We start from the raw sequence: 138,762 nt of genomic DNA, 5'->3' as shown, positions 1-138,762 counted from the left end.
ACTTCATTTTATCAAAATCCGTCAAGTTATAAGGAAAATATAGGCAAAATGTTACCTGAATTGGGACATTTTCTCCGTGTGTACCGTATCCAAAAGTCACGTCTGTTGGCCTGAAATATTGCGGAATTTATACATTTGTCAAAGTACTTTTATTCAAGCTGAGAAAGTAACGTCATAAAACGCGAGGAAACTTTATGTAAGAGAAAACTGACGAATGGCTTGCTATGAATTGTGATAGTTATTGTGATAGTTGTTATAAATTGACACATATTTGCAAGACGTTTCAACACTTTATATAAGCGCCGTAAAGGTTAAAACAAAGATAGATCAAATAATATTAATGGTAGAAGTACTTAGGAACATACTGTACTTTTAGATCAGATTTTGTGGTAGATTATTATTGTAAACTTGTTCTTCCTCCAAGTCACAGGTCATCATGCACTAAGAAAGTTTCGTTGTGTTGTAGCCACAATACGAATTGAGATGGCGAGGTATAAGAACCTGAATGTGAAAAAGTGTGAGTCTCCGTTTCGTACAAACTTAAAAATTCTTCTAAGCTAAGTTATGAGCGTTGTCGACGATACGGTATTTTGCATCATCCACTCGGGTTAATATTTAGCCATAAAGCTGATAGGGAGTGTAATGTGGAATTTACTTAAGTAGACGTGCACTACCTGGTACTTTAAGGATTGAATTTCATGCCAAACACCTGTTCCCACATTTCAGCTATAAACTTAAGGTAGACAACTCGAAGATGCACGCAGGAAAAGGTACATGGGTAATCTTTATATAACAGAAATATGATAGGGCTTAGGGCAGACCTCTTAGGCACACCGTATTTTTAAGGCATTTTTGATGGATGTGAAATCCCGTCTACTAGAACTGATTAACTTTTGGGTCTGCCTATAAGAAATATAGGGTCGAGGACAAATTTTGTTCTGAGAATCCGTATTCTTGAAGTTAGCCAAGTGGTTGACCTTATCGAAGGATTTGATAAAAACCCAGGAGAATTGGATTTGCCTGTATACCCAATGAAAGACGTTGGAAATGAGAATTACTCATTTGATTAGATTTGAGTAAACAGATCCGTTTTTACATAATCTATGTTACTGATCTTACAAGAGAATAATATCGTTTGAGAAAATTGCGGGTCGGCTATATTCCATTATGGCATTTAGAAGTTTACATAGGACCCATGTCAGGGTATCAGCCTGTAGGCACAGTAAAATGAGTCACTATCATATTTTAAAAAGAAGACATAGTTTTGCTTTCGTTAAAACACATGGAAACTGATCAGTATTAAAAGATTTTGAGTGATTTAAAATTCATAAATCTCATGTCCAAATTACTTACTTTATGAGGGTTCGATGTTTTCAGCGCCTGTTGTTAAATGATATATAGCAACAAACCGTACCACGTACAACAAAGTACTTAAATAATGTCCATTGACAAACTAGGACGTTAATGAAATCAAACGGTTTTATATAAAAATATGTCAGGTGAGAACCATTTTCATTGTAATGGTTAATGCGTTTTGACAAAATAAAGTGTTGCAATTTAAAGGGACGCTCGCTACAGTTTCGTAATTTTTTCTCAATAATAGATTTTGATGAAATGTTTTGTATTAAAGGATCATGTTATGATGTATTGAAAAATGAAATAAAAATACTAGGTCACCAGCTTTGTTTCAATTTAATTTGCCCTAGTATGGTGCTATTTTCAACATTTTTCAAAATTTCTGTAATCCTAAAATATATTTCAGTAAAGTACAATAATCAGCATAAATTTGATTAAGCATTTTTATAACGGAAAACAATATATCTATTTGAAACATGCTCAGAGAAATCAAAAGAACATGATTTTGTAACGAAAGGTATACTTGCTCAGCAGACCCAAGGGCTATTTTTGCATATTTTTGTCAATTTTAAGTTGGTACTTCTGCTATTTTATCGAGTTTCACATAATAGAATTTAATCAAACTTTGCACATACCTTTGGTTATGTCTACCTTATCTAAAACAAAAAGAAAATTGATAGGTCACCATATTAGATTTTGCTTAAATCAAATTACAACGAGTACGGGATTAGAAACAGCTGTGACACAATGCAGAGTTTGAGCGCTGGTATAAACAAGTAGGCTTCTGTTCCTTTTAAAGTTATATCAGAGACATAGATAACAATTGTTATCTGGTTATATGATAGGTTTTGCTATAGATGAAAAACAGTTTCCCTGTTGCAGGTCACTGTAACCTATTAGGGGTCATAGTCCCAGTGACCATGAGCTAATGACTTCAAAATCCATAAGTCATCATCAGGTTATGATCAACTTCCGCCAATCCGAGGACTGTGAGCCCAAGCATTTCCTAGTTACTGAATTTCATTAAAAAGGTTCAAAATCTACAACTGCATAATTGTACACTGAACCTGGCCCTGGTGAAAGCTGGCAAATTAGCATCTTACAATTTTTGCGGGAACCTCACCTGCCAGGCTTGTTTGTCAACGGGCCCAAGAGAATAGCTTCCGAGAAGCTTTAGAAAAGCTTAGAAGAAAATCCCAATCAAACGGACGTCTGCCGGAAGTGAAAAATATATCATCTTTTTTTTTTTAATGATTTTTTTCAGATATTTTTATTGTTAATGTGCTATTTGAAATTCTAAAAATTTTATTTGTTCTAGTTTATTACTCATTTTGTCGAATTGTCGCCTTGTTTTGATCACGTGATTAACATCTTTGACTATCAGAAGCTCGGAAGAACTCTTCTTATTCCGGCAGATCTTCCAAACGGGCAAACAAACCCACCAGTTAAACTATAAATTCATTTAATTGAACGAAATATATTTTAACGTGATTCCTTTCATATCCATATCCTTGAATACTGCGAAACAAAGAATAGTAACAATATATCTATATATACATTTTGTTAATAACTGAACCGTTTCCAACATTGTAAGAATAGTATTACACTATATTTCTTTATTTTAAACGAACAATTATTTCGTCTTAGAGGAATTCAAAACTTACTTGTGCGCAAGCGCATTGGGCCATTTTAGACTGGCTTACCGTAATTTGCGCTAGAAAGTGAAATCTAACGCCGTAGAATTAGTAGATTAGTCTAAATTCTCCTTGTTTGAAAGCCAACACTATGGAGAGGTCTTGAAGTTTATGTCCTAATAGTCTTTCTGTAGGGACGGAGTTGCCTGTTTTTCCAAGTTTTCAAGGATAAAAATTTTTGCTCATTATCTTGCCATAAAAAAAAAACACCCCCTTTTTTCACAAAAACCTTCCAATAAAAAAGGGCTTTTCCCACATAGTGCCTTTTCATATCATACATACCTTTTCGAAAACCTTATAATTGCAAAAAAAGTCAGGGACCCAAAAACTCACAGATCACAAAAAAAATTTTAGAATTACTGATTAAACCTTAGATTTACAATCTTTAAAAAACCTAATATTATTTTTTAGGACCCTTTTAAATTGTGAAAAAAAATTTTTGGGAAGCACAAAAAACAAATAAAAAGGGTCAAACATTTCTTTTGTGATCAAAATTTTTAACGCAATCAAATAAAACATTTTTTGCAGAAAACCTGAAATTAAATTGAAGATCAATGATTTATTTTTGAAATTACTGAGAAATTAAAAAAGCCCAAAAATAAAAAATTAATTCTAAATCTTGGAAATTTCAATACCAAAATTTCTGTAAATTTTTCCGCTTGAATTGCAAAACCACATAAAAAGGGGAGCGCCGTTTTGGGAAAGGGATTGCTAAAAAACGTGAACTTTTAATGTTTTGATCACTTCATCCCTACACCATATTTCCAAAGGGAAGGCAGGGGCGGGGTTACGGACCGAACCTACCTCCGTTTCTAGGATTACGGAAGTTCCGTATTTCTAACAACCCTAGGGGAAGGCGGGTTTACGGAAGTTTTAAAGGCAATCAAATAAAAATTGGACCGCATAAATGTTTTGAACTTACTTTATTTCACTTAAACATTTAAAATAGGGGGACTTTTTATGCCTGTCGATTATTTCGTGTTATCGACCCCCAAATTTGGGTTAGAAAAGAAGAAAGGGAAAAGAAAAAAAAATAGAAAAACAATTAAAAATAAAAAAATAAAAGAAAAATCAACTAGAAATAATAAGAACTCTAAACAGCAAACAAAAAAAAAATTACAACTTTTAAAAACAAAAAAAAAAAAAAAAAAAACACATTTTTTTTTTTTATAAAATTGAAAACAAAAGAAATAAGCCATGAACGGCGTTTTCTCGTGAGTCCCGGATATATTTGGGACAATTAGCAAACTTTGAAACCTGACATCTCTATCATGTCCTAACATATATATTGTTTCCCTTTAAAAACTTCCGTAATCCTAGCCTATTCTCATAGGGTTTTTCTGAATAGGGAATTTCCCAATCCTAAATCGGAGCTGGGATAGGGTACCTAACCCTAGCCCTGCCTCAAAGGAAAGGTCCGTCAACCTCAAAAGCCAATCCAGTACAGCTTTTGACTCAAAGAAATGTTAAATTTTGGGTATTGCTTCCACACTACTGTTTCACAAGAGCAACCTTCAATAGAACGTTAATGCCTCTGTAAACATAATAAACGAAAAAGTAAATTTACAAAGTGACAAAAATTTTAGGGAAGGGCATTTCCCAAAAATTCTTCCTGAAATACGCTGGGTTTTAATTTAACGGTATTCATCCATGACAAAAAATGTTTTTTTACACGACGACGTTCCACCTCTTGGGTTAAAACAGCCCAGATACAACACGGATTTCAACTTAATTTTTTAACATGCCCCCCCTTTTTTTGGGGCACCTCCTCACCGCAGAGCGCGCGCGCGCCGACTATATCGTACCATGCTGCACTGAATTCACTCCTAAAAAAAAAGGTAAACATTTTTTTAGTAACGGGAAAAAATCCTTTTCTTAAAGGGGTTTTTTGGGGACTTTTCCCCTTTTTATATAGGGGGTTGAATTCAGTGCATGACTATGGAAGGAATCTCCCCCAGACTGCTGCTGCAAAAGACATTGCATGTTTTTACTTACATACTTCTGCAACTTGAACGCTTTTTTTTTTCTTACATTTGCCTTACAAGAAATTCATTTTTAATGCTCTTAATCTAAAAAACACCTTCATGAATATCGGTTTTCTTGCATGAAATTGACACATTTGGGGGGAACACTACCCAAATGGACGAACACAAATCAACAGGGGGTTTTTTATTTTTTTTTACCGATTTTAAAAGTTAGAAAAAACTACAGCTCTATTTCGCTCTTTTTATAGCGCATCTTGCCTTTTTAATACCATTCCAGCGTTTATTTTTTGTTTACGTTCTCTTCTAGTTTCTGATTCCCTTTCGGGGTTTTGACCAAACCGAGATAAATTTCTGAAAAACCAAGGGTACGATACACATTACTCTTTACACAAAAAAAATCTATGAATTGTATTTTTTCGAACTTTTTTTAAATTTTAACTGTTAATCTTTACATAGTAACTATCACATGTTGGTTAAGATTTTCGCGAATTCTTGCAAAAAAGGACAAACTTTTAAATGGTACCGACATTTCTATGATACGAAACACTACTACTGTGGAGTCTATACGAACACGGAAAGTGTCCCCCGACGGCAATTTTTAACTTAAAATTCGTGTCATAATTTTTTACAACATTTAAACTGTTTTTTATTTTTTTAAGATCGTTGGGAAACCTGCAATCATTATTTATTTTTAAAGAGGCACACGCCGATTTTTCATGTTTCAAATTAATAAAATGTTTTTTTTATTTCAAAGGGGCGCTTTTTCAAATCTTTATACTTTTTTTTACAACATCCAAAACCCCTAAGAAACACCGGTTAAATTTGGGAAAAAAGAAGTGGATAAACAAATTAAATTTAAGACTTTCCATTCCCCAATCCTCAAAAATCACCACGAAAAACAAACAAAAAGGCTGCAAAACCCACAAAATCCCCTCTGTCAACCATTCCACAAAATTAAAAAAAAAGTGAATTTGGGCACCTTTCGTTTTCCAAAAACATTTACAATAATTTCCTGATAAAGGTCTTTAATCACTTTTTGGACATTAAGGGAAAAAATGAACCAGAGGGGAATATAACACTTTTTAAAAAAACCCGAATTACTGTGTGAAAAATTTAAAAATCACTGTTCATACGCAAGCAGAGAGAACTTCTGTAAAAAAAAAATGACTGTTTTCATCAAGGAAAGCAGTTCAGAAAGGGGCTCTTGTATAAGGGGATAATGGGGGAACAGGACGAATGAAAAAAAATGCAGTAAAAAGATGGGGAAGAACGAGAATGCTTTTAACGAAAAAGAAATAGTTCATATCATACCGAAAATAAAGGGAAAATTATAAAAACAATTTTCAGTAAAGAAAAATTATTTGAGATTAATGTGAAAGAGTTGATAAAAAACTACACAAATAAACAAATTAATACGGAATGAAATAGAACTATTGAAAAAAGAACCAGATTTAATGTAAAGGTAGGAAATTTTGATATATTCAGTAAACTTTTAAAACAGGTGATTAAAAACATGGGGAAATTTTTTGCAAAAGGACATTTTTGATATAAATTGACAAATAAAAGGGGAAAAGAAAAACTCAAAGACTTAAAAAAGAAAATTTTAAAAATTTTAATTTATTGTTGGGAAACTGCGTATGGTTCTGTAAAAGATAATAAAAAAGCTTTGATAGATTTTTTGTCAATTTAAAAAAAATTTACTTTGGGTAAGCTGTACCACAATTTTGATTTAATTTTATCATATTTCACATGACTTTTTTTTGCTTGCGCAAATTTTTGTATTGCTTTTGTATTTAAAATTTTTTTGTAATTTTTTTTAACTTTGTATGGATGTCAAAATGAATACCTCTTTTCGGAGAATAAATTAAAAATAACCGAAAAGTTATTCAAGTTTCTAATCACAGGAAATTAAAAAATAGAAGGGTTTATGTTTTACCCCACAAAAAACCACCTCTTTTTGTAAAAACAAGGGAGGAAACTTGGTTTTCTTCAAAGCCCCTTTCCGCCCTAATATTGGAATACTGTTTTAATGGACAAAATTTGCCCCCAAAAACAACCCCAGTTTTAAAATTTTTATATTTTTTATTAATTTTTATCTTTTGCCTAAAAATAAAAAACTTATTTAACTAACTCCGTTTAAAAACCTTTACTCACACATAAATAAACTTAGCAAAATTTCAATATTATATATAGGGAAACAAAAAGAAACAGAAAAAATTCCCCAAAAGGTGATACCGTCCCCATAAAAAAAGCCACTATAAACTAGTAACACAAAATCCTTAAAATCTCAAAGAGTTTTTTAAAAAAATTACAAATATACAAAACGATTTTTCGCCCAAAAAATCACACGCCAGGGGGCTGAAAAACATACCCCCCCCTTGGCCAACCCCCATGTAGCTACCCCAATACTTTTTTGACATCCCCAACTAAAAAAAATGACATTACTGTATAAAAACCAAACCTTTGCAAACATTTGGGGGGGTGAACTTTTTAAAAAGTGATCCGATGAAAGACTATTTATTTTTTATGATTTTTTTGTCTCGGGGTTACCTAAAGTTAAAATTCTGTCAGGGGTACAGATAAGTTGGCCTGGCCAAAGGGGGAAGGTTTCCAGACCCCATATACAAATGTTTCTCTAAAATATTTTTTTATCCGCTCATAAAACAATAAACCCTTTTTCCAAAAATTCTCCACCAATATCCAAACATCTTATTTTTTTTTGAGTATCTCATTTTGTTGTTTATACACCCCAAACCCAAAAAACAAAACCTCCATCCACAAAAAAATGCATCTGTTCACTGGGGTTTTTTTATCTTTACCTTTTAGAAATTTTATCATTCTTCACAAATCCCTCTTCCTCTTTTAATACCGAGAAAACTTCTGACAATAAATTTTCATTAAATTTCTTCATCATCCCCCTTTAAGGGGGTACTTTTTCTGTATTATGCAGCTCTTTTACACTTCAAACCATGTTCAAGAAGTACTCTACATTTTCTTTACAAAACACTGTTTCCCTAAGGGCCAAAAAAAATCTTAAGATTTTAAACGAGGTTATTGATTTTTTTTTTTTTTTGAAGCGACAGGGACCTAAATGCCCTTTTTCTTCATTTGCTAATAAGGTAGAGGATTTGATGACGAAAACATCCCTTTTTGTTTTTTTTTTCCGCTGGTGATTTTCCCGGGGCCCTTTCGCAATTGAAAATTTTCTTTGATATTGATATTTTTTTTTGTTTTTTTATCCACTTTTTTTCCCAAATGTCAAATCCGTTTTTTCTTATTTTGCCATTTCTGTAAAAAAATATACAAATTACAAAAATAAAAAAACTGCGCTTCTTGAAATAAATTAAAATTTTATGTAAATTTGAAACTGAAAGCTTAGCGTCTGACCCTTAAAAATAAATAAAGATGCATTTTTTCGAACGCTTAAAAAAAAGAAAACCACTTGAAATAGTACAAAGATTAATTGTGACGCAAATTTAAACTATCGCCATTGGGGACCATCACGTGTTCTATCCGACTGCCAACAATTTACGTGTTTCGATCATAGCACGTGGCGTACCATTTTAATAGTTTGTCTATTTTTTTCAAAAAATTTACGAAAAAACATAAAAAAACACTGTGCAGGTTTCGTAAGATAAAAATTAACATTACAAAATTAAACAATACGAAAAACTCAAATTTCATAATTTTGTTGCAAAAAGTAATTACGTGATCTCCATTTTGTCTTTACAAAATTTTTCATCGGTTGTCAAAACCTCGAAGGGAACTAAAACTAAAGGGAAAAGTAACAACACAACATTCTGGGAAAGCTTAAAATGCGCATAACTGCGCTATAATAAATAAAAAAATCGTAATTTTTTTCTTACCCTTTTAAAAACGGTAAAAATAAAATCCGCCATTTGTTTTCCCTGTTCCGTACCTTTTTTTTCACGGATTCCCCACACTGGCAAGGGTTCAACCTTTTTTTTTGCTTATTGCAATATTAAAATGTATACTCATGCTATTACTAACTGTATTCTGTGTTTTCTTACGCGTATTTGACGTTGTTGCTACTGAATGTAACGAGCTATTAACAACGTTGTGACTTGTGAATATTCCGAAATTTTCATAACTTGATTGTTACCGCTTTTTGGATTTAATATTAGTGATGTTTGCAACCACTTGGTTCTTGTTTATATTACAGTTTCCCGGCAAAAATAATATACTTAAACACATGGCTTTAATAAATATTTAAACTTGCAGTATAACAAAAATTTAAGCACGGTAGTGCATTACAACATTACAGGGAACCAACAAAAAGCAAAAATTTTAGCGCAAATTAGTATACACGGGAGACCACTTTCGACAGCAAATTCACGTGTTCGGTAGTTTCCATGGGTTAAACGGTGAGAGAGTCTAAACTTACCCGTGTATACTTGTGTTTTTTTCGCTGGAAATTACATCCCTGGACAGCTGGAAATTATGAGTACTTTTTTACTAAAACCACACTGGCCATAGCTTTATCAGATCAAGTGGTTCCAACGTTGTTTGAGCGGTGAATTTTACGCCGATCAGATGGAGAAATATGGCCGATACTACAAATTTCCGGAATTGTAAGTATGAGTTAAAGGAATTTCTACCCGTTAGATAACGAATCAAATGAAAACGATGGGTGCACCTGGAGCGCAAATGTGTCAATATTTTAGCACATGTGTCTATTTAGCTGAGTATTGTGCCGTTTATTTAAACACTTCTGTACAGTCCGGCGGGGGAAGGAGATTTTTGACAGTTTTTGACAATATCGCCTCAAATTTAGTGTTTTTCGGGAGCAAGTAACTGTTAAAACACTTTTTATGTAAAGGGCTACCTCTTAAAACAAAGCGTGTGTAGTTTCATAGAATTATTCAGGGTTGTTTCTGAACAATCCACCGAAAACCTAATACAACGCCGTTTCGAGCGGGTCGCTATGCAACGCAATCAAGTGGATACCGTTCTGTGTCTTACTTGCGAAGTCTTATCCGTCTTAAAAACAGTCATTATTTTCAAAGCCTAACAATGAATAAATTAATTTGGAGAGTTTTATATCATCATAATGATCCCGCCATTTCTAATATATTGTACTTTTACATTTTTATGCTCACTTAACATTTCACATATTTTTGCGGACATTGTCAAAAAACATCAACACATTTATAAACATAAAGCAAGGATGAACATCGAACAATATCATTAAGTAAATAATAGTATTAGTTCGTTAAAACAAGAACCAGTTCACAGATATTTTTCTCCTCCACGAATGGCACTGAACAGCATACCGAAATCGGGTTGACTCTTTAAATCTGTATAGTTACAGTTGGTCACTTTTAATCCCTTAAAACAATACATTGTGATTTCATTACTGATTTGTTGTGCATTTAAGCTGTTCATACAAAATAAATAAAGTTTGGTCCATGATAAAAGTATTGACCAGTTGTTTGTATATATTTTCATTCATATTCCTGGTGAAACGTTCATTTATTTTCAGAGAGATAAATCACAGAGACCGTTAAAATTGGCCAGGGAAAAGGCAAGGTTTTATTTGTCCTCCATAAAACAGAAACGATGTAATAAAACTATATGGCCGCCGTTTAAAAATGAAAATACAAATGAAATACAGACACCAATGAAAAAAAAAGTTTTGTTGGAGGCAGTTAAATAGTACAACTGTAACACGTATCTCTTAGTATTGCTAGTCCGTTTATTTTCTTTCATTGGTGTCTGTATTTCATTTGTACATTTATACATTGATACCACGCCCATTAAAATCCGTTCACTTTAGCTGTGTCTATCCCTCGCTAACATTGCCTACTCGTGTATACTAATACAAAAATGGTTGGAAGACGGTCAGCGTACGCCGTTGAAATACGGTCCTATATTAAGAATCGTTGTACTCTTGGCATAGGATGTAAAGACATTTTTGATGATATATGTTCTGTTTATGGGCATAATGAAATATCTTTTTCGACAGTTATCCGTTGGTTTAAGAAATTCAAATGTAGGTTAGTTTCAACAGAAGATGAACCACATGGCCGTCAGCCGTAAACAGCAACGTTTGCCAAGATGGTTGCTAGAGTGAAAGAAATAATTGCTACTGATGCAAGATACTCCGCTAGGCAAATAGCTAGTATGATTGGCATCTCATAAGAGCAGCTCGTACAAATCTGAAACGTAATTTGAAAATGAGGAAGATTCCCCATCTGTTGACAGATGAGCAGAAAAAGGCACGCGTGCAATGCGCAAACTTGTTGCTTAAATAGTTTCCAAATTACAATGCACGATCTTTCGCAAATGTCGTCACTGGTGACGAGACATGAGTTCACTTTTTCGAGCCCAAACGAAAGATTCAGAACAAAAAATATGGGCAACAAAGTCTTGCAAAAGACCATGCATTGCAAAGCGGACCATGAGTGTCAAAAATGTAATGGATGCCATATTCTTCACAACTCTTGGTCCTGCCATTCAGGTTGCTGTTCCTAAAGGCAAATCCGTAAATTCGAAGTTTAACAAGACTAAAGTTTTTCGAAAACTGAAGAAATATTTCAAAACTCGAAGACCCGCAACTGGTTTGGCCAATGTCAGATTGCTACATGAAAATGCGTCATCGCACAAGGCGTCTATTGTACAAGACTTTCTGAAGCAGGAAAAGGTTGTTGTGCTCCCTTCATCACCCTCCTTATCCGCCTGACCTTGCCCCGTGTGTTTTTTTTCTTGTTCCTAAGGCTCAAGAATACCTTTCTGGTCGAAACTTAGTGCAGCGCAAACACCTCGGTTCTGCAATATTCCAGTGTCTTCATAGTATACCTAGAAAATACTACGAGAAAGGCTTCAAGGATTGGATTAGAAGACTGAAATTTTGCAAATCTGTTGGAGGTGAATACTTCGCGGGGACCAAATAAAATTTTCATTGAAATCTATCAAGGATACATTTTTATGTGCTCAGATGCATTCATATTTGAACAATCCTCATAAAGAGTCAACCCGCTTTTGGCATGCTGTTCAGTATACCGTTCGTGGAGGAGATAAATGTCCTTGAACTGGTTCTTGTTTTTAATTTCACACCTTGCATTTATGTTTTTTTTGTGTTGATGTTTTTGACAATGTCCGCAAAAATATGTTAAATGTTAAGCGAGCATAAAAATGTATTATATATATTTAGTACAAGATATTAGAAATGGCGGGATCATTATAATGATATAAAATTCACTAAATTTATTCATTGTTAGGCTTTAATGACTGTTTTTCAGACGGATAAGACTTCGCAAGTAAGACACAGAACGGTATCCACTTGATTGCGTTGCATAGCGACCCAGTCGAAACGGCGTTGTATTAGGTTTTCGGCCAATTGTTCAGAAACAACCCTGAAAAATTCTATGAAAATACACACGCTTTGTTTTAAGAGGTAGCCCTTTATATAAAAAGTGTTTTAACAGTTAATTGCTCCCGATAAACACTATATTTGAGGCGATATTGTCAAAACCTGTCAAAAATCTCCTCCCCCCGCCGGACTGTACAGAAGTGTTTAAATAAACGGCACAAATCTCAGCTAAATAGACACATGTGCTAAAATATAGACACATTTGCGCTCCAGGTGCACCCATCGGTTTCATTTGATTCGTTATTTAACGGGTAGAAATTCCTTTAAATCATACTTACAATTCCGGAAATTTGTAGTATCGGCCATATTTCTCCATCTGATCGGCGTAAAATTCACCGCTCAAACAACGTTGGAACCACTTGATCTGATAAAGCTATGGCCAGTGTGAAAACACCGTTCATGGTTTACTGATTTTACGGAAACTGCCAGAAATTCTGGTTCCCAGCTTTCTACGAATTTCATATTACAAATGTTAAAGTCACATTTGATTAACTTCATGCTGCTTAGTGCTTACTTAGCACTGTTTTCGCCTTGCATAAATTTCAATCATTGCAATACTAAGAATCCATGAATTTAAAGTAGGGACCTACATACAAAAGGTCTACAGCAGGGACCTATATATCGAAAACAAAAAACAACGGGCAACAACTAAATGTTAACATGCATGTGTTAGTTTTATATAATGGAGGAACGATTTAATCAATTTCAGAAAGTAAAACGTACAAAACACTTAGAACTTGTTCACATAAACATTTTAATATGCCACACAATGGATGCATTTGCCATTTACACGCAAGAATATGCGTTTACATACATGCAGTGACGAAAGATGCATGGTATGTGCAAGGTAACACAAAGACGCATGGATGTTGCATTTAGTTTAAAACGAATAACACAAGGCAACATGCATTTGTCATCTAGCAGCATGCATGTTCTGGCGGAAATTCCCTAAAATGCAGTTGCAATGTTGCAGAACGCATATGTAAGTAAATAACATAGCAATGTCATTTAGCAACATGTATGTCCTGGCGGAGATTCCCTTCCATACATGACATGGTACGATATATGTCAGCGCGCGCGCGCTCTGCGGTGCAGGAGCGTAGTCCAAAAAATCGGGTGCCTATGCTTTTTAATAAAGCATGAATAATATAAATATAAAAATTAATAAATGAAATAATAAACTTAATAATAAAATTAATAAAGCTGACAAACGCCGCCAGACGTTTCCCCCATTAAAAATAATTCTAACACGACCAGCAAATAACCTATATACACATAGAAGAAAATCAATCAACGGTTACTTTGCGATAACCCATGCGCGTGCAAAGTAGTGACGTCATCCTCTTTGTATAGAATGATCCAGGTGCGTAGAAGTGTAGTTCATGTCGTAAAAAGTAGTTACCATTTTTTCTAACGTATGTCGTGTTAGAATCGAAATAACAAGTTTCCAAGTGTGATTTATTGTAGAATAACCCGAGTGTTTCGTTCTTATGCGAAACAATATATCACGAAGGCGTAGGCCTTCGTGATATATTCTTACGCATAAGAACTCAAAACACGACCCGGTTATTCTACGATAAACCACGCTTGGGAACTTATTATACACGGCCCGGTTATTCTACGATAAACCGCGCTTGGGAACTTATTTCTTAAATAACTGTTACAAAGTTGTACTTCAGGGTACTGTTAACTCAAATACTCAACCTCAAACTCAAATACTCAACCTCAAGAGAATAGACTAGGAGGTCTACCTCTGATCCCACAGACCAATGAGATTCAGCTAACCAGCAAGAAACGTCCAGTGAAAACTCTCAGATAAGTCGATGTGACAATTATGATGAAGATTTGTATGGCTGGTAAAATAAAGCAAATACAATTCTGTTACATTATGAAAATTTTAGTACAATTTAGAAATAAGACTGAAAAAAAAAAATGAATTTTCTATACCTAATATCTGAAACCATCGTTTAATCTAAAATATTTATCTTATTACTGCATGTTTGTTTACAGGAATTGTTTGTAAAAGCAGATCAACTTTTCAAACGATGAAAGTTGTCTCCCTGGCAAGAAATGCTTGCGATGATAATCTTTCACCTGAACCGGTACGACTATAACCAAAAGTCCAAGGTAAAATACAAAAGTCAGAAGAAAAAAGAAAGTCTTGACTCCAGCTAACGTACCGGTGAAAAAACACCTAGAATTACGTGAAGTTTTCAGAAGCCATACAAATGCTTAACGTAAGGTAGAGATTCCAAAACAAACCTAAAGCAATGCCATACGTTCACAGTATATTAAACTGAGTGTACAGTCCGATAGTGAAAGCAGTGACACAAACATTGCCGACTTGTAAGAATCAGTCATATACTTTGAGGAAGACTTTAGTGACGGCAGTTTTATTGCACAGTATTTGAATTTTAAAGACATACAGGAAGGAAATTTCTCTTAGGCCATAACAAATAAATAACTTGATTGCCATTACCATCATGCCGCCCGACCCTTTTAATTTTTCTAAAAAAAAGTATTTTTTTCTAAAATATATTATTTGTGTATTGCAATATTTTTTTTTTATTTTACGACATAATTTTTTTTTCCAATTTTAGCTCGTCTTTTTTGTGTGTTTCCATACAGGAAACCAATTATCAGAAAAAAAAAAAAATAAACTCCCCTATTTTGAGAAAAATTTGGATGATAATCTAGCAGTTAATTTGTAATGACCTTACTTTATTTTTCCTGCCAAAAATTACGTTGAATTAACAGATGTTTTAATCAAGTTGTCACAGTCAGTATCTGCAAGAGGTACGACACGTACGTCAATGTAATATAAATAAATACAGAGTTAAACCAATTCTTCTAAAGGTGTGTTATGCTTGAACATGCACTTTGCTTTTTAGACTATGTTACTCAAACACTTTAAGTTTAGCTTTTAAACAAGCATGATGTTTAGGATTATTGACTGTGCGGATAAACAAGTCTGCAACTATACTGCCCATATTTCTTACTTTCCAACGTAATTACGAGGCAGCTGATACACAAATTTTGCGTACCATAAACAAATCGATCTTCTGTAACTCGCTTTTATCTGAACGTTTAGAAATAGTTAATGCATTAATCAGTATTGCATCTGTTATATTTATCTATTTCAAAATGAGTATCTTTTCAGTTTAAGTACTGTTCAGTCCTCAGGGTAGTACATAGCAAAAGTGAATATATAACTGTAGCGGTGTTTTGCGCGGAAAAATTTATCTAAAAAGTATCTTTTCGTTCTACTCTGTACCACAAATCATCCCGAATTCAAAATCCCTCTTGATTTTACTAATGTCATTTGAAACAAAAACAACAAAATGTATGCATATTTTCGTCAGGTTTTACAGTTTTGTGTCTGAAATACTGTTTAATTTAACATTTGTCAACGTTATTTTTTTCAAGCTGAGAAATTGACGTCATAAAACGACAGGAAACTTTATGTAAGAGAAAACTGACGAAAGGCCTACATGAATTGAGAAGGTTATTATAAACTGACACATGATTGACTGACGCTTCAACAGGTTACTTTATCTGAACGTCCTAAAGGGTGAAAACAAAGACAGATCAAATAGTATTTATGGTAGAGGTCATAATAAGTTAGGAACATACCATACTTTTAGACCTGATTTTGTGGTAGAACATTATTGTAAACTTGTCACAGGTCATCACTAAGTAAGTTTCGTTTCGTACAAACGCATATTTCTGGGCAAGCTGATGGACTGTAACGATTCCCGATTGAGGCATTGCCTTATTTCATATTAATTTCTCCCCGACAAAGTGCAATAAGAAGAAATCTGATGTGATATTCAAAAGACTTACAGCATTTGCTGAATGTATAATGAAAGAATATAATTATTTCTTGAAAATAACTTGCACACCGCATTTTTACATATAATAAAGAATTATTTATTCATAATCTAAGGCATACTCTATATTGCAACTTGAAAAGAATCCAAGGAACTTATAGTTTATATAATGCCTCGCTGTACGGTCGCTATAACTGCATGAAACGTATGTGATTCTGTGGATAACGAATGGGGTGTCATGTTATCTCCAGTAAAGGACAAATTTAGGTGCTTGTCAACACCGAATGTAACATAGAAATATAGGAAAACAAGGTAGATACAGAACAATCAAAGAGTTAATATTTGCCGTAATAAAAGAACTGAACGTATTCAATCAATCTGTAGGTACAATACTAAAGCAATTGTGCATAAAGTAGTATAAAATGTAATATATTCTCGTCAATAATAAAAACAATTCCGCACCCTCTTCATCTAAATCTACATGTAAGCGAAAATGACGGTGTTTTACTAATGCACAGTAGGCGTAATAATATATCACTCTTGGGTCCCGTGAACAATAAGATATGTTGATCTTACATTTTCTTGGGCTTTCCTCCAGCAAAATGTACACCCTCCACCTTCTTTCGAACCATGTTTTGATAAAAAAAAATGCGTTGCTTGTCCGTTAAATTTCGTAAATTTGTAACGACCATTCACCGTGTATCATGGACCCAAAAAGTTTACAGTATTACAAAAAATATGATATTACTGGTATAAAGCCGTAGGGCTTAATATCATTGCAAACATAATAGTGATTTTGTTAGGATTCTGTAAGGTTGTGAATGAAATGATTGGATAAACAATTATATATAAGGTGCAAACATTTTTCTTTGTGATGTGAAAACATTAGCAGGCAGATCAATAAAACTGTAAAATATCAATTGCAGCGGAAACCTGAAATGATCAATGATCATTTTTGAAATTACTGATGATAATTAACAAAGACACAAATAATGAGTTCATCATTTTGCATGGCTGCATTTTATGCTTGAGAAGGATGTTCTTATAGATATCATTCATATTGTTCATAAGATAATAAACTCGTTAATGTAATTTGATAAAGATGGAAACATTTTGTCATTTTTAGTTTATTGTATATATTCTACAAATAATACTTACAAAATCTGAAAATGTCAATGCAATCGAAAGTAATCGAAAATGTAAGCGATGATTACACCAAGTTTTAGGTCTGTAATCGGCTGTAAATTACGATTACAAACAATCAAAAATGGCTTTGATTACCGATTTCTGTCGATTACTTGGCAAAATGTATTTGATTACAATTGATTACGATTACTGATTACGATTACACCATCCCTGGCTGAAAGACATATTTCAAATGAAATTATTCTAGATAATTATTCTGAACACGTCGTTATACAAGCAATTAAACCAAGGAATATTCATATATATATATATATATATATATATATATATATATATATATATATATATATATATATATATATATATATATATATATATATATATGTGTGTGATAAAAAGATTATCTACAGTGTTTCAAATCAATTTAGTTAACAGCAATATATATATATATAGAGAGAGAGAGAGAGAGATCTGTGCAAAATTTATGATCATATTCATAAATTACCTTCTAAAGAATCTGTAAGAATAGGTATCGGAATAAAATTTGTACAAAGAGCACTTTCTGTTTGTTATATATAAACCAATTTAAGTTTTCTCGTAAAGAAGTGGTAACATTATTGTGCATACAGTGTGAAGTTTCCTTCGTCGACTGTTTCTCTCACATGATTCCTTTAACCATAAATTCAGTAGTAGGTCGCTAGTCAATATACGGATATTTGGATTAACCGGCGGGATCTGCGATATCAGTGTTTCATGTGCTGAAGTAGAAGATAAATATCGCAAATGATTTCTATGTCTGGGATATTTATGAATGTCTAGAACTTAACTTTTGTTGCTGTTAACTAAATTGATTTGAAACACTGTAGATGATCTTTTTATCACATATTCTATCTTCTGTTATTGTCATATGAACCTGCAAGGTAGACACCTTTAATGTAACATTCATGTTCTTAACTGTTTTGTTATGATTTGCAAATGTTCTGTTAATTTTCTGTGTTCTGAATTCAACATGTAACTTACACGCTGAGTAATGTCTCCATTGCAGGTTGAATATTAAATTATTTTCCTTAATATGTTACTTTAAAATACAGATTTCAAGCATTCTCTATGCCATAACTTTCTTGAAGTATAAAGACGGCGATATAATGTTTTACATATCATTGCCGTATGGGCAAGATGATAGTTAAAGTTCTATGATTGCACGTTTTATTCTGGCCAGTTGACAGTTGTAGACTAAATCATAGGCTATAACCTTACAGACCATCCATTACATATTCTTAGTTTTATTTTACCTCATTTTTATGCCAGTGCAAAACTCATTTGTATCGAAAATGTTGTCTTTATACCTGTTTACTTAATTTTAGAAAACTACTGTCAACGTGGTAACAGTAAATACCGGGAATTTCTCTCATTGATTTTCATCAATGCTGAGCGGCTGTAGCAATGTACCTGTCTTTAATAGACTCGAAATAGTTGATTGCTTCATGAAGACTTGTCTGCATAAAAATAATTACATTTTTTTTTCAGTGTAATAAACACTTGTGTAATATGTTAGATATTTGAAACACTTATATCAGCTTCGGAAGGCTCCGTCTGACAGCATCTCCTCAAGCCGACAAAATGTACTGTCATACTCAAACCAATGTTTAAAATTTTATAGTATTTCATTTAGTGAAAACACACGATGTATCATATTGTTATAACTTCACTGTTTTCACTGAATTTGAAGCATATGAATACCAACAACGACTATCAAAATTAACAAATGTCAATAATAACTACGTGTTCTTAGAAAAGATTATGTTTTCATAACTTTGCACGTGGCCTTGTGCGGGTAAATTCAAGTGTAAGTAAGAAATCAATAATATATAAAAAGCATTGTGTTAAGTTTAAAAGTGTTTATTCCTGAGAGACTATAATATATACAGTTACAACAGATTAATGAATATGAAACAGAGAAAAGATAAGACTGTAGGACAAATCTAGTTAAACTCTTCTTCTTAAAGTTTCTTTGGTTCATTATGTAAGAGGAAACTAACTTGGAAGAATTTTCACTAGCGACTAAAACGTTACAATTATCTAAATCATCCTGCAAACGCTCGGACATCACGGGTTACAGAACATTTTAAGTCAAATACTTCTCGAGATACATGCGAATAATATCCCTATCACGTTTCATGACCCTAGGCCAAATACTTTTTGAGATATGTACGATATAATTATTATGCCATTTTATGCATATTTTTAATGAAGTCAAGGGCCATAATTCTGGTCTGGCAGAGTGATATCTCTAACAAAACCTCAGGTGCACAACTTCGCATGCTGAATAATATTTCTGTAATGTTTCATAATACTGAGTCAAATACTTTTTGAGATACATGCCTTTTTGAGATACATGCAACACAGATTCTGACAGACGGATAGACTGACGGACGGACGGACAAGGGAAATTCTATGTGCCCCTCCAAAAAAATTGGGAGTGGGTGGGGGGGGGGGGGGGGGGGCACAAAAAGTCCATTTTCATTTATTCAAAAAGAAGATCGCCTTTGCACTACGTTTTAGAATTACATATCCGTTTTAAAGTTGCAAAAGCTCTTCTCCTGAATCTCGTATTCATTCCAAGGTAAAAGTATGGATTGATGACCAAATTTACACAATACAGAAGTCTTAACAGCAACAACGCGACTGTTGCGGTTTCTGTGTAGGAGCTCCCCATACTTGTCCAAATTGCAGACGCAATGGACGGCACTGCGGTACACATCACGTATAGCAGCTACTGCCATTGTGTTTGTGGTAGTTATCATCCGTAGGTCCTGTGCACTTTCACTACTGCTTCCAACAGCTGTCGATGTTTTTATGTTTGTTAACTCAATCGGAGTGATGCGTCTCATTCGGCGGAGTCGGCGATATACCAGTGCATATGCAGTGGATACAATAATCGCCACCGTCAAAATTATAGAACTGCCGACGATAAATCCAACGCTAGCGGTTACACTAACCTTTGTCTGAAACAAACACGCGTTTCTTGTATTTAATCCACTTATAAAATAGTGATGAATGGTTAGCACAGTGGCCAGAACTATAACAGTAATACTCGCATACTTAGCTGTTTTTGGTGTAAAACAGTTTGAGTGAGGTAGACAAACTTTGAAATATCTGCCTATCCCTATCAGGCAAAACAACAATGCCGAAGATAAAAACGTTTGGAAATGAATGAAAGCGTGTAGTTTGCATCCAACAGATGTTGCGACGTGTTTCCATAATGATGTGACGCCAAGAAAATAGACTGGAAGGTTGACTACCAGACGTAATAAATCGCACGCAGCAAGAACCATCACGAACCAGTCTGTTGAAGATTTCACCTTAACTTTAGTCTGGACAATTACAACAAGTGCGTTGCCAGGCAACCCGACAAAGAAGACACAGCAAACATATGCCGCGCAAAGGTTTTGACACCAAGTCGGAATTACTAAATCTAGCGATGCATCCTGGGGGTCTTCAATAACACTGTCATTATCCATTTTTGATTGATCTATTCTATGTGCAACTGAGTCAGAAGAACTACCATAGGCAATTATTTGAAATACAATTGTAATTCTTCTTTATATAATAATGCATCAATATTCAACCACAGAATTTCTAAAGTGTACACTTTCCTACTATAGTATTATCCAGACATGGCCTGTCTTCAAAATCCACATGGATGTTCTCGAGTTTCGTTGTCATTTAACAAATATCTCCAGTATTCCATAATTTTGTAATTATGCAAATAACTACCTGAAAACATCTTGTTATGTGAATATTGCGTTTGAGTCCACAACAGATATTTTAACAGGAAATATCGGATAATCATGCTGAACGACAGTAGTATCTTAACGCGTTCTGACGAAAGAAATTAAATTGCTTTAAAATCAGGGGACGATCAAAATTATTCTTGTTCTCAAAATTAAATGCAATAAATTGTTACAAATGGCACTTACTATTCCTGTTTCTTAGATGAAGCTTTTAAATGTGTTTTCCATCAATTCTGATGATCCGTCAAAAAAAAAAAAAAAAAGAGTTTCAAATGGTTGATGCACTTTAGCATATATATTCGTTTTAAAATGTTCTACTAGATGACTTAAAATCTCACCTGGTTGATAATATGGAACTATACTACATTTTATAGCCATGCAAACAAAGCATCTGTGCAAAATCAGCTGGCCAGTTAAATTACCTTTTATGGCAGTGTCCCTGACAAACTTATTTAGAAAAGCTATTTATTATTACTTGATTCTGGAGAAATTTGCACTGAATATAATTAAAATACCAGTCTATACAACTAGGTCTCAACCCTTTCCCTAACTTTTGGTTGCATTTCTTTCGAACATACATGTTATATACCTGTTTTCCCGACTTAACATTTTCTAAGTCATTGACATAACGCAATTACATAAAATTCAATTAGGCATTATTTTCCGATTAACAAGAGACCGGTTCATCGGCTCAGTTATGTTTAACCATGATGATGATTACACTCATAAAAGTGGCGAACATATCACGTAGATTAAGGAATTAATTATAATTTATACATGATAATGTCGAACAAGAGATTATTTAGACAACGTACATATTTTTACCTGCTTTGTCAGTTGGAAATTTCGGCGCCTACATTTTAGAACATGCTCATAAAACATTATCTTTGATAAACACTTACAGAATCCGCCTAATGTTTTATAAAGAAAAACACAATAAATGTATATGAATGAATTATGTGTACATTTGTAGGTAAACTGTGGCGTGATTAAGCGTAAATGAGTGCAAGTGCCTGGGTCAGTACTCCGGTGGATTTAGTGCAGTATTTTGGAGTACTTTTGTTCTGTATGATGATCAGTTTTGTCCGTGCGTTTCTAGATTTTGCATTTTGGTCAAGTAGTACCTTACACGCAAAAATAAGGAGAGAAAGATGTGTTGTTCTTTGTCCATGATCGCGACTGCTAAATTGCTACTGACCAATACATGTGTTCTCTACGGCCTGAGCAATAGTGTCAGGTGCGTTTTATATATTAACTCGAAATTTCGAGCTACTAACTCGAAATTTCGGGATACTGACTCGAAATTTCGAGATACTATATCGAAATTTCGACTTAGTTACTCGAAATTTCGAACTATTTAATTACACGAAATTTCGACTTCGTATCTTGCCCTTTTTTTCGCAAAATTTGAAAGTCTGTCCGTCTGTCAAAGGCCAAAAATGTAATGGACGACTTTTGACTCTTCGCAGTGGAATCATCCATCTACACATCCATATATTGTACCCAACATGTAGCGACTTGAACGTATACTACCATACATCAATGTAAGAGTTTCAAGAGTTTATTTTTATAAACATCCAGAAGGTCATAAGACCCATGAGGCAAAATTTACATGATAATATGGCGTACAATTGCACATGAACTGTTCAATATAGTTACAAAGTAGTAATAATATTTCCAAATTACGAAATAGCAATGGCTAATGAAGACAATAGCAGAAAGTTATATCAAAGCTAGCACTGTCATTAATAAAAATCAGCTCAACAGAAAACGTATAGTTTCCCTTAGACCGTATTATAAATTGCACTTGTCATCACTAATAAAATCATACGTTTACATATATATCCCGTGCATAGTTATTCTTGCATTTTTATATAATATGACCATACTAAATATCACAAATCAATAGCGAATCAAGTGATACAATTATTATACAAAGGGAGGGAATGAGCAGACCGAGACTTGAATACTGTTCCCTTGTACAACATAATATTCACTTTCATTGCCGGTATGATACACTTACATGGATATATTATAGCATTTTTATACATCTATCTAATTACACAACCGATTTAATTTTGAAATGGTTTTATACAATAACAAAGAGACTTTAGCATATTAGAGCATTATAAATGTCATTTCCATTAATAAATAGCGATCAAATTGTGCATCCACTGTTGTCTTCCTTGGATAGCTCAAGGTTGACCAATGGACATCATAATGTTTTTGCGCATTTGCTAGTTTAATATACATTGTACTAAGATATTGATAAGAATAATGTGTCGGTGTCCACTTTAATGTCTATCTTGTCCGAAAAAACGTTGACAAAGTTGACAAGTGGATCGCAATCACATGGTTGTTGTATAGAAACTTCCCCTACGCATATACGGAAACATGCATGGGACATTAATACTTAAAACTAAGTTACAAATAGATCAGCATGTAATCGAGCTTTAATATCATGTACTATATTGCTGCATAGTTTGATGTATGACATATATAATTTTATGATATTGCATAACTTGTTATAACGTAATGTACTGGAATAAATAAGGTAATAATGGTAATTTCCATTTACATACAATAAAATCGGTACGCACCAAATCAAAATGTGTAATAGAAATGTACTAGTATACGGTGTACTGATAATTTAAAGCTCTGTCAAGATATTTGGAATGCACACATCATTCAACTAGCCTTATAAGTCTATATATCAGTGATATATGTCAACATTTTTTTTTATTATTGTCTGACATTGTATGTTGCATTGGATCTGATTTTAAATGCCTTTTCTATGTAACATGCTAGACGCTTAACCGTTCTTGCATTTTCTGAATTTATCAGTTCTATGAACTTGTACATATTGGGAGATCTCCAGTAATAAGGTGGTATTAATTGTCTCCTTAAATAATTGTATAATCTACATTGTATTACAAAATGATATTCATCCTCTAAAGCATTACACTCTGAACATTTACGATCATTAACAGGTATACTTGGCTGATTCCATCTGCCAGTTTCAATAGATGATCTATGTGATGACATACGTAAGCGTGACATACTAACACAAAATTTCTTAATGACAACTGAACATAAGTATGGTTGAAATTGAAAATTAGCAATATGTCTATAGAAGAGTGCTCTAGACGACTCATTCAATCTACCTTGCCAATTTTGGACGAATTGGTCTTTAATTCTTTGTTTAACATTACATAGAAATATATCAACATTTCCCACCGTTTGGAACAACCATGCATCAATGAAACCAAGCTCACATAGTAGATCTTTTACAAGTAAACACCAGTTTTTTTCTATTTGGATTTTGCAATGCATTATTATATAACATGTTATAAACTTTTCTGATAAATTTGTGATCAGATGTATGTAATATCTTGATCCAGAATTTAATTATATTAAAATATCTTAAGTTTTGTAGAGGCATTCTGCCTAATTCTCCATAAACAAAATCATTTTGAGCAGTTTTCTTAAAACCTAACAATCGTTTGCAGAATTGTAAGTGTACTCTCTCTAACGTTTTTCCATGATGAAAACCCCATACTTCCGAACAATAACTAAGAATAGGCAACACAAGCTTATCGAATAATTCTAACTTATGTTTAATAGATATGTTGGTGAATTTATATAAATATTTGTTCATTTCAAAGGTAGCTTTTAAAGCCTGACCAGCTAGAGTATTTTGTGCGTCTGTAAAACAACCAGCTGTTGTAAAAACAACACCAAGATATACGAATCGGTCAACAATATCTATGTTATGTTCACCATAGTGAAAACTAATATCTGTAGGTAGGCGACCACCTTTTCTGAATATAGGTATCTTTGTTTTGGGTGCATTCACTAACAATTTCCATTTGTTACAATAATCATATATCATGTTAAGACTGTTTTGAAGCTCATTTCTACTATTAGCAAAAATTACAATATCGTCTGCATATAAAATCAAGAACATTTTAAAAGTGTCAACATGTATGATCTACCCCATAGCCTCTAGAGCTACTCCATATTTCAAACTGTATCCAGGATATATACCTTCATTTACATGTATAGTATGTTCAGGTGGTAAGGGCTCGAACTAGGTCGAAAACCTTCCAGATATGGTCAAAATAGTGAAATATTCTAAGTTTGAAAACTTCCCGGTCATCTTCTATGACCTCTCGTCAAATTCTAGATCTATCAAGGTACCCAATCTTGGTCAGACTCATTACTACACGTTCATGTAGGGTATGTCTATATTTCCTTGCCATATGGGCTCAAACTAGGTCGAAAACCTTCCAGACTTAAACATGGTTTAAATAGTGATATTTTTATGAGCAAACGCTGCCCGGTCATCTTTATCATATTGTAGTTAGTAACTCGAAATTTCGAGATACGTAACTCGCAATTTCGACTTTGTAACTCAAACTTTCGACTAAGTAACTGGAAATTTCGAGATATTTAACTCGAAATTTCGAGATATTAACTTGGAATTTCGAGATACGTAACTCGAAATTTCGAGTTAATAAATAACATACACCTGGCACTAATGCTCTTCCGTAGTTCTCCCTCTGGCATCCTTGGAAAGAATATAATGGCTATAGTTGAAAAACTGTGTTTGTTTAAAATTATACATGTTTATACAAGAAAATGTAGACTTGTATCAGTCGTTAGAGCACTTTGAAATAAATATCTGTGCCATATAATCTTCTTTAATAGCACTTTCTGAAAAAATTACAATATCTCTTATCTCTGACTCTAACGCGTTGAGTTGAGCCCAGAGAGAAAATGCTTTCCTGAGAAAATGTCAGTGTCATTATGAAGAAACAAATAAACATTTTTGCAGATTACTTGATCTCAACAGACTTTGTAAGTCTAAAGAAAATGATATAAGAGATATTTAAACAAACATATCAAGTTTCAACAACATAACTCTTTGAAACAATACTAGTTAAGCTCCATTTCCATAAAAAATCAAAACAGTTTTAGTATAGGCATATAGCGTATTGCATGAATGTTGAGTCAACTGTTTGCTCTTAGTCTACCAAGGTTGTAATAGACGTCCTTCACCATCATAAGGTCAATTAATACTGGCCACCATTTGTTATTTCATATAATATGAGCCGTGCCATGAGAAAACCAACATAGTGGGTTTGCGACCAGCATGGATCCAGACCAGCCTGCGCATCCGCGCAGTCTGGTCAGGATCCATGCTGTTCGCTAACAGGTTCTCTAATAGCAATAGGCTTTGAAAGCGAACAGCATGGATCCTGACCAGACTGCGCGGATGCGCAGGCTGGTCTGGATCCATGCTGGTCGCAAACACACTATGTTGATTTTCTCATGGCACGGCTCATATACCCAATATTATGACCACTGTCGAGCATACATTCTCTAATGTAATTTGAACAATTTTATTTTTATTGTTTATATCGTTGACTAAATTCTAAAGACTAAGTTGTGCTATCTGCATGAAGAAATATTTTGCCGTGATCATATACGGCGTTTACCTTATTAAAACTAAAGTATGTTAATTTGTCGCTTGAATAGATCTATCCCAGAAGGTTATTTGAGCTCGTTCTTTTATCAGGTTTTATCAGCAATCCTGTATTACAATATAATCCTCTAATTTTGTAAAATAATATATAGCTGTGGTCAATGAAATAGCAGCAAATAGCATTTAATGCGGTACATCGCATTATTTAATACACACAAAAAAAGGATCAGATAGTGATAATTAAGAGAGCAGATGGTGAATGTCCATTCCTAATGCCACAGTAAAGCCACAATAAAACCTAAAGTAAATAAATCAGCTTTTTTTGTTGATTTAAAGGATGGCCTACAAATTTTAATTAATACTGTCGTTGACCGTATCGTATATTGGCAAACTTACGTATCTTCCATTCCATCTTAAGAGTAATTTAAGAGAGAATATAAATACGTTCTTCAAAACATTTTTTGCTTTTACAAGACATGGGGAAGTTTTGCTGTCCGAGTTTATCTAGACTTTCAATGACCTTTAAAATAAAGCCACAATATCCATATTGTACATTTTAACAAGATACCAGTTGTCCTAGTTACGTTTTTCTCTCTTTTTGTTGTAAAATTTATTCAAAATTACTAAATAAACGTTTTACTAATAGACACTGGACAATTGTTCTTTTATAGCGTTATTTTTGCAATATCATTCAAATAATAAAATAAACATTTTTCAAAAATTGCTGGAAACAATGTTAAATCAAGTTATGGGTATTTTCTGCACTCGGACATTATTACAATTGCATCAAGACAGATATGTGTAACAGTTCTTTGAAAAGGTTGAGGTTTAAAGGCGTTACCCAACCCGGAAGTGCGGTCCCTTTTTGCAGTCCTTTTCCGAAACTTAATGCATAAATCACTTGATTAGGAAACATGTCTGAGAATCATTGACTTTAACAGGGCTATTATAATAGCAGCTCGACCTAGGATGCTGTATTCGGCCCGAGTGAATTTTGCCAGATCGGATCAGATGAGGCGCGCAAGCGCCGAGTGTGATCCGACCTTGCAATATCCACGAGCGCCGAATGCAAAATCCAAGATCCAGCTACTGTTGCAATGACCCTTTTATTATATATCCCCATCTTTTTGTTTGTTGTTAGAGCTGAGTGAAGTTTTTATGTGAGCTATTTATAGAACTGAGTCAGGTCATGCATGTTAAATGAAAGTAGTAGTCCGGTAACATACAATACAAAAGGTACAATACGGATTTTCTTTCTGCCTGTCCATATTTACTTGTAAAATATAATTTTGACAGAATTTATATAGGTAAATAATATATGTTTTTCATGTTTCGTGCAAACAAATCTTTCGTTTTAGGATTTGAACGGGTCAATTTATGATACTTCAAGATGAAATTTGGCTTTTAGGTGAATTGCAATATGTAACTTAACTTTTGATTTTGTGAATAAATATAAACAATTATCCTATATGAGAAACACTAGAGTTCTCATATGCTTTAAAGAAAAACCTCACCTGCAGTTAGAAACGAAGTCAGAAGAGGAGAAATGTTTTTAGTAGGACAAAACGTTGAATTACATGTCTGAAATTTATCTGGGGCTTTGTGTATTTTGGGGATCGAGTAAAGAGAAGGGAGCTTTAAATGATACTAGTTTAAAATTGACACATTATTCTAAATGACCTTTCACAATATTCGTCCAGTCGTTTGGTGGGACCTTTAGAATTAGAAATTTTCAGTTCAATTTGTAATATATTTGTGTAGTAAATGCGTCACATTATGATAATGTTGTTTGATGTTTTATCTTCAGCCGCTAAAACAAAGTTTGCATGGAGCTAGATATACCTTTCTTTAATCATCGAAGTGAGAACTCGGGTTTAGGAAGATCAAAAACTGTCAAAATACTTTATTTAAAGACAAATAGTTTAAGTTAAATAATATTTTTTACCAAGTGTACACACGTGTACAATTACAGCAGGGGTAGGGGTTGGGTGGGTTTTTGGGTGGGGGTCCGTGGTTGAGTGGTTAAGGTCGCTGACTTCAGATCATTTGCCCTGTTATGGTTTCGAGACTCACTAAAGGTGTAGAATTCTTTTATGCGAAGAAGCCATCCAGCTGGCTTACGGAAGGTCGGTTGTTCTACCCAGTGCCACACCGTGCCTGCAATAATACACGCAGGGGAACATTAGGTCTTCCTCCGCCATCAAAAGTCGCCATATGAGCTATAATTGTGTCGTTGTGACTTTTAAGCTAGCAAACAAACTAAATTTCTTCTCAATAGGGATGAGAATGTAAGTTAGTAATTTAAGACTAATATAATTCTACCACTAAAATATGTCTCTATTACATGTCAGGTAAAACTATCTGTCATAAACCTGAAATTTAATATTTTCACAAATGTCAAAGGTGTTCATTCATTGAAAATGAAACACTTAGATTATCTCTGTTTGAGATAGAAACAAACACTGATTGTGTAGTGTAAAAAATTCCAAACGAAGATACAACGGTAACGTAACAACTGGGAGCCCTCCACGAAAAATTTTATAACCACCAGTGGTCACATTGGAAATTGATTTTTATGATGATTTTTACAGTGAAGCATTCTCTTCGGTATGTATGTTCCATCTTTTGCAAGCATGAAAGTCATATCAACAGAAACAGGTTGAGAGTAATATTGCGGTTACAGCATTGAAAGTAACATCTTGCGATGTTATTTTGTCCACAATTAGAAAAGCGATCTTAATCACTATCATCATCCTTTTAATACTGGTAGTTCACAGCAAACTAGGCTCGTTGAAGACAATATGTTTATTGCTTTATCATGCAATGTGTTAGAATCTTCTCTGACAAAACATTTTGTTAATACGTATGCCTTCATAACGTTGTCTGGTTTTATTTTTATTATCGTTCCTTCTCCTGAAGGAACACTTAGAATTGGTAAGTCACACTTGACTGAGCAAGTGACCTCTAAAACTGTTGCCATTATAAGCTGCCCAATCAAACTCCGTGACCTTAGAAATAATCTCTAACGTTAAAATTATTCTTTCCTTATTGAGGCGACTCTCTGGCTAAACGCGCTCCGCGGATAACATGATTGTAGGACATTTGCCCCCCAGGACATTTGCCCCCCAATGAAAAAATGTACTACCGGACATTTGCCCCCCAGTTGAAATGGCAGATAGGACATTTGCCCCCCACTTCTTATTTTTAGAATGGACATTTGCCCCCCAATATTTTTGTCCAATATGCCAGTAGATATACTGTGTTATATGTTGTTTTATTATTATTTGTTATTTTTCAACTTTGAAGAATGTAAGGTTCCCGAAGAGCGAAAAGCAGAAGACTGTCGCAAAAAGTTACTTGATTTTTTTGCAACAGACCTTGGAATACAAGAAGCCCAAACGTCAATCAAAATCGATCGTGCTCATCGTGTAGGCAGTTACGCCATTGGAAAGATTCGTCCAATTGTAGCAAAGTTCAATTCGTCTGTGGACAAATATGATATCAAACAAAAGATAAACGAAAAACGCGGGACAATACACATAAAAGCCGGAGACCAGTATCCAAAAGTCATCCAGGAACGCAGAAGAGCCCTGATACCAGAACTTATCAAGGCCAAAGAAGCAAATAAACATGCTGTGTTAAGCTATGATAAATTGTTCATAGACGGCAAGCGCTTTATCCCTGATGCAAGTTCTCAATAGGATGTTATTGAGAAGCAGTTTAAATTTCTGCTATGGAACATACAAGGGTTGAGCAATAAACTAGATGACAGCGATTTTTTACATATTATTAATAAGTACGATGTCATATTAATCACAGAAGCATGGAACTCTAAACTTAAAAATATACACATTGAATGATATTGCTCATTTTCTTGTCCAAGACCTAAAACTAACCGAAAGGCTAAGCGATTCAGTGGTGGTGTTATAATATACTATAAAAAGGAATATCTCAATAAAATAGAGCTAGTTAATTTAAATCCAAATGGCATCGTATGGTTTAAATTATTGAAAGAATATTTCGGCACATCAAAAGATTTATATTTTTGTACTTGTTATATTCCACCAGAAGACTCTTCTGTATATAAGAACACATCTTCTTCGTTATATGAATATGACTTTTTTGAACAATTGAACAGTGATATCATAAAATATAGCTATTATGGTGATATATACTTGACAGGTGACATGAATTCAAGGACAGGCGAACGATCGGATTATATCGAAAATATTAATCTCGACCGTTATGTTGATCTACCCATTGATGATGAATACATTGTTGATCTCCCACCACGTGTATCAAATGATAAAATTGTAAATTCTTATGGAAATAGACTATTGACACTTTGCAAAGAAAATAATATGATTATTGCAAATGGCCGTCTAGAAAACGGTAAATACACCTGTCACAATGTTATTAGAAACAGACATGCTGCTAGCGTAGTGGATTATCTGATCACAAATTACTGTAATTTCCCGTGCATTTCGCACATGGAAGTACTTGATCTAACGGATTTTTCAGATCACTTCCCTATTGAATTTTCTTTAAATTGTGAAAGCATGATATTTTACGAAACAGATATACTGACATATGACAAGATCATATGGGATTGTATTAACCAGGATTACCTTGACAATATTCTATATGAAAATAGACACGTTTTTGACCGTCTATCTCATGAATTGGAAAACAATACTATTGATATAGATACGTATGTAAATTCTTTTTCAAAGACTATATATGATATCTCCTTTAAAGTAAATGGCAAATCTATAAAACGAGGCCCTAGAAGACCCAGAATAAAAAAGTCTCTTTGGTTTGATGATCAATGCAAAAGTGCCAAATCAGCATTTTATAAAGATAAGCGAATCTTCCATTCTTACCCTACGGATGAAAATAGAGCAAAATTTTTAACCAGTAGAAGTATTTATGCTTCTGTTAAGAGAAGAGCGAGACGTAAATTCAGTTTCAAAGAAAAGTCAAAGTTAACTTCTTTGAGTAAGATGAACCCTAAAAAATTCTGGAAATATATAAATAAGTTCAAGAATAATGGACACTTTGGAACGCCCAATGTAAGTTTGCATGATTTCGCTGAGCATTTTCAAAAGATTTCAAATTCTTCCGAACGTGAGTTCACTATTGATGATGACACCTTGCGCCATGAACAAATAGTTATTGATGAGTTAGACTGCCCGTTTACGGTTGAAGAAATCTCCAAAACAATATGTTCCCTTAAAAGAAACAAGAGTAGTGATTTTTGTAACAATGTGGCTGATTTTTTCATAGACACAAATCAGTTTATCTCACCATATCTTGTTAATGTTTTTAATAAAATATTTGATACAGGCATTTATCTCGAATCTTGGTGTAAAGGAGTAATTGTTCCAATACATAAGAAGGGGAATTTTGAAAATCCTACCAATTATCGTGGAATAACACTTGTAAATGTAATGGGTAAAATTTTTTCACTTGTCCTTAGAAATAGACTGAATAAGTGGTGTGAATCAGAACATATTTTTAATGATTCACAGTTTGGTTTTAGGGACAATCATAGTACAGCAGATTGCATATTTTTGCTACATTCTGTTATCCAAAAAGTACTTAAAAATAAGTCCAAACTATATTGTGCCTTTATTGATTACGAGAAAGCCTTCGACACTGTTAAACGTGAAGCGCTGTGGTCAAAATTATTAAAAATAGGCATCAGTTGTAAAATGATTAATATGCTTAAGTCTATTTATGCAAATGTAAAATCTTGTGTTAAGTTATCTACAGATATGAATATGTCAGACTTTTTTGACGTCACACTCGGTTTAAAACAAGGGGAGCCACTCTCCCCTTTGCTCTTTATTCTATTTGTGAATGACATTAATGAAAGTATTGACTTTAACCATCTATGTGAGTCGGATGTAGATCAGCTTTCTATGTATTTGTTGCTGTTTGCTGATGACATAGTATTGTTTACGACTAGTCCAGAAAGCTTACAAGCACAACTTGATAACATATATATGTACTCGATAAAATGGGGCCTAAAGGTAAATGTTAAAAAGACTAAAATTTGTATTTTTGAGAAAAGGAAACATACTCATGATTTTGAATGGTACATAAATGGAGAAAAACTAGATATTGTAGACCAATTTTGCTATTTAGGTGTGAATTTCACTTATACAGGTAATATGAAAAATGCCGTAAGAACATTATCTGACCAAGCACTGAAAGCTTATAATTGTTTAATTTCAATATTTAGTCGGGTAAGCTTAGATGTACGGACAAAACTCTCATTGTTTGATAAAATGGTGGTCCCAATTTTATTATATAGTGCTGATGTTTGGGGTATATATGATTCTAAAGAAATAGACAAACTTCACATCAAATTTTGCAAATATATACTAGGTGTTCGTCAGCAGACGCCGAATGTGGCCGTGTTTGGCGAATTAGGCAGATACCCTTTGTCTGTAATTTGCAAGGAAAGAGCCTTGAAACATTGGCTTAAGGTGATGAAATGTAATGACTCGCCCATGCATACATGCTTTATCGAACAATGTAATAGTAATGATAACAATTGCTGGGCAATGAGAGTAAAACAACTGTTAGAGAGACTTTGATTAAGTTACATATGGACTGATTTTAACGTAGATGTTAACTATTTTCCTGTCATTAAGCAACGCTTGAGGGATCAATATATCCAAAACTGGCATGCTACTATCCAGACCATGCCTAAGCTAGAATATTTTAGAAAATTTAAATCGAACTTTTGTTATGAAAATTATCTGGATATAGTAACTAATAATGCATTAAGAAAACAATTAACATGTTTTAGACTGAGCTCACATGATTTAGAAATAGAATTTGGTAGATTTTCTGGAACTATAAGAGAGGCACGTATTTGTAAAGTTTGTTCATGTAATATGATTGAATCCGAATATCATTTTCTTTTGTGCTGTCCATTATACTTGTCAGAAAGACATAAATATTTAAGAAATACTACATGGCCGAATATTCATATGTTTATTTCTTTTATGTCATCCAGAAATAAGAAAACCATATTAAATGTAGCGAAATATATAAACGAAGCTTTCAAGCTGCGAAAGGAAACCCTTGCCGGGTTAACTGCTTCTTAGTTAAGAAAGTATCTTTTTTAAACGAAGTTGATCAAGTTGCTATCTACTAGTTTGTATCTGTTGCAATTGCTTGTATTTTGTCATGTCTTTGCCATATTTGTACTGTTTATGTTAATGGCCAAAGGCAAATAACTTGCCGATTTGCTTAATAAAAACTGAAAACTGAATTATCAAAATTACTCTAAAAGGCAATTTTCAGTCAAAAAAACTATTTTATTGATAAAAATTTGATGAATATGTTAATTACATTGAGGTGTTAAGGTAAATAAAAGCCTATTATTGAGTTATAAAAGTGCTCATAACAATGTTATAATTTTTTAATTTGTGCAATGTTTTTAACACTCAAACTTGTTAATTTGGCAATTATCTACTAGAAAGATGTAAGAAACAAACACATTGTTATCTACAATATGATAATTATCTTCCACTAAGTTCCTAAAAAATCACTAGGGGACAAAAATATTGGGGGGCAAATGTCCGTTTCAGAAATAAGCACTGGGGGGCAAATGTCCTATCTACCATTTCAACTGGGGGGCAAATGTCCAGCAGTCCACTTTTTTATTGGGGGGCAAATGTCCTGGGGGCAAATGTCCGGATCCCGGATAACATATTACTAAACCCGAGGATGGAAAAGTGGCGTTAACAAGTCTAACAAGCCTCTCATCTTAATATCTTTTCTATAATTGGAACTCTTCCACCTAATAAATCCGTACTTCAATGTAAATTTTCAGGATCGAATCTGTGTTTTTTTCCCGTAACTTTATTGTAACTAGATTTTAATGACAATGAATGTGACCTACTGACCTACTTTCCTAATATTTTAGCATCAGTTTGACATTGAATGATCTATACAGCATATGTTTTGAGAATGCATTCACTTGCATTATTTATGGGACAAGAGGGCCATGATGGCCCGATATCGCTCACCTGAGTTTAATTGCTTGCTTGAACAAATTTCTTTGCTAAAGCTTCAAAAAGAAAAAAAACTAGGTGAGAAGGTCATGGTAAAGATACTTCAAGATAAGTACTGAAATCTGTTAAAAAATTATACAAATCTCTTTGCTGTAGCTTCAAAAACAAGAAAGTAGGTCAGAAGGTCAGGGCTAAGAACATTAAAGGTGAGTATTGAAATCTTTATCGAAAGTTACTGACGTGGTCCAAATTTCTATGATGTTATGATCGGTGTGCAAAACTGTACATGTCATCCAAATTTCAAGGCTGTATCTTAAAAAAACAAGAAAGTAGGTCAGTAGGTCAAGGTCACAGTCAAATAACCTCTAGTTACTTGGGGTCATCAGTAGGGGTGCGTATCGGTCAAAATGATCGATACGATATTTGTATCGATACAAAATGATTGATATCCGATATATCATATGATATTTTCAAACAGAATAATAACAGAGTACAAGACCATTATAGTAATGCAATATGAACTTTATTACTCACTTCTAAGGTCGGTCTATTCTGAGTCAAAATCACAGGACTTGGATACATTTTTCTTTAGGAAACAGAGGCAAGCATATTAGAATTGTTGTTTTACCTTTTTTTAATTAACTATTTTGAAGAAATAACTAACAGCTTATTCAATATTTCAGAATGGTATTTTTCAAAATGACATGAGCTTCTCAATTGAAATGATAACAAAAGGTGTAATAGTCTTTTTGTTATGATCAAATAGCCAGCAATTAGCTGTCACCTCTGTCAATTTCGTTGTTCACAGTTTGATCTCGGTTAAAAAGAATACTCAATCTTTAATAAGTATAATAAATTTTGTGATTTATTAATATTTCTTTAATCAAAATACGTTCAAATTTGTATGAAATTAATTTTGTTTGAAAGAAAATTAAACCATTCGATCTTTTACGGAACGTAACGGCAATCTTATATTTTAGCGGTGACAGTTAGCGCGGAGAGTAGTTTCCCTTTACCAAAATGGCGACCATCGGTAACAAACTTGTTTCGAAGTTGGAAAATCATCTATACCTGTGTATAATCTGCGCGCCCACGATTCGGGGTGGTCCCGGGGGTCAAAAAACTGCGCATTATACATAGGTATCTGCGGTAATGAGGCCATTTACCATGTAGTTAGCTTTTGATCGATATTTTGATCGATACAGGAACGTTCGATCCGATGTATCGATCGAACCCTGAATACCGGTATTCGATACATATCGAGAACCGGTACGCACCCCTAGTCATCAGGTAATTATAATTAACCAATCTAGGAAATATGATCAGATAATTTTTGAAGTTTTTTTTCCTATATAACTCATATACAAGTGACCCCCGGGGCGAGGCCTCTTTTCAACCCAGGGGCATGATTTGAAAAATCTTGTTAGGGAACCACTAGGCAATGCTACATACCAAATATTAAAGGCTTAAGCCTTGAACTTTCAGAAAAGAAGATTTTTAAAATTTTTTCCTATATAAGTCTATGTAAAACTTGGGGCCCCTGGGGCAGGGCCTCTTTTCACCCCAGGGGCATAATTTGAACAATTATGGTAGAGGACCATTAGGCAATGTAACATACCAAATATCAAAAGCATAGGCCTTGCAGTTTCAGGCAAGAAGATTTTTTATGTTTTTTCCTATATAACTCTATGTAAAACTTGGGGCACCCGGGGCGAGGCCTCTTTTCACCCCAGGGACATAATTTGAACAAACTAAGTAGAGGACCACAAGGCAATGCTACATACCAAATATCAAAGGCCTAGGTCTTGTGTTTTAAGACAAGAATATTTTGGGACCCCCGGTTTGGGGCCTCTTTTCACCCCAGGGTTTTAATTTGAACAATTTTGGTAGAGGACCATAAGGCAATGCTTCATACCAAATATCAAAGGCCTAGGTCTTGTGGTTTCAGGCAAGAAGATTTTTAAAGTTTCTTTTCTATATGTCTATATAAAATTGGGACCCCCGGGGCGGGGCCTCTTTTCACCCCAGGGTAACAATTTGAACAATCTTGGTAGAGAACCACCAGGCAATGCTACATACCAAATATCAAAGGTTTAAGACAAGAAGATTTTTAAAGATTTTTCCTATACAAGTCTATGTAAAATTTGAGATCCCCGGGACGGGGCCATATTTGACCCTATGGGGATAATTTGAACAATCTTGGTAGAGGACCACTAGATGATGTTACATACCAAATATCAAAGCCCTAGGCCCAGTGGTTTTAGACAAGAAGATTTTCAAAGTTTTTCCCTATATAATCTATGTAAACCATGTGACACCCCCCCCCCCCCCCCCGCAGGGCTGGGCCATATTTGACCCTAGGGGGATAATTTTAACAAACTTGGTAAAGGACTATTAGGTGATGCCACATACCAAATATCAAAGCCCTAGCTAATGTGGTTTTGGACAAAAAGATTTTCAAAGTTTTTCCTTTCGGTTGCCATGGCAACCAGAGTTCTGCATGGAATTCATTTCTTTGACTAATTTTCAATGAGGATCATGCGATGCAAGGAACATTCCTGTTAAGTTTCATCAAAATTGGACTGGTGGTTTAGGCTGGGAGGTGTTGACGGACGACGGACGACGTACAGTCACTGACCACAAAAGCTCACCCTTGAGCACTTCGTGCTCAGGTGAGCTAATAAACTTGGAGCATATTTGTCTTAAAAATTACAATGTCCATTGAACTTAGAGACGGCATTTTGGTATAATAGCTAACTACAAAGAAAAGAAAACAGGAAAAAATTGTTAATTTTATTACAGTATGGACTCTTACTTATTTCGCAGAAAAAACTCATAATCTGCCTTATACAAGAAAAAACTAGAAAACGAAATAGTATCGATAAGTGACAAATTAACCCAGCACTAAGCCAGATGGTCTAGTTTTGAAACATGGTTTGTACATGTCAAGTACAGGAAATATCTCATTTTAAAGCAGCAGAACTCTTTTCAGTCTTACGGAAAAACAGATTTTTTTCACAACTAAATACATGTGGAAACGAGTATATCATACCAAAAATCTTACTCATTTACTTCATTTTAATATCTCTTTTCCCTATAACACTCGTTATTCCTCATATGAAAACGGCGTGCATTTGCTAAAATAACAGTCTTTCGTTGTATATATGATACTTATGCATTAATTTGTGTGTAAAATGTCATGTTTAAAGTTGTAACACCATGTATAAAATTGAATGAAGAAAAAAAAAACGAAAAGATAATGAAACACAGACATTCTACTGAAAGATAAATCTTCCACTTGAAAAGCAAAAACAATGTAACTTTCTGGTTTTGTTAACTGAGTTGTTATTTTTCCAGAATGCAATTGCTCAACAGGACAATATAATAGTAACCATGGGCTATCAAAGTTTTCAGTTTGAAAGTTATATAATCTTTATAAATTTATATAAACTGTTACACAGAAATTTCTTTTAAACTTGGTAAAAGTAGAAAGTCTAATCTATAAAAAGGAACGCACTAAGCATAGAAACAAGTTAAACAGTTCAAAATGAGGTTATTTTGCGTGTTAATGATAAATTTCGTATACAAAAGAAAAAAAATAACACAAAGTATTCAATAAACGAAATATACAATAAAATTCTTCAAATCATATAAAAATGAAAACATGGCAAAAGGTCATCACCGTCATGACTGACGTCGGTAACACTACACATAATTTACGCCAAACCTGCTAAAACAGAAAACATCTTTTAGCTGTTGATTAAATGCTGCCACCTATATTGTATTTTAATGCACCTCATATCTAATTAACTACGACGCCATTGGAATAGCTGTTTCGTAAAGTTGAAAAGTTTAAATGTACTGTACAATCAACTTGAAAATATAAAATGTTCAGATTGAAGACAAATTTCAGCCAGTGTTAAGATTGTAGAATAACTTTAACTTTAATCCATTTATGAAAGTGAATTTTGGATAATTGTTTGTAAAATTCTTTGGCCCACAATGGAAAAAAAATGCTCGTAATTGCATTCTCACCATGCATCTCCATCTAACGGAAGCCAAGTGAAACGAAGAAACAAATATCTGAAAAGAACAACTTATAACTATATTTTTTTCAAATCTGCACAGGGCCTTTTATACATAAGAAATGAAGAATTATAGCTTTATAGTTATCATGTGGATATAAAACCAACTAAAGTGCTCAAAACATTTTAAATAGCCCATAATATTCGCAATTTATTCCTTATATTAGTAGTTTTGTTTTCTATTTAAACTAATCTAATTTGGCATATTTCAAAGTAACGGATCTCTGAAACGTTAAAGATAATGGCCCCTTGAATATCAAACGTGCTAATATCACATTTCAACGCGCATTTTCCACGACCAGCTTCCACTAAACCGTACGACGTGTGTAAACATTCTTAACCGATCGTATGTTATGACATCTGGAAAGCTCTGTCTTTATAAATCACAGCAATTAGTACGCATCAGACATAAACAGTATAGAGTTTCTCCATGAAATGCATTTGACAGATTTATTGAACAAATGTTTAATATCGTGTTACATCTTTTATTATCTTTCATGGTATACGCTTTGAAATCAACTTGATTGTAAAAGAAGATTATGAAGTAGGAATGGCCTGTCAAAATGTAGTAATAGTTAATAGCAGTACTGAACCTAGTTACAGCTTTAGAATGTTAAAATCTTTCACAAATTGTTTGCTGTTTGAACAGCGAGATCAAGTTCTTTTATGATATGAGCCGCGCCATGAGAAAACCAACATAGTGGGTTTGCGACCAGCATGGATCCAGACCAGCCTGCGCATCCGCGCAGTCTGGTCAGGATCCATGCTCTTCGCTAGCGGTTTCTCTAATTGCAATAGACTATGAAAGCGAACAGCATGGATCCTGACCAGACTGCGCGGATGCGCAGGCTGGTCTGGATCCATGCTGGTCGCAAACCCATTATGTTGGTTTTCCCATGGCGGTCATATGATTTATGAAAGTGAATTTTGGATAATTGTTTGTAAAATTCTTTGGCCCACAATGGAAAAAAAATGCTCGTAATTGCATTCTCACCATGCATCTCCATCTAACGGAAGCCAAGTGAAACGAAGAAACAAATATCTGAAAAGAACAACTTATAACTATATTTTTTTCAAATCTGCACAGGGCCTTTTATACATAAGAAATGAAGAATTATAGCTATATAGTTACCATGTGGATATAAAACCAACTAAAGTGCTCAAAACATTTTAAATAGCCCATAATATTCGCAATTTATTCCTTATATTAGTAGTTTTGTTTTCTATTTAAACTAATCTAATTTGGCATATTTCAAAGTAACGGATCTCTGAAACGTTAAAGATAATGGCCCCTTGAATATCAAACGTGCTAATATCACATTTCAACGCGCATTTTCCACGACCAGCTTCCACTAAACCGTACGACGTGTGTAAACATTCTTAACCGATGATATGTTATGACATCTGGAAAGCTCTGTCTTTATAAATCACAGCAATTAGTACGCATCAGACATAAACAGTATAGAGTTTCTCCATGAAATGCATTTGACAGATTTATTGAACAAATGTGTTTGATATCGTGTTACATCTTTTATTATCTTTCATGGTATACGCTTTGAAATCAACTTGATTGTAAAAGAAGATTATGAAGTAGGAATGGCCTGTCAAAATGTAGTAATAGTTAATAGCAGTACTGAACCTAGTTACAGCTTTAGAATGTTAAAATCTTTCACAAATTGTTTGCTGTTTGAACAGCGAGATCAAGTTCTTTTATGATATGAGCCGCGCCATGAGAAAACCAACATAGTGGGTTTGCGACCAGCATGGATCCAGACCAGCCTGCGCATCCGCGCAGTCTGGTCAGGATCCATGCTCTTCGCTAGCGGTTTCTCTAATTGCAATAGACTATGAAAGCGAACAGCATGGATCCTGACCAGACTGCGCGGATGCGCAGGCTGGTCTGGATCCATGCTGGTCGCAAACCCATTATGTTGGTTTTCCCATGGCGCGGCTCATATTTCGAAATTGGAACAAAATGTACTGCAACGCCAGTATCAGTCTGTCTAACAAATATGGTATTTATAAACGTCATATTCGAGTAAGTTAAAAAAAATAATTAAAAAGGAATTCCAATTGTAAATTGCTTGTCCTACCATCAGAAGTGAATTCAATTTAATCGATTTAAGTTACTTCCTTTCTACAATTTGGCCGATAGCCTAGGAACTTGCTTTTTTTTTTTACTTAGAACAAGTACTTTCTTCTATAATTTTAAAACTTAGTACGAAGATAAATTGAAAGCAAACCGTGAAAGCAACTGCCCTGAGGAACAAAAAGAAATACACCAAGCATTATTGTTACAATACTTTGAAACAGGTGGTAAAACGTTGTTCTGTTTAATTGACAAAACTATCATTTACATAGACATTAAATTACCCTCATAGAATTTCATGTACCATATATCAAACTGACAATTTCAAATGCTTCTGTAAAAAGTCTTTCCTTGGTTATAAAAGTAAAGTTTCCGGTTTGATTACCGTTTACATTCAAGTCTAAATTGCCAGAATTATGATCAAAAGTAAATACAATTCATGCATGTCTTTAGAAGTTTCCTGTGTAACAGTCTTAAAAACAAAAATACAACTGTAGAGGTTTGAGTCTGCTTGACCCCTCTGCTTGTCCAAATTGCAGACATTATAGACGGCACTAATGTACATATTACGTACAGAATGCTGGCAACAGCCATTGTGTTTGTTGTAGTAATCTTCCGTGAGTCTCTGGAAATAATTCCTGCATTTGTGTTGTTTCCATCATTTATATCCTGAGATTGTATTTTCGCGATTGCGTCATTATGTTCATCCTTACATCTACTGGTATTGTTGATAGACATACTCGTCAAACACGTGTCCGTGTAATTTTCTTGTTCTTCTTTCGTAAAAGAGACGATGGGAGAGGCGGAATATGGCATGTGTTGTTGTTCGTCCTTACTTTCTATTGTAGTGCCTAAAGATGACCCGCCTGTAGTTTTTAATTCAAGTGCATGTATTTCGTTGCCGTTTTCCTGTGACGTCGTACACAAAAACGTCGCCTGCGTTTTTCCATGTCTTTCTTCCCTTCGAGTTAAACCCTTACTTCCCGAGTGTACCTTTCCTGTGTTAGAAACTGTAGACTTTGGTAGGTTTGAAAGGAGTACTGATGGAACAGTTTTTCTCAGGCGTCGCATGCGTCTGTACACTAAAGCGTATGAAACAAGTACTAAAACCGTAACGGTGACGATGATGATGCAACCGATTACTTGTTCTATTCCAGACATAGCAGATTTATACCTTTGAAAAAACGCATTTTCCATTGATGTCCAAGCCACTTACGAAAAAATGGTGAAATGTCAATACAGTCGATATAACGACGATCAAAATGCTTGCACGTTTTGCTCGTGATGGTGTAAAGTAGACATAATGCGGTCGACATATTTTGGTGTATCTATCAACTCCTATTAAGGCAAAGAAAAATGCAGAAGCAACGTAAGTTTGAAAATGAATGTATGTGTGCAGTTTACATCCCACTGTCGTCCCGATGAATTTCCACAACGACGTGAAGCTAAGAAAATATACAGGTAGGTTAACAACTAGACTCACAACATCGCAAAGAGCTAGAGCTAACACGAACCAATCCGTTGAAGATTTCTGCTTTAGTTTGGTTTGTACAACTATAACAAGAGCATTGCTTGGCAAACCAGCAACGAACACTCCGCTGATATAAACTGTTAAAAATAGTCTACACCATCCCGGAATGTCATATACTATCGATGTATTTTGAAAGTCATGATCAACACTATGATTTTGCATTTTGTCAATTTATTTCTGTCCAAACATTCTCTTTGTTACGTCCCAAAACTGAAATCCAATACTACAATATATTTATATATTTATTTCAAGCTTTGTTCTTCCTCACACTCTGAGAAAAGTAACGGATTGTAGAGGTTTCTTTTCACATCTGTATATGGTTTCCGCGCTAGCATCCAACGTACTGTCTCGTACAACATTGTCGAATAAATTTATATGACAATTCATGTTGCTCTGTAAGCAGAGTAATTCACACTCTGCTTGAATATCTCTCCAACAAATTAATTGAGCCGCGCCATGAGAAAACCAACATAGTGGGTATGCGACCAGCATGGATCCAGACCAGCCTGCGCATCCGCGCAGTCTGGTCAGGATCCATGCTGTTCGCTAACAGTTTCTCCAGTTCCAATAGGCTTTAAAAGCGAACAGCATGGATCCTGACCAGACTGCGCGAATGCGCAGGCTGGTCTGGATCCATGCTGGTCGCAAACCCACTATGTTGATTTTCTCATGGCGCGGCTCAATTCTTGACATTGACGTACATGATACATTGATGAGACTTTAGTAAAGATTAAAACTACGAATATTTTACAGCGTAAATATCTAATAGTTATTTTTTTTAAAAATGGTAATCTTGGTCAATTTATTTCTTCTTTAAGGTAGTTTTGCATGTTGGATTAACCAGAGGTGCCTTCACGCTTCTTTTCCAAAGGTGTAACTACACCAATAACTGATATTTGCTCATGGGTATGTCAAGCAAGTTATTAGGGTCTTAAATTGACATGAAGTTTTACTGGAGAGTAATAAGACAGTTTTGAAATAAGCTCCTCATTATTTGTTTATTTTGTTTTGGGTTTAACGCCGTTTTTCAACAGTATTTCTGTCATCCTCATTATTTACATGTGTGTTTGATATTTCTGTGGCCTGAGTATTGTAGGCCCAACTATAGTAAAGAAACCAGCGTGGGAGCCATCTGGTCACGTAATGGCGGAGAGGTTTTTGAACACTAATTTTTCACTTGGCATGGCCACAGAGGTCTAAATTAAAGCTTGTTTCTGTTTAAATTTCATTGTGGATGTATTTTTGACATTTTGATAGTATAAATGGAAGAGGAGGTTGTATTTGGTAAAGTGAAACTCAGTTTTAGTATGAGTAGTTCTTCCAGGTCACAGCAGTGTGATTTTGATGTGATTTTACAGTAAGCAAATGTGACAAGAGAAATCTCTCTTAGAAGATATATGGCCCCTAGTTTTCTCTTTATTTTATATCAGTTTTATCATATCTCTTTAAAATGAGGTAAGGATTTGTTCCCTTAAATGGGTCTAGCTATGTTTGGTAGCTCTTTAAAAAATGTCAGTTTTATATAGAACATATAGGGAATAATATTTAATGGTGTGTGACCTATGATAGACTGATTTGAAAATATTGGCCCTCCGTTCAATTTTCTCAAATTGTTTCTATGGGAAAGTCACTTTTGATAACACTTTTTTTGCAAATAAAAAAAGTTGCACAATTTAGATTTAATGAAACTTTTAATAGTTATGTAGATCTACCTATTTTCAATAACAATGCCAAATAAAAGGTATAGGTCTGTGCGCTTAGGTTTTCACACTGTGCCAAATACCAATTGCCGCTGACATTATACAATTATTTATAATTTTGAATTATTTTACATCAGAACTATCTATTGACGAAAGACTTAGTGCTGACTGTTTAACACTAAATACACAGGACAGGATAGATTCCCTGCAAGACGTTTGATACCTGTATAATGGCTTCCATTTTACTAGGTTTTCCGTATAAATGAAGTTTAATGCCGGTGTCGCGGGATTATCACACAGTCGTGACCAGGTCCGCGGTTTATATATATATTTTTCAAAACTTGCCCACATGCTTATTCTTTGTCCAATATTTACAAAAATTTGCACAATTATTTCTCAAAGATAGCTTTTAAATTTTAAATCTAGCTAACTAAAATCCTTAACATTTTCTAAATTGTGTTATCATGGCAACATATGCATTAGATTCTGTTTTCTACAATAATACTTAAAAACAAGAGCTAAATTTGGAAAAGTGTTTCATATAAGTCAAATATTATAAAGTATATGTATTCAAAAATAAAATCTGAAAATTCCATGTGAAAATATTAGAAATGCATGGTTTTATGACAGATTTTGTAATATGAGTAATAACCATAAGAATAAGACATTTCTGTCATTGTTTCTTCATAATCAGTATTTCATTTACTGGTAATAAATGACTATTTTGAAATAAATAAAACTTATATTACTATGAAATTTTATATTGTAGATGCTTGTTTTAAAGTAGAAAAAATCAGCTAATTTAAAATCTTCCATGTTTTCTATGAAAACAATATTGAAATTGCGCTACCATGGCAACATATGTATTAAATTCCTTTTTTCTACAATAGTACTTAAAAACAACTGCTTAATTTGAAATAATGTTTGTAATGAGTTAAATGTATTCAGAAAAGAAATCTGAAAATTTCACATAAAAATCTTTAAAATATTCAGTTTTCCACTTTTCTCTATTTTATGACGTCTAATAATAGTCAGTAGTTAAAAAAGGCTTAACACATAATTATTACACTTACATTAAAAAAGCCGAATTTATGAGCATGACAATAATTTTAAATAGCATGGTTTTTGACATATCACTTGTCATGTACGCTTTTGATTTTGTAGAGAGAAATTCGTCCATTTCTTTATTTCAAATATTGTAAAGACAAGGTATTGTGTCAGCAATAACAGATGACCATAATAAGTACATGCAAACCGAATAAAAGGTACTTAAAGTTTTATGGTAATTGTATTTTACTTTGTCTTTGCTTATCAGACAATTAGTCCCTTTTAACCTTACAGATAGAAAACTTTTACTTTCCTATATGGGAGGATTGATGTAATGTCAATGGAAAGTCTTAATACTGTTAAGTTTGATTTGCCGGGCGATGCTTTGATCACGTCACTGCTTTTGTGGTGGTGGCGTGGGTGCCGTCAGGTAAATTTTAGTCAACACTATGAATACTTTCAAACAAAACATTTTAATGTACAAATTCATGTTTTATACTGTTTTAGTGTCTCATAAGTCAGTAATGACTGTTTTAACAGGACTGTATTATACATTGTGTAAAATGCTATGAATGTTTTACATGTGACACTTTAATAAAATATACAGTTGTACGTTGTAAGTTGTTGTTTTGTAACCAAGGTTGTTATCGTAAGAATGAAACATTTCAGTCATTCCTTCCTCATAATTTGTTTTTCACACTGGTTAGTTATAACTGACAATATTGAAGAAAATGAACATTTTATTACAATGACATTATACACTGTAGATCCCTAATTGAAATACAAATCCATAATTTCTACGAAACATAATTTGAATTATGTTACCATTGCAACATATATACTAAATTCCATTTTCTAACAAGAGCTGTCACTATTGGTGACAAATGTCCCAGAAGCATGCCCAAGAATGCTACAGTTGTCTGCGCAAAAAAAAACCACACACACATCATTTCGTGACCTTGACCTTGACCCAAGAGACCCGGGTGATAAGCGTGACACACCTTCTCAATATGGTTAACATTTGTGTCAAATTATTTTCAAATCCCTTGATAAATGGCAGAGTTATTGACCAGACAAGAAACACCTTTGACTTCTAAGTGTGACCTTGACCTTGGAGCTAGGGGTCTGGGTCTTGCGCATGACAGGTCATCTCAATATAGGGAACATTTATGCCAAGTAATTTTAAAATCCCTTCATCAATGGCAGAGTTATGGACCGGACAAGAAACAGACCATGTTAACCTTTAACCTCTAAGTGTGACCTTGACCTTAGAGCTAGGGGTCTGGATCTTGCGCATGACACGTCGTCGCATTGTGGAGAACATTTATGCCAAGTAATTTCAAAATCCCTTCATCAATGGGACTGGTTATGGACCGGACACGAAACAGACACTGTTAACCTTTGACTTCTAAGAGTGACATTGACCTTGGAGCTAGGGGTCTGGGTCTTTCGCATGACTCGTCTTCTCATTATGGTAAACATTTGTGGCAAGTTATGTCAAAATCCCTTCATGGATGGCAGAAATATGGACCGGACACGAAACATACCCTGTTAACCTTTGACCTCTAAGTGTGACCTTGACCTTGGAGCTAGGGGTCTGGGTCTTGCGCATGACACGTCGTCTCATTATGGTGAACATTTAAGAAAAGTTATTTCAAAATCCCTTTATGGATGGCAGACAAGAATTTACACGGACGCATGGACGCACGCACGCACGCACGCACGGACAGTGCGACTTTGATTTGCTCACTTTCGGGGGCATAAAAATACTTAATAAATACAACAGCTTAAGTTCAAGTACTTTTCTACTAAAGTGCATATTTGGATAGCATAGCCATACATATTCAAGACTCTCTCATTACTATAAAGGCATAATTCACAGTTGGTTACCATGGCAACATATCAAAAACAGTGGTTTTGGTATGGTACTGTGGCATTAATCATGTATGTTCATGTCAATAAACTTTTAACTGACTTGTTTAAACAAGTCTTCCTCCATACTAAAATGCACTTTCACAGACAGTGTAACTAAAGTTACAATGTAAATAGTACCAAACAGGAAACACCTTAGAACTATGAATATACAATTGTCAACATTATCACTTCTATGACAAAATCATTCAATTTGTATTTGATAATCTCCCGAAACATGAAGAGTAAATCTTCAGTACTGAACAGTGCAATAAACTAAACACCATTACATGACTGACAAGAGCTATCTGTAAGACAGCAAATTCTATTACTCAATTACTCATGCTGCTTTGACTTTGAAATCAAGCTGATTCTATGAAAAAGATTTAAGATTGTTTAAATGCAAGCATGAGTTAGGGTACCGGTACTTGGTCCTAGGAACTTATTTATGCCAATAAGACTAATGTAAACTTTCAGATCAATATTGCAAGTAGTAATATTGCAATTACTCATACAGATATGAAGTTGGAAGCAACAATGCAACATAATTTTTATAAATACAAAAAAGGCATACTTTTCTTCAAACACATGAATGCCTGTGTATATAGTTTCTGCAAGCTTCCTTTGAAAATCCAAAATCTCAGTACTTTTCATTTTTGCATGAACATTCACCCTTATGCCAAATTGTCATAATGACTAAAAGGTATATAGAGGCCATAGTTTGGTCAATCTGACTAAAGTTCTCGATCTTCCTAAAAGTTAGATCTGAAGACACAAAGTGAGACATCCTATTCAAATTCATCCAGTCATTATCTGGCAAGTGGCAAAATTGCGTGTTATCCAGATAATTATGTTAACAGGACAAAACTGCCTGTTAGTGCCCACTACTACCATCAACATATTCACATAAATAAGTGGATATTGTGAAAGTTTTCCTGATACCCAGTTAATATTCGTACCCAAATTGCCGATTAACGGTTAGACTTTTCGTAACAATTGTTCTCAAAAAGAAGAAAAGTGTCATACATATTTGATTTCTTGACAGTGGTGTTAGATGTTGGATCTCTTTACATTTAAGCATCTTTCATGTCATTGAGGTGTTTTGTTTAACTTTAACAGTTTCTGAACTATTTTCTCAAAATATGAAAATTTCAATTTCTTTCAGCCTAAACCTGAGGACTTAAAATTCCTCCCACCATTTCCTTTTTATGAAGAGAACTATTTAAACCATCAAACTGTTTTAAAAATGTTTTCTGCTATTTCTCTTCAGCTTAATTCATTTTAGAAATATCTGCGTCAACATTAAAACGGTTTCGTCAGACAAAAGTTGTAAGGTAGTCTGTCCGGCACTTTCATGATGTCTCCTTTTATATACATATGTATAGCGGACTTTAGGGTGTAACAGATGGGGTGAATTTTATTGTATTTTTGCATCTCCAATTGTTTTATTGTATATTTTACTGACATATACTGACTGCGAGGTAAATTTGTGATGCATGTTTTGCGGTGTTTCCTTTCACAATAAACTCAAACAAATGAAAATCAAAGCTACCTTGTGAGGACTAAATCAATGTGTATAATATCAACGGCAGGCAGTGTTCAAAGGCATTTGAAAGAAGTCAAAAAAGCTGAATGATTTGGGGAAAAAATGTATATTTTGTCCTTCTTATGTATAGTAAAATACCATCGGGTGTAAGTTTTGTTGCAGTTTTCATCACAAATAATCAAATAAAGTTCAAATTATCCATTAAAGACTAAATCAGTATGTATTTATATGCAATGACAGGCAGTGAAAGTGCATTAATTTTGAAAGAAATTTCAGACGCTGAATGTTTAGCAAAAAAGTATTTGTTATTCTGATTTAAAGTATGAATTCCTAACATATTAGGTTTTTTTGCAGTATTTTTCAAAATGATTAGCAGCAGTTGCAGCCACCATCAGTGTTTTGAGCGCTTTGATGTAGAGGAGGACCGAACAGTGTTTATTTTTAGATATCGTAATCTTAAGTGACTAACTGACACAACTTAAGATACCTAGTTAACGTAAGTGAATATGTGGATGGCAGTAGTTGGCACTAACAGGCAGTTTTGGCCTGTTAAGATACTTATGTGGATAAAACGCAGTTTTGTCACTTGCCAGATAATAACTGAATAAATGACATTTTTACGAAAACTTTTGAGATAAATAAGTGGATATGTGGTTGGCAGAAATATGCCACCATATAAACTATCATTAAAAAGGTGAAATCAAGAAAAAGTCGTGAATATACCTTTTGTATCAGGTAAATGTCGACCTTATATAGCAAGCCAGTAAGCGGTAATGAAATGTGCAACACCCGTCACGACTCCTAGCACCGGCTCCAGCGTTTAAGTTTCCAGTAAACTGAACACTAGGTCATTGAGAGAAATAATGTTTTTGGCGAACGCTTTCAAGATTATTTTGATAATGTAATAAAATATACTGAGTAATATATTTTGTTGTAACTGTGTTCACGCATTAGTTTGGTACATTTAATTCTTTTTTTTAAATTAGTATTCAGTTACTTTGTAAAAATAATACCATTGCGTAAGTATTTGGGACTGAACATTTTTCATCTTGTTTCTTCGGCCCATAAATGATGTTTCTGTTGATGCGCTGTCTCCTGCAAAGGCACTGAGTACGTGCGTTTTTGGTTCTAAAGGCTTCCTTCAAGGATCTTTTTTTCTGTTGCCATTGCGTGCGCTAGGGATTCAACTGGTGGGGATAACTTTTATTACACTGTCCAGTGACGTTTGAACATAGTGGGGTTTAAACGTGGGGTTAGGTGCACGATTTAAGCTTCCTAAATGTTTTGTTTTGTTATCGTGTGCGTGCGTGTATGCGTGCATTAGATGTTCTTGTGCACGTCCATGTGCTGTGGATATTTTGGGGTGGGGGCGTTTTTGAAACGAAGCTTTTCCTGTTGGTTTTGTTTGTCTGTTTTGGTTTAAGGCCGTTTTTCAACAGTATTTCAGTCATGGTCATGTAACGGCGGGCAGTTAACCTAACCAGTGTTCCTGGATTCTGTACCAGTACAAACCTGTTCTCCGCAAGTAACTGCCAACTTCCCCACATGAATCAGAGGTGGAGGACGAATGATTTCAAACACAATGTCTTATCAAATCGTCACGGAGAACATACGCCCCGCCCGGCTATCGAACTCACGACCCCGCGATCCGTAGACCAACGCTCTCCTTACTGAGCTGAGCGGGCGGGCACCTTTTCCTGTCGGATATTCATCCTGTTTTAAGTATATTTTGGGTTTGCTTTAAACACATCTTTTTCCTAACTTAAACTGGCATCTATTTGATAATCAGGTATTTGAGCTTAAATTGTCGACATGCTTTATAGTTTTGAGACTTCATCAGGTGTGCATCTTATGTTTGATGGTTATGTTAGCTTCCATCAGAATAGAAGTCTTAATAAGATGCAATAAGAAATTCAATGAAATTTATGCTATACAAGACCTCTGTTGGTAGCATTTTTTCCTATATGTACATGTACTTTATGCTATATATAATGGTATACTGACACCTACGTAAAGCTTTAACAAAGGTCTTGCTGCAATGATTTCGTAGAATATAAGGATCTTATCAGAGTTTTGGATTGTTTAAATAACGGTATTATTATTGTCCATTACAACGCTATCTTCGGTAATATGGTCTTGTCGGATACTTAGGTGATACATATGTTGAGGTTGGAAGTAACCTAGTAGAATGGTGACCGGTATCATTTGTAGAACATGCAAAATAGTTAAAGGTCGCCCAACACGACAAAGGTGAAAATGTGCAAATGTTGCAGGCTCTTGCGCCTCGGCACATGTATTCAAAGCTGCACAGTCATTCTCATTCCAATCTTTTGACATGAGCATACCTTGGCTGTCTTACTTGGCATTGTTTATGCGTGAATACAAGCTCTTAGAGCTTAAGTGTGCGGCGTCTTTGTCTTCAGTGTAATGTTTTTAAAGTATGATGTTTTTGTCTTGTTAACATTTTATTAGAGACTAGCACGTTCCCGTATACGCTGTTCCATGTAACAAGTGACGCAGGTGGACTGCTATAGGAAACTATTATAAATGGGAGAAAATAGTCATTTGGGATTTATCGATTTAACACCAAAGTTAACACGGGCAGTTTCAATTTCAGTTTTGCGAAATATCATTTATTTCAGATATTAGTTTTTATTCGAGTTTTCATATTGTGAGGGTATTCAAAGCTATTTTCATGTATGCATTGTTGCTGGTGCATGTGAAGTCCCCTTTTCTTATGATTTCGTAATATTCATTTGTTGGGATTGTAAGTCACCATTTCCACCAAAAGTTTACACTACGAGGACAGGTTGTTCATATTTACAACTCAATTTATTAAGAAGGTCAAAATGTAAGTCAAGTACATTTTATTTATTTTTATTTCATATTGGTAAAATGAATGAGACCAGGTCGTTTATATGTGCATAGGCCAGGATCTTCGCAGCTACAAGTAAAAACAAAGTCATAAGAAATATCAAAATTAGCAGAGCTGGAAAATCTACCTATAACACCATGTCGTTCGTGTTGGAAGTCAGAAACGCTGCTCTAGATCCTCCATATTGAAGAACCTATGTTTGTTTACTTCTTCAGAAGTTGACAGTTTATCCTCACTGTACCAATTACGTCGAACCTGGCACTAGTATTCAGGTTTACAACAATAAGATACTGTGATCTGATAATGCACTTCTTCTATCTATATTAGTTGAAAGACATTAATTAATGCAGAATTATTCTGCACACGTCATTACACAAGCAATTAACCCCATGGATAAATGCTTTGCCATTATATTGAGCTTACTAAATTAACATGGAAGCGAACTCCAAATCTGAATATTTTTCAGAATTTACGATCTTATACTCTAAGGATCTTCGAAATAGGTATCTTTTGTGCCTTTGAAAACATAGCACTTTCTGTCTGTAAGATAATAATCAACAGTAAGCACTGTGAAAAAATAATTGTGTAAACAGTCTACTGTATTTTAAATGTCAAATTGTCGTCATCGGCTGACTTCTTCCTGTGTTTTTTTTAAACCATGGATGCAGTAGAATGTCGCTAGTCAATATACGATAATCTGGATTAACCGTCAGCATCTGCGATATCAGTGTTTCACATGCTGAAGTAGAAGGTAAATATAATTTTATGTTGTGAGGAAACAAATCATTTCTGTAACTACAAAAGACAGTCTGGAATATTTATGAATGTTCTGAATTAGACGTTTGTGTGTGTGTGTGTGTGTGTGTGTGTGTGTGTGTGTGTGTTCGGGTTTAACGTCTTTTTCAACAACTTTTCAGTCATATAAACGACGGTGTCTACTTGTAGCAGTGAGCAAAATGCCCAACTTTATAGTGCTGCCTCACTGGAATATCACGCCGTAGACACGTGGCATGATACCCCACCCAGTCACATTATACTGACACCGGGCTTGCTAGCTAAATTGATTTGAAACCTATAAATAATCTTTGTATAATCTTTGTATCAGATATTTGTGTTACTTCATGACTGACTCCTCTATAGAAATTTGCTCGCGGTCGCTTGATTGCTTAGAATGGTTGGGCTCCATTTAAAACTGTATTAGTTTGTACTATACAAATGAATACTTGTATTGATAACACAATTTAAGAGACATTGAGAGAAACGTTAGTAATTATTGTCAGAAAAAGAATAATTCAAAACGTAAGATGTGTAAGTACAAAAGCCCTGTGGAAGATTTAACTGCTTCTTAGATTAATCATTCTAAACTTTATGTATCTTGATTTATGTAGTATGTTTTAGTTAACTAATATAAATTCGCTTTTGTAAATTCTTCTTAAATTAATTCTAAACTTTATGTATCTTGATTTATGTAGTATGATTAAGTTAACTAATATAAATTCGCTTTTGTAAATTCTGTTTTATAGCTACAAACTCTAACCTTCTGACAGCTGTAAAGTGTTGGGTATCTCGAAGCCTTTCAGGAACATTGTGTAGACTTGCGTAGAGGATTTTCCTGCTATATTAAACGGCATACATCCAGTCACCGCTAGGAACAAAATCACTCCTCTAAATACAGATATAGAAAATAAACAACATATATGAGAACATTTTTATTTTATTACAGTAGCGGCAGAACTCTAAATGAGCCAAAATCTGAACGATTTTGTTATTCGACTATTTAAAGCAGTCATGAACAACTGTAAAACTCGGGTATAAGGAACTCACTGGGGTCACAAAAAGTGTTCGCTATAACAGAGGTACGCTATATCCATATAGATCGCTATAAATGAATTGTATAACAAACATCTGACATATAGAGAACAGGTCATAGAAAACTTTATTTTGAGCCATTATTGATGTGTTTAATTGCTGTTTTTATCAAAATAAACTTGTACTTGCGTATTTATATTCATTAATAAATGATTACATATTGATCTGTCATAGATTAATTCTTATTCAACTGTGCAGTACTGGTAAAAACCGAAAACATAGAATTAACATTTTGCTCGTTAAATTGTTTACCTGTGTGTGAAGACTATATCTACCGTCAAAAGAAATAACCGCTTTGATTTTGAATTTGTATTGTATCATTAAAACACATTGATTGATTGATTGATTGATTGATTGATTGATTGATTTATCCAGTATATGAAATACATGGTATGGTACAACACAAATTAAGAATTTCAAATATCACATATACAATGACTAGAACTTAAAACATATTAAAAGACAATTACGAATCATTACTAATATAAAATACCAATAATTGCAAAATGTACCAGGACATGCATTCATATACCCAGGATAACACAAAAAGGGGAGTGTGCATCCCCTTATTTCCATTGTGGTCCTGGATGAATGTTGACATGTGCTAGCAAGGCACAACAACTGTGTAGTAATGGTGGTAACTTGAGCAAATTTATCAGCAGTTTAAAATAAGTATCATAGAAAAGAAAATCACTGTATAAATAAAAATATGACAAATGTAACTACAAGTTATGTAAAAGATGGTTTTTAACAGAAACCGTGAACTGTTGCATGCTTTTTACAATTCTTAACATCATGTGGCAATTTATTCCACAAAGAACAATAATTGTAGGAGAATGACTTTTTACCAAACCCTTTGACTTTAGGAATACTGAAGCATGAACCTGGTATTATGAATATGTACAGAACTGGATGGAATTATGGACTATGTTCATTATAAACGAGTGAAATGTCCTGTTAGGACAAGAAATGCTTTGCTTATAGCCGAGTTTTCGCTATATTCGAGTTCGTTATATCCATGTGCCCTTCGTAATAAAAAAACAGGGGGGTGGGGGTGGGAATCGGGCAAAAAAAAACGAGTTCGGTATAACCGATCTTCCATTACAACCGAGTTCGCTATAAGTAGGTTTAACTGTACCAGTTGTGCTAGTAAATGATCCCTGAAATGTATGTTTGGTACTTTTGTTTCCACATCTCCTTTCATTATAAATGGCTTGTTCATCCATGACTACTTTTGAATGTACGTTAGAAACCCGCATTAAAGACCACTCCCAAATTAAAACAAGCATAAAAAGGAGATCGTAACGGTAATAGTCATCTCAGGAGATTCTGTTATGAAATATTAACAGTTTTGGAAGGTCCAGTTTCATATTATATACTTAAAACTAATACAGACCTCTGACGCACAACATATATAACAATTAACAGGACATCTGGACGTTTAATATACTTACATGCTCCATACATCTACTAGCTTCGTATATGGCTCTTTACTGAAGATCTCAGGGGCAGCATAAGCAGGAGAACCACATTGTGTTGTCATAATATCACCTTCTTTTATACAGGCACACAGTCCGAAATCTTAAAGTACAAGTTTAAAATTATGTTACCGTGGTTCATACAGGCGCATAGTTCACAATCTACATAAATAGCCATCTTGGTTTACACAGGCACGAGGCTAACATAGCCACCTTAGTTTATACAGATACAAGCCTCGATTGAATTATACAGCACAAAGGCTAAAATACAGACACACAGTCTGAAATCTACGGTAAATAATACAATTATATTACGCTGCTTTTACACAGACTTTTATACAAAACAAAAATATTTTTACACGTTGATACACAGTTGTGAGATACTGTCAGTATTTACTTCAATTGATATTCTGAATGACTGGACATCATTGTCAACATTGCAAGCGTGTTAAAGGTGCCAGCATGCATGATTACTATACCAGTAAGCACAATGGGAGTGTCAGTGAGTAAATTGTAACAGTCAGCAGGCATTGTTTAATATTTACCTAAATATCATTCCATAGTATACCGTGGAAGCGGATTGTTAATTAATATTCGATCGTTTCTTATGTATATTGTTCATTTTGACAAAAATTGTAACAGTTACATTTGATAATTTTTATGTATCTGTAAAAAGTGGATAATTTCATTCACGCAAAATATATACAATTGAATATCATTATAGAAGTTTTTGAGAAAACTGTAAATAGATAAATGTTTCGATTTTGTATAGAAAGTCACTACACGTTGAACTCTACAGAAAAATAATGTGTGTTCCTTTTAATCGCACGATATGTAACGATCAGTACCCGAGAATAATGGACATTTAGAAGTGCATGAGAAAAAGTTGAATGTTTCTCAAAATATGACGTTGGAGCAAGTTTAAAATTTAATGATTATCGCAAACACTTTTTTTTTCGAAACTCAAGATGTTGTTAAACAAAATTGGTCAGCATAATTGCAACACCTTTAAAAATATTTCTCTTTTGAAAGTACTTTTGTACTGTGTAAATCCCAAAGCACCGTCAATATCAGTACCCACTTTGTTTGCTTTTCTTTATATAGCTTTTCTTTATATAGTCCATTTCATTACTGCCCAATGTACTATAAGTAACACAACACTTAACGGATGTAGAACAGCTTTGTATCAAGAGTTCTTGAAATGTCGACCCTCTCAGACAACGGTAATGTTTGCAGTTAGACTTACCAACTATTTTTATGAGATCTCCATTTAAAATAATATTTTCTGGCTTCATATCCCTGAAAAAGTAAACAAGACATATTTAAATGATTTTGTAGTATAAAAAGCATTCAGCTGTTTTCTGTAAAGTGCATGACGATTTTCTTTCTCTCTTTGGTGACAATTGCCATCAGTTGATTTAACTATGTATATATATGTTAGGTTAGATTTACAAAGTCTGTTTAGATCAAGTAATCTGTAATAAAGTTTATTTCTTTCTTCTTAATGACACTGATAATTCCCAAGAACAGGCTCGTTAAAGTCAGAGGTAAAAGATATTGTTTTTTTTTTCTTAGACAGTGCTATTTGAGAGGATTTTATGACAGAGAGACTCTAACGACTGATTCAAGCCTAATGTTATGTATGTGAACGTTAAAAAACATGGCCAAATCTGTAAAACACACATTTTTGAACTCTATTGTTTTTTCCCACCGTCAGTCTGTCATTGGTTGGTCCAATAGTTGACCTGTTGGTTAGTCCGCTGGTTTGTCCGTTGATTTGTTCGCTAGTTGATAGATTTCTATTACCACACCACACATATGATCACCATGAGGTGTAGATGTTCGATACATAACTGTTTCTTGCTGAGAGGGAGACAAAGGTCAGGATTCCACAGGTCTCAAAACACTCTCTCAAGTTTGTTGAGCAAAATACTTTCACAATGAAGTGTAGACGTGACTGACTTTTTCTGGGAGCAGACAAAGGTGGGGGGCACCAAAACACCCATCCCCGCGTACATCCTCCAAAGTTATGAATAGATTCCCATAAAACTGCATACACATGATCTGCATGAAGTGTATCACCCTTGTTACCCGGATAATACAAAATGATGTGATAACTCCAACATGCTATAAAATGGCTGATCAACGATTTTGAAAATTTCACGTTTTTCGGTAAGTTGCTGTGGCTTGATAAGAGATTTTAACCCCCAGATGTTGCAGAAAGAACGAATGGCGATTTGTTTCCATGGAACTCAAACTATTTTACTGTATTTTTGTGAATACAATACACAATATGTTAAACAGTTTACAAAAACCATGTAAGTTTAGTTTGAAAAATCATAAAAAAATATTTAGAATTGTTTTTCATGCTTGTAATTCACTGTATATACGACTCTACCATTTCACTATCTGACATAGTTTACAGTAAGTTGTTTACTTTTGCTGTTTTAATGTCAAAACCATTTATATTGATCTGTGTATGAAAAATGGATAATAGCCAAAAATGACCATTGATAATGCCCTACATGCGTTGTCTTTGAAAGTGGATAATAGCCAAAATTGTTTTTTTTCATTGACATCCCATTACAGATTGATCAGTTTTGTGTGCGTGGACATGTTTTGATAAATTACTTTGTAACAACATGATGATATGAGCCTGTTAACATTTTTATGCTGGTAACAGGCACAGTGTACAACTTGCACCTTCCTGGTATCAAGTACACATGTGCATAAGTATTATTTTCCCCCGCTGTCCCTTTTTACCCAACGGTCTCCATATTCCATATAAAATACATACATGTATTTGATTGTCAACTACCTTTTATAATCACTAATAGCACAAACCCTGTTCACATTCTGAATACCTAGGTGTACATATTGGTACACCAAGATCTCTCTTACACGCACACGCACATGCAATCCACGTCATATGTTGTAATTGGAAATCCCAGACGACCAATTCACCGTGACAGTCATAAATTGTTTGCGTAAACGCAGAATTCATTTCCGTCGTCCAGCTCGATGTCAGGCTCTTGTCACCGTCAAGAAAGCAACGCTGGGCTCTAAATAACCGACGACATCAGTGGGAAACTGTTGTATTTAGCGACGAACCAAGATTTAATCTCCATCACGCTGACAGATAGGTCAGAATATACAGACGCCGCAACGAACGTTTCGCAAATAACTGTGTGCGTGAGGTTTATCCGTACAATGGTAGCAGAGTCATAGTATGGGCAACAATAAATTCCACCTTCAAGTCCACCCTTGTATAGCCTGTCATACAGAGCAATGGTGGCTATACGCGTTATTGACTGCACTGACGTTGAAGCATGGACAGAAATATGATCTCAGACGATATTCATTTTTTGATGATAATTTTTTTTTCTGTTTTGTTTACTTTGATTGCACATATAAATTTGTATGGCTAAACATCAGTAGGTTATAAATATTGACTATTACAATACTTGTTGCGTTTCTTTTTCGTGTCAGTTTACAATGTTGACTATCATCCATATAACATTTTGGGCTTTATCTTCGAAATTTCTGTGAACACTTTGGTCAGTATCCATCGACTAATACATATGCTTATATATTTGTAAATTTGGGTTATTTGATCTAAGATAAAACTTCCTAACATGTTCATATCATTGTTTATATAATAACTGAAAATTACAAAATAACATTCATTACCAAAAGTCCATTAAATGAGGTTGACAACGGTTTGAATCGCCAAACTCGTTCTCAGAAGCAAAATGTAAACATTGTTAAAGGGTTTCCAAAGTGAATAATATGTCCCATATGCAAATTGTTTAGTGCAAATGGTACAGCTTGTAAACTATTTTGAATCAGTTATAACACTTTAAACGATCAGAATGAGTAATTAGAAAATATTGAAAAAAAACAATGTCCTTACCAAGTTTGACAGTTCATCCAGTTTGTAGTATTTTGGAATTATCATATCATTTCGTATTATCCGGGTAACAAGGATGTGTATGTGTACATGAAATATCTATTTATGCTTGGAAAGGCATGGGTGGGGCTCAATTATGCCCACTTCCCACCAAACCCCCAAAACTTTTAAACAAGAGGACCATGATGGTCCTGAATCGCTCACCTGGGACCACATGACCCAGTTTTGAACCGAGTATGATGTCGTTTTTTTCTATTATTTGACATTGTGACCTAGTTTTTGAGCTCATGTGACCCAGTGTTGAATCTGACCTAGATATCATCAAGATAAAAATTCTAACCAATTTTCATGAAGATCCACTGAAAAATATGGCCTCTAGAGAGGTCACAAGACTTTTTATTATTTGACCTACTGACCTAGTTATTGACGGCACGTGACCCAGTTTCGAAATTGACCTAGATATCATCAAAGTCAACATTCTGACTAATTTTCATGAAGATCCATTCAAAAGTATGGCCTCTAGAGAGGTCACAAGGTTTTTCTATTTTTAGACCTACTGACCTAGTTTTTGACTGCAGTTGACCCAGTTTCAAACCTGACCTAGATATCATCAAGATGAACAGTCAGACCAATTTTCATATAGATCCCATGAAAAATATGACCTCTAGAGAGGTCACAAGGCTTTTCTATTATTTGAGCTACTGACCTAGTTATTAAAAACACGTGACCAAGTTTCGAACAAGACCTAGATATCATCAAGGTGAACATTCTGACTTACTTTCATGAAGATCCATTGAAAAGTGTGGCCTCTAGAGAGGTCACAAGGTTTTTCTATTTTTAGACCTACTGACCTAGTTTTTGACTGCAGTTAAACCAGTTTCGAACTTGACCTAGATATCATCAAGATAAAAAATTCTGACCAATTTTCATACAGATCCCATGAAAAATATGGCCTCTAGAGAGGTCACAAGGTTTTTTTGTTATTTGACCTACTGACCTAGTTATTGACGGCATGTGACCCAGTTTCGTACTTGACCTAGATATCATCAAGATAAACATTCTGACCAATTTTTATGAAGATCCATTCATAAGTATGGCCTCTAGAGAGGTCACAAGGTTTTTCTATTTTTAGACCTACTGACCTAGTTTTTGACCGCAGTTGACCCAGTTTCAAACCTGACCTAGATATCATCAAGATAAATATTCTGACCAACGTTCATAAAGATCCCATGAAAAATATGGCCTCTAGAGAGGTCACAAGGTTTTTTTATTATTTGACCTACTGACCTAGTGTTTGATGGCACGTGACCCAGTTTCGAACTTGACTAGATATCATCAAGGTTAACATTCTGAATAACTTTCATGAAGATCCATTGAAAAGTATGGCCTCTAGAGAGGTCACAATGTTTTTCTATTTTTAGACCTACTGACCTAGTTTTTGATTGCAGTTGACCCAGTTTCGAACTTGACCTAGATATCATCAAGATAAACATTCTGACCAACTTTCATAAAGATCCCATTAAAAATGTGACCTCTAGAGTGGTCACAAGCAAACGTTTACGCACGCACGGACGCACGTACGCACGGACGCAAGCACGGACGACGGACGACGGACGCTGCGTGATCACAAAAGCTCACATTGTCACTTTGTGACATGTGGGCTAAAAATTGCACATACCCTGTCCATGGAGTGAAAATGAACATATGTGGGGGCAGCCGTACCCACAAACCATGCAGTCGGTGGCGCAAACTGCGTCCACCGGTTTATTTTGATGGAGCGGAAAACGTTAGATGGAGACAACTATACCAAAAATGTCTTCTTTCCTCAGACAAAGCGGTGGTTGGTGTATTAATCACAAAATAAGTGATAGTCCTAGTTTTACCATAATATAGATTTATACTGTCAGCAAAATAAATAAAAAATAAATAAATAAATTAGTTTAAAATAAAACTTATAATAAAAATATGTCGATGTAATTATTCTACATAAAACTTTATTTTAATACTCAGGGTTACACAACCGATATAATGGTGCATATTTAAGCTCATGTAAGACCAATAAATAATTTATGTTTGAATTGACTTCTGTTTGTATCTAAAGCGAATATTATTTTATTTCAATATAAACCCCAAATCGCCACTTGAAATGACATTTATCATTTAGTGTCCATGTCTGAAAAACTAAATTGGATTTTCACCAACTCGGTTAACCAAAATAGCAAACTTGTTATTTTATAATAGTATGAAATAGCCGCACACTTGAATACGAAGGTCGTTATGCCGGTATTTCTTCTTTATTTGTACAGCAGATTGTCTATTTAAATAAAAAAAGATTACTATTTGCCTTTACAGTTTAAAACATGACGACCATTTAAACATAACATTAGCTATTAAGTAAATAGCTTTTTGAATTTACTACTGACATATGAAGTGGAGTAATACATAAATTTTCACATAAACCGCCATGTATAAAAAGTTCCGTTTTTCCATTGATGGTTTAAAATATACTTTGAGTGCACGATTTTCAAAATGGATTTTATAAAATAACCTCAATAAATAGAATTCAATCTAATGAATAGCTGAAAAGAAATATATCTGATGTTAATATAATTGTATGTTAAGTAAGGTACTAGTTTAGTCAACGCCATCATAATGGAAAGCCCAAGACGAGATGGCGAAAATAAACTTGCTAAAACGATTAAAGAGCAAAATTTAAAGTTTTCTGTGGAATTCGAAAATGGGAATGTTGCTGGACATAGAGACAATGAATCTGTAACAGAAAGTTTTAAAGATACAGAGCAGAATACTAACACTGTTCAGACTCGGGAAACGGAAACTACTGTCACTAAGACTTCGCATACAACAACCACAACACAAAATAAAGAAGTAAGAGTGACAGAACAGACTGTGAAAACAGAGAAAGATGACATTAAAACAACAGAACATAATACCCGAAAGGCAGCGACTAAAAGGAAAATTGACGATTCAAGAAAACAAAACAAAGATTTGAAGTTGCCTCCTATTGTTGATAGTAAAACGTCACCAAGAGAGACTAAGTCATTCGGAAATACAAGTAAGTTAGAATCTAATTAATAATTACAATATTTATCAATTCATCCACTCATTTATATAATCATTCATTCATTCGTTCAATTAATTATACGTTTAAACAATCTATCAACCCATGTCTTTCTTTCATTTATGCAGCAATTCATCGTTTTTGTCATACATCAACTTATACCAACAATCAATCAATCAATCAATCAATCGATCGATCGATCGATCGGTTGATCGATCATTCATTCATTTATTTCAGTTTTGATTCTAAATTTTCTTGACTTGTATCTTGAAATTAGTAGCAGAAAGGATGTTACTACTTACTAAAAATAAAAGAAGTTTTCTTTTTTACAAAACCGTTATACATTGGCAGAAAACTGCAGTGTTTCTAACAAAAACTTACAATGTTGTTCAAAAGCAATGTTTTTTTCTTTTTCACAAAACTATTCACAAACAGATATATAGCTAATGTTTGTCTTTCCTTACTCAAAAGTTGCTCCTTCCTCTTACTGACACAGACCTGAATATTTTAAAACTTTGATAGAGTTATCTGCATATTACGATACCATATACAATACTGACACACCTGTTGCACGGATCCCATATGTGGACACTTTTCAGGATGGCAAGGGTTACCATCTTTTAGTCGAGTTTTTTAGTTCTATATTCGACTTCGTCATGCTAAAACTTTATTTGTTAACTATTTCAAAATACTCTTCAGTAATATCGATGATAATCAGACTTTAACGGTAAGAAACCAATTATGACATTATATACGTACAGTTGTCTAAAAAGTTAATTGGTTTTTAATTGTGCTATTATGTTTTTTCTTACTTCATAATCTTAACGACAAGACGCATTATATATAAGTTTTCTACAAAATCTAGAACATAGATCGAAATATCATAAACTTACTGACGTATAAGCATATATGACATAGTATTATAACAACTTGTTGATATCTGCATATTAATATCATCACGTACAAAACGGTCACTTATCTATGTTACCTGTGTAAAAAACAGTCACTTACCTATGTTACCTATGTAAAAACCGGTGACTTACCTATGTTACCTATGTAAAAAACAGTCACTTACCTATGTACAATGCCCCGAGAATGCATATAATGAACAGCGTCTACTACTTGATACATGAAATGTTTCGCTTCATCTTCTACCAGCCTCTTCCTGTGAATTATAAAACAAAAATACTCTTACAGACGTGGATATTTTACCATTACAAGGACAAACATCCAAGAGGATCTGCCATGTTCTACGAACGCAGTAACAACTTCAGTCTAGTGATCATATTAACTACTAGTAAACTAGTGTCAGCTCAGGAGGAGAGTAGTTAACTTTCATTCGCCAGGGATCTGCACATTTATCATTTCCTTTCGCTGCATGTATTATTGAAACTTCTGTTGTTCAGGAATAGGTCATTAAAGTGGTATTATATTTTTGTCTAAACTGACCATTACGTTTGACACGATACTACAAACTTCCGTCACATTAAAAAATCGTCATTGATTACGATACAGATATAGTAAAGGCAAATGGGTCCGTCCAGCTTGCAAGTGTAGACATACTAGTACAAAGTTAGAATTCATTTTAATGCCTATGATCAAACTGAAAACAGTCGATCTCAAGAAACACAATATCTAACAGCTGATGTTGGGCTTAAAGTGGAATTTATTTAGCTGGGACTACAATTATTATTGTATTAAAAATCATTATTTTTGTTTCAAAATAGTTGCGGATACCTTTTGTTAAGATATTCCTTAAAGTTATCGCCCTTTAGTAAATCCATGACGATGTAATAGTTTCCGGCAGTTTCCATAACTTCATGAATGTGAACTATATTTCTATGTGTGATCTTTCGTAAAGATTTCACTTCGCGCATGAATCTTCGACGAACATCTGGACGCTTCAAGATAGTTTTCTTTGGCAAAACTTTGACAGCTCGCTACAAAATTAATAAAACAGATCTATAGCTATACAATAGTAATGAACGAACAAATTTGATGCAAGTGTAACACAGCCGCTACACGTACAAAAACTTCGCATATATATTATTCTAACACGGATATATCTCATCCAGTGATTTGTCGTTTAATAAATCATCGTTTGGAGTTCAGATGCGAAGGAATTATATCACGAGGGCGCAGCCCGAGTGATATAATAATACGCATCTGAACGACAAACAATGATTTATTCAAGAGCAAATCAATAAATGAGATATATTATTTCGATTCTAACACGTTACCAAGGATTTTTAAGTACATCCTTGACGACATTCATTATATAGTTGCCCGTTTTCAATCGGTTTCTTTTCTAGCGCACCGCTATGCCGTTTGACGCCATGATGTAATAATTGTGACGTCAGAACAGTGATTTGTTTAACAAATAATCAAGGCCTTCGAGTGGTTTATCGTCTGATTTACCACGGTTCAGGGTTTAGATGCGTAGGAATTGAACCACGAGAGCGTTAGCCCGAGTGGTTGAATAGTGAAGCATCTGAACGATGAACCGTGGTAAATTAGACGATAAATCACAAGAAGGCCTTGATTGTTTTCATTCTGACATGCTCATTGATAAATTTTAACAAATATTTTGCTGGACTTCATTTACGCGAGGAGTATTAAATATATCGGACGTCAAGCAGCAATTTGACGTCATAATTGACGTCATAATGCTCTCGCGCGTCAACCGTTGTTTATCGCAAAATATACAGAGCTTGGTTCTCTTCTTTGTTTAACTGGAAATCAAATCGAGCCATGTTAGAATGTATAATAATTCGCTGTTTTCTGCCTTCATTGTTTAATAGTTAAATGAATCGGATCGTGTTAGAATTTTTAAATAACTTTATTGCTGTTTCGTCTCGAAATGTGTACATTGTTACAGTATTTATGTTTAAATTTGGAATTATGTTCAAATGAGAAATAGAGCGAAGCTGTACACGTTATAGCTATCAAGGATTACAAAAATGAAGCATTAATTTTATCTATTATAAAGAATTTTACATAACTATATTTCAATCATTGTCGAAAAATTGTCAATTTACTTGTCAACAAAATATAAACATGATTAATAGAAGCATAATTATGTGATGTGTTTTCTGTTGTATTGATGGAAGAATGTAAAAATGATTTTATCGTTTTGTTTTTACTATATTAAATTATTTTGGCTTATAGTTTTCAATAAGCCAAGTATCAACCATTCAGTTGCGTATGGAGTATTGTAATAATAACCTCAGTTACCGGCGCACTAACGCGAGGTATGAATAGTTATATTTACACTCAAGAATGTCATATCTGGTGTATTAACTTTATTGAAAGAACTGCCGTAAACAAATAATATCGGTCTTGACAGCTGGATTTACTCTTGACACATAGATATCATGTGGTATACAAATATGCAAATATTAAATACCTATCACCTTTAGATATATTGCTATTACATGCACCTCGAGTATCACGAACATACTTGTCTACTGTTTTAATATATAAGCACTAAACATTCCACTTAAAACAATATGAATTAAAATCTTGAAAAGCTTGATCTTATAAAGACAAAAAAAAAAAAACTATCAGAATCGTAATATTTTAATCAAATATATATGTAGTAGCTGGTAACCCTATATTATCATTTTCTTTCAACTATAATATAAGGAAAATATATGCCGGAATTATCTTACTCTTTTCAGTAGCTCAATAGTTCGCAGTTGTGTTTACTAAAGATGGATGTAAACGCTATGCGTATGTGTAATATAAGCGGCTATTGATAATAAAGGAACACACAAAAAAAAAACAGTTCTTATTCTTTTATACCTTTTCACTGTTTGTAACATGTCGAGCTTCTCGTACTTTTGAGAAAGTCCCTTCTCCAATGATTTTCCCAATAACATAATTCCCAACTTTCTTTCTGGAGTCCAGTGGAATAAACTTCTGTCTAAACAGATCGTCAAACGTCACTTCTCGCACGTGCACTTTTCCCGTCCCTTCGGCGCTGCTAGTCCTCGGCGCGACTATTTCGCTTTTCTGGCGTGATATGCATCCATTAGTTTCTACACCTTTACACTCGTCCTGCAGATCTTTGGACATCTTTCAAGCATTTGACGCGTTGTCTCAGAGTTAATATAATTTCCATAAATCATGACATTAAAGTGGAATTTTAAAGGCTTACCTTTAAATTATCATTAAACTATTACTTCCAAAGTGTGGTCTAAATTATACATATCAATTATTATCATAGGTTCTTTATTATATGATTATTTAGTAAACGAAATTCGTTTTATGAATATTCCAAAATCATTGGTGCGCAAGTGTCTTTATATACGGTTTTATTTCTATGAATAAAAAGTCTTTGTATGTCCTGGTATACGACAAACTTTATTCAAAATGCACCTTGTTATCAAATATTTCCAATTAGTATATTTAATACGCTATTTCACTACAGTAGCGGTTTGTTGATATTCTTAAATATTTATACTGAGGTTTACACTGCTCATGTCTGTATAGCGTTCATATTTATTGTATCAACCAATCTTTTCAAAGGGTTTACAACATTAAAAACCTGACACATTGCTTTGCTAAATAGAGCGGTATATAAATCAATCAGTACAAATATCTTATAAAATAAGTACTTCTACCGTTCAATATAATTGCACCAGGTATTAAGTGTTCGCCTTTGAAAAAGGAACTATTAAGGAACGGTCATTTATCTAAAGCTGTAATCACATATTTTTCGCTTGATTAATTGTGTACAATATGACTGTTTTTATAAACAGTAAATAAGTATTTTCGGTTAAACGTTAATTTTGCTTAAATGTTAGTTTACTGAGTAAATAAATAATTATCTTATCTCAATTACCTAATAACATAAAACCAGAAACATAAATAGGTTTAAGGTATATATTTGGCAACATGTATTGCGGAGTAAATATTCAGCAATACAAAATGTCAAATTTTTGTTGTCCTCGACTTTGCCCTCGTCGCTTGACATGACTCAGTGGTGAATGTAAAAATAAACGACACTAAATGTAGACGTGAAAATCATGTAATAGAATAAAATATCTATTTATTACCTATTGTGCAACAACACTAATGTACTTGTAAAAAGGTAGACTCAAACACATATGTAATAAAAGTAACGTTTGAAGACACTTAAAATATTTGTAATCTTAATCTCAAACATACGTACAACAGAAAAAAAATGACATTTCACATTAATATGGGGACATGTAAATGGTAAATAAATGAAGATTTAAACGGTTCCCTGTTATTGAAAGCCTCAAATAAATGTACCAAATTGTCACATGTAACTGGCGGGGATGGGGGAGGGGGAGAGGAGACATAAACTTGTATTTGCTGCCAAATGTTAACCTCGAGTGAAGATAGAGCGCGAACAAGCCTATATATATTAACAGAAATGCACAAAATGTTTATGCAAACAAAAAACGCCAAAATATATACGATAGAAATCATTCTCTTTATACTCTCCATTAGATTACATCCATTCTATTTTTTCCCTAATGCTTCTTTGGCGACAGAGTTTTTTCAAATACCTGTTCGATCCTTCTCTTATATGTTAATGTACCGTGTTTTGATTATGTTCCTCCTGTTGGCCTTTGAATTCTTCATGCTTTACCTTTTGCAAATAACATGACCAACAATACTTATAGAAAACCAGCCATCATGAGGAATTTTTGCTTGCAGGGACGATTTAGATTCTTAGTCCTCATAAGCTTCATGCTTGGTCTTCACTTATTTTTATTGTCAATATTCACGGCTTTACGTTCTATAACATAAAGTCCAGTCAGTTGCTAGTTTCCGCAGGACTGAAAAAGAAATATCCAAAAAGCACTAAGCATCTAGATAACTCAAAGTTTTCTCTTGTTGTTATTGCCGGTGTCTTTTCAAGGAGTTTCCTGGTCTATAGCTATCTTATCTTAAAGATTCTAATGTCTGGCGACGTCCACGATGGTTCCAATACAAGATGCCTACTCTCTTTCTTTATCATTTTCATCTGTAAGTAGCAGAAACTTGTCTAGACATATTTCATTTGTTCACTACAATATACAAAGTATAACAAATAAACTAGAGATGTTATTTGCCAAACTTTGTGAGTTTGACATAATTGCCTTATCAGAGACATGGTTAAACCAATCAATGCATATAGAAGAGCTTCCTTTTACGTCTTTTCATCCCCCGAACGGAAAGACCGTACACACGATCCACACGGAAGTGTCTTATTGTATATAAGGGATACATTCCATTACAAAAGAAGGACAGACCTAGGAATTTCCGGTACCGAATGTATGTGGGTTGAATTAGTTCTTGAAACTAAAAACATTTTGTTTGGTTTATTCTACCGGCCACCAAATACAGATGAATTTCATCACTCTAAAATTGTTGATTCTTTACACTGGCTACAATAGTTGTAGGCGACGTTAACCTTAACTGTGCAAACCAACAATCAGCCCGTAAGATCTACTCAATCTGCCCAACAATTCTCATTCATACAGCACATAGATGAACCTACTCATTATACTGAGAATTCGTCCTCGTTAATTGATTTGATTTAATACTTTCATCTAATGCAAATCTTCTATACTGTTCTGGTGTTGATGATCCCTTCTTATCACAAGAAGTATTAAATTAAAGAAGCATTCTAACCCAGCTTTCAAAAGACATATTTGGCTATTTGATAAAGGAAACTATTTTTAAAGATGAAAATATTGATACTTATTGTTCGAATATCACCCATCAAATATTGGAAATTGCAAAATCGTGCATTCCAAACAGGGAAGTTCTTATACGGGAGAATGAACCATCATGGATTACAACTCATAAAAAACACTGATAAGAAAAAGAAAACGAATTCATCGGAAAGCTAAGAACACAGGGTCTGAAGAACACTGGTCTAGATTTCGGCATCTTAGGAATAATACTACCACACTTATCAAAGAAGCAAAGAAAACTCATACTTCCGAACTTGTCAAAAATCTTACAGATCACTCAAGGTCTCCTAAATCGTGGTGGTGTTGTATGAAGTCCTTCATTAAACCAACAACCAAAAGTACCATCCCCAACCTTGTACATGATGACGAAGTTGTTTATGATGACAAACAAAAGGCTAACCTGTTAAACAATTTCTTCAAAGACCAATCCATGTTAGATGAAACGTCTGCCCAATCATTGCTTGGTAGTCCAAACACTCAGCACCCTTCTCTACAATCACTTCAAATTTCACCAGAGGAAGTTCAGTCTGTACTTAAAACCTTACCACTCGGCAAAGCATCTGGTCCCGGCGATATAAACAACAGAATTCTGCGTGAACTTTCTTTCGAACTTGATTCACCCGTATGTGCTCTTTTTAACCACTCACTTACTTGTTGCACTTTTCCAGAAGGATGGAAGGAAGCAAACGTTACACCACTTTTCAAATCTGGAGATCCATCTCTTGTTACTTACTACAGACCAATCTCTCTTCTTAGTACAGTCGGTGAGGTCTTTGATAGAATCGTATTTAAACATGTTTTCAACTATCTTCAAGATAATCATCTTCTTACTCCTTTACAACCTGGTTTTGAGCCAAGCGATTCCACAGTCAATCAACTGGTTTATCTTTACAATGCATTCACTCTTGCAATTGACTCCGGCAAAGAGATTAGGGCCGTCTTCTATAATATCAGTAAAGCATTCGATCGTGTCTGGCATACTGGACTTCCCCATAAACTTAAATTATTTGGAATTTCTGGTCGTCTCACCTCTTGGTTCTCGTTTAACCTTTCCAATCGTAGGCAGCGTGTGGAAATATGTGGTGCTAAATCTGACTGGAATTCTATTAATGGTGATGTGCCTCATGGGTCTATTCTAGGCCCTTTACTTTTCTTGGTGTACATTAATGACATCGTGCATGACATCGGAGCTAATATACGTATATTTGCTGATGACACAAGTCTCTATGTAATTGTTGAAGATAAACAAAAAGCGGCAAATACACTCAATGTTGATCTTTCGAAAATCTCAGAGTGAGCTGCCAGATGGTTAGTTAAATTTAACCCAAAGAAAACAGAATGGCTTCTCTTTAAAAAAATACAACAATTCCCCCATCCACCAATCATAATGCAGAACCAAATCGTTCAGGAACCGATGGAACTAATATATTGAATATATTAAATCCAAAGCTTACAATAGGTTAAAAATATTGCGGAAACTCAAATTCATTTTAGCCCGGAAATCATTAGAAACAATGTATACTAGTTTTATAAGACCAATACTCGAATATGCTGACGTCCTTTTTGATAACTGTACAACTGAAGAGTCCGATGAACTAGAAAACATTCAATATGAAGTCGCCTTCATCGTGACAGGTACTACCAAATTAGTTTCTATCCAGAAGTTTATGAAAGAAGTGGGCTGGGACACATTGAAAGATAGCAGAAGTAAACACAAATTAATTCTTTTTTATAAAATGAAACAAGGTCTTACACCAGAATACTTGTCATCTTTAGTTCCGCCACTCGTAGAAGAAAGATCTAATTACAGTCTCCGCAATGCGGACGACATACAAGTTCCACGGGTACGCACAACGCTTTATCAAAACTCATTTCTTCCTTTAGCTGTACGTCATTTCAATGAATTGCCATGACCTACTCAGGAAGCTGAATTGCTATTTAGTTTCAAACACCACCTTAACGCGATTATTGCTAATGTTCCTAAATATTATTATTATGGAAGTCGAGAAACTTAGGTTTTGCATACTATGTTACGTACAATCTGTAGTTTACTTTTGCAAGGTTTCATCTCGTAAAAACAACATTGGTGTAATAAATAGTATCAAGAGTGGCCCTTTCCGCGAGACTGCATGCGCGATCTGACTTTATTCGCGAAAAAGAAAAGAATGGCATGGTTTAATTAAGCTCTCTTTTTTTGGCGGTAGAGATCTAAACTGAATCGAAACGACTTTATTTCTTCCTGAATATAAGGATACTTATAATAAAAGTCAGCAACTGCATTTTATTTTAAGGTAAATTACAATTTAGCGGGAGCGGGTCTTTATGACTGTTCTTTTAGATGTTAAAAATGGATATCCTGAAATTATTTTTTCGATTTTCTGATACTCATGGAAAATAAATCACTTATATTTATTAGTGTACCTAGCCAGAGGGTGTAAGAATGTTAAGTGCTAATGTCTGAATTCTACTTTGTGCGTTTTGACGAATATAAACGACACTGGACCTTCTTGCAAATCATCCAAGGACCGCTAGTGCGATTGATATGCAATTAGAATGGATTCACAGATATTGCGTTGAACTCAATAGGGACTTAGGTCAAACGATATTTGTCTTTGATTTAGTTTCGTACATCTGTTGCTAGACTGACCTTCTCAAAGTAGATTTTTCGCTATACCTGAGCGTTTCAATTTCGTTTATCAACTCTCTATTTTCATTTGATTCAAAATCTAAATCATGTTTGACCTCTTTTGTCTGTTTGTTGTCCCATTCTTCATAATTCATAATTTGGCTAAAAAGGTGGCATTGATATCAATTCAAATGCAGCATTTTTTGTATCTTTATACGTATAGGTAAATGTGTTCTCGTATGACCATTTCGGTATACGTCAAAATTGACTATTGGCGTCTACAGCCGGCAAGTGATTCTGCCTTTGCGACCAGTGCAAGCACATCTTGTTGTTTAATTGTCTGAACTAGATTAGCTAATGCAAACCGGGGGAAATCTGTCAGCATGACAGCAGGTAAAAAGGTACGAAAACTATGGCACCACTGAACTTCAAGGTACAGATCCACTGAGTCGGTAATAACTGAATCAGAATGCAAACTATAGTTTGGAAAAGTCTAAATCAGAGCAAAAGATTCAGTCGTAAGCAAATTTTCTCTCTTTCCTCGCACTCAATTTTATTCTTTCCTACTCATATAGAAGATAATGTCCCTACTTTCGTCATTACCAGTGTACTTTTATTAATGTTGACAAATTATTTTAACCAATAAAGTGTTATACAAGACAAAATTAGAAAAATAATTCGTTCAGAGAGATATTTAATGCGTAATGTTTCTGACATACATATTTTCAATTATTTTCGTTACTCTATAGCTTTTTGTTTCTATTTTAACATAATTATATTTCTGAAGAACGTCATTCCGAACTTCTCCTATTATAGCTATTATCATAACGAAATTAGTAGATTTCTATCATGAGATGGAATTAGAACTATCGGCTCTTTCGTAATATTTTTATGGCGCACCCAATTCTGAGCGCACTTTCAGACCGTACCAGTTGTATAACGAGCGAAATTTTGTTGAACTTCGACGGAACTTTAAGGTGGAGTGCGACCTTTAATTTTTTTTTAGATAGATCTATGAAAAATTAACGGAAGAAAATTGAGGATATTTCTAATTTATTCCAGTTTACCGTTTGGCTTTTGTTTAAGCCACATTTGTTTGGTGCGCTGTCAAACTTGACCACTAACGGCACTTTTCGGGCGTTATTTCTTGGCGTCATTTTCATTGTTTCTGTACGGTTTTCAGCATATCCCTGTTTTAGCTGGAAGCGGACGCAAATGAAATTTATATATTTTTAAAAGATTTAAAATTTCCTTTCCTGTGATATAAATTTCGTGAATGATCTATGACGTACCTTAAGATTATGACGCATTAAAGCGTCAGACTTATACAAAACGTAACGTAGAGTTTAGCTGGAAAATTGTCCGTTTTTCGAGAATAACATTTTTTCGTGTCGAGGAATTTTGTTTAAATTTCAATCATAAATGCGCAAATGTATTTACTTGCGTTTGATTAACAAAAAATTGTATGTCACCGAATTCGTTTTTTCAGTACCATCGATTTTGTTTCCCCAACCCCGAGCTGAAATGCGACGTTATTTGGTAGTATTTTTAAAGTTACACTAAAGTTTCGGACGATTTCGGAAAACTTAGAACCAGTTTTCGAAACTTTATCGTAAAAATATACGTTCAATTAAGGCATATACTGATATATAAAAAAAAAAAACATCACATATACAGTAAATCGAATTATATATGAAAATTGAAGTATTTGGTGGTATTTTAAAGTTACGCCGATAGTTTCGGACGATTTCGGAAAATTTGTACTAAGGAGCTTATTGTCGACATAATTTCGTTAAGTTATACGTTTAATGTTAGCATATACTGAAATATAAGAAAATAACAATTCGAATTATAATAGAAAAATGAAGTCCCGGCTATGTATGAGCTGTGAACTTTCGTGTTTTTTTTTATAATTTATTATAATTAACTTAGTTAGCATTCGAGTTTAATGTGTGATTATGATTAAATTACTCCTGTCAGAAAGCGCATCATATGAAGAAAAAATGATTTTCAACTTTATAAGAATTCGATTTAATCGTGGGATTTACGGTGTTCTGTTAGGGCCAGCGCCTACTCCCTGTAAATGGGAAGCCCGAAGGTACGATGGTATGATGGCTAAACGCGACAGTACAATGGCGAAAACAACGACAGTACGATGGTGACTGTTGAACTACTCTTCGGAATCAACTGTTGTGCTTCACCATCGTAGTGTCGCGGTCCGCGATTCTGCAAATTTCTAACTGAGTGTCAATCGCGATTCTCTGCGACATTATTTGTGAACACATCTTCTACTGTAACTCGGAATAGTTGAGTATTGCTTTTCGATCAAACCTTGCCGCTTGTTACACTTTAAAGAGTGCATATCCATTTCGACATCACAGTGAGCATGATATGTCTCCTGCAAAAACTTGAATACAACAAAGTCGGTACTGTTTAATGATTTTCTCTTTTAAGTTTTCTTTCTAATATGCAAAGGAAGAAACATTATATCAAGTCAGCAATCGAGCCCGATCTACAATCAGAAAATCAGTGATGAAAAATATAGAGTATTTCTTTAAACTAAAAAAGAATAAGTAGACAAATTCCGTTAACAGTAAAACTTTAACTTGTGGGTAATTCTTTACCTTTCCTACATACAACAACAATCCGACATCTAAAGCGCACGGTTATGATATTTTACATTGATATCTTCCATGGATGTACGGTCTCGCTGTCCTTTAGAAAATTTTGAAAAGGTAACATGCACGAGTCCATTATAACACATATTCACATTAAATACCAACAATGAAGATAATACAAACTTTTAATGATGTTTTAATAGAAGTAATTCCATTAAAATTACGTATCAAAATCGAATGCTAATAAAAATTATTATAATTGAAGCAAAAACCAAAAGTTCGCAACTCAAAACCAGCCGGGGCTATTTTTTTCTACTATTATTCTATTTACTGTATATGTGTTATTTCTTATGTTTCAGAATATGCTTTCATTGAACGTATATTTTTACGATAGAATGTCGACAACATCTTCCATAGTACAAGTTTTCCGAAATCGGCCGAGATTTTAGCGCAATTTTAAAAATACCACCAAATAACGTCGCATTTAAGCTCGGGGGTGGGGAAACAAAATCGGTGGTACTGAAAAAACGAATTCGGTGACGTACAATTTTTTGTTAATCAAACGCAAGTAAATATATTTGCGCATTTATGATTGAAATTTAAACAAAATTCCTCGACAAGAAAAAATGTTATTCTTGAAAAACGGACAATTTTCCAGCTAAACTCTACGTTACGTTTTATATAAGTCTGACGCTTTAATGCGTCATAATCTTAAGGTACGTCATAAATCATTCGCGAAATTTATATCACAGGAAAGGAAATTTTAAATCTTTTAAAAATATATAAATTTCATTCGCGTCCGCTTCCAGCTAAAACAGGGATATGCTGAAAACCGTACAGAAACAATGAAAATGACGCCAAGAAATAACGCCCAAAAAGTGCCGTAAGTGGCCAAGTTTGACAGCGCACCAAACAAATGTGGCTTAAATAAGAGCCAAACTGAAAACTGGAATAAATCAGAAATATCCTCAATTCTCTTCTGTTAATTTTTCATAGATCTATCTAAAAAAAATTTAAAGGTCGCACTCCACCTTAATGACTGATAGGAATAATGTTTTGATTTTAGCTGATTAAAATGTTTTTATAATTATGATTACAATGCTGCTTTGCATTTTCGATAAAGTAGAATAATTATACCGGCTTTTACATCCCTTAGTTAGAAAACAGGTAATTTTTCCTATGACTTAGTTTAAACATATTTTTATTCAGAAAATCATGAAATACACAATATAACATTTCAGGAATTGGACTTCCGCGTTTAAGCTGTTAATTATAAATCTGGCTTTAGGAATTGAGATAGCTATCAGTATAGCTAGCGATCAGTGTAACTATTGAAAGATCGGTGGTCCAAACTAGGTACGGAGGAACACTTGGAGTCTTTTCCTCCACCATGTAAAGTTGAAAGCCGCCATATTACCTAATAAATAAAATACTATCGCATACTCGGGGCTTTTGCCGGCTCGCCTCAGCGAGCCGGTATTACGTAAGGAATTTAGTGAGAAAACAACATGAACACACCTACAACTCCGAACGTTCCGAAACTATGACCAACCTGGATTCCAGCTTCATAGTATCAATAAAACAAAAATTAGAGACCAAATATTACGTTTTGCAAAGTAACCAATAGAAATCGGGCTTACAAAGTATAAATGTCCCCCCCCCCCCCCCCCCATGTTTGGTGCCCATAAGTATAGTAACCCAAGTATGTCTTTGAAACGAAAAGAGACGTCATAAGATCAAAGCTCTGAAGCTAATGAAAGGGAATACTGCACTTGAACTCGATAGAGTCACACATGCAACAGAAAACTTTTTAATTTATGACACAAGTGATTTGCTTTGCTAGATAAACACGACATAAGTAACACAACGGTTTTGTGCATATGCTGTGTACATATCCACATCTTACCTGATAAAAGGCACAGGTGGCAGTAACGTACCTAGGACACAGTATGGGTCCATGAGCCATATTATACACTTAAATATATTACAGTTATAAAGTCTTCTCAGAAAAAAATGCCAAAAAGTCATTTTGAATTTGTTTTTGCCCCAGTGACAATTAGGCATTAGAAAGGTGTTTATGAGGATTTTGACATGTGCATTGCTTCAAGGTCCATAATCTTTTTTTTTTTAAAATATTTCCTTAACAATGATTGGGGCCGTCTTGAGCAAGTGAATAATCTTCAGAAAAATCTTACTTCAAACCCTGTGGAAATAGCTTGTAAAATGTCATAAACCTGAATCCCCTGTGGCACTCTGATACGGAGTGATCTCCTATAAACGATTTACTGTCAACTCGTCCCCCAGTCAACTCGTCCCCATTTTTGTCATTTCGTATCCCTTGACGATTTCAAAAATGGTCATTTTCCGTCGTCACCCCCCACACTTTTCTGTCCCTCCTTTTAGGCTTATTTTTATCAATGTTTCCTAGATTACAGGGACATAAATAGTTAATAGATATACATTATTTCTGTAGATTATGATTAATATAATTATGATGTAAAATATGTGTTCTGTAAAATATTTTCTACATAAAAAAAACATGAAAATTTTACTTTGTTTTGCTTTATAAATACCCGATCGTATATAAAAGCGCAGAGTGCATGCACGTTTCGTAGCTTAAAGTGTTGCGGCCGTGTATCTTGTAAAGATACTTCTTGTTTTTCTTGTGCTTACAGGATCTTACAGTGTAATACAAAATGTACAAGTGTATACATCATGTAATTAACTGACAAAGATATTTTTTGCGTTATATACAAAAAGCGAGGTCTTCTCAAATCCGAAGTCTTACATCGATGTATATGATAAACATATACACAAAAATACATAAACAAGGACACAAAAGGCGAAAAGACCAAATAAACGCTGCGTAAACTACAATGGGATTTTATGACAAATCCATGAATCGCGCTAAATGATTCTTCGATGATTTGCCAGAAGTCCCTATGTCCGATACAGTGTTCTCTATCATGTTTTTATGGGAACATTGATATCAGTTTGACATCGGTTCTTAAGGTTGAGACGTAAGAAATTACCGTGAAAGCGTAACTGTCATAAACGGGTATAACTGTGACTAAAAATTATTAAGTTTATTGTCAAATAAAAATTTTCCTTTAAGTTTATCGGTGTAATGTGCGGTAAACCCAATGTTCTTATGGCGGTAATCATGCAGATTGCTCTCCCATGATATATTTTGAAAGCAGTATTTCACGAAGTACTTCATATTTGGTTTAGAAGGTCTGCAGGGCCATTTATTTCCAAGGTCACAGTTTTCACATACTTGTGAAGAATAAAATCATATTCTCCACACTTTCACATTAGTTTTGTGTTTGTCCGAAAACTGTATTTACAAGAAAATCACATTTTTCACTGATTCCTTTCGTGCTTTTAGTGTTGCAACGTATTGGAATCTTCATCATCATCATCATAATCATCATCCTGAGAGGCAAAAATAATTATTATAGTTTAGCATCAGACGCCTGTCCTTCCATCCTGGCCTGATGCACACGGGTGATTGGTACCAAACCTAGTTGTGCGTTCTGTTCGCTTATATTTTGCTAAAGATGTGGGACCTTGTTATGTTTTCTAAATAGAATATTACAAGGGAGGCAGCTCGAAGTTTGATAAAAATTAACTAGTAGGAAACCTAATGAAGTGTCGTGAGACCGTATAAATCTCACCAAGCATAAATCTTCTTATGGTCATCTACTTATACTTCTGCTACCGCTGCTATAACTACTGCTGCTGCGACTACTGCTAGTGGTACTTCTGCTGTTGCTGCTGCTACAACTACTGGTACTACTACTGCCGATGCCGCTGCTGCTGCTACTACTGCTACTACTACTACTAATGTTGCTGCTTCTGCTACTACAACTTAAACCACTTCTGGCGATGCTGCTGCTGCTGCTACTGCTGCTGCTACTGCTACTGCTACTGCCGCTGCCACTGCCACTGCCACTGCCGCTGCCGCTGCCGCTGCTGCTGCTACTGCTACTGCTGTTACATTGTATTGTTAGTTTTGCCTAAATCCAAAATCCTAATACACAGACATGTACCATAAAATATAATTTATTTTAGCAATAGCCAAGATCGAACCTGCACCGCAACGGCGACAGCGCCTAGCAACAACAACCAAGAGCCTAACATAACAACTCGCAAGTTAATATACGTTTACTCTCTCTGATGGATCAATTCATATGGAAACGAACCTACTTGCATACTTATAGTAAATAAATTTCGGGAGTTCATAAGCACGCAATATGTGAACAACGATTCAGGTGTAAAAATGCCGTTTCCTTTTCATTTAAATGTAAATAATGTGTTTGCGACCATGCAGGAGGGGGCAAGAGATTAAGCCAGACACACACAGGAACGACTACTTTCAGTACCACAAAATAGCTAATTACATTGACAAGAAAATCTTACATGATCATGTTTAATCCAATTGCGCGGTAACGAATTAAAAACTACTTGAAAATAATTTAATGACAAGTTTGAATTGTTGAATTCGTACAATATTTTATCAGTGACATAAACCGTTCTTTAAAGACCAATGGCGGAATAATTGTGCTCTGTTTAGTTTCTGTGTTGGTTGGCTATACATGCCTTGTGTAAGGAAAGTGAAACGCTGTTATATTACATTCTACTTACATATTCATTGATTGCCAATAATCTGGTAATATCGCGCGGAGCTTAACCTCATAGGCCCAAGAGTGAAAGCATAGTGGTGTCTTTCCTTTCTTCCATGTAGAAACCTTATCAAAATATACGCTGTTCACGGGCATTAAGAGCTACATTTAGATAATATTAGTCGAGATCGATGAAAACAAAGGAGAAAAAAAAAATGAATGGCTTTCCTGATACATTTTCAGTTCATTTCAAACATAAATCATACATCACCTTACTTCAAGTTTGTTCAATATAGAACAAATACAATATGCTAGTCTAAGCGGAAACAAAATGTATTTATACACCGGCATGCACGATTCTGGTGTAGGACTTAATGTACAATATAGCAAGATAGGACAGCAAAGGTGTGACGTCACCATTATTACCGTTGATATCTTCGTCAATTTCGACATCATCATCTTCTTCATCATCAGCTCCATCCCCGTCACCATCAGCATTATCATCTTTACCATCAGCTCTATCACCGTCACCATCAGCATCATCATCTTCATCATCAGCTCTATTATCGTCACCATTAGCGCTTCGATAGGTCATCATCATGTCATCATCACCAACACAACCACTATCATCACCATCATTAGTCAACAGAACCAGCATAACCATTATCATTATCACGATTATGATTAATACCATTTATCATCATCATCATCATCATCATCATCAGTCAATATAATCAGCATAACTCTCATCATCATCATTACATTATCATCATCATCATCATTATCATCATCGTCGTCGCCGTCGTCGTCATCATTATCATCATCGTCGTCGTCATCATCATCATAATTATCATCGACAAAACAACCGTGATCATTATCTTTCTCTCTTTTATCATGAAACAGATCAATTTAATATTCTGTTTAGTTAATAATAGTTCAGTAACAGATTAATGTTTTTTAGAACATTTTATATATCGGTTAATAACTTTAAACAAAATCTAATTTTAATCGCATATCCTACATAGCAAACTTTCATACAAGATTAATATTTGAGCTGTAATTTGTAATCAGATTAATCTAACAATTTTCATGTTTTCGAAAACTGAATTATTACAGTTTTAATATTTGATCAGTGTTCTTTCTATGAAAATACTGAGATAAACTTTTTACAATTTGTTTAGCCAGTACTCCTGTGTATCTATTCAACGATGTATACGACGGTTTATGTTTTTTTGGCATTGAAATCTTACTTGGCATTTTCTTATTGTTAACGTATAGGGTATTTGCTAAAATGCGCGTGACAAACTGGGATAGTGGAATTCTATACTGTGAATCAATGCGGGCTAATTCAAAAGCTATAAAACATTTAAGGTATCCATCATTTATTCATTTCGTTTAGTGAAAGTTCAGAGCGGCGCATCGCACCGTGTTCCTTAGATACCAGTCGTATAAACACATAAAACACAGGCAAGAACAATAAAACACAAAAAAGGATTAATGCGGACAAGACACGCAAAAAAGGAAAGGACGCGCATCGAATGTCTCTAAAATTCTGAAATTAAAATATCCATCTTCAACATGACTGGAAAAGTAATTGCATAAAAAAGTATTATTCACTTACAATAAGACTATACATTTTTTCCAGGGAAAATATACAACTCTTATGTTTATCTTCTAGAAAAAAGGACCAAAAAATCTTAATTTATAGGAAAAGACGGATTTGAATTGGATTACAATAGATTGTGAACGGTTTATTTCTTATCTAAAATTGTCTTATTCGTTTATAATTGGATTATTTGAGTGACAGCTTTCTTCTATTACAATGACAGGATCCGAGGGACAGAAATGGGAGAAACCAGGGGACCCAGGACAGATCCCCATTCAAGCCAGAATCAGGGGTTCGTATAAGTTTTATAACTATCATTTTCCTGTTTAAGAAAGAAAACATTTTATGTTTGAAAAATCGAATTTTCATACATCGTGGCGGTATTTTTATATTTGATATCACTGTTTTTTTTTATATAGAAATATGAATCTATAACAATGTTATATCAACGACATCAACATCAGCACCAACAACAGTGGCAACAACACCATAAAATGATTGTCTAAATGTTATTGAGTAGTTCTTAAATCGATGGAGGACCTACCCAATGTTTTAACCAGTCCTTTCGGTTTAAAATTAGCCTCTCTCCCTCCCTCCTCCTCAAGCCTGCTTGTAACCGGGAACATAGAAAGCAAAAACCTAGAGCTAACAACTTTATTGTGGAAAATGCGAAACTTTATGAAAGAAAGAGCAGTACCAAACTAAACATGAGTTCACGGTTTTAATGCTATCATAACTATATTCATATATTAAACATAAATTGTTTTCTTGTGCGAAAAAAAAAATGCTGAAGTGTTGCATTTATGTTTTTCATAATTACCACACGCGATTTTGACAGTTTAACACTTTATTGTAAAAACGACCTGACTGCCAACTGTTAGTATAAATATTTCATTCATATGTTTTAAATTAATAATTACTACTGCCAAATATAATCCCTTGACGCGTTTTAAAACTAAACAAAATTTATAATCTCTAACTTACAAATAGTATACGCTGATTGAATGGATGGCTGCCAGTCAATAGTTAAAACCATTGCCCGATGTCCAAAGAACCGAGGACCAATATAGTTTTTACTGTTGAACTATAAACCATTGAATAAGTCTTTGATTACACGACATCTGAAATTTTCACTTTTTTAAATGTTTGAATTTAGATGCCCAGTAAACACGTTTTGGATACACACCGGTCGTATAGCACAAATATGGACCGGCAGTTTGTGTAATAACATTAAGTATGTAACAAGTAAAACAAGAGTTTTCACATGCGCTCGATTATTTTAGAATATTACCACACCACTAGCATACTTTTTTTAGCGGAATTTATGGAGACTGTCTCTGTGCAATCATTTTTGCAATTCCGAAAACTTTTAAAGCATTTGAAGTAAACCAGCTTACATAAAACTCGTATCATAAAAAGATTTAAAAGGGACATTCATTTGACAAGATGTGAGCTAGAATAATGTAGTTTGTCCAACGTCAGAGGTTTCTCAGTGATTTTCAGTTTGGAGTGTCTGAGAACTCTACTTACATGCCATGCAAAACAGTTGAACCATTTTAACCACAAATAGCCAAGTTTATAATTTCACGACAAGCAGACATCCAGCTGGCTTACGGAAGGTTAGTGGTTCTTCCCAGGTGTCCGCCTTTGATGAAAAAATATATGGAAAGTCCCCATATAACATATAATTGTTTCGGTGTGACGTTGAATCCAACGAAACAAAACAAAACAAAAACTTTCATATCGTTAACACCGTATACATTGATCCTTTTACGTAACAGTATTGTCATAAAAGTAGATAAATATTTGAAAGATTTTGATAGTGTAGTAGTTTGTTTAGCATTATTGTTTCGGTACCTCAATTGAATGAGTGTAATGGGCGGCTTTTTTATTTTCTATAGCTAATAATATATCAGTTCAGTATTACATTACGTAGCAGATAAACATTTTGTTAAAGATAAATAAATACTATTCCTCATGTCATCTTTTCCTTTTGAAATAAAATATTGAATGATGATTGAGGTGGTATCGCTATTATCCCATATAAAATAGAACTACACTTAAACCCACGTTACTGATACATATTTTAAATATGACACAAATACAACAAGTATTGGGTCCAACGTGCAACTTTTGTGATTAAAGAAAATTTGACTGTTCTCATATTCCAAGTCTTTCTGTTCTTTTGTACCTGCATACAAGTAGGGACATTGTCACGTAAAGCCAACATTTTTATGGCATAAACCTTCGTTAAAGGCTGTACAATATTTTAAAATGTCACTTTTTACAGATCGAAAAGTTATTTACTGATTACGATTACATTACATTTTATTCGATTAAGATTACATATAATGGAAGTTTCAGTTAGTAAACCCGTCTGCAAAGCTCAATAGGGAGAGCGCAGATCTACGAATCACGAGGTCGTGAATTCGATCCACGGGCGGGGCGTATATTCTCCGTGACGATTTGATAAAATACAATGAGTCTGATATCATTCCGGTCATCCACCTTTGATTCATGTGGGGAAGTTTTCAGTTACTTGCGGAGAACAGGTTTGTACTGGTTCAGAATCCAGGAAAACTGGTTAGGTTAACTGCCCTCCCCATTACTGAAATACTGTTGAAAAGTGACGTTAGAGCCAAGACAGACAAAAGGCATTTGGTTTCTTTGCATTACAAAACACAGATGTAATTGATAACACCCTATTACGATTACTGTATGTCTGCCCACTTTCTCAGCGAAGAAAAAAAATGACTTGTGTCAGTTTACAATTAAATAGTTCCTGTTTGCTTGAGTTAACAAACTTGATTCAGTGATTCATTTTCAAGCTGCATTAAAATTATATCTGAAAATTAAAAAAATAAATATACCAAAATGGATATTACAAGTAGGAAACAGATAGCCTGTCTTTTTACCACCTTAGCGTAGTTGAGCAGTAGAACTGGCAATTATTATACGACATGACAATGTAGAATATATGAGAATGGTGCATTATGCATGATCTATTGATTGCAGATAAATGATTTACTTAAGAAATAATAAATCTGTTCCTATATTTTATCAGTTAATAAAATATGGGCAGGAGTTTGGATGCGTAATAATTAAATCACGAGTGCGCAGCACGAGTGATTTAATTATTCGCATCCAAACGACTGCCCATGTTTTATTAATTGATAACATTATTGGAACATATTTATTATTTCGATTCTAACAATGCAAATAATTCGCATTTTACAGTAGAATACTACATTTTCAGCGTAATACGTCATTCGGGTCATATGCTGTTACAATTTACCCCCTATGGTTAGAAAGTGTTGCATAGCCAATGGAACGTATATATATTTGTTTATTTTTTATCAGAATTTTGAGAAGTATATATAATTTAGTAATCTAACAGCTCGCAAACTAATTATGAACAGAATCATCAAAATAAGCGAGCTGAGCCTGTATTTAATACGAGTGACGAGATTAACATTTATATGACGTCACATCATTATGACGTCATACTTTATGTCATACATTTATGACGTCACCGCTGAATCATAATTAAGCTAATTGAATTCGCTCGTAGAAATCAGAGTGTGTTTTACGGACCTACACATAGGTCAGTATGAGTTTTTATTATATTTATGTTTTTGAAATGCTGTTTTCAACCGTTTGGCCCTGAAATAATTCGTATGTAATGGAACTAAAGTAGAAGCTCTTATGTTACAATCATAGGGGGGTGAAATGTAACAGCCAACCATATTTTATCGTAGATTCATGTATAGGCGATTTCGCTATATGTTTATATAGCAGTTGCTGCGGATCGTGTTAGAATTTTTCATTAATTGAAATCATGATTTATGATGAATTTTATAATTTATTATAAGGTTTCACGCTATGAAGACCATAAACCGTTACAAGACATTATCACGCGTACGGATGTCGGTCACATGAAATAATGTTTTCTGACGAGCCTCGGCAACGGAGTTCTGCGCACCATCCGATTCTTAGGCGGTTTGAAAGTTTCAGATAAAGTAACAGATTCAGTTACATATTGATTTGAAACCAGAAACAAAATCTGTCAACTTAAACTGTCCAGATAGAAAACATTTGCGAGAAGAGAAAATGTAACATACTCCCGGGAATTATTCTGTAATATATCAAAGCGATGCACCATTTGCAATTCCAAAATAATTGGAGTTGTGTATAAACGTGAACATTACACAATATATACGTATATATTATTACTGTGTATGTATTCCATAATCAGTTTTTACTGGTGCCTTTCCTTAATCATTGCACTTATACTGCATTTTTTCACCAGTATTTATGTATCATACTATGATCCTGTTTATGATTTTTACGCCAAACTCTTTGTCTAATTTTGACGTTGTCGTCATCGACATCGTTTCACGTTGACGTCGCTTCCTTTGTTATGTTTATTTTGAACCCTGAAGAAGGCTAATGTAGCCGAAACGTTGGTTAAAAATAAAGTGACTTGTTTTAAAAAGTTTTTGTAGTTTTGACTACTTTTAATACTTATGAACGTGAACGGCATGTTGTTGTTAACCGAGATGCTTTCAATAACTGATAAATCATGAAATGTCTGTTTCCAGTATTACAGACGTATTTTAAATAAAAGAAATTTCTAAATTATTCATATTTCTAAACCATATTTAGACAGCAATCCGTGACATAGTTAAATGTGACATTGAAGAAACAATGTGACATTATGTTTATTTTGATATTTACATTATATATTCAATGACTTTCTCTTAATTGAGGCAAAATAACACTATATTTTCAGAAATCAGTTAAGTATTGAACAGACGTATCATTTCTGTGAAATGCAAGCCTGTTTCGTTTCCAATGACGGTAAATAACTCAGAAGTCAACCTGAAATCCTTGACACATTGCTTAGAAATCCGTTACCGAGGCTCGTCAGAAATCATTTCATCGTGTAACCAGTGTACCTAGGGGTGATTATGTTCTCGACAAAAAGAGCAGTTCTGTACAGTAAATTAATGATTAATTGATAAAGGACATTGATAGCAAATCAACCGAGAAGAAGTCTTTTATGCGAATGAAGGACCCAAATCGAGCATTTTTTTGAGAATGAATATTTCATCTCTTTCAGGGATTGTCATTCCACTTTCCGTCAGAGTAAATGCTGTATGTTACAGATTTACGTTTCTGAAGATAAAACATAAACATTAAATTTACAGTTAGGATGCTCCTCGCATGTAGGGAGCAAATATTATGACGTTGCCCATGCATTCAAATGAAAACTACTGTCTGAGTAAGACTACGCAGCGATTTTAATCACAAAGACTGCTCCACCCATCCCGTCCCCTCACCCTTTCCCTCCCACCATGTGAGATATTGCATCCTTTTCAAATTAGAAAGGTATTGATTGTCGTATATATGTATGCACATATATCATCCCATTTTTTTGGTATTTGTCCTGGTCCTTTTGCCATTTTCCTTTGTACTGAATAATATTTGTATTAAATCAATAATCATTTTCATTCCGTTCACCTCAAATAAACTAAGGCCAGTAATACTAATGAGGCATTAATTGTTCAAGTTGGAATTAAAATATTGTAAAACGAGTTAAGCCGATAAAATCGCCGACAATAAACACAGATAGATTGAAGAGATACGCCAACAATAATATAGAGCGGAATTTTGCAGTTATCGGAACAAACGCCAATCAGGCCATAATGATTTAAATCCCCATGAAATATTCATACAATTCATATTAACTAATCACAAAATCCATTATTGTAATGAACTGTAATTTCGCTCGTTTGCACTCACTCAATAAACACAAGCGCGCTGCAGGGTAATTTCACATTTTCATCTCATTAAATTGAAACGGCATGGTAAGAGAGACACAGCCATTTTTATACGCCCGTTTGAAAAACGGGACGTATTATGGGAACGCCCCTGGCGGGCGGATGGGCGGGCGGCGTCCACAGACCTTGTCCGGAGCATATCTTCTATATGCATGGAGGGATTTTGATGAAACTTGGCACAGTTGTTCACCATCATGAGACGGAGTGTCATGCGCAAGAACCAGGTCCCTAGGTCTAAGGTCAAGGTCACACTTAGAGGTCAAATGTCAAATTCAAGTATGACTTTGTCCGGAGCATATCTTCTTCATGCATAGAGGAATTTTGATGAAAGTTGGCACAATTGTTTATCATCATGAGACGGAGTGTCATGCGCAAGAACCAGGTCCCTAGGTCTAAGGTCAAGGTCACACTTAGAGGTCAAAGGATACAAGAATGAAAACTTTGTCCGGAGCATATCTTCTTCATGCATAGAGGGATTTTGATGAAAGTTGGCACAATTGTTCATCATCATGAGACAAAGTGTCATGCGCAAGAACCAGGTCCCTAGGTCTAAGGTCAAGGTCACACTTAGAGGTCAAAGGATACAAGAATGAAAACTTTGTCCGGAGCATTTCTTCTTCATGCATGGAGGGATTTTGATATAACTTGGCACAAATGTTCACCACCACAAGACGGAGTGTCATGCGCAAGAACCAGGTCCCTAGGTCTAAGGTCAAGGTCACACTAAGAGGCCAAAGGTCAGATACAAGAATGACTGTCCGAAGCATTTCTTCTTCATGCATAGAGGGATTGTGATGTAACTTGGCACAATTATACACCATCATGAGACGAAGTGTCATGCGCAGTTCCCTTCTTTAGAATTACTTCCCTTTTTGTTACTTTAAATAGCTTATATTGTAACTTTTTCATTACTAGACGTAGGGAAAAATCGAGACCACTTTTCTGTAGTACAACATGCATGTTACATCCAATTTTGAGGTGTATTTTGACCAATCTCTACCTGGTAAGGATTTTTGTGTGGACTTACAATTTTTTTTTTTTTGGAATTTTTTTTTTTTTTTTTTTTTTTTTTTAAAGATTAACTTCCCTTAGTTGTTACTATAAATAACTTATATTGTAACTTTTTTATAATTGACCGTAGGGAAAAACCAAGACCACTTTTCTGTGGTACAACATAGTTGTTACTTTCTAATTTTAGGTGTATTTTAAGGTATCTCTACCTGGTAAGGAGTTTTTTGTGGACTTAGAAAAACAAAAGAATTACAATGATTACTAAACAACCACAAAATTAAAATTACATCTGCAAATACAGGTGCTAGAGTAAAGAAATTTGCTGTGACGGGCGTATATTGTGACGTTCTGGCACTCTTGTTCAAATTAAGTTTACACTTTTCTGGTCATAAAAGCATATACCTTTTGCGCATATAATATTCGATTATGGTCAGTATTTTATAATGTTTGGAGATAATCTGGTATATAGATCTGGTATAATAATAATAATAATAAAAATAATAATAATAATAATGATAATAATCATCATCATCATCATCATGACTTAAATTTACTTCATATGTTCCGCGTCGTTTTTCCCTTTATAATGGGACAATAAAAAATCAAATAATAGCGCGGACTTTGCGTAAATTATTGACAATACCATTTATCATAATAATGCCCTAATTTCTGTCAGTCCCACATGCCAGAGATTTTTTGTTTCATATGGAAGTCCACATTTGTCATAATGTTACATCTTTATTTTTCAGGACCAGGACCTGCTCACTACATGTTGCCACCGACTGTCGGCAGAAACAACGCTGATGTAACAAAGCGTCAATCTCCAGCATTCTCCTTTGGGTCAAGGTCATGGTGTAAGTCAAATGATTTGCTTGGATCTAACATGCCAAATATCTAAAACTTCTTTATTATAGATAACAATACTTTAATTCCATATGGAACATTAAAGATAAACTGGAATTTTATAGAAAAAATACGTTTTTTTTTTCAGCATAACTCAGATCTAGGAACTGTTGCTGTTATTCACGGAAGCATGACCAGAAGACACACATTTACTGTTGTTATGTCTGTTTGCCACTTAAATTAATAGAAATGCCAGAGCTAGAAAGGCACAATAAAGAATCAGTCAGCCGTTATTGGCTATTTAAAATGTAAAAGATATACTAGTATCGCATTTCGCATCAGATAACAGCACGACAGAAACGGCGTTTCATACATTCTTCAGTATAATGCACAGAACATCAAGTGGACAGTGTCTTCTATTGTTTACTTGTTATACATGCTATACCATATCCCTAGGTTACGAGGACCACGTTACCCAACGGGAAAATATACTAGCCTGTTTCCATCATGCATTTCTCCCCTAAAACGCGCAGTTCGGCAAATGGGCACTATGCATCCTGTACAATCAACTAGTTATCTATCTTCCGTCGTGCACCAATCACATATTCTCATCAGCTCACCTACGACCCTCACAGTAGTTTTCTTCCCACATTTTGTTCCATATATTTCTGAAACATCTGTTGTTTCACAATATTCGCTTCTAATATAATGATGCTAGGCTGTATGCAACACATTCGCCCAATTCTTTTCCATTGAAAATTATGACATTCATGTGGTATAAACAGCAGGGAAGGCGCCAAAGTAACAACAACGCTGCTTAGTGATAACGGGACGCTGTTTTGGCGACGTCCGCGTATAGTCACGGGAAAAGTTCCTTAGATGACTAGCGCGTATTCATGGTTGCGACCTATTGCTGCGTTCATTTCAATGACACGAAAAAAAAAATTTGTTGAATGCTAGCGCGTTTATATTTTGTCGAATCTCTTTGTATAAATGATGAAACCGGAAAAAAAATATTATCTTAATTGAGTGAGATTACTCACAATGTAATGAAAATTAAGCACACAGTAAAATGTTTAATTGGTGAAAGGCTGGACTTTACCTTCCTGTTCCTTATTTGAAACAGAGTACACCAGTGTGTTGCATTTTTTTCACGTATCGGAAATCTACAGATCCGTGGTTCAATTTCATGACAATTTTCTCATACGAACATGATAGAAACATTCTAAAAATTTAGTACTTTATGCATTTAATTATAACCAGTTCTATTTTTTAAAAATTAAAGTTATCTCATATTTGTTTCCAGTGTGTTTATTTCATTTTCATTTTTACCCTTCAGTTCTTCAACGATAATTGGCATAGCGGGTTACATGTACCTTTAAAGGACACAATTTCAGGTGTCTATAGAATATCTTAAATAGGCTCCACGACAGCATTTCCTGTGTGTATTATTTAATCTGCTAACCTTATCGATGCTGCGGAAATGCTTCAAAAAGGCAGCCATAACGAACACACATGGTGACAGTTTTAACGTTTTTTGAACGTTATAAAATACTGAATGAAAGGCCAATTAATCGATCGTTCTGTGTTTTATTTGTTCAGAAAGTAGTAAAGGTGTAATAGCATTACGTTCTCTCAAAGGAAATTGTTACATTATTTGTAAAACGCATTCCGTTTGCGTTTTCTCAAGTTTTTTAATGTATGGATAACATAATTATGAGCCGTGCCATGGGAAAACCAACATAGTGGGTGTGCGACCAGCATGGATCCAGACCAGCCTGCGCATCCGCGCAGTCTGGTCAGGCTCCATGCTGTTCGCTTTTAAAGCCTATTGGAATTGGAGAAACTGTTAGCGAACAGCATGGATCCTGACCAGACTGCGCGGATGCGCAGGCTGGTCTGGATCCTTGCTGGTCGCATACCCACTATGTTGGTTTTCCCATGGCACGGCTCATATTATGTTTTTTCATGTCGTAACATCTTAAGAATCCCCAGGGATTGGTTGGTGCCCGAGCCCATTTTGCCCAAGACTGCCAGGAGAAATCTGCAAATGCTGTTACCAGGAAACGAACATGCGTAAACGCTGTTCTAGCATAAAACGTGTAAAACAGCTAAATTGTATGAATTACGTGCATATTAAGCGTACAAGGCGCCTTTGAACGTGTTTATCACGAAAAGGGCGCTATATTAAACTGGTATAATAATATTTTCCTCTTAGACTCCTCGACCTAAGTAGGCGTTAAATTGCCATGATAAGGTTACGTTTACGTCTCTCCATTGATCACGTATATATCAAGATATGTTATAACAACGTTAACACAACGTTACAGCCTTCGAAAAAGCAAAACGACAGTTTTATGCTAGAATGTCATTTCAACTTTTCCTTTTGATAAAAGCGATAAACTAGTCATTCTCCTTTTGTAAAATGAGTTACTTTGTTTATTTAAAACACGACAATCCTTATTACATGTAGTCCTGCCCACGACGAATTTGCTATTTTACGTACTTGTAATCTATGCATACACAGGGGTAGGGGCAAATATATGACCCTCGATAGCGGGTATAAAATTGAAATATTTGCGTCGTATGATTAAGTTTTGAGGCCTGTATATTAGACTGGCTTATAGCCAAGTGTGTCATTCTCTTTGAATAAAGTAGCATCATCATCTTAATCATCTTCATCAGTAACAACAACAATATCATCGTCATCAGTAACAACAGCAAAATCATCATCAACATCATTATCATCATCATCATCGTCGTCGTCGTCGTCGTCGCCATCACCATCATCATTATGATACAGAAAAAATACAAATGCTTAACATCATATCATTATGCAGCTTGATTCATGATAATCTGTGTACTTTGATACCGTCATCATTTTCTATATAACAGACCAGACGGCATTAGATGGAAAGCCGGACCTCTGACTATAAAACTCGAGCTCGAATCCTATCAGGATAATACGGTCACCATTATCGCTTATGCACATTTTTTCTTAACTATAACGGCAGCGAAATTGTACATTAACCAAGTATTTTGCAGAAAATAATGCAAATTAGCCCAAATCGTTTCTTTTTTCCTATAAAACTAAGTCTTATAATCAGACAAAATAATGTATGTAAAGTGATATCTCGATTTTTATTACCGTTTCAAGAACATTACAGGATTAAGTTAAAAAACTACTTCAAAGCGACATCTGAATCTCAAGTATATATTTAATTGGATTGTAAACAATACAAAATATCTCGAGGAAACTTCAAGTATTCATGTAATATATTGTGTAACGTGAAGTACTGATAACAAAACTTGATTTATCTTTAATGATATTTTAACTACAACGTTGAGTGATATAGAGGAGCGGGTGAGTGCCGCAAAGACACCGTAGGTCTCCGAAATCGTATATAAATAGCTTCACATAAATTCTTGTATAACGATTTTTTTTATAAATGATCTCGTTATATTTTATTTTAAGTATCTGGACAAGTCTTTATTTGACACGGTGTAAGATGATTTTCAGACCTCTTAAATGTAATTGATGACCTAGAATATTAAATCTATCAATCTTCAGAACATAAAGATAAACAACATATAGCACTTGAATCAGATTTTGGATTTTCCTCCATTAATTAATGAATCATTAAGAGTTTTTGCAAACATCAAAGCTAATCTTTATATACTTTTCAAGAACTTTGTGGGGACATAAATTCTGGAGTTCTTGTTTGGTTTAGTTTATTGTTTTCCTTTATTCCATTGTAACCAAGGTTTTGTTACATTTCTTGAACCTTCTGTAGACAAAATGAAATCAGTTTACAATAACCGTTTACAACCTAGGTATAGAAAACAGAGGAGAGCAAAACTACTGTCAACACAACCTTTAATTTCAGGTTTATTTTTAAAACAAATTAGACTCATTTGCACTCGAATTATAAATATATAATACATGAGGTGGGGTAGAAATTTGTCTTTTTCCGGCAGCAGACCGGTATTGATTTTATCTTTATTTCCTGTTTATTCATTTGACAACTGATTAAAACTACACATTTTGATTTGTGGATGAAAAATTGAAATAAATATGGAATAGTAATAATATTTTCTATTAGGGATGTGCAGGTGCTCTGACAGTATAATCCATTGCAAGGCTCCTGTAGAAATAGCTGGTAAAACGTTATAAACCTGAATCGTTCAACTCTGCAACTCTGAAACAGAGTGATCTCCCGTAAAAGATTTACACTGAGTCAACTCGTCCACTAGTCAACTCGTACCCTAGTCAACTCGCCCCCATTTTGGTAATTTCGTATCTCTTGACGATTTTAAAAATGGTCATTTTGCCCCCTCCCTCTTTTCGGCTCCTCCTTTTTAGACTTCTTTTGGGGTCAAAGTTTCCAAGATTATGATTAATTTAATTATGATGTAAAATACTTGTTCTGTAAAATATGGAGAAAAAAAACATGAAAATTTTACTATAAAAACTGCATTTTGTTTTGCTTAATAAATACCCGATCGTATGTAAAAGTGCAGAATGCATGAACATTTCGTAACTTAAAGTATGCATTGACTAATGCGGCCGTGTATCTTTTTAAAAGATACTTTAATATTGTTTGCATTATTGTGGGAATGACATAAAACGCTGGGGGACGATAGTGCAACATTTTATGTCTGCTGACATAATTTGATATTTCTTAAATAAAATACACAGCAATGGTGAACTTTTTTTTTCAAAATGTACCGGACCAACAGCTTGCTATTATAATATTCAACTGTCAAATTCATCTTCAAACATTAGTGTTTGACGTTTGGCTTTTGTTTTTCCATTTGTTTATGCTTAGCACTTCTTAATGATTCTAAAACTGTGCGTGTACCTCAGTTGCGAAAACAGCATGCAAAATAACTAATTTTAATCAAAACAGTGTTCATATTTAGTCTTTTTCACAAGTATAAACATTTATTTTCTTGCTAATTGCAGCATTCAAGACTGACAGTCCTGGACCTGCCTACAACTTCGACCCATTGCTAGGCCCAAGGGGCAAGGAGAACAGACCTTCCTACTCATTCGGGGTCAGACCCAGAACACCGGGTAAGTCTGACTTTTATTGTTTGTATTTGGTCTTAACCTTTAGCCTACTGGCGGCAAGTGATTCTGCCTACGCGACCAGTGCAGACCAAGATCAGCCGGCACATCCGTGCAGACTGATCATGGTCTGCACTGTTCGCTATTCAGTCAGTATAAAAATAAAATTGTATTGCCCAAATTGAATGATGGACAAGTCAATTTTAGAAATTTAGCAGGGTAGAGGTTAAACAACACCTACTCAATTCAGGCCATATGCCTACTTCTCAGCTTTTCATGGATTAGGAAGACGCCAGGGCACCAGGGTAGAACTACTGACCTTTCGAATTTCTACATCCAAAGCGAGCTTTCGAATCCACAACGGTGTTAAACACGAGTTTTATTTTTGAAACTGGTATGTTAATTTGTAATATTGAGCTGGAATTTAAGGGACTAACCCACACATTTAAGGCGAAAAATAACTTTTCTCAAAAAGTCCATAAAAAGTGAGTACTCTGAAAGTGACTAGTGGTAAAAACTTATTGACAGAAGATTTTTGTAAGAAATTCTTATAAAATACCCGAAAATATTGTGCAGAAGGTAGCAAACCGTTGCAACGCTTTTGAAATAATGCAGAACTTTTACCAATATCAACCTTTTATTTTCACCCACTTTATCATTTTTCAGCTTCAGATGTACATTTTATGCCAAACTTGGTGGAAATGAACATACTGAAAAATTTTCACCAAAACTGTGCAAGTAGCTTTAGCGTCAAATTAAACAGTACTGTCGCAAAAAAGAGCTTCAGTCACTCTACATATTGTTCTTTACAAATATATTATTCATGGGTAATAATAATATGTTCTGTTTGATACGTCGTCTAAATGAAATATGCGGAATGAAACCGCAGTTCATTTTATCACAGTAACTCAAATGTTCCATGACAGCTTGTATATGACATTCGGGAATATTCATATTGAAACCATTAAATTGCACGAGTTACAAGGGAAAATGCTGTAGCAACCATGCATATTTTATAAGTTTATACCTCCGGGTAATTCAAAGAATTAGTTCATGTACGATACAACTATGAATGGTCGGTTAGAGGCACACAACAAAGCTTATTTACAACAATATTACTAATAAATAAGTAATAGAAAGAGCATTGAAACTCGAGGGTAAATGATTTGTACGAGGGGGCGTAGCCCCCGAGTATAAATCGTTTACCGAGAGTTTTAATGTTCTTTCTGTTTTGTATCATAGCCATCCATATATGGTAGTTCAGTAGGCGTTCCACATTGCCATATACAGCTTAAAATGCTTGCTTTACCAATGTGTAAAGCTCAGGTAAAATAAACCAATGCTAGCACAGAAAATCAATACTGAAATGCACGTCGCTGTCTGCTATTAGAGACACGCCCATACACATTGGCATACTTTCCTATCCAACAGTGCGGTAACTAGCGTGCGGGTATTTAATACCAGCACACTTTTACTTACCTCACCCTGCGCTCAATGTATACGATTTACCTGCACCAAATTTGTTAAGAAAAAACACCGAGCTATGATACAAATGATCATTTAATAACAACGTGTACTTTACTTCGCTAAATTCATTAACTATTTTAGCATTGTTCGAATTATATATTCATTCGACAGTGTTTTATTGTTGCTGTAAATGAACATCGATCTTTGTGGTTTGTTCATGTCAAAACCTGACTTGTATCATAGCTCGGTGTTTTTTCTTAACACATTTGGTGCAGGTAAATCGTATACACTGAGCGCTGGGTGCGGTAACTAAAAGTGTGCAGGTATTAACACACTGGCCATAGCTTTATCAGATCAAGTGGTTCCAACGTTGTTTGAGCGGTGAATTTTACGCCGATCAGATGGAGAAATATGGCCGATACTACAAATTTCCGGAATTGTAAGTATGAGTTAAAGGAATTTCTACCCGTTAGATAACGAATCAAATGAAACCGATGGGTGCACCTGGAGCGCAAATGTGTCTATATTTTAGCACATGTGTCTATTTAGCTGAGATTTGTGCCGTTTATTTAAACACTTCTGTACAGTCCGGCGGGGGAAGGAGATTTTTGACAGTTTTTGACAATATCGCCTCAAATTTAGTGTTTTTCGGGAGCAAGTAACTGTTAAAACACTTTTTATGTAAAGGGCTACCTCTTAAAACAAAGCGTGTGTATTTTCATAGAATTATTCAGGGTTATTTCTGAACAATCCGCCGAAAACCTAATACAACGCCGTTTCGAGTGGGTCGCTATGCAACGCAATCAAGTGGATACCGGTCTGTGTCTTACTTGCGAAGTCTTATTCGTCTTAAAAACAGTCATTATTTTCAAAGCCTAACAATGAATAAATTAATTTGGAGAGTTTTATATCATCATAATGATCCCGCCATTTCTAATATATTGTACTTTTACATTTTTATGCTCACTTAACATTTCACATATTTTTGCGGACATTGTCAAAAACATCAACACATTTGTAAACATAAAGCAAGGATGAATATCGAACAATATCATTAAGTAAATAATAGTATTAGTTCGTTAAAACAAGAACCAGTTCACAGATATTTTTCTCCTCCACGAATGGCACTGAACAGCATGCCGAAATCGGGTTGACTCTTTAAATCTGTATAGTTACAGTTGGTCACTTTTAATCCCTTAAAACCAATACATTGTGATTTCATTACTGATTTGTTGTGCATTTAAGCTGTTCATACAAAATAAATAAAGTTTGGTCCATGATAAAAGTATTGATCAGTTGTTTGTATATATTTTCATTCATGTTCCTGGTGAAACGTTCATTTATTTTCAGAGAGATAAATCACAGAGACCGTTAAAATTGGCCAGGAAAAAGGCAAGGTTTTATTTGTCCTCCATAAAACAGAAACGATGTAATAAAACTCTATGGCCGCCGTTTAAAAATGAAAATACAAATGAAATACAGACACCAATGAAAACAAAAAGTTTTGTTGGAGGCAGTTAAATAGTACAACTGTAACACGTCTCTCTTAGTATTGCTAGTCCGTTTATTTTCTTTCATTGGTGTCTGTATTTCATTTGTACATTTATACATTGATACCACACCCATTAAAATCCGTTCACTTTAGCTGTGTCTATCCCTCGCTAACATTGCCTACTTGTGTATACTAATACAAAAATGGTTGGAAGAAGGTCAGCGTACGCCGTTGAAATACGGTCCTATATTAAGAATCGTTGTACTCTTGGTATAGGGTGTAAAGACATTTTTGATGATATATGTTCTGTTTATGGGCATAATGAAATATCTTTTTCGACAGTTATCCGTTGGTTTAAGAAATTCAAATGTGGGTTAGTTTCAACAGAAGATGAACCACATGGCCGTCAGCCGTAAACAGCAACGTTTGCCAAGATGGTTGCTAGAGTGAAAGAAATAATTGCTACTGATGCAAGATACTCCGCTAGGCAAATAGCTAGTATGATTGGCATCTCATAAGAGCAGCTCATACAATTCTGAAAGGTAATTTGAAAATGAGGAAGATTCCCCATCTGTTTTCAGATGAGCAGAAAAAGGCACGCGTGCAATGCGCGAACTTGTTGCTTAAATAGTTTCCAAATTACAATGCACGATCTTTCGCAAATGTCGTCACTGGTGACGAGACATGAGTTCACTTTTTCGAGCCCAAACGAAAGATTCAGAACAAAAACTATGGGCAACAAAGTCTGGCAAAAGACCATGCATTGCAAAGCGGACCATGAGTGTCAAGAATGTAATGTATGCCATATTCTTCACAACTCTGGGTCCTGCCATTCAGGTTGCTGTTCCTAAAGGCAAATCCGTAAATTCGAAGTTTAACAAGACTAAAGTTTTTCGAAAACTGAAGAAATATTTCAAAACTCGAAGACCCGCAACTGGTTTGGCCAATGTCAGATTGCTACATGAAAATGCGTCATCTCACAAGGCGTCTATTGTACAAGACTTTCTGAAGCAGGAAAAGGTTGTTGTGCTCCCTTCATCACCCTCCTCATTCGCCTGACCTTGCCCCGTGTGGGTTTTTTTTTTGTTCCTAAGGCTCAAGAATACCTTTCTGGTCGAAACTTTGTGCAGCGCAAACACCTCGGTTCTGCAATATTCCAGTGTCTTCATAGTATACCTAGAAAATACTACGAGAAAGGCTTCAAGGATTGGATTAGAAGACTGAAATTTTGCAAATCTGTTGGAGGTGAATACTTCGAGGGGACCAAATAAAATTTTCATTGAAATCTATCAAGGATACATTTTTATGTGCTGAGATGCATTCATATTTGAACAATCCTCATAAAGAGTCAACCCGCTTTTGGCATGCTGTTCAGTATACCATTCGTGGAGGAGATAAATGTCCTGGTTCTTGTTTTTACGAACTATTACTATCATTTACTTAATGATATTATTCGATGTTCACCCTTGCTTTATGTTTTTGTGTTGATGTTTTTGACAATGTCCGCAAAAATATATCAAATGTTAAGCGAGCATAAAAATGTATTATATATATTTAGTACAAGATATTAGAAATGGCGGGATCATTAAAATGATATAAAACTCACTAAATTTATTCATTGTTAGGCTTTAATGACTGTTTTTAAGACGGATAAGACTTCGCAAGTAAGACACAGAACGGTATCCACTTGATTGCGTTGCATAGCGACCCACTCGAAACGGCGTTGTATTAGGTTTTCGGCCAATTGTTCAGAAACAACCCTGAAAAATTCTATGAAAATACACACGCTTTGTTTTAAGAGGTAGCCCTTTATATAAAAAGTGTTTTAACAGTTAATTGCTCCCGATAAACACTATATTTGAGGCGATATTGTCAAAAACTGTCAAAAATCTCCTTCCCCCGCCGGACTGTACAGAAGTGTTTAAATAAACGGCACAAATCTCAGCTAAATAGACACATGTGCTAAAATATAGACACATTTGCGCTCCAGGTGCACCCATCGGTTTCATTTGATTCGTTATCTAACGGGTAGAAATTCCTTTAACTCATACTTACGATTCCGGAAATTTGTAGTATCGGCCATATTTCTCCATCTGATCGGCGTAAAATTCACCGCTCAAACAACGTTGGAACCACTTGATCTGATAAAGCTATGGCCAGTGTGATTAAATACCCGCACGCTAGTTACCGCACTGTTGGATAGGAAAGTATGCCAGCATATATGGGCGTGTCTCTAACAGCAGACAGCGACGTGCATTTTATTGATTTTCTGCGCTCGCATTGGTTTATTTTACCTGAGCTTTACACATTTGTAAAGCAAGGATTTTAAGTACTCACTGAACTGCTGTATGTGGCAGTGTGGAACGCCTACTGAACTACCATATATGGATGGCTATGATACAAAACAGAAAGAACATTAAAACTCTCGGGTAAACGATTTATACTCGGGGGCTATGCCCCCTCGTACAAATCGTTTACCCTCGAGTTTCAATGCTCTTTCTATTACTTAATTCAAAGTAAAACCTTTCACTCATTCATGCACAGAATTTCAGTTTTTAAAACTTGTTATCTGGAATTATTTTTTATTATAGGACTTACTTTTGCTTTTCTTGGTTTGATGCATAAATAATCGAAATTACGAGGTTGAGATATAAATTAAAGAATTTCAAGCATTACAACAGAAATATGACGAGCATATTCATAAAGCACTTGTTAAAACCAGTTTCAGAATTGGTTTGTCTTACTTTGTTAGGTATTGAACCATATCATGACATGATTGATTTTGCCTTTGCGACCAGTGTAGATCATGATATGCGTGCACATCCGTGCCGTCTGATCATGATCTTCACTGTTCGCTATTCAGTCAGTATCTTTTTTGGTAAGCACCCCTTTTAACAGTTAACGACACTGTGCAAATTGAAAGATGGACAAGTTCATTATAGAAATTTAGCGAGGTAAGGGTTAAGTCACACCGAAATAGATTGCCACGTGGCAGAGGAAAGTATTCCGGTGCACATCAAAGAATTATTTCTGGCACGGGGGCCACCTGGGTAGAACTACTGACATTCCGCAAGCAAACTAGGTTAATTTCTGAAGTATGAAAACCACTATAAACACTATGACATGTAACTAACGTTAAGTTATTTTCTTTTCGTAGTCAGGAAAAATGTTACACCTGGTCCAGGCGCTTATGACACCGACAGGCGCCCTCTGTGGGAGAAGAACGCGCCACAATACAGTATATCGCCGAGGACCAAGATGCGATCCGTAGACAATGGTCCTTCACCTAATGTGTATCAGCTCCCGTCAACTCTAGGTAGCAATGTTCCAAACCAGAAAGGCGCTCCGTCTGTTACTCTATACGGCAGACGAGAAAAACACGGCTTTGCAGAAGATCTTGCAAACACACCTGGACCAGCGAGATATGGCGCTTTTTCGCCTTCAGTGACGAAACGAAAGAGTCCGGAATATTCTGTTTTAGGAAGAAATTATAATTACAAGAATAAAAATATTACTCCTGGTCCAGGGGCATATAACCCACAGAATGTAAACAGCCATTTGGAACAGTCCCCTCGTCACGTGATTGGTGTTCGGCATTCGGAATTCGTAATGCCGACAATAACACCTGCTGACGTCACCGAATGATGATCTATATTTATCTTAGTTATGATTTTTATTTCAGCAATAGTCTTAACAGTTATCAAAATATAGCCTTACCTTTTTATATTAATATTTTATGCAGTTAAGAAAGTTAGAGAAAAAAAAAGATATTTTTGTACTAAATATCATTGGTTGGATGTCTTCATGAAGAAGCGCGGATGCAAGAATAAAAATAGTTCCGGTAATATATTTATATACTATTGAAAAAATATCACGGAAAACTGACTTTTGTACAGAAAGATTATTCAAAAATGTATTTAACTTTTTAATAAAGCATGTCTGCAAAAATGCTTTAAATCACGCTACATTACTTATGGTTAAATATGTATCCATGAAGAAACCACATTATGAAAATGTTTCTATTTTTACACAACAAATACACCGGTATGTACTAATAAACTTTGATAATGTGGCAGTTGAGTCCAATAAGTCCAGGGATGTTCAAAGATAATCAGTCATAGATCTATTGTAAAGCAAATATTGGATTTACCTGTATTCAAAAAGGCTTCAGTTAGCAGAAATGAAACGTTTTTAATGAAAAAAAAACATACTTCCTATGAAAAACTGATTATCACTCATTATTACATGTCGTGTTAGTCCGTTTTATTTTCAGTGAGAAATAAACCAATTAATGTGTATCTTTACTTAAAACGAAATATGCGATCAAAGAATTACTTATTTATTACTTGTTTGGACTTAATTTTCCTATCAATGATATACGTGCCGTTATCTACCGTACAATCATAGTTTTGAGCTATCGTTTGCGTGTATTCAGTCAGATATACCCGTGACACTGCCATTTCACAGGCGATGCTTACTCTCTTAAAAAGTAGTCAGTTTGGTGTAAAACCACAATTTCGTTTGAAATAACGTATGATGGTTATACCTACGCATGCGTATGATGGTTATACCTGCGCATGCGTATGATGGTTATACCTGCGCATGCGTATGATGGTTATACCTACGCATGACGGAACTAAAAATCGTCGTAGTACTATGAAAATATTTCAATTTTGATCACATGTTTTATGTAACATTTAACCGTAATAAAAAATCAAGGATGCAACTTATATTGATACGTTTTGTTTAAATTTAGATTTTTTTTTCATTTAAATAGGCCTTTCACTGGTGCAATGAAGTTATACATGTACTTCACATGTTGTGTTAATGTCTATTACATTTGTTTGTTTTTGACATTTATGTCTGTTCGTATTAAAACAAAGTTCATTACAAAATGTATGTACTTTTTTATGAAATAACCTCTTGTTTCATTTTTATATGATCTGTATTTAAGGCATTTCAACATGCATATTTCTGTTACACATATTCAAATTGTCACATACATAACACGGTTTAAAGAAATGAGTGCCACATCGTCAGTTATGTAATAATAATGTATATGTACTGGCAGAATCGTTATAGCAACACTTTTTAAATAAGCTTTTCTTTTGGAAATATTTGAGATATATAATGAAAAATTTAAATATTTACTTCCCCATCTAAAACTTATTAAAACACACTTGCTGTCATAATTTTCATTAAAAGTTTAGAAACATTTAAAGGTTTTGCTTCGTTCAGTTACAAAATGTATTTATCTAACAATTCAGTATTCTTATAATGGTATTCAACAGATGTTAAACAGTATTGTAAATATTTCTTTACTTTTTTATTTACTGTATGTGAGTCGTGATTTTATGTAATTAATTTTCGTTCATTTTTGTTGTTTTATCTATTGTTGACACTTTTGTTACAAAAGAGGTTTTTTTTCAAGTTCATGTCCTTGCATTTTAATTAACCCTTATACTGTTGGACACGATTGATTCTGCCTTTGCGACCAGTGTACATCATAAACAGCCTGCACATCCGTGCCTACACTGTTCGCCATTCAGTCAGATCATTTTGGTATGCACCCCTTTTAATAGTTAATGTTACTGTTTAAATTGAAAGATGGATAACTCTATTATAGAAATTTAACAGTGTAAGGGTTAATGGGTTTTATGACCGTAATATGTTTAGGTAAGCTATTCCATCGCACTTATCAAAGAACCAGAACTTGTTCATTAGAAGAAATATGTTTCACATGTTCACATTTTGATGGGCGGACGGGAAGTATCATTCTTTAAATTGAATATGCAGTAAACGCATGCACATATTTTACACTTATTGAATGACCTGGCGGTCAGAAGTCAAAACTATTGCCTGAGATCCGATAGACCGAGGGGAAATAGTTTTGACTTTTGGCCAGTAAGCAATTCAATAAGTCTTTTATTACATGATATCAGAAGCAAATTTTCAGAACATTTTTCTTCAAGTTTTGATTTTAGCACAGCAAAATTTAGTGTTGAACTATAGACTGGTCAGTAACACAAACTATGGACTGGTGACTCATATAAGAAGTCTGATACTAAGAAGTATGTTTTCGACGTTCCTTTTTTGTGCCCAGTCTGTTACGTTTGTTCAAAACATTAAACAATATTTTTTTGAGAAATGTAATAGGTAAACAGGGATACAAGGATGTAAACCTAAGGTTACATAATGGAGATACGCTGCATAGAATTCCTCATGTATAAGAGAATAATAATTCCGTCCTTGTAGATGACACTTTTCAGTTAACGCAATATTTTTATCGGGTAATTTCTCGAACTCGTAATTTACTGTGATAACGGGCACCATTTTTTTGCTTACTCGAATGATTTTATATTGAACTTTCATGTAGACCACTAAATTAAATGTATTGTAGAGATAAAACAATTATATAAGTTGACAAGTTACACCATTGTTGCTCAATTTGTGATATACTTTGTTAGATATTTTCAAAATATATTATTTCAAAATAACAACACTTTCATTATTTTTATTACCTATATTGTTCCGCCCTGCCATTGGTTGACGAGTCCCATGATTCAACAGTCACGTAGTGCAAACGTCTGGTTTACGACAACGCGCTTTAACATTACGTTTGTTTCAGGAAAGTAAGGGACAATTCTTATTAGAGGTATGGTCAGGGGTTCGTTTGTATGCCTGTGGGTATATATTTACCGCAATTTCAAGCAGTTAACCTGCAGTGTTATTCAAGCTGTTATCAGTCTCTGGACGTGGAAATTATCAGCGTTTTGCCTTTATGTTTCATTTATCTGCCGAAGGTCAGATAATTTTGCTGGATGCGACCGCTTTTGTAATTCTGTATATTCATGCCGCATTTAATTTCTAAGCTTAATGCTTCCGCTGCAGTTTTAGGGACACTCTGGTTGATGAAAAAATCCATTTCGCCATCGTTCAAGGACTCGATGAAATATTCTTTTGAGAATTGGTAAACTATGTTCAGGAGCGTATCTTGGCTGGTAAAACGGGCGAGTTAATGTCTTGGACAAGGGCCGGAGTCATGATTTTTTCTTAGTCTTTATTTCATTTATGGTCTGAAAAGATCAGGCTGCTTTTGGGGATCAAACTTGATTGATAGGACGGTTACTAAACAACTGAAATCAATTCGGATTTCAACGGGCAGGTCAATGAGGAATGCTTGAGCACTTCCGTTTAGATTACAGGCAAACATTGCAGTTTTCATTTGGTCATCCAAGCCACGAGTTGTAGCTGCTATTTCAGATTTAACATGATAATCTTTAAAGTTAGTTGTACCGTCATATGGGCGTACTTTATATTTCGCTTGACATAACTCTCGTAACTAGGGCGTGACAAAGAATATTGGGAGATGGGGGTATATTCTGTTGTTACGGTAACGGTGGTGATTAAGATTAGTCTTTGGGTAAAAGGTCTTATGTACGGGAGAGGATCCTATATTCTGGTATTTTGTCTTTATAATACTGAGGAAAAACATTTGCGCTGCGGGGAAGATGTACGTTACCATCAATGTTGAAATTAAAATTCATGAAACTCATGCTGGCTCTTTCTAGATTCTAAATAGGACAATAATTTAGCTTTCGATATTTGCAGACTGTCATTTTGTTTCTGTAAGTCTAAAATACCATTATTCTGAGAATCTTATAGTGAAAATGGTAGTCACTATACCGGGGTCGACGACACTACTATTAGGGGCGGAAGGGGATTCTAACGAGCGGGTGTGAATCTCACATCGGACAGGCGGCCTGGGAGGCAACAGATGGTTTCCTTGCAGAATCAGGCATAGCAGGGATACCCTGCTATATAATTAACATGGAGATTTCACCAATAACGATTATACATCTAATGCGAAGCAGACAAGACCACCATGACTTCTTAAAACAGACGAGATTCCCCCATAGGAGGTTAATTACTATGTAGAAGCGGTTATTCCATACAACTCTTATCAAAACAGGAATTAAGGTCATGGGATACCCATACTGACTTAAGTTCATAAACTTCTGGGTAGCCTAGAGAAACATCAAATTATTAAGGCCCTGGGATATCCAGGGGAAGGACCATAATACTGATATTAATGCATACCAGAGGTTACACATATTGACATCAGTTTATAAACTTCTAGGTTGCCCGGAGAGACATACCAAATCATTTAGGTGCTGGGATACCCAGGGAGATGACTATCATACTCATATCAAAGTGTACCATGGGATACCTAAACTAAATTTCTAAAACACAGCCAAGATATCTAGCAAAACATACAAATCTGAGAAACCTGGGGTACCCATGGACGTAATAGAAATACCTTAATAAAGATCATTGGAGATCCATATTAACCTTTAGAAGCAAAACGGGTTTAAGCTCGGGCCCTTCTACACTAAGGTTTGAGGAGACCCCATAGATTTTTTATAGTCTATGGAAAAGCAAAGGTCAATTGAGAGTTGAGATAGATGTAAAACTCAACAGTACCAGGACTGGTTCTTCCAAGGATAAACCTGGGATTCCTATGGAGCTGGGGAGACCCTAAAATAATAGACGCAGTTTCTGCATCTATTACAAGGATAAACTCGGGATATCCAGGAAGCTTGGGAGACCCCAAACAGATGGACGCAATTTCTGCGTCTATTGGCGGACCAGGCTTTGCCTCTGCTGACCCGTACATGAAAGAGGATCCAAAGTAGATGATCCGTTACCCGGAGTCCCTTTCCCAAAGCCTCAAGCCTAAGGATCTCTATTGCTTAAACCAGACTGGTCCCGCGACAGGTCCCGAAATTTCAATTCCCATCTGGAAAAGACTTGTGCTTCAACCCAATTACAAAGGATGCTGTGGTTAAATAAAGGCTGCACAGCCATATCTACCGTCATTTGTAGAGATTGCGGTCTCACACTGGAGATAAATATATCCTGCATCCGCTCAACCAAATCCACACATCCAATTACCGGGTTAATGTTAGTAAGCGACGCCAAACCATAACCAGACCCACAAGTGAGATTCTGGCACAACACGCCCCTACGGGTCTGTCAATTCAAACCGGAGACCTGACTACATCCCAGAGACCCTGCACCAAAACCCTTCCAGTCGATCTTTCCATAATGGTGTAAAACCATAGTGACAGGGGCAAGGCCCATACTGTACTTGTTGTCATAACCCGACACTCTTCCCTCGGATTGTGCACAGAAAGGGTAGTGTAACCCACCAGTCTCTGAATGAAGGGATGAGTAAAGCTGAGGTGAAGGACACAGATCCCCAAACAAGGACACTACAGTTTGTAACGCAGGAAGAGAATCGCTCAACATATATTTGGTCCATAGTTGCTGCCATAGAGAAGGACTTGACGTACATACCCTCAGGTTAAATGCGGGGAAATGGAACCTGGTAGGGGAGGTGGTACCGAATACACTGACAAAGTTTCTAGTGGCAGCAACCGCCAGGCCTGTGAGCCCTCATGGGCTAAAAAGAACAGAGTTAAACTAACTTTTGGTTCCCCAATGTGATTAAAAGGCAATTCCTCAGTGTGATTGGAAGACAATACCCAAGGGAGCTCTTGATGTTGAATGGGGTTGCTAGTATGAGGTCCACAAACTTTTGGAAGGAAATGGCCTCTGAACTTCCCACAAATGGCTTGACTTTTAGTAACAATATTTCCCAATATTCTTAATTCATCTCTGACCTTAGGCTTCAAAGAAGCCAGTTGAGATTCAAATGACTGGGTATTAAACTGGACCACAGTCTCGCATAAACTTGTCAAGGAGTTTAGTGAAAGTCATTGGTCAAGACCTTCACCCATAAAGTTTGAAGTCCAAGAGTTGCCATCAAAAGAATTACTTACAGTCTTCAGACTGGGCAAATCGGATGTACCATTTTGCACATTACTTTTAGCTACTAGAGATAGGCTTACATCAATTTCACTTACAGGATATCATATTGTGAGGCAGTTCCTATAATTGTCTTCTTGAATTACCATCAATATATACAGACCAATATTAAATAAAGTCACAATATTCAAGTCATGACCATTACTGGATACCGGCTCCATGGAAGCCATATCTACACTATTGTCACAATCGTCAGTGCACTCAGACTCTGGAGCCAACTGAGTATCCATAGTGTTTAATTTGCACAAGGTGGTTGCAACAGGGGTAGATACGGTATTCATATTTTTGTGCAAAGCTAATTGGACATTAGGATCAGGAGAGAATGCAGTTTCCGTATTGTTTTAATAGTATGAGGCCCTTGGGGGATGAGTAGACACTATATCAGTTTTAATGAGTTGCTGGAGCTTGGGGGTGAATGCAGTATCCGTGTTGTCTATAACACACATGGAACTGGCAGAAAAGTTAGATACAGTATCAGTATTATGTTACAAAACACATGGAATGCTAGAAGTAGGGGTGAATACGGTATCCATACTTTCTAGGGCATCCAAAGGAAGGTTAAGTACGGTATCTGCTTTATGGTACAAAGCGTATGGGGTGCTAGAATCAGTGGCTGTTACGGTACCTATATCATTTGTATTGCACATGGCATTAGAGGGAAGGGTACATACAGTGTCTGTAACATTGTCCAATTCATACGGTCTGCTAGACCGAGAGGTTACTACGGTATCCACAGTGTCTATATTGCACGTGACGCTGGGCAGAATGGTATACCGTATCTGCATTACTGTCAAGATCACATTGGAGGCTAGAATTAGGGGCCGATACAGTATCCGTATTTTCTAAACTGCAAGGGGCGCCCAGAGAAAGGGTAAATACGGAATCTGCACTATTTTCCAACTAGGATTATGAGTGAATACGGTCTCTGAATGATTTCCTTTACTTATTAACTTGTTTGAAATAAATATGGCATTATTCCTATCAGGCCTACTAGCATTAATGGTATCTGCAATATTACTCTCACATTCATCTGAAACAGAGTCATCAAGCTGGTTACAGGTCAATGTGCTGCACCCTGCGGAGATTCATCACTGATTCCCTCGAGACTAGAGTCTGGACCCAATAGAGAACAAACAGCCGGACGCTAGGAGACACACCCTGATACTTAATTAGAGATTCACAGTCCTTGCTAGGGAGCAGTACCTTCTTAACCAAAAACCTCCTATATGAAGTGCAGGCCTGTCACAGGACAAATTCCCATTGTATGCACTGGGTTCTGTAATTGGGTTATCCTATTTTTGAGTACTCATGTAATTAATCTTGCATTCAGAGTTGCAAGGCTCCTGATAAACCATGTTCACAAACCAGTTAAGAGTCATTCTTTTTTCTTGGATGATGGACATATCACCATCCTGGAATATAAGGGGTGAAATCCGTTCTCCCCTTTCCGTTGAGGTACCTACCTTACGAATTTCAGGGAAATTCTCTGATTTGGAGGAGTGTAAGTGGGCTTCCTCCCTCAACCCAGTCACCCTTGCTAAATTGTCTTTAAGGAGGTTAATTTCTGATTTTAGGACTCCTATAATTTTTTCATCTTTCTTAAATTTCTCCGAACCAAACTTAACAATGGCATCCGAATACTTTTTCCATCATGCCAAGTTATCTTCAAGGGACTTATTTTATTTCTCCAGTGCTAGTTTACGTCCCTCTTAATACCTTTGACACACAAGAGATGAACTGGCCTGTACCTCAAATTTCTGAGTTAGAGTATTTACCTTATCTTGGAAGGCATTCCTCTGGCATTTAAGTCCCTGGGTTTCCCTCTCCAGTATATTGTACTTGTATTTTCTCAGACAAACTTTCACTATACAGGAACGAATTGTTTGACCTGTCATTCCAATGGTCATAGCATTCTCTACTGGAATGGGGAGTTACATGAGACGGCATAGAATACCCACGGTGTGTTTCTGGGAGATTACGAACATGACCTTGGCTCGAGACTGTTACCGGGGATATAGCCGGCACTGGTGCCACAGGCGGCCTATCATAAGAGGCTGTCTTGCATGGTGTATGGGGGCTATTGCCCCTAGGTCACATTTCTGCCGTCACGGCTGGTTTGTGAGAGACTATCGCCCCTGTGGAAAAATATTCAAACCCCTTATTGTCTGTCTGACATGGCTGGTAAGTGATGGGCTACCACTTCCGGTGAAGGCCATTCATGTTCCCACATAGGTGGGTTTAATCCCAATTAAGTCCCAGCCGCACATTATATGGGGATTTCACATTGCTGCAAGGGGTATTACCTCTCTCAGCCATAACCTTAGATGTAGAAAGTGCGGAGCTCAACAACAGAAAATATCCCCACACCCTCCCTTTCATTTTTTCTTCCTTCTATCCTTTGATGTATACCCAATAAAATAATTTCCTAACAACCTATTCAGATAAGAGAAGGATACCTTCCTCGAATTAACTAAAAGAAATAGTACTCTTACTGTTTTTCTAAAATGATCTGTGAATAATTTAGAAATATTACGATTCACCGGTTGATGTTGTTACCTGAACTTCTGGAGTAAAATGAAGATACTTTCGGTTTAGCACGTTTTCCATGCGCGAGGCTTTAACTTTTGCAAAATGCGACAAAACAATTCCTTTTGTCGGAAAAATTGAATCCACAGAAATAAGAATATCGAAGACAAATAAATAAACAAAAACAAAAAATTGGCCGATACAGCCTTTAACCAAATTGTCCTTTCCCACAGTCCGCGGACCGTGCAGGCCGGGCTAGAAATAACCACAACTAACCGACCCCGGGATCCCCGTTTATATTACCCCTGCCGGAGGGACAGTTCAACCGGCTTTCACCCTCTACTACGTATCGGACAGGGACTTACTAGACGATTTCCAGGCGATGTGTTCCCGGTTACTTCTGACACCAATATACCGGGGTCGACACTCCTATTAGGAGCGGAAGGGGTTTCTAACCCTAACAGGCAGATATAAATACAATTCAATAACTTACTACCCAAGATGGCCTTGGATTTCGGTTTATGATGATAAACACAACTGCATTCAATGGAGTCTGGCAGAGAAGAGAAGCTCCTCGTCAATGATTGGTTCTCCTGGCCGTGTGATCTGGATCCACCTCGCTGATTGGCTGTTCCTCCCGTGACCTCTGACGCTGACCTCGGTAACCTTTAATATTCACGATGGCCGCTATCTGAAAATCGATGTCTCGGTTTAGTTTAGTTTAAATATAGAATATATATATACACAGATGTACACATCATATTTACTCAAGTATCAATCAAATACATACAAATGGGTTGGGCCAAAAGTTATTCCAACATTACCTAGGGCCCTCCCCGGAATAGACAGCCTATAAGTACTTCAAAAGTAATGTGTCTCGGTATAAGGAGTTGAAATTAGCCACTTGGTGTACTGTTAACGTGATTATTCATCTACATTATTCGGCCTGGAGGACTGTAGTTCTGGATCGATCTCAGTCTGGGTGGGCGGCAAGTGTGCATTATTATGCCGATCTTGACTAGATGGGTTATTTGCGCTGTACAGATTATCATCAACATATAAATTTTGGAAAGCATGGCAATATTCTATACCATTATAAGTCTCGTGTAACTATAAGAGGGACGTTTACAAAAGAATTGGATTGAGAGAAATTATACCCCATTGCTACTAGCAGTTTTGTGACGACCCTCTTGTGGCAAGAGATTACGAAGGAGTTAAATATAACGGTTCTGTGTAAACAAGAATAGAACGATGCACTTCTAGGACTTGAGGATGCAACCCTGAATCACTTTTTACCGAAGTATAAAAATTCAAAACAAGCATAGTTTCCAGTCACAATATGTATAATTTCATTTGTGCGTGAGGCGTGTTGCTCTTTCAATTACCTCTCATGAATAGACTGAATCAAGCCGAGTCTGCTATTAATTTGCTTGGCTGCCTTCTATCCTTCCAAAGGATCTTCTTTAAGATTTTATTTATAATTGTGCTTGCATGGAATTATGATGAATATTGGGGGAGGGGAGGGGGTATGAAAGGCAAGGCTGTTGTAGCCGGTTTGTCACTGTTTGTGGATTTATGTGCACGTAACTTCTCTAACATTAAATCATCATCAAATAATCACACAGAATACACAAATCACCAGCCTTGCGGTATTCAGATGGGATCTCAAAAGGGAACAGGACAGGGATGGATGATGCCTGATGTCTTAGTTTGTACCTTTTATGTACAAAATACCTTTACCACCTCGCAGACCTTTATCGTATTAATATGCCTTCAATGTGCAAACAAATTACTCCTTTATAAGCAACCCTTTAGATCGGAATTTATGCTCACTAAAAGACAGTATTTTGTTGGAACTGGATTGAAAATATTATATCTACAGTGACATACTGTGAGTGTGCCTGACGAATAGTCGAAGGAATGTACAGAAGTAATTGATTAAGCTAATCCAAATATTTAGGACCAAAGGGAGTCAGAGTTGATTTTTTACGGGTCATTGTGGTATTGTGGTTGGTCAAAATATGCTAAGAGCAATTTGGCTCACGATTACTTGTTTTATTGGTTGAGGGCGGCCCAGTTACGTCAATATCGCAAACTTCATGAATTAAGATAAAATGGCAGACAAGGGAGAAAGTTCAAGGAAATTCAGCATTTATTTGTAAATATAAGGTAATTCACTGTGAATTATACATGGTTGAGCATCATTGATTACATGCAGTTTTTCCAACATACCTACAGGGATACAGAAGTACGGTAAATTTTTAGACTTAAAGTCTATATGCTCGGGCATGGCCGTTTCAAAATGCTGCGTGTTCAAGGGTTATGATAAATCTGATCTATGTCGTTTTGGTACAATTTGTGTGTGGAAAGTGCACGTGAGCCGTGCCATGGGAAAACCAACATAGTGGCAGTCTGGTCAGGATCCATGCTGTTCGCTAACAGTTTCTCCAATTCCAATAGGTTTTAAAAGCGAACAGCATGGAGCCTGACCAGACTGCGCGGATGCGCATGCTGGTCTGGATCCATGCTGGTCGCAAACCCACTATGTTGGTTTTCTCATGGCACGGCTCATGTTAGTAAGAAGCGACTAATAGGGTCTGAAGTGTATCTCTTTGTGTATGAATTTTTCTTAACTTACTTCATTTGTTTTGTTTATTTACTTCATATTTTTATTTCGATATAAATGAGACGTGAAAACAAGGTTTTTAGTCATGTGCTGTAATGTGTTGATGCGCCGTAAAACCCAAATGAAAAATTAAATAAAGTTGTCTTGTGAATCACGCAGACGAGGCGGTTTAAAGTGGCATTATGCGCATCTTACTGCACAAAGATTGTTTTTGGTGAATACTTTATAAAAGCAATTTTCGGTTGCTATGCATTTATATGTGTTGAATTAACGATAACGCTGCATAAGTATCTGAGGTTGATGTTTTAGAAATAAAGAAATCAGACTAATAAAATAATAGTTCCTTTTGCAGTGATTTCCCTTACATATAGGCAGAGATTTCTAAAGTGGAAGGGAAGCAACTCCTGCGTGCAGTTTGACTTTTCTTAGAAAGATTGTCCCAGTCAAAATAAGAAAAATCATCTTTGGAAAGTTAATATGCCGTACTGGTAACAGGAAGAGTTTGGTATTTTGGGTTAAAAGCTATAATTTCCCCTACCATTGTTTCACACACATCTACTTCAGTTGGTTTTACTTGAAAAAATACGCATAATTAATATAAATATAATTTAATATAAACTTCCGTCTATGTAGAAGATTGGCACACCGTGCTTCCGTTACACAATGCACAATAATGCGTTATTCCTACCTTTTACTTTGGCAACTTGTGATAACATCATATGAAAAAGTTCTGATGTATAATTAACAAGCATCAACATTTCCTTTCACCACGATGAGGAAATCTAGCCTTTCTTCTAGAAGGTCCAAGCATTAGCCAGATAATTACATGCTGCTGTCTGGCCCCGATTTCACGAAAATTAGTAAGTTTGTAAATTGACTTTGACTTGATTTGCTAAAAAGGTAACAAATAGCAACAAAAATTAACAAACAAGTATTTTCGTAAAATTGGGTCCTGGTGTCATTTTTTTTTTAAAAAGGAACTCATTTGAATAAGAATATAACTTTGCAAACTGTATTGCTACGATTGGGTGGCACATTGGTCTTGTGAAAAACGCTTAACTGGTCACCTTGTGGCCCGTGATTCAACGGATATGAAATTTTAAGATTAAGGAACAGATTGTTTTAAACGGTGTGCTTTACGAGTGTAGGACAAAACCCCCATTCGCTCATGTTTGGCACAGGCTGACAAAAATCGAAGGGTTTTTTGTTCTCCTGTTAAATTCAGCGAAGGGGGGTTTGTCCTTTTTGTAAAAAGGATGAAGGGGGTTTTGTCTGCCTATTCAAACATTCAGCAAAGGGGCTTCACCCACAGTTTTTTTCTTGATCCCGTATTTTATCTCTATCTTAATATTTTAACACTTTACAAAGTTCCTCAGTTTCTATTTTTTTATTTAACCGATAGCTTGAATCTTAAAACGTAGTAAGATAACGTGCAATGTTTTCTGCCGCCATCTTTTACATAATCTTACGAATTCACGAAGGCAATATATAATACGGAAATTATATAACAAAGTTTATCAAGGTATTGACAAGAAGGGTCTTTGCAAAGTATTAATCAAAAGATTTTTTTTAAATATTTATCTGGAAGGCTCGCTGGTGACGCCTAGATAAGAAACCGCCAGTGTCATTTATTGCAAAATTTCATTTTTAGATTGCTTGAGGTGGGATAAAGATCTTTACTTTTCTGACTGGGAAATAGCAATGGTGAATTTCTATGATTTACTTGGAGCACTTGGTTATACAAAAGACAATTTAGACAAAAGATTTAGGATTTATGACAATGCTGCAAAAGGAGGCACACTAATTTGCAACCGTAACTGGAACGAAGACATAGATATCGATATTTGTGGAAGTCGAGGAGAAGGTCTTGAGAGTTCATTTGCAAGCGATCTTGATGTTTTATTCATTCAGCGTTCAGTGAAATGTTTTGAAAGCCATTTGAATTCGCCAGAAAGATTGAAGTTTTCATTAATATTTTCTCTTGACCTTGAGAACGTACCAGATGGATATACAAAGTTACAATTTATATCAATGCAGGCTACAAATGAATCAAAGAACGCCGGCTTCCTACAAAATGTAAGAGACGCTCTTGAATATCGAAATGGTAATTACTACCTTTCTAACGAACGTACACTAACAACTGCAATAGAATATCGCCACAAGAATAATTATGAAAGTTGGTTTAAGAATCATATAGAATTTGATGAAATTGCAGGACCATCCAGGCCTTTTAGGTTCAAAGTTCCGGTCCTGGGTCGGTACATAGACGCTGATTTTGTCCAAGCATTTCCATGTCATTTTCCTTCTTTGGTTGAAGCATGGTGCACGAGGAAAAGAAAGTTTGACTGGCCAAGCGAAGCATTGATAGAGGAAGTGAAAGGTTTAGATGTTTTCGTAGTACCTGTAGGACAGAAAGGAAGTAGAGATGAAACTTTACAGTGGAGGGTGTCCATGACACTTGCAGAACGAGCTTTAGTTCGATCCTTTAACGATTCACAGATCAAACTATACAAGGCTGTTAAGATGATAGTTAAGCAAGAGCTCAAACCTATATGTAATGATATCTCTTCATAATTGGTGAAAAATATTACTTTTTGGGTGTTTGAAGAGACTAAATTAAGCGATATTACAGAGAAAAACTTTGATTGCATATTTATAAAAATTCTGAAATATTTCAAAGATTGTATCAGAAGAAGAAAAGTTCAGTGTTACACTATACCTTCTCGGAATGTTGTAGAAAACAGGATTACAGAAACTCAAGAGAGAGAACTAACACGGCATCTAGATATAATCATGTCAGAGGGAGTTTTTACTTTGCTAAGGTGTCCGTTGATACTTGAACTTGCGGTCAATCCTAAGCTTAGTATTGAGTCACTTCTAATTGAAGAAGTCGCGGCAGAAGAAATCTTTATGTCTTTGGCCGCGCTACCTCCAATCATTGGGAATATACTTGAGAATCTGTTTTTCAATGCAAAGAGTCAAGAAGAAGTTTTCATTTTGTATATAACTATAGTTCTCCCGGTTATACAAGGAACGAATCCTTTTGGATACTTTAATCTGATTAAGAATATGTCGATTGAGCAATTATTTCGTCCCTTTTTCATGGATTAACATTTAAACGTATTAAGACAAAATAACCTATTCAGTTTCACATTTGAATATACCAGCTTTACTGAGTAATGATCATTTGTGTATGTGAAAACAAATGAAGATCGGCTGAAGACAAGTAAGTTTAGTGTTTAAAATGTCATCGTTCTGGATATATGCATATTTTCATCAGAAGCTGAAGACTAATTACGAAGCAAAAAATATTGTAAATTTTTCCATTAGTATCAATAATAATTAAAGGCTCATAATACCTTTGTTTATAATGTTTACAATTTGGCTGTCACATTTTTTGTTAGGAACATAAAACATAATATTGATTTCTTGTTAGACTCTGTTTTCGATAGTTAGTTACTCTAATATTTGTGAAAGTTTTGACTATTGATTAACACAATAGGAAGTTTTATTGAACTCATTGTTCTTATTATCTCCCTTTAAGGTTCTAATGGAATATGTTCATGTGCAGCAATGAAAATAATGTTGGTCTAACCATGTTATTAAGCATAACATGTATTTGGACAGCTGTCTCATCTGATTTTAATATAAAAACATTAAGGTTATGAAACTGTATTGGTTGACGATTTTTTTTCTAAAGTAACAGAGAACAAATGTAGCACGTGTCAAACCAGGTTTGGAACTTATACTGGTACTGTTAGGGACTGCATATTGTTTTTCGATAGTTATAGCGCTGAATCTTTTTTTTTTACATTTAGCTGTTGTGAGAAGAAATAATTACGGTCAGACAACAACTATTAACACTGTATATACAATATCCTTCTAGCCTGATCAAAGAGGTAGCCCGCCTGCTAAGCTCAGTAGGTAGAGCGTTGGTCTACGGATCGCGGGGTCGTGAGTTCGATCCTCGGGCAGTGCGTATGTTCTCCGTGACTATTTGATAAACGACATTGTGTCTGAAATCATTAGTCCTCCACCTCTGATTCATGTGGGGAAGTTGGCAGTTACTTGTGGGGAAGTTGGCAGTTACTTGTGGAGAACAGGTTTATACTAGTACAGAATCCAGGAACACTGTAACACAATCTGACTAAAGTGCTTGATCTTCTAAACGAAGATCTGAGAACGACCCATTCACATTCGTCTTTTGTATATTTTGGATTTCCATTATTGCTATTTTTATGTTATCCAATCAGACGACTTGTTCGATTGTCAGAGAGTAAGAAAAATATGCAGGTATTCCAGGACTCGAACCCGGGACCCCTCGCTTACAAAGCAAGTGGCCTACCGACTGAGCTAACCGGCTATTTGATACATTACGACATAAGAATTGTAAATATCAAAAGTCAATGCTACAGGTAGATTTGCAAGATGTTGTAAGCTAGGCTCTGATTGGCTAGTGAAAGGGCCGTCAGAACGAGGCAATGAATAGGTCGTTTTCAGATCCTATGCGTAGCGTAATAGGAGATGTACTTTAGTCAGATTGACTGTAACATGACTGAAATACTGTTGAAAAACGGCGTTGAACCCAAAACAAACAAACAAATTATCGAAGAGGCATAGTATCTGCAAAATAGCAGAATACATATTAATTATCGTTTGAATAAGCAATATAGACAAAAAATGAAAATAAGTTAAGACGCAGATGGGTTTGAAATATGTTGTATTATGAAAGCCTGTATTATTTAGAAAGGTTAACATGCATTGATCTATTAGAATTAGTACAAGTTAGTTTTATTGTATTTTCTGTTCGTTTTAGTATCATTGTGCCCATTAAATTATTCTGTTTAACGAGTTCTTCTAGGGAATGGGTGGTATTGCACCGCACGAATAGACTCACTGTGAGCGATTGTGCTTGTGTTCTTTTATTAATATAGCTCTGAATGATTTAAGTTGGTAGCGTTTACAAAAGTTCTAATCAAATATAGCAGTATTTGCATTTATTTCTTGCATACTGGAATTCTGTGATTTTACAGGAGCCGGAATATAAGATTCTGTAACTCATTATATGTGCACATGGAAATATTCGCCTAGATGATAACTTTTTAGGCGGTAACGAGGCTCTGCCGAGTTTCCCGAGTGCCGAATATTCCTATCCGCACCTACAGTCAGTGACGGAATCTATTTCGTGCATATCATGATCAAGAATTGATAGAAAATATAATTTCAAACAAATGAATTTTTCTTGGGAACATTTACTTATAGCTGTGTATTTAAACAAACCATGGAAAATCAACGTTCGTAAAAAGGAAAGACGCCATGACGATTCAAGGACAAACAACAGGGTTTAGTTCCGGTTCTATTTTATCACTTGCAGCGCAACAATATGCATTTTTGATAAAGTGAAGTTTATGCATTTATAGACCACGGATCCATAATATTTAAAACTTTTTAAATTGAAAAGACACTTTTTCAAGGAGACCCGAAATACACAAACATTTTGGCCTAAAAATATATAAAAGAAATACATATTTAAAAAGTACGCTGAGTAATGGGGATAACATGCTTCCTTACAATTTTGAAACAAATACCAGATTCAAAATCACCAATACGAAGAAATTACAATTTCTGTATATCAGATATAGACATGTGCGTCGATCTACTTCCATCTTTGTCAAATTAGATAAAAAATGTTATTTTTAATTACATGCTTGAACAAAAAGTTTTAAATATTATTTTTTATTAATTAACTTTAAATTTATGATTCACATATAATTTTGCCCTTAAAAGAAATACTTAAAAGATTAAATTCATATCTAGGTTTTCAAAGTTCAATGTTTTCAGAACATAATAATGAGCCGTGCCATGGGAAAACCAACATAGTGGGTATGCGACCAGCATGGATCCAGACCAGCCTGCGCATCCGCGCAGTCTGGTCAGGATCCATGCTGTTCGCTAATAGTTTCTCCAATTCCAATAGGCTTTAAAAGCGAACAGCATGGAGCCTGACCAGACTGCGCGAATGCGCAGGCTTGTCTGGATCCATGCTGGTCGCATGCCCACTATGTTGGTTTTCTCATGGCACGGCTCATATGATGTTATGAATAAAGCAGGTTGTCTAGTATTGTACCTACGTCGTTACCCGACCACTAGGTTTTGTCCTGGAATATTGATGTTGTTAATGTGATTGTGACAGGAAAGGCCGTACCGGCGACAGTAACCATCAGAACAAATCAACACCCTTTACAATATTTACAAATTTATTTACATAAGATGATTATTAACAATGAATAGATATGAAAAGAAAAAAAAACTGATTAGAAGAAAGAAAAAAAAAGAAAGTTCAGTATCTCTAGATACAAAAGTTCTTATAGTCCATTCTAATCTGACGTGACACAGGTCTTTAATGTAATTGTGAACTTTAAGTAGCACAAACAAAACATAGCTTCTAAATTCAAAATACAGTCCCTTTAAACCGTGAATACGTTGATTCCGTGTTGGCTCCCTATGGTGGTAGGTGATTGCATCCCTGAGCTGACTTCAGAGGATAACAAAAATCATCGTCTTTGCGGTTTACGGCACAACCATGGGACGTAAGCTCTGCGCTGGGAATATCACATCCAGGCGAGTGAAGACAAGTGAACCTCGGGCATTGTACTTCCGGGTTATGACATCACCAGGAAAAATCGTCTGGCGGAAGAAGCTAAAATATATAACATATGGTAAGCACCATAGCAAAACAAATAAGTCAGGGCATAAAACTGCTCCTTTGGGTATACCATACCTCCGTAGGCTCCCATAAATAATACGTGCTACTTATACAAAACATATGTGCTACTAAGTTCATACGTCACATGATTAAAATACGTCACTTATTACTTCCATTATTACAAAGATTACTTACTTAAAAGACTAAAGTTAAAGTATGAAATGATATGAAAAGTATATGATGAAACATTATAGATACGGACATGATAAACTGCAGCCATTATTTACAACTACAAATTAACAAAATTCAATGTAAATCAAACGTTATATGATAGTTGGCATCCATATAATATCTAATGCCATACACTAAAACGGACATTGTATGTGTATGCAATAGACTGTCACACAATTCATATTACAATAATATATACATGGTACTAGACTTGCCATATAAATTTATACATAACCATACAATGCAGTAATGGCGTTCCATAATTAACAAAATGTTTGACATAAGTTTTTGAAACAAAGTACTTTATAAATATCATGTTACAAATTTCAGTACAAATTTTACATCTTATATAAATGAAACATTTTAGATTCCTCTTTCGAAATAATTTACAAAAGTCTGAAAAATTTAATAAATCATCCTGACATACCGAAACTAGCTAAAATCATATGCCGAAAAGTAAATGTTACAGAATTCTGTAGAATGCACAAAAATTTACCAAATAAAAATCGTAATGCAAAAATCATACAAAAATCTAACAAATAAATTTCTTACCTCGATCGAGCATAAATTTCTAGCAAGAAAATAATTCAGACATAGATTCGTCTATAAAGTCGTAAGGTGGTGTGCGCAAGGCATATCTAGTCCAGTCTATTTAAAGGATAATGTCCCGCCAAATACTAAATTTCATAGGATTCACGGCTAAGCCGTGGACTCTTACTATTTCTATTTTCACGGGATTCACGATATAGCCGGGGAATCTAACTACTTTGGCGCGGATTTAAATTGACAATTTGAGGCCCATTATAGTGGTTTTGGGGATAAAAACATAAATTACTGAAGGTAATAAAATATCAACTTTCTTATTACTGAACAGAATTTAATGAAATTTACATGGAAATTTAAGTTATGAAATACAGAAAAACATGAGAGGTATTTCATGCGTGAAATCTGACATTTACCTCAATAACTCAAAAATTTACAAAAAGATGATGCAATACCTGCATTTACACTACATATAAAATAAGGCCCGTATGTCAATTTGTGACAGTGATATATGAACCTGTAGCGACTGATAATGTACTGTTTATTAACAAATTTGATCTTTCGAAAATTTCGAACTCTTATATGTCAGATACAAGTACTTTGTTGGAAATTATTCGTACCATTGGTAGATAAGAACAAGGTTTACAAACCCAGCACGATATTGATGGTGTATATCAGGAATGGTGTATATCAAACTTCGGTTGAAATCTGTTTATGTCTAAAGTCGTAAGCTATTTGACAGGGAAGTCCAGCGGTCAAAGCTTTTAATATATTGGTTAACCCTTATCCTGCTGGACACGATTAATTCTGCCTTTGCGACTAGTGTAGATCATGATCAGCCTGCACATCCGTGCCTACACTGTTCGCCGTTCCAGCAGCAGTTTGGTATGCACCCCTTTTAATAGGTAATGGTACTAATTTGAAAGATGGATAACTCATAAAAGAAATTTAGCAGGGCAAGGGTTAATGGGTTTTATAACCATAATGTTTAGGTAAGCTATTCCATCGCACTTATCAAAGAACCAGAACTTGTTCAGTAGAAGAAACATGTTTCCATGAGCCTTTTGATTGGCGGAATGGAAGTATCGTTCTTTAAATTAAACATGCAGTACTCGCATGCACTATTTCACACTTACGGAATGACCTGACGGTCAGTAGTCAAAACTATTGCCTGAGATCCGATAGACCGATTGGAAACAGTTTTGACTATTGGCCAGTAAGAAAGAATCAATAAGTGCTTTATTACATGACATCAGAAACAAATTTTCAGAACATATTTTTTCAAGTTTTGACTTTAGCACAGCAAAATTTAGTGCTGAACTATAGGCTGGTCATTAGCAGAAACTATGATTTATTTAACGTGTCTGATACCAAGAAGTATGTTTTCGACGTTCCTTCTTTTTGCCCTGTGTGTTACATTTGTTAAAAAATGTTAAACAATATTTTTTTTTGAGAAATATAATAGGTAAACAGGAAAACAAGGATGACAAACTAAGGTTACAACATGTATATACACTGCTTAGAATTCCTCATGTATAAGAGAATAATAATTCCGTCCTTGTAGATGCCACTTTTCAGTTAACGCAATATTTTTATCGGGTAATTTCTCAAACTCTTAATTTACTGTGATAACGGGCACCATTGTTTTAGCTTACTCGAATGATTATATACTGAACTTTCATGCAGACCACTAATGTAATGTCGAGATAAAACAACTACATAAGCTGACAAGTTACACCATTGTTGCTCAATTTGTGATATACTTTGTTAGATATTTTTCAAAATATATCATTTTCAAAATAACAACACTTTCATTATTTTTATCACCTTATTGTTCCGCCCCGCCAATTAGCTGACGAGCCCATGATCTAACGGTTATAAAACCAATTCCAGACCAGTTATGTGTAGTGCAAACTTGTCATTTGTAAATTTCAGGATCGTGTCAAAATAGTGTCAGTTATCCTTTATTGTCAGAGTATTTAATTTCTATTGAATAATGCATAGATAATGAACAACTGTCACTGTGCATGGGGCCACGAGATGAAAAAAAAATGGTTTGGTTGATTCTTATAGTTAGCCTGGTTTACGGCAATGCGCTTACTTGTAGCAAATCTTGTGTTCTGCTCAATCCGGGGCTAGAGGGAATGGACGGTAGCATGCATTTCCACTACCGTCCATGAACAGGCTCATTCAAACCGAGCCTGAGACATTTTCGTTTTGTCGTGTTGAGCGACCTGTAGAGTTTCCACTTTTCCCATTTTTTTCTATTTTACATTACGTTTGTTACGGGAAAGTATGGGACAAGTATTATTAGACGGCCAAGCATGTAAGGTCAAGGATCTGAATGTGTGCCTGTAAGTGTTTCTTTACAGCGTTTTCAAGTAATTAACCTTCAGTATTGTTCAATTGGTTATCAGCCTATGTACGTGGCGATTGTCAGCGTTTTCCATCCATGTTTTATTTACCTGCCGAAAGCCATAGAATTTTGCTGTATGCGAATGCATATTTTATACGCCCGTCTGAAAAACGGGTTGCATTATGGGAACACCTTTAACTGGCGGGTGGGCACGCGGGCGGGCGACGTCCACATACTATGTCCGAAGCATTTCTTCTTCATGCACGGATGGATTTTGATGTAACTTGGCACAAATGTTCACCATCATAAGACGGAGTGTCGTGCTTAAGAACCAGGCCCCCAACTCTTAGGTCAAGGTCACAATTCATGACATATAGGCTTTGTCCGGAGCTTTCCTTCTTAATGCATGGAGGGATTTTGATATAACTTGGTTCAATTGTTCACCTTTATGAGACGGATTGTCATGCGCAAGAACCAGGTTCCTATGCCTAAGGTCATTGTCACACGTACAGGCAAAATGTCAGATTAAAGAATAATTTGTCTTGAGCATTTCTTTTTCATGCATGGAGGGCTTTTGATGAAACTTGACACACTTGTTCATCATCATAAGATGGAGTGTCACGCGCAAGAACCAGGCCCCTAGTTTAAATTACTTCCCTTTGTTATTACTATAAATAGCTTATATTGTAACTTTTTATTACTGGCCGTAGGGAAAATCCAGACCACTTTTCTGTAGTACAACATGCATCTTACATCCAATCTCTACCTGGTAAGGATTTTTATGTAGACTAAGATTTTTAAGAGACTCAATTTTCTGTGTTGTTAATTGACCGTGGGGACAAGACAAAGACCACTTTTCAGTGGTACAACATAATGTTACTTTCAAATTTTAAGTGTATTTTAAAGCATCTTTACCTGGTAATGAGTTTTTGTGGACTTAGAAAAACAAAATACAGATTTCTTGTGGACTTACTTCCCTTTGTTGCTATTATAAATCGCTTATTCTTGAAACCTTTTAACCTGGTTGTTAGAATTGGATATGTCAGTGTTTTGGTTTACTGTCTACCAAACTTATACAGAATATATTTTACTGTAACGTCTATATCAAGTTCGACATGTATAGTTATTTTGGGCCAGTGTCTTTACAGTTATGAACCTTGAATTATTGAAAATTGCTGAAGTTTGAATCATTTGATAGTAATTTATTTCCAAACCAGCCATTTTGAAATGGTGCTCTCCAAGAGTTACTATAGAACCACAGAATTAAAATTCCATTTGCAAATACAGATGCTAGTGTAAAGAACTTTGCTATGACGGGCGTTTATTGTGACATTATGTACTTGATGTAATTCTATATATTCAGCTGCAGTTTTAGGGGCACCCTGTTTGATGAACAAATTCGTTTTGCTATCGTTCAAGGACTCGATGAAATATTCTTTTGATAACTGGTCAACTATGATCAGGGGCGCATCTGGACTTGTTAAATAGGAGAGTATTTCAATGTCATGTACAAGGGCCAGATTCATCCGTTTTCTTAGTCTTTGTTCGAGTTCATTTATGCTCTGAAAAGATCTGGCTGCTTATGAGGATCATACCTGCTTGATTGCATGGTTACTAAGATGCTGAAATCAATGTGGGCCAATGAGGAATGCTGGAGTTCTTCCGTTTAGAGTACATGCAAATATTTCAGTTTTCATTTGGTCATCCCAGTCACGAGTTCTAGCTGCTACTTTAAAAATAACAAGATAATCTTTAATTTAGTTGTTCCGTCATATGGGCGTACTTTAACTCTACATCTAGCTTGACAAAACTCTCATAACAAGGGCGTGACAAAGGGTTTATATTCTGTTGTTATGGTAACGGTGATGATTAAGATTAGTCTCTGGGTAAAACGTCTTGTGTATAGAAAGCGGATCCTATCCCTTAAGGAAATATTACAGTTTGCCGCGAACACTTGTTACAAACATGCCGCGGACACTTTTGATACAACTGATACAAAGTTCGCGGGATGTTCGTTTGGTGTTCACTTTTCATATGCAATCTAGTTTTGCTGCGGACAAGTTGCCGCGGACTTCATGCGAACAAGTAGCTGTGAGCTTCCCGCGAACAATTGCTGCGATCATCCCGCAAACAAGTTGCTGCAACCATTCCGCGAACTACTTGCTGCGAACATGCCAAGAACTAGCTGAAAACCATGACTACCAAGCGAAACCTGGCAAGAAATTGTGCACAAAAAAGCATGCACAGAAAAAGTGCAAAAACAAATAAATTAATAGGAAGCAGAGATATAGATTTATTGATCAAATTCAGATTGTCACTATCTTAACCTTTTCATATCATATTTGGTGCATTTTGAATTTTAATGATAAAATATGTTTGAATTTCAACCGTTAATTGTATTTTCAATAACAGTGTCTCAGTGCATATCTTCATTTCATCAAAATGTTTTTTTTTCTTCACACTGCTCATAAGTTATATGTATGACTACAAATCTGTCATAGGTTTATGTTAATTATCAATCTTACTAAGCTTGAAAATTGTCATTAAAAGTTTTATTTCTTTTTCCGCTCTGCAAAATTTTAAGCATCTATTTCATTTTCCAAATTCCTCATATTTATTCAGATATATGAGTATAGATATTAAACACAAATTCTCTGACTTAAACAAATAAGACTATATTCCTATCATTCTCTAAGAAGCACCATTCATTTAGGCAAAATGTCTGTAATGTATACAATATATATCAAACTAATCGCGGCATGATCGCGTGTAGCAGCGAATATGCCGCGAGTACTTCCTGCGAATAGGTATTTTCGCGGCATATTCGCAGCATGTAAGCGGCATATTCGCAGTTTTTTTTTACCATTTCGTAAGGGATATTCTGGTAATTTTGTCTATAATAGGAAAAAAAGAACATTTGCGCTGCGGAGAAGACGTACATTACCATCATTGTTGAAATTAAAATTCGTGAATTTTATATTGGCTATTTCTAGATTCTAGAGAGGACAATAACTTAGCTTTTGATATTTGCAGACTGTCATTTTGTTTCTGTAAGTCTAAAATACTATTATCCTGAGAATCTTATTGTGAAAATGGTATTCGCTATACCGGGGTCGACACTCCTATTGGGGGCGGAAGTGGTTTCTAACAATAACAGGCAGATATGAATGCAATTCAATAACTTACAACCCAAGATGGCCTTGAATTTCGGTTGATGATAGAAAACACATCTGGATTCTATGGAGTCAGGTATAGAGAAGGTTCTTGTAAATGAATGGTTTTCCTGGCCATGTGATGTAGATCATCCTCACTGATTGGTTGTTTCCCCCGTTACCTCTTACGTTGACCTCCGTAACATCTAACTGCATCTTTTGAAACTGGTTGTACTACTTTCGCTTATTCACGGTGGCCGCATTCTGAAAATCGATGTCTCGGTTGAGTTTAGTTTCATCACATTTTATTGTATATATATATACACACATGTATACATCACATTTACAAAAACATTTAATTAAATGCATACAGATGGTTTTGGCCAAAAGCTATTCCAACATTATCTAGGGCCCTTCCCAGATCTCAAAAGAAATGTGTCTCGTAGACAGTAAAAATGGTTTCTCTTTCATCGGATGTGCGTGAAATTAGCCAGAGTAGCCAGAGTTCAGCCAGACTTCAGCCAAGTAGTGTACTTGTGGCTTTCCGTTCATCTGTCTCTTTAGTCATATTGATCTGTATCTGCTGAAAAAAAGTAATTTTAGTAAGCTTAAATGGTTGCATTTGTACATAAACACCTGTGAACGTACTATAAGGATGTGTTTGTAAGTTTGATAAAGAATATGCTATAATATTTTAAATGATACATCAATTATGCCATTATAAGATTAAGGAACAGATTAATTTAGACTGTGTATTTTACCTCTATCTTATATTTTCTGTCACAGAAATGAATGCTGATAAGAACCCGTCAAACTTTACAGTGTTCTTCAGTTTCATTTAATACACTTATTCAGCTCGAACCTTAAAACAGTAAGATAATGCGAATTGCTTTCTGCTGCCATCCTTTAGATAATCTTACGAATTTATGATAAGGAAGATATTGAAGACAAATTTTATTGAACTACGTACTGATAACAGAGTTGTTTTTAAAAAATTAATCAAAAGACAAATTAGATTTAATTGGAAGGTTCGATTGACGTTTGGGTACGAAACCGCCGGTGTCTTTATGAAACTGAAACAACTCGTTACTTGCAGACTAAACACAAAACACTGAATAAATTTATTGCAAACTTTCATTTTTAAATTGCTTGAGACGGGATAAAGATCTTTATTTTTTCTGTCTTTAAAATTGCAATGGTGAATTTTTATGAGTTACTTGGAGCTCTTGGTTATACAAAAGACAATTTAGACAAAAGATTTAGGATTTATGACAATGCGGCAAAAGGAGGCACACTAATTTGCAACCGTAACTGGAATGAAGACATAGATATCGATATTTGTGGAAGCCGAGGAGAAGGGCTTGAAGGTTCATTTGAAAGTGACCTTGACATTTTATTCATTCAGCGTTCAGTGAAATGTTTTGAAAGTCATTTGAATTTGCCAGAAAGATTGAAGTTTCCATTAATATTTTCTCTTGACCTTGAGGACGTACCAGATGGATATACAAAGTTACGTTTAATATCAATGCAGTCTACAAATGATTCAAAGAACAGCGGCTTCCTGCAAAATGTAAGAGACGCTCTTGAATATCGAAATGGTAATTACTACCTTTCTAACGAACGCACACTAACAACTGCAATAGAATATCGCCACAAAAACAATAATGAAAGTTGGTTTAAGAATCATATAGAATTTGATGAAATTGCAGGCCCATCCAGGCCTTTTAGGTTCAAAGTTCCGGTCCTGGGTCGGTACATAGACGCTGATTTTGTTCAAGCATTTCCATGTCATTTTCCTTCTTTGGTTGAAGCATGGTGCACAAGGAGAAGAAGATTTGACTGGCCAAGCGAAGCATTGATGGAGGAAGTGAAAGGTTTAGATGTTTTCGTAGTACCTGTAGGACAGAAAGGAAGTAGAGATGAAGCTTTACAGTGGAGGGTGTCCATGACACTTGCGGAACGAGCTTTAGTTCGATCCTTTAACGATTCACAGATCAAATTATACAAGGCTGTTAAGATGATAGTTAAGCAAGAGCTCAAACCTATATGTAATGATATCTCTTCATACTTGGTGAAAAATATTACTTTTTGGGTGTTTGAAGAGACTAAATTAAGCGATATTACAGAGAAAAACTTTGATTGCATATTTATAAAAATTCTGAAATATTTCAAAGATTGTATCAGAAGAAGAAAAGTTCAGTGTTACACTATACCTTCTCGGAATCTTTTAGGACGCAGGTTTACAGAAAATGAAAATAGAGAATTAACAAGGCAACTAGATATCATCATTCCGGAGGGTATTTTTACTTTGCTAAGGTGTCCGTTGATGACTAAACTGGCGGTCTATCCTAAGCTAAGTATTTTTTCACTTCTAACTGAAAAAGCCGCAGACAAAATCCTTTTGTCTATAGCCGCGCTACCTCCATCCATTGGGAACATACTTGAGAAAGCGTTATTCAATGCAAAGAGTCAAGAAGAAGTTTTCATTTTGTATATAAAAATAGTCCTCCCGCTTATACAAGAAACGAATCCTTTTGGATACTTTGATCTGATTAAAAATATGACGATTGAGCAATTATGTTGTTTCCTTTTCATGGATAAACATTTTGACGTGTTGAGACAAAAATAACCTATTAGTTTTCAATTTCACATTTGAATATACCAGCTTTACTGAGTTATGTTCATGGGTGTATAGGTAAACAAAACTAAAAAAGATCTGTTGGAGACAAGTAAATTAGACGTGTGTTTAAAATGTCATCGTTCTGAATATTGGCATAGTTTCGACAGAAGCTGAAAATTGATTACGAAGCAAAACATATTGTCAGTTTTCCATTAGCATAAGAACCGCTCATAATAATATTTAAAGGCTCATTATGACTTTGTTTATAATGTTTACAATGTGGGTGCCTCATGTTTTTTTTTTTTGGTTTTTATTTTTTTTGTTATAAAATAAAATATATGGATTTCTTTTTAGATTTTGTTTTCGATAATTGGTTTCTCTAACATTTGTGAAAGGTCTGAATATTGATTAACACAATGTAAAGTTTCATTCAACTCATTGCTTTTGTTACCTCCCTTTATGGCTCTAATGGAATATGTTCATGTGCAGTAATGAAAGTAGTGTTATTCTAACCATACAATTAAGCATAACATGAGCCGCGCCATGTGAAAACCAACATAGTGGTTTTGCGACCAGCATGGATCCAGACCAGCCCGCAGTCTGGTCAGGATCCATGCTGTTCGCTTTTAAAGCCTATTGCAATTAGAGAAACCGTTAGCGAACAGCATGGATCCTGACCAGACTGCGCGGATGCGCAGGCTGGTCTGGATCCATGCTGGTCGCAAAGCCACTATGTTGGTTTTCTCATGGCGCGGCTCACATGTATTTGGCAAATATTTTATCTGATTTTAATATAAAAATTTAAGCCTTATGGAACTCTAACTGCAATGGTTGAACAAATATGTCGTTATTTTCTCAAGTATCAGAGAACACATGTAGCACGCGTCAAACCAGGTTTGGAACTTGAACTGATACTGTTAGGGACTGTGCAGCGTTTCCAATAGTTTCAGCGGAACAAAGTGTTTTTGTTTAATTCAGCTGATGTGAGAAGAAATAATTTCAGTCAGGCAACCGTACATATGTTGTTTATATTTGTATTATACAATACGCTTCTTGTCTTATCAAAGAGGAATAGGCTATATTTCACCTTCAGATCTGCAAAATAGCAGAATACAGTCATATTGATTATCGTTTGAATAAGAAAATATAAACAACTCAAGGAAAATATATTTTGACGCAGCTGGCTTTTAAATATGTTATATTATGAAAAACAGTCTTACTTAGAAAAGTTAACTTGCGTTGATCTATTAAAATTGAAACAAGATAATGTTGTTATACTTTTTGTTCCTTTTAGTATCACAAAGCCCAATAAATTATTCTGTATAACAGAGCTCCGCTAAAGCAGGTGTAATGGCGCATGAGTGGTATTGAACCTCAATGGATGGACCGATTGTGCTATTTATAGCTACGTTGCGTGTTTTTTTTTCTTTCTTTTTGCTTTTTATAGCTTTTATTTATCTAGTTTTGAATGATTTGATTTGGTAGTGTTTTCGAAAGTTTTAATCAAATATAGTAGCTTTCTAGCTTCACTGGTTGAAGAAGAAATAATGGCGTCGTGGCCAATGTATATATGCATTTATTTTTTGCATACCAGACGGGAATTTCCGGCGTTTTTACAGGTGCTGGAATATAAAATTCTTTCACTTGTAGGTGCAGATGGAAACATCCAGCTAGAGGGTAACTGTTTAGGCAGTAACGAGGCTCTGCCGAGTAACCGCCTAAACAGTTAGCCGAGAGCCGGATATTCTCATTCGCATCTACAGCCAGTGAAAGAATCTTTTTTTTGCACCCATGTTGAGGTATACGGCTCGATGGTAACTGTTTTTTCGCTTAAAATGTTACAGGAGAGCCGGATATTTCCATCTGTACCTACCACGTACCAGTGATTGAATCTTTTTCTTGCATGCCAAATTCAACAAATAATAATAAAAATAAATTAAAACAAACAAACAAAATAATTAAGGTCAAATCTTATAAACAAAACATTCGAAATTTATTCAGTTTTGCTAAAGTTGTAAACAGCAACAATACGCTGACCAGGTGAACAAAGTAATTAATATTTCTGAACAACTGTAAAATAATAACAAAAAAAATAAGGTCAACCAAATTAATTTCTGTTGAGAATTCGTGCTATTTGACTGGTGACGATAGTAAACAAAGTCATTTAGGCCGAAATTTAATAGATAAAACATTCCGCCGTTACAAAATTTTCTGCAGTATTTACAATCAAGGTTTCAAGGTTTCAAATTTATTGGCATATCGACAATAAAATTGCCTTTGGCCATTTACATTCATAACGAATTATGGCAAAGACACACTGTAACATAGTCATACAATAGACTATAAAACAAACACAGTAAATAATACAATTACAAGATTATACAGCACAAATAACACAAGTGCATGATATTAAGAAACAATTAAACTTTCAATGTAGTTTTTCCTTAAAGACATAAATTCTTTGACAAATTTTGCTATATTCAGTATTTTCCTTTTACTTTTCGTTCACATTAAATTATTAAATTTCTGTATACTAGGACAGGTAATGGTTCCCAAATATTTCTTTCTTAATTGTTCATATCTATTACAGCACAGCATAAAATGGTATTCAGTTTCAATAACATGTTGGTTACATAGTTTACATAATCTATTTTCTCTATCAGTTCCGTTAAATCTTCCACGTTCTATTTCCAAATGATGAGAGCTTAATCTAAAACAAGTGTAACTTTTTCTCAGATTATCATTGACAATAGTGTTGGGATATTTTTCAAATTCGAACACCTTTTTAAATTTACAGTAATAATATAATTTAGACATAGTAGTAATAGCATGATTCCATTCTTGAATGTATTGGTCCCGTAGCCTCCTTTTAAACATATGTTTGTAATTTACATTTCTATCATAAATAAAACGCACATTTGTAAAGCCAAGATGATCAATAATTGAATGAATTCTAGATGCCCAACAGTTGGTATTTACATGATTGCAAAGATCTCGATACATCCTATACATTGGAGTATCAGATTTTTTCATAATTTTTAACCAATTCCTACGGTGGTATGTTTAGGACATGCAATTATTTTTTTAGGATTAAATTATCTTGAGCGATCAACATCTTATCTCGTGCGCACGACATCTTATCTTGAGCGATCAACATCTTATCTCGAGCGATCAACATATTATCTTGAGCGATCAACATCTTATCTCGAGCGATCAACATCTTATCTTGAGCGATCAACATTCTATCTCGAGCGATCAACATATTATCTTGAGCGATCAACATCTTATCTTGAGCGATCAACATCTTATCTCGAGCGATCAACATATTATCTTGAGCGATCAACATCTTATTTCGTGCGCACGACATCTTATCTTGAGGATCAACATCTTATCTCGAGCGATCAACATATTATCTTGTGCGATCAACATATTATCTTGAGCGATCAACATATTATCTTGAGCGATCAACATCTTATCTCGTGCGCACGACATCTTATCTCGAGCGATCAACATATTATCTTGAGCGATCAACATCTTATTTCGTGCGCACGACATCTTATCTTGAGCGATCAACATCTTTTCTCGAGCGATCAACATATTATCTTGAGCGATCAATATATTATCTCGAGCGATCAACATCTTTTCTCGGTCATCTTATCAATATCTATTAAGGACCTTTGTGTTAATTCAGATCATTAGTAAAAACATACGGCTGCCACCGTTTTTGTTTTTATTTAGATTATACTTATAACTGTTTCACATGTTTGCAGGGTTAGACATTTAAATACGGAAACTGATAAAAAAGGCAGCAAAAAATCAGTGATGATGCAAAGAAATAAATTTAACTCCTTGAAAAAAAATAGTATGTAGGCTTCGCTATGGAAGCCCTGGAGGGACAATTGATTCCCGTACTTCCCACTTCTGACTTCTAACTTTTGCACTTCTCACTTCCAACTTCTTGACTTCCTACTTCCTACTTCTAACTTCCACACTTCTGACTTCTAACTTCCGCACTTCTGACTTCCAACTTCCCGACTTTCGACTTCTGATTTCCAACTTCCACACTTCTTACTTCTGACTTTTGACTTCTTACTTCCTTCTTATAACTTTCGCACTTTTTACTTCTAACTTCCGCACTTCTGACTTCCAGCTTCCTGACTTTATACTTCCGACTTCCAACTTCCACACTTCTTACTTCCGACTTCCAAAAAAGGAAAGTTGGCAGTCAGAAGTGCGGAAGTTGGAAGTCGGAAGTCAGGAAGTTAGAAGTGTGGAAGACAGAAGTGCGATAGTTAGAAGAGGGAAGTAAGAAGTCAAGAAGTCGGAAGTAAGAAGTGTGGAAGTTGGAAATCAAAAGTCGAAAGGCAGGAAGTCAGAAGTGCGGAAGTTAGAAGAGGGAAGTAAGAAGTCAAAAAGTCGGAAATAAGAAGTGTGGAAGTTGGAAATCAGAAGTCGAAAGTCTGGAAGTTAGAAGTGCGGATGTTAGAAGTCAGAAGTGCGGAAGTTAGAAGAAGGAAGTAAGAAGTCAAGAAGTCGGAAGTAAGAAGTGTGGAAGTTTGAAATCAGAAGTCGAAAGTCGGGAAGTTGGAAGTCAGAAGTGTGGAAGTTAGAAGTCAGAAGTGCGGAAGTTAGAAGTAGGAAGTAGGAAGTCAAGAAGTTGGAAGTGAGAAGTGCAAAAGTTAGAAGTCAGAAGTGGGAAGTACGGAAATCAATTGTCCCTCCAGGGCTTCCATACTTCGTCCATATATTAAACGATTTTCCTTGTTTTCCCTTAATTCATACATGCAACTTTTCTGCGCGAATTTATCATTTGTTGCTGTTCTAACATGCAGTATGCATCATTGGTTATGTTCATTTGATTTTGAAGATAGGATGACCAACTATATGCATTTCTTTCCCAACTGATGTGATAAACTTGTACATGTACTTGTGGGAAGTTTAAATAGCAGTGGAATAGGCGGGACCCTAATTAACAACTTGTCCGTATGTTTTACTGATGACCTAAATGCACACACAAAGGGCCTTAATATATATAAATAAGATGTCGTGCGCACGAGATAAGATGTTGATCGCACAAGATAAGATGTTGATCGCTCAAGATAATATGTTGATCGCTCAAGATAATATGTTGATCGCTCGAGATAAGATGTTGATCGCTCAAGATAAGATGTCGTGCGCACGAAATAAGATGTTGATCGCTCGAGTTAATATGTTGATCGCTCAAGATAATATGCTGATCGCTCAAGATAAGATGTTGATCGCTCAAGATAATATGTTGATCGCTCAAGATAATATGTTGATCGCTCAAGATAATATGTCGATTGCTCAAGATAAGATGTTGATCGCTCAAGATAATATGTTGATCGCTCAAGATAAGATGTTGATCGCTCAAGATAATATGTTGATCGCTCAAGATGATATGTTGATCGCTCGAGATAAGATTTCGTGCGCACGAGATAGATGTTGATCGCTCAAGATACTATGTTGATCGCTCGAGATAAGATGTTGACGTCAAATAATTGATCGCTCGAATAGATGTTGATCGCTCAAGATAAGTGTTGTACGCACGAGATAAGATGTTGATCGCTCGAGATAAGATGTCGTGCGCACGAGAAAAGATGTTGATCGCACAAGATAAGATGTCGTGCGCACGAGATAATTTAATCTTAAAAAAAATAACATATGTCCTAAACATACCGCCGTAAATTCCAATTCCAGTTCGTTTATTTACAGATTGACATGAACAGAACAGAACAGAATTTTATTTCACTTGAACTAAAAGTTCCTCGTGATAAATACATTTACAAGCATATTTGCATGGCATGAAAATACAGATGACATTCAAACAATTATAACGGATTTTGACATTTATCATATACATATGTTTATGAATTATTTGTAAGATATTTCAGGATTTGGATGGACGGATTAACATTTAAATAGCATACAAGTACTATACAGTTAATTATATAATATTCAATGTCGCACCTATGCGCCGCAGGTCAATTAATTACGCTACACAAAAAGTAGTTCGGAACTGTTTAACATCAGTTTCTTAACTAAAAAACAACAACAAGAGCTTCAGTGCAGATGAGTAAACTAATTACACTACACAGAGCTTAATCTAAAACAAGTGTAACTTTTTCTCAGATTATCATTGACAATAGTGTTGGGATATTCTTCAAATTCGAACGCCTTTGTAAATTTACAGTAATAATATAATTTAGACATAGTAGTAATAGCATGATTCCATTCTTGAATGTATTGGTCCCGTAGCCTCCTTTTAAACATATGTTTGTAATTTACATTTCTATCATAAATAAAACGCACATTTGTAAAGCCAAGATGGTCAATAATTGAATGAATTCTAGATGCCCAACAGTTGGTATTTACATGATTGCAAAGATCTCGATACATCCTATACATTGGAGTATCAGTTTTTTTCATAATTTTTAACCAATTCCAATTCGTTTATTTACAGATTGACATGAGTCCCACAATGCGTGGGCAGCATCAGCAATACATACATACATACATACTTACATAGATACAAACATACATACATACATACATACATACATACATACATATATAACATATACTACATAAGTATACATGCAGAAAACAGTTTGAATACAGTAATAAATGGGAAAACGACTACCTTCAGTATCTGTGAAAAAAAGGTGAATACAAAATTAAAAAGAGAAAAATATTTTACTGGTAATGTGATAGTAAAAGAGAATTGTATTTTCTAAATTATATATAATGAACAGTACTTGGATAAACAAAGTATGTCATTCGAAATCAAAAAAATAAATGTGATTTCTTATAGGCTGATATTACATTTCTAGGCAGAACAGAATGTAGAAACTCAAAGTCTTTAACTTCGTAAGACTAATACTCAATTGATATTCATCTTCAAAGATAGCAATTAATTATACTGTTTTCGAACGTGTGTTTATAGTAGTCAATATTAATATTTTGTAGGTCAATAAAATATAGTAATTAGAATATACAGGTTGTACAAAGGTACTTTACATTTCCGATATAAGGATAAAATATACATGGGAGATTAAACTTCTGTCATATATTGATCATATTTGTACCTGCATTAGCATGCCTAATAACGAAATCGAAAATTGATTAGACATGCTACAGGCCATAGTGAAGTAATTACATGAGATTTGGAAAGAGTATTACAAAACGACCGAATATCAACAGTCTTATAATTTTACAACACATACATAAAAAGTATTTAGTGAATGACTATTTTATGATGCCAGTTATTATCTAAAATGGTTCATAATCCTTTTACAAAATATACTTAAATTTTTCAGTACTTTAAAATTGCTAGATGTGATTAAGTTAATAAACTTGAACATACTTGGTCTTATTCTTGTATATCTATCTATATATCGAATTCTATCGTCATTAAATAATGGACAACATAAGATATAATGGTATTCGTCTCCTATATCATTACAAATAGTGCAAATTCTTTCACTATGAGGAAATTTCTCCATCTTCCAGTTTCAATTGGTAAGTGATGGTTCCTAGTAATATAACATAAAAGATTTTTGCAAAACTGAGATGGTAATTTGTTTATAAATTCACTTCGTGAAACCAAAATTTTATAGACCTTTCTTTACAAATAGTTTAGTTTCAGTTTATTGGCAAATCGGCAAATACATTTGCCTTTGGCCATCTAACAAATATCAAAGTGAATATGGCAAGACATATATAACATGTATAACACAATCATAAATCATAAATGCGACAACTCAAAATATATACAAATGCATATTAAGAAACAGTCAAATCTCTTAGGGTATCACAACGCTTAACAAAAGCTTCTTTCAGATATTTAGAAACTTTCAACAAAAGACCTTTCTTATGTGTAGACATTAAATTAACAAACTTTTGCATATTTGGCCAGGACACTGGCCCAAGATACATACGACTCAAGTCGGAATACAATGTACAGCACATGAGAAAATGATACTCTGATTCGATATTATTTTGATTGCAACATTTACATAATCGATTCTCTCTACTGATATTATTATATCTACCAGATTCAATTTCAAGTGTATGAGAACTTAACCTAAAGCATGTAAATTGTTTACGTAATGTATCATTTTTTAAAGATAAGTTTCGTAAGAAAATTCAGTTTTGTATTTCACATAATAGTCAAGTTTTGGCTTACTACTTACAGATACATGCCAGTTTTGTATGTACTGATCTCGTAGACGTCTTTTTAGACTATTGAAGTAATTAATATTTTCATCAAAATCAGTTAAAAGGTATGAATATCCTAAATTTTCTAACAAAGAGTTCATACAATATCCCCAACTTTTTCTATCCGTGTTGCTACATTGTTCAGTGTACATAGTGTTAATAGTTGTACCAGCATTCTTTTTTACTTTTAACCAGAATTTAATTGCTCTTTCCTTAGCTAAAACCGACAGTGGAAATCTACCAAGTTCACCGTAAACTGCTTCGTTTGGTGTTTGTTTTCGTACTCCTAATATTTGCTTATAGAATCTAATATGTAATTTATCTACTTCCTTATAATTGTATGCCCCCCAAACTTCTGCTCCGTATAATATAATTGGTACAACCATACCGTCAAATAGGTACAAGTTTGTTTTAATATCTATAGGAACTCTATCGAACAACGCCAAAAGATTATGATACGCTTTTAAAGCTTGGTCTGACAATGCTGTTACGGTACTAGCCATGTTACCAGTATATGTAAATTTTACTCCCAAATATGTAAAGCTATCAACTTGTTAATTTTTTTCACCGTTTATACATATATCAATATAATATAAATAATTGATAGTGGTAGTCGTCCGAGTTCACCATAAATTGCACAGCTTGGGGTTGGCTGTTTTACACCTAATACATATTTACAAAATCTAACGTGCAGTTTATCAACATCTTTGTAGTTATAAATACCCCACACCTCTGATCCATATAGAATAATTGGAGCAACCATGGTGTCAAATAGCGATAATTTTGTCTTCACATCTAATTTTATTTTAAACAAAGACAGCAAATTGTTGTAAGCTCTTAAAGCTTGATCATACAATGATTTAACTGCACCTGAGATATTTCCTGTATACATAAACTTGACACCCAAATATGTAAAATTATCTACAATTTCAATCTTTTCACCATTAATAAAGAACTCTTCAGACCTGTTTTGTTTACTTTTTTCAAAGACACATATTTTTGTTTTATCAACATTCATTTTTAGGCCCCACTAATAATAATACTAACTTTATTTTCTGAAGGTCACATACTTAGTGTACAAATACAAATATTATACAGATTATTTCCAGTATGGCCTTCTATTAAATTTCACATCCACAATCATACAGTCAATTTATAATTATACATTTATACAAAAATACACATATCAGAATTACTTAAATTTTCTTCGACAAACAGGTCTCAAATTAAAGAAGTCTTAAATAAACGTAACATACACAAGTTATAAGTATAACAATAACAATGTTTTAAAACAATTACCATGCGTCGAAAAGATCAATTCACGACAACTAAAATTATTATTGTTAACCGAATTATTCAACATTCACGCTCATTTGGAAACAAAAGACCCGCGCCATGAGAAAACCAACATAGTGGTTTTGCGACGAGCATATATTCAGACCAGCCTGCGCGTCCATGCAGTCTGGTCAGGATACATGCTGTTTGCTAACGGTTTCTCTAATTGCAATAGTCTTTGAAAGCAAACAGCATGGATCCTGACCAGACTGCGCGATGCTGGTCGCAAAGCCACTATGTTGGTTTTCTCATTGCGCGGCTCAAATAGCATTAATTCAACAAAATTCTTGTTAATACAAGTAACTCAAGATGCCTAGGCAAAAGGGCGTTTTATTTTCTCCTTGTGGGAAAAAAGTTTTTATAGAGCTTGCAGAGAATAATAAGCCTGATAGAAAGCAAATGTAACAATGCGAAAACATTGTTTCAGAAGGAGGGGGCTTTGACGGAGATAGTAACATCATTGTTATAATATTGCTATAGTTAAACGCAATAAAGTTTCTCAAACGTATCCAGGTAATCAAACACAAACATACTTTAATTTACCTCATGTACAATTGAAAACAAACCATGTATATAAATTGAAATATGCTTTGACTCGGCGATAAACCTACTAACAACCAGGTTTGTACAAGAAGTGTCCACTGAGAAATCATTACTGTCGTGCAACCCAGCCATATCTTGGCCAAGAATTGTAACGGTTACCCAAGAAGGCGTTTCAGGCAACCCGTTTGATCGGCGGATCAAAGTAACTATCGCTTAACTCTAGCTTATAATTGTCTTGCAACCGGCCATATAACTCCTTTGGACCGTGCCTCAGGATACACGTTATTATCAAATATATGATTAAACATTTTACAGAGAAATGGCGATATAAAGCCATTGGCATCAGCACCAATAAAGAAATCGGCTACATTATTATAATAATCAGTTTCACCGCTTTTATAACGGTTTAACATAGATATAGTTTTCTGTATTTCCTCAATAGTTATCGGACGATCTAATTCTTCAACATTATGTAATACTTCATTTTTTTATCATTAAAATCACTTTGATCAAACTGACTGTATGATTTACTTGACATATTTGAAAAATATTTTGCAAAGTCATTTTAACTAACATCACTATACACATAGTTAGAATTTTTAAACTTCTTAATGTACTTCCAAAATTTTCTTAGAGACTTTTTACTCATTTCTGACAGTTTCCCTTTCTCTTTACTATAAAAGACAAATTTCACCTTACGTTTAGTATTAACGTAATTTTTCTGCTATATAGAAAGTCATTTTATTTATATCAAATCTATTTTGCATAGATAGACGCTTTGAGGCGAAGAATTCAGCTTTTGCCTTTTTACACTTTTCATCAAACCAGGATGATTTCCGTTTTGTAGCATACATATATTTGTGAAACATTGTAAAGAAATATCATGTACAAGTTCAGAAAAACTATTCATACATTGATTTATATCATAATCGCCAGATATCAGTTTTCCATTGATTTCATTAAACAAAGTACTTTTACTATACAATAGATCTTGGAAATTTCTAGTATTAGATGTATTCCATAATATTTTATCATATTCAGCCGGTGAAAATACCGGTATATTAATATTACACTTTAAACAGAACAAGGCAGTGGTAGAAAAATCCGTCAAGTCAAAAACTTGCATTTCTGTGATTGTTCTAAAACATACGTGGCATGTTATTACATAGTCAACCATACTAGATATTGGTCTATCCCTATAAGTAGCATGAAATGTACAATGTCCTTCTATTCTACCGTTCACTATACATAAGTTATTCTCTTTACAGGGTCAACAATTTTGATCAAAAAAGGATTACCAGGACTATCACAAATTTTGCGTACTGGTAAAGCACTGGCCACATTGTCAGTTTGCGGGATATCAATGAACCGGTCTAAATGTAGGTCATTAATAAAATCTGCTTTATCACCCGTGCGTGAGTTAAGGTCACCTGTTATTTACAATTCTCCATATCACTATATTTTCTTATAGCAGAGTTCAAGTGCTCGAAAAAGTCAAATTCAAATAAAGTAGAGTTTATATTTTTGTACATATTCGAATCCTCCTCGGGTATGTAACACACACAAATATATGCATCTTTATACGAGTGCGTGAATTGTTTTAGTATTTTAAACCTTTGTTATCTAATGATACGAGTTCTAAATATTTTCTATAGCACTCTTTATAGTACACAATTACACCTCCGCTATTTCGTTTCGCTCTGCGGTTAAAGTTTGGGCGTGAGCAGTTAAGATGGGCGTATCCGGGTGACCTAAACAAAATGATTAGTAGTGTTACTACGAATTGCTTCAGTTTCCTACTTTAAACAGTAGATAAAAATAAACTTAATGATGAATAACTGAAAGTTGACCTGTGCTCTATCATTGTGTGACACTTTATTTTCGTTCCTCGTTTCTATTGATCGCACTATAGTTTAATGAGTTTTTATGCACTTTTTGATTCTATTTCCTTATATAAAATTTATTATCTTTGTTTAGGAATAGATCCGTGGTTTAGCAGTTTCCACTTCCGCATGAAATAATGACTAAACGATATATTTCATACACTAATGGATATTCCTCAAACCGCAATTCATATCTTGTATACTTACAGTTGCAGATCTTTCAAATTACAATTGTGTAAGTGTCAGTGTTTCATCCTTTTGAAGTTGCACACGTTTTGACGGCACAACTCTATAAGGCCTTTATCTAAACAATGCAGTTATAATTCACCAGTAATAACCTATTGTCTGTGGTGTT

At 34.9% G+C, this 138,762-nt stretch overlaps 3 protein-coding genes across 3 annotated transcripts; 1 reads left to right on the top strand and 2 right to left on the bottom strand.

The window, feature by feature from the left end:
- Positions 1 to 19,968: 19,968 nt before the first annotated feature.
- LOC123552666 (type-1 angiotensin II receptor-like) lies at positions 19,969 to 20,925 on the bottom strand. The gene has a single exon (XM_045342409.2). The coding sequence runs from the start codon at positions 20,923 to 20,925 to the stop codon at positions 19,969 to 19,971; it is 957 nt and encodes a 318-aa protein (XP_045198344.2).
- A 30,564-nt stretch (positions 20,926 to 51,489) lies between these two features.
- On the bottom strand, positions 51,490 to 66,314 carry LOC123551011 (uncharacterized). The gene is made up of 7 exons (XM_045339605.2): positions 65,644 to 66,314; positions 63,577 to 63,779; positions 62,915 to 63,004; positions 56,097 to 56,149; positions 54,827 to 54,953; positions 53,041 to 53,168; positions 51,490 to 52,242 (listed from the first exon to the last, which is right to left on the bottom strand). Exons 1-7 carry the CDS (start codon positions 65,914 to 65,916, stop codon positions 52,115 to 52,117), a joined length of 1,002 nt encoding a protein of 333 aa, XP_045195540.2. The 5' UTR covers positions 65,917 to 66,314; the 3' UTR covers positions 51,490 to 52,114.
- LOC123551010 (outer dense fiber protein 3-like) lies at positions 61,131 to 102,251 on the top strand. The gene is made up of 5 exons (XM_045339604.2): positions 61,131 to 61,833; positions 80,254 to 80,322; positions 87,634 to 87,738; positions 92,694 to 92,804; positions 98,915 to 102,251. The coding sequence occupies exons 1-5, from the start codon at positions 61,413 to 61,415 to the stop codon at positions 99,400 to 99,402; spliced, it is 1,194 nt and encodes a 397-aa protein (XP_045195539.1). The 5' UTR covers positions 61,131 to 61,412; the 3' UTR covers positions 99,403 to 102,251.
- Positions 102,252 to 138,762: the final 36,511 nt, after the last annotated feature.

Source organism: Mercenaria mercenaria, chromosome 4 (genome assembly GCF_021730395.1).
Source record: "Mercenaria mercenaria strain notata chromosome 4, MADL_Memer_1, whole genome shotgun sequence".
In the NCBI taxonomy this organism is placed as follows: domain Eukaryota; kingdom Metazoa; phylum Mollusca; class Bivalvia; order Venerida; family Veneridae; genus Mercenaria; species Mercenaria mercenaria.
This window is presented reverse-complemented; position numbering and strand designations above follow the sequence as displayed.

Excerpts from the sequence above, each read along its gene's own strand:
- LOC123552666 (XM_045342409.2), bottom strand. The coding sequence starts at position 20,925 with ATGGATAATGACAGTGTTATTGAAGACCCCCAGGATGCATCGCTAGAT.
- LOC123551011 (XM_045339605.2), bottom strand. The coding sequence starts at position 65,916 with ATGTCCAAAGATCTGCAGGACGAGTGTAAAGGTGTAGAAACTAATGGA. Across the intron at positions 53,169-54,826 it reads CTAGTAGATGTATGGAGCAT|AGGAGTGATTTTGTTCCTAG; the intron begins GTAAGTATATTA and ends ATCTGTATTTAG. Across the intron at positions 52,243-53,040 it reads CACTTTACAGCTGTCAGAAG|CATGTGAAACACTGATATCG; the intron begins GTTAGAGTTTGT and ends CTTCTACTTCAG.
- LOC123551010 (XM_045339604.2), top strand. The coding sequence starts at position 61,413 with ATGGAAAGCCCAAGACGAGATGGCGAAAATAAACTTGCTAAAACGATT. Across the intron at positions 61,834-80,253 it reads TAAGTCATTCGGAAATACAA|GATCCGAGGGACAGAAATGG; the intron begins GTAAGTTAGAAT and ends TTACAATGACAG. Across the intron at positions 87,739-92,693 it reads CTTTGGGTCAAGGTCATGGT|CATTCAAGACTGACAGTCCT; the intron begins GTAAGTCAAATG and ends TGCTAATTGCAG.